The sequence below is a fragment of the Taurulus bubalis genome, assembly GCF_910589615.1.
Source record: "Taurulus bubalis genome assembly, chromosome: 19".
In the NCBI taxonomy this organism is placed as follows: Eukaryota; Metazoa; Chordata; class Actinopteri; order Perciformes; family Cottidae; genus Taurulus; species Taurulus bubalis.
Window position 1 is genome coordinate 18,031,687 of NC_136607.1, and position 144,179 is coordinate 18,175,865.

General features: G+C 42.6%; 7 protein-coding genes across 7 annotated transcripts; 3 read left to right on the plus strand and 4 right to left on the minus strand.

The window, feature by feature from the left end:
- Positions 1-5,062: 5,062 nt before the first annotated feature.
- Positions 5,063-15,091, plus strand: LOC306751945 (secretory carrier-associated membrane protein 1-like; the record flags this gene model as incomplete). Its single annotated transcript, XM_079235625.1, has 9 exons — positions 5,063-5,119; positions 8,814-8,891; positions 9,471-9,575; positions 10,123-10,234; positions 10,932-11,060; positions 13,735-13,894; positions 13,985-14,086; positions 14,691-14,808; positions 14,942-15,091. The coding sequence occupies 9 exons, from the start codon at positions 5,063-5,065 to the stop codon at positions 15,089-15,091; spliced, it is 1,011 nt and encodes a 336-aa protein (XP_079091751.1).
- A 4,381-nt stretch (positions 15,092-19,472) lies between these two features.
- lhfpl2a (LHFPL tetraspan subfamily member 2a) lies at positions 19,473-54,283 on the minus strand. The gene is made up of 5 exons (XM_079234734.1): positions 54,137-54,283; positions 52,968-53,077; positions 40,363-40,430; positions 27,830-28,628; positions 19,473-20,561 (listed from the first exon to the last, which is right to left on the minus strand). The coding sequence occupies exons 4-5, from the start codon at positions 28,248-28,250 to the stop codon at positions 20,305-20,307; spliced, it is 678 nt and encodes a 225-aa protein (XP_079090860.1). The 5' UTR covers positions 28,251-28,628; positions 40,363-40,430; positions 52,968-53,077; positions 54,137-54,283; the 3' UTR covers positions 19,473-20,304.
- A 5,252-nt stretch (positions 54,284-59,535) lies between these two features.
- On the minus strand, positions 59,536-71,396 carry arsb (arylsulfatase B; the record flags this gene model as incomplete). The annotated part of the gene is made up of 8 exons (XM_079235083.1): positions 59,536-60,927; positions 61,608-61,739; positions 66,207-66,277; positions 67,332-67,575; positions 68,994-69,201; positions 69,821-70,011; positions 70,091-70,277; positions 71,151-71,396. 8 exons carry the CDS (start codon positions 71,394-71,396, stop codon positions 60,662-60,664), a joined length of 1,545 nt encoding a protein of 514 aa, XP_079091209.1. The 3' UTR covers positions 59,536-60,661.
- Positions 71,397-72,666: 1,270 nt separating this feature from the next.
- dmgdh (dimethylglycine dehydrogenase) lies at positions 72,667-86,519 on the minus strand (the record flags this gene model as incomplete). Its single annotated transcript, XM_079235476.1, has 16 exons — positions 72,667-73,359; positions 73,464-73,598; positions 73,699-73,758; positions 74,007-74,164; positions 75,013-75,230; positions 76,264-76,394; positions 76,469-76,634; positions 78,151-78,304; positions 78,395-78,564; positions 78,643-78,841; positions 78,925-79,173; positions 83,453-83,657; positions 84,531-84,695; positions 84,780-84,878; positions 85,971-86,139; positions 86,398-86,519. 16 exons carry the CDS (start codon positions 86,517-86,519, stop codon positions 73,147-73,149), a joined length of 2,613 nt encoding a protein of 870 aa, XP_079091602.1. The 3' UTR covers positions 72,667-73,146.
- Positions 86,520-91,283: 4,764 nt separating this feature from the next.
- bhmt (betaine-homocysteine methyltransferase) lies at positions 91,284-94,652 on the plus strand. Its single transcript, XM_079234745.1, has 8 exons — positions 91,284-91,360; positions 91,559-91,691; positions 91,796-91,908; positions 92,028-92,219; positions 93,023-93,170; positions 93,627-93,809; positions 93,893-94,121; positions 94,210-94,652. The coding sequence occupies exons 1-8, from the start codon at positions 91,340-91,342 to the stop codon at positions 94,385-94,387; spliced, it is 1,197 nt and encodes a 398-aa protein (XP_079090871.1). The 5' UTR covers positions 91,284-91,339; the 3' UTR covers positions 94,388-94,652.
- Positions 94,653-97,219: 2,567 nt separating this feature from the next.
- On the plus strand, positions 97,220-118,642 carry jmy (junction mediating and regulatory protein, p53 cofactor; the record flags this gene model as incomplete). Its single annotated transcript, XM_079235472.1, has 11 exons — positions 97,220-97,448; positions 97,560-98,071; positions 104,686-104,859; positions 113,110-113,260; positions 113,681-113,850; positions 114,742-114,907; positions 115,685-115,875; positions 115,954-116,031; positions 116,960-117,055; positions 117,147-117,636; positions 118,323-118,642. The coding sequence occupies 11 exons, from the start codon at positions 97,220-97,222 to the stop codon at positions 118,640-118,642; spliced, it is 2,577 nt and encodes an 858-aa protein (XP_079091598.1).
- A 4,540-nt stretch (positions 118,643-123,182) lies between these two features.
- Positions 123,183-142,200, minus strand: homer1 (homer scaffold protein 1; the record flags this gene model as incomplete). The annotated part of the gene is made up of 11 exons (XM_079235015.1): positions 123,183-123,930; positions 124,790-124,870; positions 124,959-125,069; positions 125,160-125,319; positions 126,018-126,160; positions 126,791-126,838; positions 127,308-127,400; positions 127,498-127,629; positions 128,449-128,605; positions 141,952-142,039; positions 142,146-142,200. 11 exons carry the CDS (start codon positions 142,198-142,200, stop codon positions 123,742-123,744), a joined length of 1,257 nt encoding a protein of 418 aa, XP_079091141.1. The 3' UTR covers positions 123,183-123,741.
- Between the last annotated feature and the right edge of the window lie 1,979 nt (positions 142,201-144,179).

A 144,179-nucleotide genomic window follows, 5' to 3' on the forward strand; every position in this document is an offset into this window, starting at 1 on the left:
CACCTCCACAGGCACAATGATCCACTTTGGCCCGACAGCGCTAACAGCGCATGCAGTACTCTGCCAACCGGACAGGCCGACGTCAACGATAACAGCGCCAGACTGAATGTCAGGAAATACTCTTAAAAAATGGGACTGTTGCCGAACTTGCTTCAGACCCTTTCTTTGGGAGACTCCGGTCCCTTTCACAAGCCAATAAAGATATCACATGATCAATAGCTCAGCACCTCTTGACATTTTTAGCAGGTCGGTGCAAAGTTCACTTCTGTAAAACGATATTTTGGTTCTTGAATGAAAACTATAAAACTCCTATTTGTGACTTAATCACAGATCTCAAAAAATGTAATGCCATGATGTGTTATTTGTGAAGACAAAACTAATTTGATTTCAGCTCTTGTATTTCAATGCAAATTTTTGTCTTTGAAGAACCTTTACCAATCGTATAAGAATTATATTTTGCTTTTGCAACCAAAGTTGTCCATTAAAACACAGAGCTGGCGTCACTAGATATCACACGCAACTCTTTACCTCGAGTGAAGTGGGAAGGACAGGTTGAATGCATTGTTGTCAGAAGATATGTTGAATCTCATCATGTAGTTGTTACAGACTCACGAGACAACCAGAAACAACTAGAGACGGATTTCACAGCTGGATTTTATGAAACTGGTTCACAGGGTCCATCTTTCCTCGTTGGTTATGGAAACTCACTCTATCCAACTTAACTAAAACTAAATAAAACTCATCCGAACCATTTTGCTTATTTTTTCAACTAACTCCACTACACAAAGTATCACCAACTCTGGTTGTGTCAAAATAAACCCTTAATTCACTGAGTTCAATGTGAAAAGAAACAGCCTCTACATGCACTCTTCAAGCTAACAGACTCCATTGACAGAAACTGTAATTTCGGTAACTCTTTACACAGTGATGTAACTGCTGACAATAGACGAGAATAGAACGTAAAAATAGAAAACATAAGCAGGGGAATAATTCAATCAATGTTTTTCTACATCAAACATGAAATATGACTTATTTCTATAAAGAGAAAGAAATCCTAACTTTTAATGCAACTTTTGATGCATACAGCCAAACCACTCAGCCACAGTGAAATATCTCTTTAATCTCATATAATAAATCGGTCACATGTTTCTGGCATAGAGCTTTCAGTCAGTAAGAAGATGCCTTTAAGACAACTAAAGTGCAGGAATGTTGGCTTCCCATGTGACAAACACGCAGGAGTTTCAAGCAAAAGCTATTGTCCTGAAACAAGCTAACTTTAAGGAACAAATATGCAACACACAAAAACGCTGAGGAGGACTAAGCTCGTCTGAGATACAGATTGTTTAAAACGGGCTCGGTTTACAGGCTTGGGCTTTCTGAATTGTGTCAGACAGACAAACAGAAGCATCATTCATGTCCTTATAGTTTCTGGTCAACCCAGGTTGGCCTAGTTGCTGGGAAACATATGACCTAGCCATGCCGAACTGGCCATGTGAGATGGATTAAGAGGTTCACTTTCAAAGGAATACTCAGCAACATTGTAACACTGACACAATCCTGCTGCAGAGATCCCTCACTGCATGTGACCTCAAACAAACATTTGCCAGTTTTCAGGATTTTTTTTTTTTTTTTTTACCACCAGCATTCCTTGTTAGGGTTAACAAATAAAAGCCTGTATTTTGTGCAAAAGATACTGACTGGGCACTTAAAATCTACCCCTGTGGAGCTCATGTGCTGTGACGCTTTCTTTAAAAACACGCAGAGGGCATTAACCCAGAGGAAGATAAGCTGCATAAAAACACAGATTTTTACAAGAAATTACAAAATGCTGAGGGCAGCTGTGCTGATGATTGGCTGCCCTCCAGTGGTAGGTTTCTGAGATGAAACTCAAAAACATGCTGACAATCCAGTTTAAGTTATTAAACAAGTGAAAAATGAATTAAACATGGTTCTGACGAGCTAACCGTGACATGAAGTTAATATAGGAACTTAGAAACTTCTTCCCCTCTAAAGTATTTCTAACAGTTTCACATGGAAAACACCCACCAAATGTAAACTCTGAATATGTAAATTCAAGTATAGATCAGTCCCTTCCTGAACTTATCCACAAAGGTGCCAGATAATGACATAGAGGCACGAGGTACCAAATGGAAACGATGCTACCTATAAACTATGTGGTTTGTAGACAAATTCAAACAGGCCACACTTTTCCAGTTCATGAGTTCAATTGCTCTTCTGTAGAAAAGCCTAAAACATAAGTCCAAACAAGACATTTTCCTTTCAATACTTAATTGTCTTAATTGGTGGGTTTTGTCACAGATTGTTAATGATGAAGGAATCTGAATACATTTGTTGTAATATTCAATATAAGTCACCAGGCTGCTAATGTACACAGAACCTGTGATACTGATTATAAATAAACCGCTGATCACAAGTAGAAACATATCCCTGCTAACAATGTCATCTACAGTAGTCAATAAAGTTGTAATTTATGCTGAAGATCAAACACACTCTCAGAAACTAAAAGACAAAACGTATTGTATCAATTCCATATGGTATGAACATGTAGCCTCAAATTATATTTAATACACATCATAATCATGAGTGAAACAAAGTGCAGAATAGTTTTAGTTATATGTTGTTTTTAAATATTTAGGGTTAAAACAATTATTTGATTGTCAATATGTGGATTGACAGAAATAAAACCATGTGAGAAACACATTTAAAAAAGATTATGATACGACTTCTTCAATAACCTAAGAAGCCCACTCATTCATAAAAGCTCACTTTACAGCGTTGGCCTGCTCAACACCTTCATTCTCCAAAATACGGACGTTTCCTGTCCGCTTATTAAAAATGGACCCAGATATGTGGAAGAAAATCACTACTTTACACATTTTATGAGGCAATCTGTGCCCGAGTTCTTTGTTTACGGACGTTGATTTAGAGGACTGCTCATTTGTTGTTGTTTAGATTCATTTTTGACCTTTCTCACCCTTATTTGTTAATAGTCTACTCATTGCTGTAAAGCGTAGGTATGTTTGCACAGTGGTTTTATTATTGTGTCAGGCATACAAGGGCTCGTACAGCACCATAAATTCATATAAGAAAGAGCCAAAGTGTTGCATACACCGAATACACACGGCTCAAATAAATCTGTTTTCCTGGGGAACTATTTTGAACATGAATGGAGGAAGAAAGCGAGTTCTCAAGTGTGCAAGTTAAGATATTACAATACATCTTTACGTTCAAGAAGGAAACTGTTTTGAAGTCGTGCAAATTCAACATTACACTTTGTGGTACTGCTAAATTGAATTGCTTCATACTTAGGAGGTGCTTCTAAGATTTAGTGTATCCTTATTTTTATGCAGTATATTGAGTGTGCAAAATATTAGAAACACCTTTATGATGTGAAATATTATTCAAAATGATCAGTTATATCAAACTTTTTCTTCATCAAAAAAGGACTATCATAACCTTCATAAGAGTATGATTTATTGCAGAAATGCTGTATTAGACTGTTAGTTTTAGCTAGTTGTACCAAATAAACTGGCAACTGAGTTTACAACATAATTCGTTCTGTAACTTTATACTGAACTGTCTTGTAAATTGCAAACCCATAGAGGTAAAACAAAACATGTGTCAAAGAAATATTTAAAATATGGATAAGCTAACGTTAACGGTCAGTCGCCATCACTGCCTAGCTTGTTGATGATGCTGCTGGCTTCTCCTCTAAGTCGGCTAACGTTGCACTGGAAGTTAGCCGGGCAGAAGTTCCCCGGCACCGTGTAGCTTTATTACAAACGGACAGACATGGGAAGCTAGCTTACTTTTTAAAATCGGCGCTGAAGAGTCCAAAGGCGGTGCTGGAGGAGGTCGGGGTGCTCTCCAGCCCCGCTTCCACGGCAGCCTCCGCTCCTCCTTGGTCGTTGTACAAGGCGACCGACGACATGCTCGGCGTTTAAACAAAAGTGTCCTTGATGTGTTGACGTTGTCTTCGGCTTTTTCAAAACTGCTCATACACGTTAAGAGAGTGCGCGTGCGGCGTATACAAATCCCGCAAAGCCAAACTTCTCCGAGATTCCGACCAACTTTTTTTTCTTCTTGCACATACAGTACCGGAAGTGTGAGTTGGACAAGTTGGTGTCACATGATAGGACGAGATGTAGATCCAGCGCGACTAGAAAACAACGGTTTCGCTGATCCACACGGCGCTTGAAACGGACGTCGCGTCTAGGAGGTGTAGCTCTATGCTGGAAACGCCCTCAGAGCCTTGTGTTGCCGGGGCAACAACGGTTCTTATCAGAGAAGACAGAAAAAGAAGAATTTACGTACTTACGTTGTTTACGTAAAACTACCACAACTACAAAAAACAGGCTTTTGCCTGTTGATAGGAAAGTAAAAGTAGTAGAAAATACTTTGACGAGTTAAAAGAAAATAAGTCAAAAATAAATAAATATTTTATATATTAAAAATACTTAAATTATCAAAATTATTCAGAATGCAGAATGGCAATTGCAACAACTCTTAATCTACAACAAAATATCATCATAGATAATCAAAAATACGATTGTTTGTGGGATTATGAATCGTCTCTTCTAAAAGTTATATAATTAATGTATTGGAGTAAACAAAAAAGTAGCTTTCAATTGTTATGGAAAAGAATTTATACACTCTGGTACTGCTTCTTTTACTTAAGTATTTATTTCACCACTGGTGTATATAGGGTGTGACGTTTTAGATAAATAAACAAATACAATAAAATAAATATAAAATTAATACAAATCAGGTGACGTATCTTTACTTCCGCCTGGCCCTTCGTCTCACGTGACCCACTGCTGGCGACCAATCCGCGATCTTATCTCTGGTCACAGTCAACACTTGACTTCACCTCCGACCGTTTGCGTGTCATCTATCTTGCGTCTACCTCTGGGTTGTCTTTTTTATTTTAAGGGAGTGGGCGTGAACGTAGCTAACGCTTAACTTTGCTCATCATTTATTTAAAACGATAATAATTTGGGTGGGTTTCGAGACCCATTTCAACGGAAAGCCACCGGAGAGAATGACCGATTTCGACAGCAACCCGTTCGCAGAACCGGAGACCAACCACCCGTTTCAGGTAACGTTAGCTAGCTACCGTCAGCGACACTAGCGCGAGCGTTATTTCACGTTAATAACGATGTCACTCAGCCAAGCCAGGTCGGACCCGCATTGTTGCTAATTGGTGGGCTTTAGTTACAGCCTGTCTCGCTATGCTGTGACGTAACGCGTACAGGTACCAGGGAGTGTTAAGCTAGCTAGCTTGATGTGTGTGCTGGCCATAGATGTTTCATCTAAACCCTTTATGCTATTTGGGCCTTTGAGTTTGAACGTTACACCTGTCTTCAAACCCTCCCCTTTATATGCCCTTTAAAGGTGTCATGCATGTGTTTGTTAGATGCACTAAACTGCTGTTTAACTGTTTCTTAAGATTAGATTCGCGTGCACATGAGGGATGGTTCTGGCATAGATACATTTCAAAAAGGCGATTAAAACAGTAGTTTTGGTCATTTATCTCTCCAAAACAGAGCAATAAATGCCTTCATTATGCTGTTGGCTTTATTTAGGCATTGAACTAACTTACAGACCGCCTTCTGCTAACAGTGTCTTGTTATGGTGAAAACATTCATCTGGTCATGTGCTCTTCTTCCCTCTGTTGGCCTGCAATAGTGTTTCCCTCTCTGTGTCCTCATCATATCAGCTGTATTAATCATGGGCACGAGGGCAGCAGCTAATTAGCTTTTTCATCAGAGTTGATTAGTCATTAGTCGTGGATAATTTGTGGCTTTACATCATATATATGTCCAAATGAAAGCAGTGCTGCAAAGATTTGTCAATTTAAAAAAGATAATTTACTAATACAACATTTCATCAATCCATGCTCTCAAATGTATGTTACTTTTTGGTCTTATGTGATAGTAAATCGGAGTATTTGGGGATTCGGGGACTGTTGGTCAGACAAAAACAGGACAGCGCCTTGTGCTCCAGGATACTTTTTTCCCCAATGTTATTACTCGGGTAAATCAATAAATTTATAAAAAGATTAAGACTATAAATACTAATTTGTTGAAGCCCCATTGTTTTAGATAATGCACTTTATACGTTACCATAACTGATTCATAAAGATTATCCACATCACTGAACAGAAAACGGTATTCATTTCATAAAGATGTAATGCAATTAAAATAAAATCAGCAATTTGGAAAGACAAAACTGGCATTCTTTATGAATACAAATAATAATCAGAGGGTCAACCAATTATTTTCTTTTGTTTTAATTAGTATAAAGTGGTTTAAAGACTATGGCACATATATTCCTGTGCATGAGAACATGGCTACAATAAATAATATCTCCCTTATTTAGAGGCTGTAATGTTTCACAGAAACTTAAAGAGTCTCCACCATCTTGCTCATCTAGTGTGTGTGTGTGTGTGTGTGTGTGTGACGGTGGAAGATGCTGACGACCATACAGACGCACGGAAAGTGAATTATTCATGGAGCGCATTAACATACTGACATGACTAGTGAACCCCTCCTACTCTGCCATTTATTGGCTCACACTTTTTTCTGTTGTTTCTGTTGCCTGAGGAGAAATGGAGCTGTGTTCCCTTCTCTGAGCTATCTTCAATACTTCATGAAGTCATATGGTGCCGTCATGGCGACATGTGGTGCTAGGATCCCCTCTAGCGTCTTTCCTGCTAAATTTCATCACTCCCAGTCAGTTGTGCATCCGATTGTTATCTCTGCAAGGAGAATGTGTGTGTGTGTGTGTGTGTGTGTGTGTGTGTGTGTGTGTGTGTGTGTGTGTGTGTGTGTGTGCCCATCTCTGTGTCTGTCCACGGCTAATCTCGCACACTGCTGGATCCATCAGCCCAATATTTATTTTTGCTATTTTATGATTGTATGTCCAAGGACCTCTCGTGGTTGCAGGGATTTAAACTGTCGGGAAAACAGTCAGCGTGCAGCATGACGCTGCGTTTGGCTGTACGGAGACGGTGCAGGTGTAGCTTAAAATGAGTGTTGCGCCATGTGTGCGTCTCTACTGAATGCACTTTTCTAGTTCACTCTGTTTTGTCCTGTTTCTCTGGATGGAGGCTAACTAATAGAGAAATTAACTCATGTTAATTAATTAAAAAAACAAAGCAATGTTGCGACTTTCCTATCCAGCAATTAGCCACTCTGCTAGGTGCAGGTCTTCTCCTTGTTTTTGAGCGTGCGATCTTCCCCGTCGCCCATGCTTGATTAGACGGCCTGTTGCACCTGTACCCCGTATGTTTCACCTGCCATAGTAATTACACCCTCACCCGTTCTCCACCTGATGTAGGCTGCAAATATAAACGGACATAATGAATGGCTCCTATAAGGAAGCATAGTTGTCTCATTGTGTCGTATTAGCAGCTTAATGTGTGGCTGACATGTAACCGCACAGGAACTGGTTTCCCTCCTGCTGACCCAGCAGTATGTGTTGCACATTGTAGCTTCACCATTGACTACAGTACAGGAGGCAACGTGTTGGATTAAAGGTCATCAGCTACTGGGACGTCTGCACTTCATAATGCATCACAATATCTCTTTCAGTTCCAGCAACACGGGTTTGTGCCTTTATTGGGTGACATGAAATCCATAAACATAAAATTAGCTTTCAAACAGGCCGGTGAGCAAAAGGTAGATCTTTTTGATTTTTCACCTTTTTGTAACTTTAGATTTCAAGATTAAATCTTGGTGAATATGCATGCGTTTGTTTGGCTGTGCAATAGGGCGACATTAAACTTTAATCGCAACATACCCTGAAATATTCATGACCCTGGTCTGGTGACAAGTTGCAGCGTGTGTGTGTGTGTGTGTGTGTGTGTGTGTGTGTGTGTGGCAGCAGAAACTTAAGTCACAGAGACAGCGAGAGGACTGCACTAAGACAGGATAAGGGACAGCACTGCAGGAAAACGCAGGTTGGATGTTAATCTTGAGCAGCAATTTGAATGAAATTTGTGCCTGACTGACGGCCGCTGATGGTAAGCTTGAGATAAAAAAAAAAAGTCTGATACTGTTGCTCAACTGATGCCTTCAGGAGATACTAAACTGTGCACTTTTAAAGTTAGCAGGAGCTGATTGTGGATAACACCCCATAAGTAAACATAGTTGCACTCATGTGTCACACTGATAAAAGAGGCTGAACAATGTGGGGCTTTTTCCAAATGTCTTGGCGTCATTCGTTATTCTACTTTGTGTGTTTTTAATTGGTGCGTAGTGAAACCATCTTTCATAAGCCTTCGTGAACTGGGTTGTTTGAATTTGCTTGTCTTGTAAATCAAGAATGAGCTTAAAAGCATCGGGAAAGTGGTTTCGCAGGTTTTTTGTGCCCAGCGCAGCGTACTAGAAAAACACAAAGCTTCTCTTTGTTTATTTCTGTCTCCAGCGGCCAGAAGCGTTCGCCTCCCCCCGACTTCTGAAACTCATGTACTTGGTTATTTATAGATGTCTTCCCGTGAAAATTATTGGAATCATCCCGTCTTTACCGGTATTGAATTATAGGCCTGTTGCATTTTGAATAAAGAGGGTTGTTTGGCCTTCATCTGACAGAATAATGGAGGGTTTTTACACTCGCATGAGCTGTTTTACTCTGTAAAAATGTCCACTGCTGTCCTTGGTAAAAACACAAGGATCGACGTTGGAAGATCGTTTCTCATCCCAAAATTACTCTTAACATTCAAGTAAAATACTACTTTTTAAATGAAGCTTTTCTTTGACAGTTTATTGAAAGTGTCCTTGTTTTCTCAGGATCCATCAGTGACACAAGTACGCCAGGCTGCTCCTCCTGGGTTGGAGGAGTACAATCCCTTCACAGATGCCAAACCAGTGAGTACTTCAACACGTAACCCACAACCAGTTCAAACATCAAATAGATTTGAACAACATTAACAGGATTCAGAGGATTTATTTAGCTCTAAGGAGAATATATTGGTCACTTTTAATTAAAGATTGTGTAAAATGATAAATAAGTAAATCACTCCTAGATATCACAATACAGTAGGAATCACACACACACACACACACACACACACACACACACACACACACAGTTTCGTATCTATATTTGGTAATTACACTGAATAAATCTCCCAAAAAGTGTTTAATTACAATGAAAATAACTCCATACACTTTGATTTAAAGTTCGTTTTGTTCATAAATGTACAAACGCTCAGAACATTTATTTGGTTTTCCTTTTTTTTCATACTTAGACTTGAATAAAATCCTCTACTAAATGTTATTTTAGCATCATTAATCAAGTAATTGTGATAAAGATTCTTACTAACTGGAGTCAAACAGTGTGCATACTGTTTTTCTCCAAGGCCAGTGTTACTAGAGACACTCACCAATTTAAGAAAAGTAACTCTTTTTGCCGTGTCACACAGCATATTTATGTTTCCTCCGTAGACGCCTCCGGGAATGGCGCCCAAGGCCGCGCCCACCCTCAACACACAACCCGCCATCATGAAACCCACGGAGGAGCCTCCGGCCTACTCGCAGTCTCGGGGGCAGGTATTACTGACCCGCATCTCGGCCTCACACAGCCCCAAAACACCGCCTTGTTTTCTTTAGCTTTCATGCTGGCTGGTCCACTGAGAAGTGCCATTTTTACCTGGTCACCATGCTGATGTTTGGTGTCTGTATAAGCAAGACGACGACGACATGTCTAATGACTTCGTCCGGCATCGCCAGCAGAGGTTCAGCACCGAAGACAGAAACATGACAGCTGGTTTCATGCTGAGTTTGTGGACAGGAAAGTAGCTCCGCAGGAGACTTCTGCTGTCCGTGACCGGGCTTTGTAGCTGCTGAGGGAGACGCAGACTCCGAGAGAAACCCAGCCGACTGGAGGAAATAACTTGAGTTTTTGTCTCAATCTCGAGTTTAAAGTCTTCTTCAATACAGCATGATGTTTATTTAGTAAATGATGGCCCGTTTAGTGTCATTTAGAGCCCATTTAGGTCTTCAAAACCGCAGTCTATAAGCCAATTGGTGACTAGGTACACTTCTTGTCCAGTCTATGGTTGACATCTGTTTTATGTATATTTATGTGTTTGTGTAGGACCAGTCGGGAGCAGCTGCTGAGCTGTTGCGGAGACAGGAGGAGCTGGAGAGGAAAGCTGCCGAGCTGGACCGCCGGGAGAGAGAAATGCAGTCCCTCAGCGCTTCAGGAGGTCAGCATCCGACGTTTCTGTTGTTTCTAAATCCAGACGGGCTCAAACTGACCGTCCACAACAGCAGGTCCAGCGCAGCCTTTTTCCGGCTGTCATGTATGTTATCTGATGCTCATGACGTAGACGAGAAGATCATACCACTCTCCTGTCTACACGATAAACATGAAGATGGAAGCAAGAGTCAGTTAGCTTAGCTTAGCATAAAGACAGTAATATTTAGTAGTAGTATTTATTGTAATTCAATAAATAGATTGTCTACATGGAATAATCACATGGTTCCTGAGACTCATGTGTGGATTAAATACTTGACAAATAAGAAGTCCAGAGGATTTTATCATTTTATCAAGAACTTGAGTGCAAAATGATCTGATTTTCTGAGAAATTAGAGTTAGCGTGTGGTTATCAATTTAGATGACGTAATTATGGATCCAGATATCACTGTAGATGAGTTCATCATATGATTGGATTCTATTGAACAACGATAAATGATCATATTGAATTATCGCCCAGACACAAGCGTTGATCTCCGCAAATAAGCATATTCCCCAAACTGCTGAACTGTTCCTAGACATCTTGGCTTCAGAGCTCTGTGCAGACAACGCTTTCCATTTGAAACCACGTTGGGCAGTTAATCCGTCACTGACATGAACTCACCCTTCCTTTTTTTCCGTCTTTGTGTTGTTGTTGTTTGTTTCAGGAAGGAAAAACAATTGGCCCCCCCTGCCGGAGAAGTTACCCGTGGGTCCCTGTTTCTATCACGACATCACAGTGGACATTCCTGTGGAGTTTCAGAAGACGGTCAAGATCATGTACTACCTCTGGATGTGTGAGTGGCTTTCTTTTTTTTAATTAAATGTTTCTTATGTTGACCCGCAAATATTTAGGACGTTTGTTGCATTGAAAGGAAGTGACTGCAGTGAATTAACCCAAATTAACAAGATTTCCCCCAAATAATCTGTTTACAAACAACGAGAGCTGAAACAATTAGTCAATTAGAAGCTCGTCAGAAAAATAAAAAGCAATTTTTCATTGCAAAGAGTCTGACTATATTTGGGTGTTAGACTGTTGGTTTCAAGAGATCCTGAGTGATATACAGGTGTTTCACATCTTCTGTCCATTGTACAGGCCAGTAGATTACATTTGTTGTCTAAAAATGAATCGATAAACAGTTAGTTGCATCAACATTGTGCCTCGTGGAGTCTTTTGTAGTCATAATATACCGACATGTCCAGGATGAGATGGACATTTTATACCCATGAGCCTTGATTTCTGTGTGAATGTTCAAGCTGGTATTACTGTAAAAAGGATTATGACGTCAAATGTAGAAAACCAGAGGACTTCTTTCCTGCATTTGTTTTTTGATTATTATTTAATATGCTGAGAAATTTCCAATGAGATCGAATATCATTGTATGAAAGTAAAGTAACAATACATGGATGTTATTTTGCTCCCCGTTAATGTAACTAAACCAGAATGAGAGAAAATGTGCCAAGTTACAGCTCCAAACTTAGTTTTTTAATGAGTGGTAGTTCCTTGAGTATTTCTCTGTTCATACGTTCTGCTTTCACCCACACGTTGTTGGCCTTTGCTGCCAAAATAAAAAATGTGGAATGTTTGGAATGAAAAGATACAGTGGTTTTTAATGCAATAAATGGCCTGGTTCAAGTTAATATCACAGTTTATTAAGAAAAAATATTTATATATATATAAATATATATTTATTAAGAAAAAAAATTAAGAAAAAAAAATAAAAAATATATATATATATAATTTATTTTTTATTAATAAACTGTGATATTAACTTGAACCAGGCCATTTATTGCATTAAAAACCACTGTATCTTTTATATATCATATCTTCATATCTTATTTATATCTATCTATCTATATTTTTAGATAGAAAGAAATGCAAAACCGTTTAATTAAGTACCACTGATTTTTGTTTATCAAAATGCTGAATACTGCTTTTCCTCCCCCTACCACCTTAAAAGACATTACAGTTTCCATCTAGGAGTCGGGGAACAACGAGTGGCTTCCAGCGGCTCTCGGTTGCCCCATGACGGGTCACATGGTGCAGTCATGTGGTCCGATGGGGGACGCGGGTCAGATGATTGCTTTAAGGTGGTTTAGATGCAGAATTAGAGCAGCGGACACTCTCCCTTCCTCCTGGTTTAGTTTCTCCACGGATAAAAGCAAAGAATCTCAAGTAAAAAGGGATGTTGAGCTCCTCCCCCGCTCTCTGGTATGTCAGCGGCCAGCCTCGTGTCATATTCCACACCGAGATGTCAAATCCCCTTCAGCTTTACACGCACTGTTAACGTGCCTTTAACCACGCAGGCACATGTTAGGACCCCAAGAGCAAGTGGTAATAATGAATTATTAAATAAATGTGAGCACGTGTGTTCTGTTCCCAGTCTGCATGTTGAAATATTAAGAGGCCGTGACAGGACACTGGACACTGAGAAATGCCCTGCTTTCACCAAGCACTCATCTAGATCAGGGATGTTCTTTATACTTATTTGACTCTTACTAATATACGCACATATTAGTTCCACCCCCCCCCCCCCCCCCCCTGTAATTGCAGACAACATCAAGTCTCCTCCTGTATTCACAGATATTATTCTAATATATAACCTATTCACAGATATTATTAATATATACCCTATCGTCATCACCCTATCGTAACCCCTGCTCCCTACCCTCCACCTGCTAACCCCTGCTCCCTACCCTCCACCTGCTAACCCCTGCTCCCTACCCTCCACCTGCTAACCCCTGCTCCCTACCCTCCACCTGTTAACCCCTGCTCCCTACCCTCCACCTGCTAACCCCTGCTCCCTACCCTCCACCTGCTAACCCCTGCTCCCTACCCTCCACCTGCTAACCCCTGCTCCCTACCCTCCACCTGCTAACCCCTGCTCCCTACCCTCCACTGCAGGACTAATTCTGTTGCAGCTTCTCCAGTTTTTTTCTTATTTTATTTTTTTGGGATTGTTTGTTTTGTTTCTATATTTTTGTTTTGTTCTGTTTTGTCTCTGTCAAGCGTCTTTGAGCATCTGGAAAATCGCTATATAAATTAAAATGTAAATCATGCCAAAATTATATTCATGCAACATGTTCAAGCAAAACTGACAAATCAATACTTTAACACATTTGGTTGGATGATTCTGTCCCTGAGATGATCCTGAAAATAACCAGCGCAAATTTGCCGTGTTGAACAAATGCTCGTGATCATTTCTAATGAGCTTACCCAAACCCGCCAAATGATCACGAGTTTGGAGCGTCAAAGATAAGATATTATTAATTTTGCGGTGCAGCAAAGTTGCGGTTTGCAATCAGCGTAAAGAAGAAGCCAAATCCCATTTGTGGAGAGATTGTGGTCACTGCTTGGAGGAAATGCTCATTTCTGGCCGATGCTGGCATTTAACTTAAAAGGCCTTTTTAATCTGCCGATGAAGACGGCGTGCATCCCCTAATCCCGACACTCTTCTGCTCATGCTTCAGTTCATTCGGGGACGCTGCTCGCTAACATGGTGGGCTGCCTGGCCTGGTTCTGTGTGGACGCGTCGCGTGGGGTGGACTTCGGCTTGTCCATCCTCTGGTTCATTCTCTTCACGCCTTGTGCTTTCGTCTGCTGGTACAGACCGCTTTATGGAGCGTTCAGGTAAACGACACGTGTGGTTTATTTACCTCGCATTAAACAAATGAAAGACTCCATTGTGTTGTTTACACCCTGTTTTTCTTTTTCTTGCAGGAGTGACAGCTCATTCAGGTTTTTCTCGTTCTTCTTCGTGTACATCTGTCAGTTTGGCATCTACGTGCTCCAGTGCATTGGCATCACTAGTTGGGGCGCCAGGTGAGAGATCGGGAGGGACGCTGCGACGTGTGTTTGAATGTTTAGTGCGACCACGCCCTGAGAGAAGAACCCAGTGTCGTTGAGGGTTTTTAATTGCAGTGTGTGTTAACAATTATCATAATTGATTTATTGTTTATATTTCAAAATGCCAAACATATGGTGGCTGCTGCTTTTTAAATGTGTGTGTATATTATATATGTATGTATGTGTGTCTGTGTGTGTGTGTGTGTGTGTGTGTGTGTGTATTTATTTTTGACTGTTAGTTGGACCAAACAAGAAATTTGAAGGCATCTTATTGGGCTGTAAAGGTTTTAATGGACCATATGATGAATCAAAAAAATTATTATCTGATTAATTGATTATGAAAATAGATGTTAGCTGCTGTTGTCATCATTTCAAGACAAATATGTCGGCTTTTATTTTTTTAAAGCCTCAGTAATTTCCTCAAACAGCTGGGTACCGTAGCTTTCAGCGATTCAAACGGGACTTAATTGTGTATTTGTCCGGGACTATTTTCAGTCGCGGATTAATACACATTTGATTGCGTCGTTTAGTGTTTTTTTTTTTCAAAAAGGCGTTCGTGTCTCACCTCTCTTGTCTGTAGCGGGTGGATCTCTGCTCTGACCGGCCTGAATCGCAGCGTCCCAGTGGGCATTATAATGATCCTCATCGCTGCCCTCTTTACCTCAGAGGCCGTCCTGTCCCTCATCATGTTCAAAAAGGTAGACACGCACACACACACACACACACACACACACACACACACACGCACACACACACGGCAAAGTTCAAGTCGCCTCTGAGTTGAACTGAAATGTGACTCGCCTCTTCCCGCTCCCTCCTCGCCCTCGTCAGGTCCACGGGATGTACCGGACCACCGGGGCCAGCTTTGCGAAGGCCCAGCAGGAGTTCGCCACGGGCGTCATGTCCAACAAGACGGTCCAGACGGCCGCTGCGACTGCCGCCACCAGGGCGGCACAGGAAGGCTTCAAGGAGCAGATCTGATTGGCTCAGAGCTCGCTCGTCCCTCCGTCCCACCCGCGCCTCCTCCTCCTCTGCTCACACCCAGCTTCCACTTGAGCCAACTGCCCTGTTTGAACACATGGAGAGCCCCCTCCCCAAAAGCCTTCTGACAATATCAAAGTGGTTCACGTGACCCTCCAATCAAACGTGATCTCAGTCCGATCGAGAAAACAACCGCCGTGAACAGGATTCAAACAGGGCGGCGGCGCTCGTCACAGACTCCCATCACCCACGCTGACCTCCTGCCACTCGACCAGCGTGCTCTACTTTATTTTCTGTGTGTGTGTTGTGTGCGTGTGTGTGTGGATGCTTGTGTGCCTCTTTTTAAATGTCGGATCCGCCCTCTGTAGAAAGATTCTAATGTAAGTCTAAGTCCGACTTTCTATCATCATCTGGGCATTTTCCCCCTAAAACTCCGTCCCCTGATTCATCAGCCTGATCGCCTACTTCCCATTTTTAGAATAATTTATTACCGGACAAATGGAAGTCACGTAGTTCTCTATAGTTGTCTGTTAATGCACACAGGGCGGCGGCGACACTCTCCGTTCATTTGGCTGCTTTCCACGAGTTCATCGCGTAACACTGCTGCCCCCCGGTGGAGCGACCACGTATTGCTGAAGATGAATGCTGTGCATTCCAGTTCACTGCCTTTGCCTTCTGCTTTTTTTTTTATTTTAGCAAGCACGTAGTCTTACTTCCTTAAAGCGATGCGTCGCCCGAAATCTGTTGAAGTATATCAAACACCTCATTATCCAAGGAAGCTTATTCAAATGGCTCGTGCAAAGATATTCAATTTACGACGCACCACTTTGGTTCAGATAATGGAGATTTTGTGCATGTAATCATGATCCCCAGAGGGTGAATCCCCCTGACTTTTCTTTTTTAGCGCCTTTCCTCACTTGTTCACCGTCTAACACACACAAAAAAGAAAAATGACCTGGAGTAGTTCATCGGTGTTTCAAATGAATTTGAGACTGAAATCGTTTGCCCATAACGGTTTACGTATCTATTGTGAAAGTACGCCAAGTTGCACTTTAAATCTGCACACTGTAATCTGTGCAAATGGAAGGATATGTATAACAATGGCCGCTCGTCTTCCCGCTCATTACGTCCGTTATTTCATTCATGTAACATTCACCCGCTGAGTTCAGCATCGTCTTCACATGAAGCCTCCCTGTTCGTGTCGTTTCCTGAGAAGTAAATTAATCAATGACACTGTTGACAAACAGTAAAGAGATATTCTGTATACAGACGCATGTTTATACAGATGTTTGTTTTTTTCTGAAGAGGAAAGTGTAGCTCGTCTCCGGCGTTTCTCGTGTTGGCGGAGACTTACCTCAGTTTTTACTCAGGATGTACTCTTCACTTGCATGACGAGGTTAAAAGATGAAATGCGATTGTATGACATTGGACCCTTAACTGACCCCCGGTTTTTAAATACACGTGCTATAAACGAAGAAATATACATAGAAAATGACAACAAAATGGGGCCAGTAATGTTGATGTGGTGTTCTAATAATTGCTTGCATATTCATAATTTGACAATTGTGGATCGACGATCTCTGAACTCCAGCAATCAAACCTGAAGGAGATTTATTTTTAGGTCTATTTCCTTTCCAGTAAAAAAAAAACAGAAGCACATTTTACCTGATAAATTGTCTGTGAATGTGTCCGTTTCCACGTTTCCTTTACGTCTGCAAAGCGGTTTGAATGCGTCGGATCTCTTCGGTCTGTTGTTTCACGTTTAAAACCAGTTACGCCTTTGTATGTATTTGATGTGTGGGAGTGTACATCGAGGGCATTTGGGCCTTTAAGTCTTAATCTGTGCGCAGGGCAGAGTCCGGCTGTGGGTCTGGGGTCCTTCTGGACTTCCTGGAGACTTTTCTTTTCTTTAAAGATTCCTGCAACATGCCTTCTTGTTTTGCTCACGTCTCCTTTTTGTATTTCACACTGGCTTGATTTGAACCAGTGCATGTGTATTCCTGAGTACATTTATCTGACAAAACATGAGATTATTCCTTCAAAAAGAATCAAACCGAGTGGCACTTACAGTATTTAGCTGTTATTTTTGACTTGCAATGTGAGCTGTGATGTGCTGTAGGCTGTGGCTTCAAGCTGTGCTTTCATGATCAACATGGTTTGTGGTAGAAACTCTTGACAATTAATTCATGAGCATCTCTTTAAAACTATATAAAAAAATAATTAAATTATTGAAAAAGAAATAGTAAGGGATGTTTGTATATTTTGTACGATTTACAGGCGGTCGGCTATCTGCGCTACAAATGGTGTAATTTAAAGATGCACTCTGGTTTGACCTTCAGTTGCATGTTGAGTAGTTTTGAGTTTTGTATATTTATTGTATTAACACTGAATTAAAAACAAATCTTCTGTATGTGTTTTGTGGTTTCTCTTCTGCATGTGAGGCTTTCTGCACTCTTTGTATTGAACCGGTTTCGCGTGAGGCTGCACCGGCTAACGGAGGCCAGGCGAGGTCAGTAGCAGTCAAAGAACTCCAGAAATGGGATGCAGATTAAAGCTACTTATTTTAGGTGAATAGTCACTTCTCATATTTAGAATGAGTTGAGGGAGAATGTCACGAAGGGAAATAATGTTATTTATTTAAAATCAAGATTATAATAAAACTCCAAAAATAACCAAGAATGATTATCAGTTAAATCAGTGATGTGGGGGAAATATGTTGCATGATGACAACATAATGATGAATTCAATTAATATTAACAACCATTAAAATATGCAAGGTTTCCCATTTGGATGTGTAACTAGCGACTGTCTGCTACCATGTGAGCCACAATCACTTTATGAAATATATATATATATATATTCCGTGTCCTAGAAAAGAAGGTTTTTGTTGAAGTCTCATAAATCTAAACTTACTGGACTATAAAAGGAAACTAGACGTTCTCGTCCTCTCAGGCTCTTCATACAAAAAGGGAAAAACCTAAAAACCCTCCGGCGTTTGAGACGGGCCGAAGCTTCTGCTGCTCCATATGTCATGTGTCTAATCTGGAAGTCATCAAGCGCTGTGTTTAGTTTCGAGTGTGCTTGCAGGAGCCAGAGGGCTGTGCCATGAGGCTCCTCTGTAGTCCACATGGAGGGAGGAACAGCTGCTTGTGGCATTTGAAAGGTTTATAATCAGTGTTTTTGTCATAAAGGATCTAATCAAATATCACAACGTGACTACATGAAAAGGGTCACAGCAGCTTTGAGCTATGAACTGTGTATAGCAAGTGGGCGGAGTCACCGGGTCGTCACCCGTTGGTTTACTGGTTACTGCTTTGAAGCGTTGAGATAAGCTTCCTGGCCGTCGCCATCTTGGTTTTTTTTTTAACCAGAAGAGACACGAGAGGGCGGAGCTAAGTAGAACCGCATGCTGAAGAAGACATTTTTATGACACCAAACATGTTTGAGGGGTTTAAAGTTGTAAAACAAAAACACAAACAACTTCCAGACAGCGCTGTGGTAGAGACCTGTCAATCACCCTGTAGCCCCGCCCTAAATCCGACCCTGCTTTACGGTCTGTTTGACTCTAAATTACCATAATTTACTAAATGAACATCATGCTGTATTGAAGAAGTCTTGGAACTAGAGATTGAGACATAAACTCATGTTTACAATGTTTACTGTGAGAAGTAGAGTCATTTTCTCATTGACTTCTATACAACCAGAGGAGTCGGCCCCTGATGGCCGTTAGAGAGGATGCAGGTTTCTGCACTTTTCAGAACTGAAGGGTTGAAGCCTGGATTTAGCAGCTAAAGAGCCAAAAGGATTTAGTGGAGAGACCAAAACCAGAGCTAAAAGAGAGAGAATTTATTGGACTCGTTGGCGATAAACTCAACTCCCAATGCTTAGATTATTTATACTCAACGTTTAAGCTGCATTTTACTGTTGTAGCTGCTTGAGGTGAAGCTAGTTTTCTTTTTCAACAGAAAGTGCTCGATCAGATGTACATTCATTTAATATTATTCTATTTTTTGTTTAAATTGTGCATTTTTTATATTGTATTATTTACCTCTATGTACAAATGCTGCTGTAGTGAAACAAAACTTGTTGTGTGAGGATACTTTGATTTAGCGCACACATAAAAAGAGAGCGAGCGAGAGAGAGAGAGACACACACACACACACATGCAGAGTTCAGTTCTGCATCAGTGGAAAATCTGATCACCCGCTGGCTGGAAAAAAGTACCCACCCCCACCTTAAGGGCCAAACCGAGGTCTCAGCACCAAGCTGGCTGCTCCACTTGCTGCATCTCCTCCCTCCTCCTCCCCTTCCTCCCTCCTCCTCTTCCCCACAGTTAATGCTGCACACACTTAAAGAACTGAAACCGTACTTTCTTCTCCGTTCTCTTTATTCGTTTGGCAGAATCTATCTACGGCTCGACAGACTCCCTGAAACCAGACGTCACTTTCCAACAGCAGTACTTCACGTACGCGTGACGTCCTCCTCTGTGCACAGAACACAGGAGGTCTGCATGGACGTGGACCCAGACCCTGCACGGGGGGGGGGTGTTAAGCTCACTTCATAATCAGGATTTTGCAGGATAGAGGACAAACAGAACGCGCCGCAGAGCTTCCTCGTCCTCGTGCAAGCCGCGCGCGCACCATCATTTATTCCGTCGATACATTTCAAGAGTCTGCAAACAAACGATGCAGACAACAGTACATTCTGTAAGCGTCAACAGGGACGTCCGCTCTGAGCTGAAGAGTAGTTTATTCTGACTGAGTAGTGGTTCCCTTGTTGAGTTCACACTCACACGTGGCACACGGCTAACAGGTTCGCTGCTCGTTGGTCTGGTGGCAACAAAAAAACATCAGTGTAGTTTTTTTTTTTTTGTGGCAAGAGTCAGCCAATCATTCTGCGATCAATCACTATGTACAACATATATATAAATCACACTTATTTACAGAACACGTGGCAACAGACGGCGTCCACGCGGTTAAACATGAACACAAGGACAAAGACGCACACTGAGAAGAAACTAAACTTGGCACTTGTAGATTTCTCCCACGTAAACACAGAACAGAGACAAACAAAGGGTCGGTTTTAGTGGTAAACAATGCAGGGGCCTCCATTCCACAGGCCAGCCTCATTAAAGACAGAAGGGCAGGTGTCTCTTTTTCTTTTTCTTCTTCTTCTTCTTCTTCTTTTCCCGACAGGACAAAAGTATCTGGGCCTCAGAGGAGGCAGATGAGGCTCTTCCCCTCCTCGATCTCCTCCTGGACCTTGTCGCTGGAGGTGGCGATCTCGGCCTGCGCGGAGAAGACGGCGCAGACGAAGGTGAGCACGGTGCCGCCCATGGCGGTGTAGAAGGCCCAGCCCATGGAGCAGAGCCCGGCCTGGTACGGAGCCGCGTCGGGACCGCAGTACAGCTGGACCTTGTCCGAACCCCAGCCGGCGGGGTACAACATCAGACCCAGGATCAGAAACAGACCTGCGAGGCAGGAAATGAGAGAATGTATTAAAAAATACAACATGCATAGATATGTTAGGGTGCCAAACAACAAACAGATCAGATACAGAGCGTGGAAGTTCATTCTCGACCTTAGAAATAGAAATATTTTCTCAAAATTCCATTCCCGGACCTTGAGGTAAGATTGATAAAAAAGGTGTCCTTCTGAACGCATTTGGCCTTAGTCGGCTGGATTAGTCATTTTAAAGCCTGGGCTCTTTGTTTACTTCCTGTCAGATGATGTCATCCGCAAACACAGCAACAGGAACCCACAAGATGCAAAGGGCTTCAGTTTGTCTTCGTGACCGCCCCCATTCTCTGGTACGGAAAACATTTCCTGCCATCGCGGCATTGAGAGCATCCCGTCAGGCGGACATGATTTCCCCCGACCAGCCGCCGTGAAACGTGAGTGAAGATAATCACAGCGAGGCCTCAGGAAAGAGAGCCCCCTCGACCCGGACCCTGACACCACATGGCCGTCGGGAGAGCGGGGAACAACAGGAAGAGGGAGCTTGAGGGCTTTCCCGCTCGCTCAGGTCGCCGGCTGACCCTCCAGGCGTCCTGCGTCTCCGAAGGAAGGACGGAATCACTTCCTGTCTCGCTGTGACCCACTTCTACCTCCGGGTGGAAAGTACCTCTGCACATGTTTCTGCTACTTTGCTCTCAATGTATCTGACAACTTTAGTTTCTTGGCAGATTCAGATTACTAATACAAAATATAGTGTACAAATAAATTATGCGCACGTTTCGTGTGTGTTTTCTTCGCCAATATTTATTATTATTTATAAGGCAAATTCTTTAATAATCCAATAATAAAGTAATTAAAATGAGCTCCTCCTTTACAAGCTGCAGCATTTAAGTGATGAGCACGTGCATCAATAATTACAATATAATATATATCCTGCATTATTAGTACTTTCACTGTTATTTTGATGCTAATACTTGTTACTTGTAGTATTTCTACACTGTGGGTGTAAAATATTATCTGAGTACTTATTCGACCGCTGTGACACGCTGCTCTCCTTATAGATCTCCTTATAGATCTCTTTATAGATCTCTTTATAGACGGCACATCAACTAAACCCAGAAAGTACTTCAGCGTCACGAGGGTTTCTGCCGTGGTTCAGTCCGCTGGCTCGACCAATCAGAGCTCAGCAGGAAACGTTTACAATAATACAATTACAGACAATAAATGAACCAGACGGGGAATGAGAGCTTCAGTCGTTTCAGGGCTCGCTGCGTTGCTTCATAAAAAAAAAAAACACAAAAAAGAAATGTGGTGGTGAAACTGTCTCCTTTCCCTCTCTCCTAATCTCCTCCTTCTCTCTTTCCCCCTTCCTGCTTCCTCCCTTTTCCCTCCCATTCTCTCTCCCTCTCAAAGCACCCAATATCATATTAAACAAGGAAATGAAAACTAGGTCATAAATTCTTTCCACATGTTGCTGCATTGCCCCGACGTCCAGCCCGGCTCCAGTGATGGATTGGAGGTATGGTTTTAATTCACAACCCCGCCCCTCCTAAGACCCCCCTTCCACAAGCTAGACCTCCTAACCTAATATCCCAACCCCACTCCTCCCTTTGCACTGGCTCTCGTCTCCGTTAACTTCCAAACTGTCAATTCCCCACCATGCCTCCCTGCTACCAAACCCAAACCCTCCTCCTCCTCCTCCTCCTCCTCCTCCTCCTCCTCCTCCTCTTCTTCTTCCTCTCCAACCCCACAGCCTCCACCCTGTAATACAGCACAGCAGGTCTGCGCTCAGCTCCAAGAAATCTGGCCACCTCTTTTCCTTTCCAGGAAAAAAAAAGGGGGAAAAAATAAATATGGAGAAGAGACAGCGAGAGGGCAAAGTAAAAAACTATTTTCTCTATTAGTTCATATTTATTATGATTTGGTGTATAAAACAGTCTTGTTTTGTGCAACCAACACTCCAAAAGTCAAATATATTTAATTAACTATAATGTTTGTAGAAGGAAAAGCAGGAAATCGTCACATTTACGAAGCTGGAGCCGTCAAAAAATGATTTAATTTACTGTCATAATAATGTCAAACGAGTCATGCATTAACTCATTATGATAGCAGCTCTAGTTTTACTTAAATGTTCTACTTTTGTTTTGCATTTGCAGATACAGGCGGTCTTACGCAGGCTTCACTTGACGACTTATTGCCTCTGATGTAATCTTTGCATTAAACACTAGAACATGTTCATGGCTACACTTAAAGTTTGAATTTTTCCAAGAAACAAACCGTTGGCAGTTTGTTATCGGCCGAAAACCAGAGCAGCCCTGCAATAAATCCTACAAAGTTCACTTTTAGAGCAGCGCTACGGTCGCTACAGAGGCTGCAATTCAGGATGCAGCTGAACTGCTTTCTGTTATATTAGAAAGTGTTTCCTAATATGGTGTGTTGTCCACAATATGTCCAAAACCGCGGCCCCTAGCTGCAGCCAGGTGTGTCTAATGAAGCTGCTCATGTTGAGAGCAGGTTAACGATTAGCTCAAAGCACGACTTTAATGTGGCTGGAGACTTCTAGTCTGGTTGCACTGCACTGTTTGTTCTTGAAGCCGCATTCATTGACTTTTTATTGCAACGAGCTGTAAACGCGGCGCGGACATACCGTCGCCTTCTGAAGTCGACACGGCAAACATGTGAGCAAAGTCACCGATTCACACGACCTGCAAACCAGAGAGAGACGCCGAGGCATTTACAGCCTCGGCGGAGGTCTCACCAGGTGCCTCCAAATAAAGGTAAAGACCCTCCCTGACTGCAGGGTCCTGCCGGAGGCAAACCTCTAACTTACCTTTTTCTACTGGGAATACCTCTGTGTCTATTTCAGTAAAGGGTTGCAGTACTTCTTCCACCGTTCCAGTCTAATAAATAGACATAAGTAGACATTGTTTCAGTTGTGGAAAGTTTGGACACTGGGCTGGATTTAAGCATCACGTCTGACTAACTCTGAGCTTTAAAGCTGATTGTTGTGAGTATTACACTTTAAGCTTTAAAGCAGCAATAATAGGGACTTTTTCGTGACTAATGTTAGTAATCAGTTACGTATTTCAGACATTAGCAACAGCATAAGTCGTGTTTCTGTCCTCCTTCTGATATTCTCCCTCCCTTGGCTCTGTTTTTGGTCACTCTTGAGCGTTGAAGTGAATAAATCATGAATAAAAGCAACAGTATTAACGTGCAAAACATGAATATGCGCTCCTCAAAGCCACCAGACTCCAGTCAGGCGACCAGTCATTTTACCACGATGATTGAAACACACCTCATTCAAACTCCATGGAAACAAAAATACAACGTGTTCATGATGTCTTGGTTAGTCTTTCCACTGTTCCAACAATCAAAACTCTACTGTGGTCGAAACAAACCCTTAACTCACGCAGTTAAATGTGAAAAGAAACAGCCGTTTAATGTGTGACTCAAAGCCTCCAGACTCCATTGACAGAAACAGTCATTTTACCTTTATCTATTCAAATAAATACACTATTTTAAAGAAGTAGTGATTTACATTATTTACCCGTTGTAATATTACAGATATATGACTGTAAATTCAGTTGTGTAAAAACAAAAAGGGTTTCCTGATATTGCCCGTTTGCTCTTCATTAGTTATTATGGAACATCCACAGCTCAGTGTAAACACATCCAGTAAAAGCTATTAAATGGATTGGAATCCCATTTCTTATCAGTCAAAGTCAGCAGTTCTGTTTCGCTCTTTTGCGTCACACTTCTTTATCTCATGTCAGAATCATCATGACACGGTGACGCTGCTTAAATTCCTGTCAACCACTTTGTTTCAGTTCGCCTCCATGCAGCCCGGGGCTGAGTCACGGTCAACGGTTAGACCTGTGACGAGGTCCCTGACTCATGGCTGGAGGGAAAGTTTATGGCAGGTAGTAAAAGCCTTTCGCCACCGAAGGCAACAAGAGTTGGAGACAGTTTTACGGCCGAGTTTGTTTGCCGTCTTGTCTCTAATCCGTTTTTTTGGCTGAAGTTTAACGCGGGTGACGATGAGTGAGGACGGCGTTTCAATAAACCGACGGAGACTTCGCTTACGGGTCGTCTCCGGGAAGCCTTCAGGGGGCTCTACGACCGTGAGCCTGCAGGGCAGAAAGTGTGACCCTCGACAGAAGGCCGTCTGTTTTCGCCATCCGATTACGTAAAGCAAAGGGAATGGGTTCACCTTCAGCTGAAATACTAAAACCACCTGAAGCTGAGTCTAGTTTAATGACATCTGAGACGTGGCAGAGAGCGTGCCATAGGGGACAAAAGAGTAAAAAGTACAAGTGACATCAGTTGGAGTGAAGATTAGGTTAATGGGCTTTGGAGGCTCCAGTGGAATGACGTGACCATCGCTGGCAACGGCGCCACAATCTTCCCATCTGAGGTCAATCACTTCCCCCCAAACATCTGCAGTCTGGCTTCAGTTTTCTCATTACCGGAGGGGTCGGCACGAGGAGTGGAAACAGTGATTAGCGGGTCGTCGGTGTGGTGCAGTGCTGCCGGTGGATATCGGTGAGAGTGATGTCACTCTCAGACAATGACACGCCGATTGATCGATTGACCGCTTATACATTCACACTTGTATTCCACGTTTAGGATATGCTGATATTATTCGGGTTTTAGGAGCATTCTTTGGACTTCGCGAAGTCCCGCCCACTAAAAAACAAACTGGCCAATCATAGCGTAACATTTGCCGGCTCGTAACGTTGCGTAATAGTGAGACTCGTTACGCTGAGCGGTTAAAAAAGAGAGAAATGTTTTAAAACGTTACTTTTCTGTGTAAAAACCGGTGTAGCTAGCATTAGCAGCGTTAGCATTAGCATTAGCAACATTAGTTAGCGTTTGCTCCCTGACGAAGATAATACTTCGTCAGGGAGTGCAGTTAGTGACAGCGAGGGCTCCATAGTAACGTATAATATTTCGTCAGTGATTTTGGGAAGAGGTGAACACTGTTAGATGTCAGGTTCTCCGTCTAATCTCTTCCTGCGGTTGAAATGAGTAAAAGGTTACGGGAAGGAAGCCCTCCTGCCTCCTCAGCGTCTGTTTGAAGCTCCTCTCGCCGCCTTGTTCCTCTTCCTCATCCTCACCGTCCACAATGAGGAGACTCAGCGGTGCATTTCCCCCACTTTCATTACTGAGGTCAGACCTCCAGCTCTTTGTTTATGGTCAATATAAATGCCGGTTAAGTCACAATATTTGTAATGGTGAGCAGAACAGTTCATCCTCATCTTTAAGGCCTTTTCTCTTTTATAAATGAAGTATTTCTGAAAATATCTTTTCCCAAAAAATGTAATTTTCAATTTAGCACAAACTAGCATTTTAGCATGATATCATATTATATTATATTAGTGCTGTATGTATCCATCAAGTGCAATTTCTGATGCATTTACGTGGTTCTTCTTTCCAAACGAGTCCGTTTTTAAAACAGATTCGGATGACACAACAGATGGTCGTCTGCCTGCTGGAATTGAAAGACCCCAAGTTTAAAGATTGTTTCAAAAATTAGGACAACTTGCTCGTGTGAGATCAAGAAACAAGGGTTCATGTGCACTCCAACTAAGAAACGTGTTGACTGTGTTTACTGATCGCCTGAAGGCTTGAAAAGGTGACTCCGAAGTCAGCAAACATCTACTCTGCTTGGATTACAACAGAACCCAAGAGAAACCCTGAGTCACAGCTATACATACAATTTACAAAAAAGTTAATCTGAACAATCAAACCACTCCTGCAACATGAATCTCTTCTCTGCTGTTGGTGTTCATAGTCTAACTCCACCGCCTCCTTATAGCTCAGAAGCTAAACCAAAAGTAGCATATTCAGCGATCCTTTGGCAGAACAGAATGTCGACATCATATAAAAATCTAATATCGCCTTAAAGGAGTCCTGCTCATTGATTTGCAACATCGGCCACAAATACCGAACGCCCCAGAGATACAGTCACAAATTCATATCGCCTAAGAACCCTTACATCTAACTCAGTCTAACTAACAGTCAGACATGAGGAAAAATATAACAGAATAAAAGAACTAACATCCTGAGTCCTGAGTAATCCTTCACATGAAGTTGTTCCTTGCCTAAGGAGCAGAGAGAGCTTTCCAGACGCTCATGATTCAAACTCTCTCTCTCATGGTCACAGAGCTGAGTTTACGGCTCGGCACGTCCTTCACCACACGCCCACCTTTTTCTGTTTGGGCCCGCACCAAATAAACAACTGTTGGGGGAGGACGGCCAAATCACCAGCAGCACCACCACCACAGAGCGGGGAGCTACAGTCTGTGCGATCATGATGTCATGGCCTCCTCCCTTCCATAACTCAGCACGCCGAGTCCAAGCGGCCTGAGAATTGGCCTCCGACTCACAGCCAAAGGACACACACACACACACACACACACCCTTCACACACAAACACAGATACGCACGCGCGTTCAACTTGTTTTCAGGCCGATCGAGCGTCGGGAAAGCTCCAGCTGACGGAAAGTAAACATTTGGGTGGCAGTTGCTCCGCGGGTGGAAAAAAATACAAAAAAAACAAGGCCTGACCACCTCGGGGTAAAAGTTCACAGAAGGCTCCATGAGAATCAAACACATCATTGTGGCGGTGGGAGTTGTGGCGCTCGTAATGAACGCCTTCAGCCGAAAGTAGAACTGTGAATGTATCTTGATGAAAAGAGACAATTAAAGGTCAGACGGGCTGAGTTGGCTTTAAGAGTCCTGTTCTCTTTAAACCAGGACACAGCCTTCCTCAAATTCATTTCTGGAGCTGTTTGACCCTCCGACAAGCAGTCCTGGTGAAGTATACTGGTTCCCTGAGTCCGTTTACTCCCCCTGTACCTGAAGTATACACATTCTTAAATGTCTAGTTCAACATAATAGAGTAATACGTGGTTCGTACAGATTTTGACCAATGGATTTCCATGATTTTTCCATGACTTTAAACCAAATTTCCATGACCAAATACATGAAAAAGTGAGAAAATGTAGTATTTAAACTAACAATGAGAATACAGTAAACCTTAAATGACACAAATGAATGAGACAATAGTTTGATTAAAAGAATAAACATTTATATAGATGCCTGTATGTATGCCTGCTTATATTTTGAGCGTCTTTCTTTTAAAAGCATATTAATTATTTCAACCTCAGCGTAAATGAACGTCATGAACACATGAATATAACACATTTACATGACTTTTCCAGTTTTCCATGCCCGTAAGAAGCCTGGTAATAGTAATGATCAGATCTGTGCTCACCTGCGATCCCTTGCAGCAGGCCGCACACGTTGAAGATGCTCTTCTTCATGATGCTCTGGAAGCACATGGTGAAGACCGAGATGAACGCCACGGCACACAGCAGCAGGATCCCCGCCGCCAGGAAGATGGACGTGGCCTGCCAGAACCCGCTGGCAATCTCCCCAAAGTGTATGGCGTACGGCCCGCACAGTATTCCGCGCTTCAGGTGGGGCAGTTTTATGCAGCGGCCGTAGATGCCCAGCGTGGGCCTGTAGGCCTCTCCGGCCGCGGTGGCCCCATGGGGGCCGAAGACGGCGTCCGGGGTGCGGGGGAATCCCACCAGCCAGTCGGTGCTCATGAAGGCGATGAGCTCCCCGAAGGCGGCCACGATGCTCAGCAGAGTCCACAGCATGGAGCGGCAGGTGACGATGACATGGCACATGGCTGACGGTCGGCTGGAGTCTCGCTCCGCTCGGGTGGCGAGGCCCTTCGAAGGAGACCCGAGAGCCGAGGGCGCGATGCTTCTCCGGCGGGGAGGCGAGAGCGAGTGAGGAGCAGGCGACCGAACACAAAAGGTTCACGTCAATGATTCACAGTCTGCGGCTTCCTTCGTTTTTTTTCCCCCCTTCTGCTCTCCTTTCACTTCTTATCTTCTGCCGGTGTCGTTTCGCCACGGCTGTTCTTCCTCCTCCTCCTCCTTGAAGTCGCCCTCCTTCTGTCGGCTCGGTCTTCAGACTCTTATTCTGTCTGTTTTTTGGCGTCTACATTGTATTGAGGCTGTGTTCCCTGAGCCAGCCCGCTGGCGTCACATCAGACACACCTAAGAGATAAAACAGGGACACAGAACAGCAGGGGGAGTGTTTTAATTGCGTGTATAAAAAAAGACGTAATTGCATGTATAAAAAAAAAAGAAGCTCTCAGTCATTTTTGTTTTATTTGAGGAAGTGCAGCTCTCCTGTTTCTGCAAAGCAGAATGAGGAAAGTGGAGGAGCAGAGAGAGAGAGGAGGAAAGGGATCTTCAGGAGAAGGTTTAATGAGTTGTGTGGAGATGTGCTCGTTTGAAGTGGGCCTCTTCTGTGTTTGCTGTCTTTACGTTCAAGGATTTGGGGGCGGGGGGGGGGGGGATCACAGTGACGGAGGAGGCAAAGATGAATAGTAGAAAAACATCGTGTCTGTCGTGGAGGTGGAGGTGAAGGGTTGAAACAGAGAAGCGGATGCAGACCGACAGAAAAACAAGCCGGGGGGCCTCTCATCAAACAGCCCACTCAGCTGACCCGGGGTCAGCCGGCGGTTGATAACACAGCAGCCTGGCTGATAACCTCCACCCCGCTGCACTGCTGAGTCAGCGACACCAACGGACAATGAGGATGCTGCACATGGTGTCAGTTCTTCCACCAAGAGCTACACAATACAGTTAAATATGTAAGACGTATTATAAAGAGTACAGTCTAGATCTGCTTTGTATAAAAAGTGTCCTGAGATAACTTTTTATCTTCTTCGAGTCTTTTCCGTTGTGTAACCGTGTGCTATAAAATGTCCAGTCATTGACGTAAGTGTCTCTGAGTTATAAACTTGCCTGTTTCACTAATACAACAATTACATGCAAATGATGGGCCCCATTTTCACACCTTGTCTGAAGTTTTTCTTAAATGAATGCCTTTTTTTCTTCTTCCGATGACAAAGAAAACACACATTCCAGAAGACGGACGATAAAGACCCTTTTCATCGTCCCGATCCGATCCGCCCTCGGGATCCCCGGAAGATCAAAACACTTCTATTTAAGTGATGAAACGTTTGAGATTTCATCATTTGCAACTTTGAGCAGAACGCACATGGAAACACAGACGTGTTTGAAAGCCTTAAAACAGGCCTTTGTGTTTGTGTTATAAATGCAGCTCTGGGCCGAAGCTGACAGTTGGTTCTTTTCTTTCTGCTCCCTGCCGCCTCCTGGGAGTCCGTTAGTCACTTACCCAAGCGGCAGCAAAGGTTGTGTGTGTGTGTGTGGGGAGAAGGGGGGCTGTTGACACGTGTGACGCCCGCGATGGTTTCCCTCATGGCGAGGGTCGCTGGAGCCACGGCCCGGCCCTTGTGGTCACATCCCAGCAGAGTGAGTGTGTGAGCGAGTGAGAGCGTTACACCAACTTTGATCTTTGTCATCCTGTAGAGATATCAACAACAGTCCCTTTTCCACCCCTTCTCCCTTCGGATCTGTGGTTTCTTACAGCCCAGGGCGGTGTGTGTGTGTGTGTGTGTGAGCCAACGTGGAGTGTGTTTGGACTGTGTAAAACAGATGACATCATAAGAACAGGCACAGACAGCCGCCTCTGTGGATTTGAAACCAAAATGAATTCTATGAATCACAAAGTGTTCTCGTTGCCTCACCGTGAACAGATGCGGGAACAGATGCAGGACTCGCATTCACTGGCTGGACTTTTTTTTAAAAACTCGTCCCCGCCTCCCCAGAAAGACCGTTGAGTCCCAGAAGCTCTCCGACGAGACTCGTGTTTGACGTCAGGGTTTTAGGGTCAAACATTCGCCGGCGGGCCGGTCGCGAGCGCGAATTCTTCTCTGACGGGAATATTGTTGGAAAACACTTTGGTAGCTGAAAACTATTTGAACCAGCTGGGGAGATATACGGAGCTTTGAAGGCCTGGACACTTAACCTTTGACCCCCCCGGCGTGGCTGCAACACATTTGCATTACGTGCCTGCCGGTTACACAGCGCCTGCTCGTGGGTCTCAGATTGTCCAGAGCCTGGATGTGGGTCAGTAGATCCACATCCAGCCTGGGCACGTCTGGTTCTATTAATGTACCTGCTATTTGTCACAGCAGAGGGCCAGACGTCCGCTCGCTGCTCCCAGACGGACAGATCTGTTTCAAGAACAGAAGTTTCCCAAGATAGAGCGAAGCCTGGTAGCACCACATATGTGAGGCTTCGAGGTGGATTTATGATGTTCTTTATACTCCCTGACCGGGAGGGGGGATTATTTGGGCATTATTTGGGGCTCGGTTTACATACACAGAAGACTTTACAAGCTTCAGACTGAACCCACCACCCCGTTGACCCCCAAATGCTGATCCTCATGCATGCACACGCCTGCCATCTGACACATGCTCCTCCAAGCGAGAAGGAAAACCTCTCCACACTTGGACCCCGGTTCTTTCCTCTGAAGGCTCAGCATTAAATTCTGGATGAACTAATCAATGGTCGGGTAAAGATGCCAGAGTAAGACCTTTCACCCTAAAATATACAAGACTACAGCAGCAATGCCAATGCTACCATGCTGATGTTTGGCAGATACATTTAGCATGCACAGCAGCTTAGTCTGGCGTGTTAGCATTAGCATGCTAATATCTGCTCATTATTGCGAGACAGAAAGTGCAGCAGGTATTTGGTCATAAATCAAAGTATTTGAAAAAAAGATGGGTCTGAAGAAAAGCAAGGGGATCAACGACGTTATTGCAATTCATCCTCAGGGGGAAATGAATGTCTGCTCCAGATTTCATGGCAATTCTTCTAATGGAGTCCTGCAGCGTTGACGTATTTTTGTAGGTCAACGCCGGAATGTAGCCTGTAGTCAGAAGAAAGTCATGAACTTCAGACGCCTGGGGATCATGAATAACTGTCAAGGTAATCCATCAAAGAATTGTCAAGACATGTCACTATTCGCCAGAATAGGAAACCAACGTCTTCAAGATTCAACCTCTGGGGATCATGAATGTCTGCACCAACTGTCAAGGTAATCCATCAAAGAATTGTCAAAACATGTCACTATTCGCCAAAAAATGGCACAACAGGAAACCAAAGTCTTTAGGATTCAACCTCTGGGGATCATGAATGTCTGCACCGAATTCCATGCCAATCCATCAAACGGCTGTTTATATATTTCAGTCCTCTTTCAGCCACAACTCCTGTTCAAAGTGTCCACTCAGCATTTTCTCTTATCACAGCAACGACACAGCAGGAAACGCCTTTCCACGCTGCCACCGACCGGAAACAATCTACATGTCGATGGACAAGCCTCGACCGCGAAGAGCGCTCGTTCTGGATGAGGAGCTTAAGGAGAGTTTATGATAAGCTTCGACAACCTGTTACGATTAAAGCATCACAAACAGCTTCTTCTTCTTTCTTTCTTTTTCTATTTCCCTTGCATTGTCCAGCCTCTCGCCTTGAGTGACACAACACCGAAGCAATTTTAAAACAAAGGGAGCGCTTATAATCCGTGAGGATCCTTTTGAATGAGAAGCCCCTGCAGCTACTGAAAGGGAATGCAGGGGACGATTGGTCACGGAGGACCTCAAACGCTCGTCCAGTCACACTTTTGTTTTTTTGTCTCATAACGGCTCTGCTTAAAAAAGACAAACCACATGGTAGGATGTCAAAAAGCAGCAGAAGCGCCGGCGTTATTTCTTCCTTCAGGCATCCATCTGATTTTCTACTATTTCGTGGCTGTTTTGCATGCGTTAAAGGACAGAATCATTACTCTAATAGCAGTAATAGCAGCCTCTCCGAACACTTCTGCACATCTGCTCAGCATCCTGGAGCTTCTGATTCAGACCCAATAAAACAGAATATTTACATCCCGTTACATCGCATCAGCAGACAGTTAGTATGAATGAGTGACTCACCCCTCAGTGGTTTAAAAAGGGGTAAATGAGCGCGGGCTATTTAAAATAAGACAACAGTCCCACCTGTCTCCATTTGTCTTTGGCTCGTCCAGCTCTCCTGGAGATGTGGCGCCTCTGCCCTGACTCTCCTCCTCTGCTCACACACTTTTAATGCGTCCCTCTCTCTCTTTCTCGGACTCCTGACTCCCGGACCCTCCCCACGTCCCTCCCCCTCCCGGACGGCCACGTCTCCTCTGATTGGCTGCCCCCCCGCCCCCCGAACACCGGAGCCCCGCTTCTTGAGAGTCCACATGGTGGCCATATTTCAGCACTGAATCTGGGTTATAATAACAAGAGCTGGAGCTGCAGAGGGTCTCTCCTCTTTCTCGGTTTCTCTCACCTTCTCGCTCGGGGTTTCATTGCTTTCTCTGCACACTTTCCATCAGCCAAGGCCAACGTCTTATTATCGAGCTAAAAGAGAGTTACATTTTCACTTCATTTACAAAAAACACATCAACCTAAACAACACACCCGTAAGTGTACTTCTATAAATAAGCATACTGTTAGTATAATCGTAAAAATGGACTAGTTCCATATTTACTCAGACTTAATTGGCCCACATTTAGTGTACCCCAAAGTACATTAAGTGTACTTTATGCTACAGAACTACTCTCCCGTTGTGTGTAATTTTGTGTACTTAAATTGATCTCACAGAACAGTAAAAGTTCTCTATTACTTTTGTTATTTTAATACGTATTACAAGTCAACAACTAGTGTGATCTTTATGTATTACTTTAAAGCAGCAATGCAAAGTAACTAAGTACATTTACTCAAGTACTGTACTTAAAGGTAGAGGTACTTAATTGTGTATTTCCACTGTATTCTACTTCACAACTAGTTGTACTTTGAACCCACTACATGTATTTGATACCTTTAGTTACTTTGCAGATAAATAATGCAAAATATGAATTAATTATGATGTATTATAGATGGCTACTGGCCAGTATTTAATATTTAAAATGAGCTCCAGCTTCACCAGCTGCACCATGAAAGTGATAAACATATTAATTCATCACTATTATAATCCTATGATATAATATATACTATTCTGAAGTTCTGCACGGTGAGAACTTTTACGTTTGTTAAGTATATTTTGATGCTAATACTTTTACTTTTACATACTTTACTTCAGTAAAACATGAGTATGTGCTCCACCACTGATATAAAGTACTCAAGAGATAGTACACTGCATCATGTTGAACATAATATAGGACTTGGGAGTACATTGTGATTTTAACATGATATTAAAGTGTTTAAAGAAAACGCAGAAATACATGTGTACTTCTAAAGGAGCGAATGCACTCCTAGTTTCTGCAAAAATCCATCCATTCTTCTTCAATCAATAATAAATACGTGACAGACTAAATTGCTGCCTGGATGACCAGCTAACTGACTGGCGGAGCAGATGGTCCACTGTCTGAGCAAAGTGTCCCGGGATGCATTCATCCAGCGCCGTTCGTCCGACTGTTGTATTCGCTCACACGGGGGGAGAACAAATGAGTTCCATATGAGGACGGAAAAAGGGGCCGACTCAAACAGGAAGAGGAGCCGATAGGCCGGAGCATGTGAAGCGTGGAAAGCCCGAGGAAGAGGCCTTTTCTTATCAGTTTGAATGAGAGTCAAAAGCCAAAAATAGTTCCTTTTTTAACCCAGATGCATGTATCCTAAACCGTTTGACCCGTTTCCAATAAAGTCATTCTCACCCTGTGGTTGTGAGCTGGATGGAACGAGGTTCATGGACCTTTTTTAAGCCTTTTCTGCAGGAAAACAACAACCGTCCGTTTCCAAAGCAGCGCTGCCTTCAGATACGGTTGTTATGCCTCTCGAGCTCTCCTTAAAGTTTACAACCCGAAACTCACAGTCATTTCTTAAACAATGGCTCCTTGATTTCAGACAGGCGGTAAACAAAAGCAGACTTTCCATTTCCAGCTGGCAACTCCAGATTTTGCCAGCTGAAATGTTTTATAAAGAGATTTATTTTATTTGGACTTATATTTGTATATTCTCTAGTCTTCTGACCACTCAAAGTGCTTTAACGCTTCATGTCTTTCACCCATTCACACCCATTCATACACACGTTGCTGGAGCGGAAACGCCTTCTTTATCCTATAAACAGCATGACAGAGCTGCTAACGTTAGCCGGAACTCTTGCTAGTAGCATCCAGGCCCAATAGGCCCTATTTAACAGCTCCTCGGCCTTGGGTGTAATGCTCCGTTACTGTAAATACGAAGCTAGTTAGCAGTTTATTTTACAGTCTAACAAACTATTTAATCCATTCGTTACACGTTTTATCTAATATATCTCAACTGCACTTTATAATCTCCAGCTTGACTGTTAGCGGCCCTCGTTCCTGTGAGCGGACCTCGTTCCCACGTCTTGTTGATATGGAAATACAGATACAGATCAGACAAGGGCTGACCACATATCGCCTTACAGGCTTAATGGGAAGCCGACGGTGCTGCACGAAAGATGCTCTGGGAGATTTCCCTCGTGCCGCCCTTCGAAAGGGAGCCGCGACGCAGAGCAGACCCTCACTTCAAAAGAGCGGGAGGATCAGAGGAGACCGATCCTCGGCACATACGCACACATGAACACATTCCAGGTTAAATCATCATTGCCTGGCTGGTAATCCATCTGTCCTTGACAGACTGTGATCAATAGTATCTTGTAGATCTGAAGAGAGGGGATGAGTGTGAAGCAAAGCAGAGTGAGAACGGATAACAGTCAGATAGCAAGTCGGGGGGAGGAGAAGATGTCTTTATGAAGTAACATTTAACATCTTGTTGTGTTCTTACTTTGGTTCGAAACAATATTTAATTTCCCCACCTACTGCTCCAGTTTTATAGTGAAGCCTTATACAGACTCTATACGCAATAAAGCCGACAAGATTTAGCCGATGCAAGCCAAGACATTCAACGAGACATTCAACACTTTGCACAAACGTCATCATGGCGAACACCGTTAACATCACGGCCTCGAACACATCACCCAACAACCGTCCTGCAGCAGAATCCAACAGACTCGCCTCTCTTTCTCTCAACCGACCTGGTCTGAAAAGTGAAGCCAAGTGTCTTCAACCTGCATTATCTCTAATGTCCATCAGGGGGCGACTCATCTGGTTGTATAGAAGTCTATGAGAAAATTACTCTACTTCTCTCTTATTTATTCCCTCAGTAAATATTGTAAACATGAGTTTATGGTCTCAATCTCTAGTTTCAGGTCTTCTTTAATACAGCATGATGTTCATTTAGTAAATTATGGTCTATTTAAAGTCAAATAGACCATAAAGCGGAGTATGCTTTAGGGTCAATCAAGTATTTCACACACCATTTCCGTCAATCCATCAAATTAACACAATAGGAATTCAAATCAGATGAAGTTCCCAATTGCTTAGACATTTTCCATGTTGTCTCTGTGTTGCTAAATGATATTATCTATACCACAACCTTCACCAAAGATCATAAACATAATCACAATTGACAGATTTGAGATTGTAAACTGGAGAGAGGACGTACAGTTGGGGAAAAGGTATCTACTACTTTTCTTCACAACGTAAAACAAAGGCCTGAACATGACAACGACGGAAACAGCAAAGTGTTCCGCGTCTATAAACCCGTGACCTGGATATTCAGAGTCGGCCAGGAAGTGATTTCACACTCCTGAAACCGAATGCTTGATTTTGGCTCGTGTGTCGACGCATGACTCCCAGATGTGCCTCGCAGATATCTGAATGATTTTTTATTTTTTTTATCTCCACATGTTTCCAATCCTGAGCGTTACGTCAGCGTGCAGCCGCCCCGACGAGGCTACGCAGGGTTCAATGTGGAAGAGAGATGGAAACGGACGGACGGGCTGATGGATTGTTGAGGAAAAGGATAATCAATCGCTCTCTAGAGTGCTCCAAAAAAAAATGTCTGGACGAGGAGAGCATGCCTGATGGTAGCATATGGATGTAAACAGCATACCCATTCAAATCCGCAGCCCGAAAGCAGATCCTGAGAGACAAATGGATGTTCGGGGAGTCTCCGCTGCCGTACGTTCGCTTTCTCCGTGCAATCAGAGAAGCCTGAGCTCAGCCCGCAGAGGGAGCAGCGGCGACCATCTGGCCACTTCAAGGCCCATCATAAGGCCCATCTGCAGATGTTAAACATGGAGCTCACAGCCTGGGCAGGGCTGGGAGTTCGCTACCAACATAGAACTTGTTTCCATACTTTACTTTCAGAAATAATAACATGTTTTCCTGTTGATGAAAAACCAGAAGACAAAGGTATCTGACGTCAAAAATGGTCTAAACACAAGACTTTTGCCTAAATAATCGGCCAAAGTCAGAAACACAAAACATGCACAACCAGATCTTAGTGCCCAGTGCTACACACACAATTAGGTCAATGTGCCGTCTCCTCCCATGACTTTAACATGAAAAGTAACTCGCTGAAAGAGACACATTTCCTTGTAAAACTACCCCGGAATGTTTTTCTGCTTCAGCGTACATCGTCACTCACGACCTCAAGATCTCATGCGCTTGACACCGATCCGCTCATGTAATACGACAGTCACGAGACAGATGCATTTCCCCCGGCGAGGTCACGCCACATCGTTTTTATCCATTACGCTCTTGTCAGCGGCGGTTGCAGTCGAACACACCGGAGTGCGGGGAGAGATATCTCTAATTTATTAACTTTCTTTCCGCTGGAGCATGAATGCTGAAGGTGAGGAAATCCCAACACTGTAAGGGGGAGGAGGGGCAAGACGGGAGCGTGGGAAAGAGAGGAGGAGAAGGAATAAGGTGAGCGGGGAACAGATCCCGCAGCTTGTGGTCAGCGGGGAATACACCTGCGAGAGCTCTGGAGCAAACAGATACGCAACACCTCCGGCTGGGGGGAAAGAAAACAATCTCACCGATCCCAAAAGCCCTTTTTTTTTCTTCCTTGTCCAAATACATACATGGAACATAATAAAAACACACATGTGGACACACAAAACACTCACACCAACAAAGACCGGCTGACATATCGCAGCGGTCTCAAAGTGGGTGGCCATCATCTTGTGAACTGCTTATTTTGAGTTTTTTTGTTTGTTTTTTCTGACTCGGCCCGCGTGGCACCTCGGAGCGGTTCAATAGCAGCTCGTGCTCGTTTGAGCTGAGGATTAAAAGAGGCAGAGGAACAGCAACAAAAGCAGAGATAACATCCATCACAATGGCACGGTGCCCTGAAGGAGCGATAACAACAGGGCCGCCGGCACTGCTGTTTGTTTGTGTGCAAAACCCAAACAGAAAGTGCGTGACCCCCCCCACAAGAAAGAGCCTCCAGTAAAGAATCCGGTTCATCACAGAGTTAGCCGTGCTAGCAGCGGATGGAAATACCTCGGTCGGATCGACTGCGGCGATGAATATTTAATGTCTCCCTTACATGTTTATTAATGTAGTTTTTGACCAAAATACCTGAAAATCTAACGACACTCTCATCAAACTCGGTCGTACTTTGTGTTTTTGCTTAGCATGTTAGCATTTAGCTCAAAGACTACAGAGTAAAAAGACATATTTTGGCAGCCCACAAACTACAAGTCTCATTTTTATTATCAAGTATCACTTGATTTACATAAATATTGAACAAGTCTGAGTATCAGATCCCAGATATTAGACATTTTTGCTGCAGGTTAACTTCCTTATTGTTAAAAGGAGCTAAAAAAAAGATTTTTTTAAATATGGGGCTACATTCTTCACACCTACTCCCTCTGCCTGCTGATGGACTCAGGGGACCCGACGCGTCTCCTCTGTTTCCCACTGTTAGAGAGCTGCAGGTCTAACACTGTCTCCATTATGCTTAACCATTTCCAGCCCCACCTTAGCCCCGCACACAGCCCCGGGGACCATAAACACTGGCAGGGGGGGGGAGTCCTTCCACTTCAAATCCCAGTACTTTTGTTTCCCAGGCCAGACTCAGGAAATCAGTCCCTCTGCTGAGCCGGGTGGACGGTATTTGGCCCTCTTCTCTGGAGGGCTGAAGGCATTGTTCTCCCTGTGTTTTGTGCTCGGGATGAGTGCAGCTTAATCCCAACTTCCCTGTGGCTCTGACACAATCTCCCCTGCAAACTGAGACCTCGCTGGCTGCTTTATCCAAACGTCCCCCGGGGGGACAGAGGGGGGCATTGCTGTTGTGGGCACTCCGAGCTCAACCCGATACCCTCCTCAAAATCAAAAGTAAGCACCGGCGAGGAACGTTGGCACCGGACTCTCTCGAGTTACGCATAATAAAAGTATCAAGTGATGTCTTCCCCCCGCTGCTCGACGGGCTCTTGGCAAATCTACGCTCAGCGGCACGTAGGAGGCGAGGAGACGAGGGACGGAGACAAACGAGGGGAGGCGGCGAGTGAAAAGGAGACGCCGAGAGGCCGAAGCGGAGAGGTGGGAAGGTGGGAAGCTGAGAAACGGAGGAGCGTGCTGCTATTGTCGGACCGGTTTCGGGGGAGTAAAGTGAGATGCGCTTTCACTTCCAGACAAAGACAGGATTGTCGACGAGTCACGCTTTTCTTGTATGAAAAATAACACACAAAAAAGCTCACAAAAAGAGCAAAACGTTGCGATATTCTGCCGGCACAAAAGGAGAAATCTGTCTGATTTGGAGCCGATTTATAAAAACTGTCACGTCTCATATTTCCAGAATATGTAATCTGAGGATAACAGCTGTTCAACAAACCTCCTGATTAGAAATAAGAGTGTTTGAGGCTGAAGTGCCCCCCTGCCCCCATTGATGTGTCCCAGTATAGAGCATGAAGACAAAAGGAGTTCCAGTCGAAAACAAGTGTGAGATAACAGGAAGTGTCTCCCTATTTATAAAGTGACAAACGATTCTTCTGTTTATTATCATAGCAGGGGGGCGCTTTCCACTTTGAAATGACCTTCACAGGTGGTCCCGGCTCATTATCTCTCACTCCGTTGTTTTCCTCCATATTGGAAAAACATGGCCACCCCCGCAACGCCCACAGCTTCCTCCTTCTTCCAGATAAATACACCGGACAGATTTCCCGAGTCAGCGCGTGTCCGACAGAGAAAATACAGCGTGAACTTCACCTTCAGTCAACTAAAGGCTGAAGCGGCAATCAAGCAGCACGGATGATTTAAAACAGAGGCCGCGAGATGAGTCACAGGCTGGTAAAGTGGAAACAATCGGACACCAGTTTATTAGGAACACCTCTCAGTGTAATTTAACAATCTGCAAAGTTCCAAAACTGTTTATTTGATTACAACCTTTTGGATTGGAGGATTTATTGCAGGGTTCTAGCTAGGTGTTCCTATTAAACTGGCAACTATATTGCAAGAGACTCTGCTCTGAACTTATCATTTATTTTTGTATACTACTGGATAACTTTACCGTTAAATGTATCCAAAGAAATGAATCTGAGAAAGGCCAAAATGCCCGATCGGACGTTTTGCCTGCAGCTTTCTCAAGAACCGCTCATCCAAACAACTTCATCTCACATAAAACTCAGCTTGTCATCTGGACTGTGTCGATGTGGATCGATCAGATATGATTGACAGTGGCAGCAAAAGCAAACAACTCCTTTCGCAACTATGCATTGGAAGAAGAAAAAAAACGTTTTTTCAAAACTGCTCTAACTTTGCCAGATGACTTTGTGCCAAGAGCTCACAGTGAGAAGCTGACTCTAAAGCCCCGATGTTAGATAACACCTGTGTGGAACAATAGGGGCCATGGGAGCAGCTGGTATTTCCACCAGTGACGGGCAGGTGCCAGGAACCCCAATAATACCAGAAGAAGAAAAGCAGGAAGCCGGTTTGTTTTGTTGGTCTACGCAACTCCAAAGGGCCTCACGTCTCCTGAGTCAGCTCAGATGCAAATATAGAGCAAACAAAAACACCACCAACCTCTTGTGTGGACGGATTCCTCCCTTGAATCTGAATGATGTCAGCGTCCTCTCTCAACTCCTCTCGACCTGGAGAGACAGGAGCAATGCGACCATGAGTCCAAATCACAAAACCATACCATCTCCGGAGAGCAGCAGTTCAGTCATAGTTGGCTCCGCAGCATTTAATGAGCGTCTTTTTCTCTACTTGCTCGTTGGTATTTTTCCATTCTGACCTGAGACAGACGAGCCGCTGCACCTGGAGAGGACTTTAAAACTGTTTCACATGTTCATCATAAAAAAAGAAAAGAGCTAAAAGAGACGCTGATGTCTGCATCGCTAATTTGACGTGATGCGGGTTCCTGTGGGGGGAAAGTTGCATAATTCAGCACAACAAAACACATTGTGTGTATTATATAATCCAGCCACGTCGCTAAGAGGGATTTTAGACATAAATCCTGTGTGAAAGGTGATTAAAAATGACATTTTCCCACAGTTTTGAATCTGGAATCAACACAGATATTAAAAAATGGGTGAATAACTAACCTTAACTTCAACTCAATGCGTTATGTACGAACTCTAAAGATGATATGTGAGCTTAAAGCAGCACAAATCAATATTTTTATATGAGCAATGGAACAAATGGCTCTTTATAATGTGAAAGGAGTCGCTCCAAGTCGAGAACCCACAAAGATTATTCATCTGACTCTGCTGTTTCCTCAGAGCGCTTCAGCATTGTTCAGCTCATTTTGGTTTTTATGTGGCTCCACAACTTTATAGTTATTTTTTTTATCCTCACAGGTAAAAAGTTGCGATGAACCTCCACTTCCAGATTCAGGTTTCTCTGCTCTCCACACACGTCACGCTGTGGATAATTAACTAATGGCCAACGCTCTTCCCCTCCTTCTCGGCACTGTTGAGGCTTTTTTTTTTGTTTAATGGGTATCGTCCAGAGAGAGAGAGCAGCACTCAGCTCTGGTCAATAGTCTGAAGTCAATAGTCACAACATTAACAGGATTGCAGAGCTTTCCACCAACACAAGGACACAAAATGGCTACAGAAGGTTTACTATCTCCAAAGGAAGCTAAAGGTCGAGGCTTGTGCAAATAGATGCATGTCATGTGACAGAGAAGCACATTGTTTCTGTGACAATGCATGTAATCAGTGGCCTCGGGGCTTTTTCCACAGCACACACACACACACACACACACACACACACACACACACACACACACACACACACACACACACACACCAGCTTTCCTTCACGATAGATAAGATAGAAAGTCTTTTATCTCGTTCGACACCACAGGGATCGCCATGTCTTTCCAAAATGTCACCGTGTCGCCATTTAATCTTATTTATTGTCTTCATTGGCATATCAATTTTTGAGCTGTGGCCAAAAATGGGTTTTGTGATGTCACAAGTGACCTTTGACCTTCAAATTCTATTGAGTCCAGGTGGACGTTTGTGCCAAATTTGAAGAAATTCTTTCAAGAATGGACCTCAAAGATGGAGGATGCAAACATAATTGCTCTGGTCACAGCTATCGTTGCTGCGGACGCATAAATAAAAAAACGCTGACGGATACAAAACTCACTTGGACATCCTTTAATGTGAGACATTCTCGCAGGAGGAGGACAAAGGGCCTAACGACAAGTGCCTTGCTTCAATATTTGTCTAGCGTCCATCATGCTTCAGTGAGAGTTGGGGGCGTTTGTGATCGCTTGAGGAGGACGAGTGCTCCACCTCGGCCTGCTGCCGGTGTTGCACAATCATTTATGACCCGTCAGAGTCTACGACCTGTAAGTGTGTGTGTGTAAAGTGCATCGTGCATGCAGAGAACACTTTTTGATTTAAATGGCATTCGCTGAATGATATTATAATCAATATTTTTTCCCACTGCGTTGTTTTTAGTGAGCAAACATTGTTTTTGCTCGCAGCAAAAGAAAAAATGAGCCATGACAAAGCATTTAGTGAAAGCCAGTGCATGTTTTTCAACTGAGAGATTTGTATATATATATATATACATATATATATATGTATATATATATATATATGTATATGCTATCAAACCTCCACACCCGACCTGCTCTGCAGCAGCAGGTGTCGAGCCCCGAAAAAAGCCCTCGAGGTATGTCAGAAAAAACAGCCACTTTCTTTTTATGCAAAGCGATACTCTGATAAGGGAATATAACATAATCACGTAAGGTATAATCAACATTGGAGTCTGGGTTGTGAACAATGGAAAAACAAGCAGTGATTTTGCCACAAAAACTCTGGAATGAGCTTGAAATAATACACAGATATTCCCACAGAAGCCTCCCCGGGATCCCCACACTAATAAACAGCATACCAACCACACAGCAGGCCTCCTAATCGTTGAATTGTATACTTTTGTACTTTTTCAATTCCTCCAGCGGGGAAGATAAAGAACCCAATAACTGTTTAAACACCTCTCTCTCCTTCTTTTTCTCACGCCGTCATCCGGTGAAGAAAAGGAGATGAAAGCAGATAAGTTTGCAAATCATTTTACAGATAAGTTCCATGAAATGTGTAGTGACAGAGAAAATGGCAGCAACCACATAGCTGCCACCCGTGAATGAAGAATAATGCAATAATTGTCGAGTGTGTTTTTGTCCTCAGGAGATCCTCAGCCGGGGAAATTATTGCCGGGCACTTTCCAATTTACAGAAGTGGATAAATAAATTGAAATGGGTTCTCCCAAAGTGTGGCAATCCAGCTGCTGTTCCGGCCCTTTAAAGTCATGCCAGAAATGCCCCGACATTAACTGGGGGATACCTCTTAGTTAGAGCTCTGTGTTTTAGGAGCTGAGCTGTTGAACCCTTCCACAGCTGGAGGCAGACCATTATGTGGGGACTGGGGGAGGGGGGGGTCATGTTCACTGCAGAAAGGTCCACCACAAAAGGCTCCTTCTTGCAGCATTTAAGGGCTCTGGGAATAAGGGAGCTGGATAGAAAGGAAGTATGTGGGTTGTCAACATGTAAAGGAACATTTGGTAAATACACTTATTCGATTTCTTGTTGAGAGTTAGGTGAGTAAATCGATACCGAAGCGATTAGCTTAGCTTAGCTTAGCATGAAGACTGAAAGCAGGGGGGAAAACGGCTATCCAAGTGTCTGGTGAACCTGCTTGATTTTGTCTGAAATCTGGTGGCACCAATAAGAATAACTTTGAAGAAATAGAGACTATTCTCTCTGATTTAAATTGATTATTAAATTAAGGATTGTTTCATTTAAAAGTTCCTCTGATGGTTTGGCCTAACTCTGCGATGAGTGGATTATTCAATTATTCAATCATGAGAAAATGAATCAACTATAACAAACATTTAATAGTTCTAAAATGTTCTGGAATATCATTTTTCTTTTGTTTTGTACTGTTGGTCGGACAAAACAGGACATTTAATGACGTCATCCTGCGCTGTAGGAAATTAAAACGTCCGTCATGTCATGTTGATCAATGCCGTTGCAGCTTCACTTCAGCTCCACGGCTAGCTGTTCACTGTCTGTTTGCTGGCGGGCGCCGTTTAATCTAAATCAAAGCTCGACTTGCACTAATGAGAGGCATGTGAGGCTGAACAGAGAGCGTTCTCATTAAAACAACCAGCGAAGGACCCGACCTCCCTCGGGCGAGCACGCAGCACACAGGTGTCAGACAGCAGCCGCTCTCCAGCTCTCTAACGCTAATCGCTGTAACGCTGCAAAGGGTTTTTTTGAGGAGCAATCTCCGCAGGAGACGAGAGTAAATATTTACAGAAGCTAATTCAGACGGATATCAGGCACAAACTCAGATTGTTTGTGCACCTCTGCTGGCTGATCTCAAAAGGTCAAATACATGTTTATCTAAAGAAAAACTCAAAAAGGGGAGGATTTTAATTAATTACAAACGACGTGTCGCCATCTGTTTCTAGAGTTCACAGAAACATATTATATATATAAAAGTCTTATCTTAAGACTGGAGCTGTCTATGTTCATACAAAACGAAACAGGCTTGACCAACAATGACTTTATCTTTGTGCTCGGCAGCCAGTGTGTGTGTGTGTGTGTGTGTGTGTGTCACTGGAACATTTTTACAGGACTAGCAAACTGTATCAGCACCACACAAACCGCTCAGCGGCAGCACAGGGGATTCAGTATCATCCATGTGGGACAATATTGTTCAGTCCTGCTAAATTAAAACACGTGGCAGTTCATAACGATGCTGCACTTTGTCATGCAAAATGCATTGGAACGTATAAAAAACTAAATTAAACAAAAAGAAAAGCAATCCTCGTTCTTAATAATAAGCATTGTCTGCTCCGGCTCAGCTGGGCAGCTGCATTACATTCACCACACATAATTTGTCGGAGCCAGCGCTGAGACAGAGGGGCTTTGAAGGCCTTTGCCAGGCGCTCTTCAAAGAGAGGAGGGAAAAACTAAAAAAAGTGGGTTTCTGGAGCCCGTGCAGCTTCCGCTTCGGATTTGGGCGCGAGCTCGGCCCGCTGACGGCCACTGGGAGCCAGAAACAGTGCTGTTCCACAGCCAGGACGAGTCTCATGAAGACAGTTTATGTCCTTTTAATTGTTGTCCTAAGTCGAATCCTCAATGTGACTGAACGTAGGCAGATGGGACTCTCCCGGGTGATGCAAAAAATCCTATACATTTATGTTTTAACCACCAGTTTTAATGATTTCAACCTTGTTTCTGGTCGTCATTTTAGCACTGCGGCCAGGTCTTGAATACTACAATACCATGAAATGCTGTCGCCATGAAGAGGAACCCAGTCGGAGCCGTGAGTCAGAGGGAGATTTGTTGTTGCAGTCGGGAAACAAAACACTGTGCCGTAAATGCTGAATTCAGTCAAAACAGACTCAGAATTTAAAAGTGAATGGCTCTGTCAAAAGGAGTAGCTCAAAGTCAAAGATGGATCATCTGACTCGGCTGTTCCTTTACTGGTTCTTTTCACTCTCACCAGTAAAAACAAAAAGACGTCAACCTCCACTTCTGAAACGTGAAGCCAATGTGGAAGTCTTAAGCTTACATTCTCTCTAATGTCCACCAGGGGGCGACTCCTCTGGTTGTATAGAAGTCTATAAAAAATGACTCTACTTCTCTCTTGATTTATTCCCTCAGTAAATAAACATGAGTTCATGTCTCAATCTCTAGTTTCAAGTCTTCTTCAATGCAGCATGATGTTTATTTAGTAAATGATGGTCATTTAGAGTCAAACAGACCATAAAGCAGGGGATGCTGTAGGGCGGGCTACAAGGTGATTGACAGCTCTATACCATGACGTCCGTGTTTTTGTCGTAAAACTTTAGATACATTATGATATGGTCACTTCCATTCACTGGTTGCAAAGAAGCCAAGATGGCGACGGCCAACAACAGCCAACACAAACCAATGGATGACATCACAACAACTACGTCCACTTCTTATGTCTGAGGGTGAGATGCACAGCGAGGTCCATGGTTTGTTTTGGTCAATATAGGCTTCCTTTGTGACAGTTTGACTAAATGAATGGATCGGTATATCTGATTTTAAGTTTTATTGGACGTTTCTTTCCAAAACGTACACAGGCTTGTTCACTGAACTTTTTGTTTCATCACAGAACCAGACATTTTCTAACCCAGCCCTTAATCACATATCAGCAGTAAATCCACAGAGAAACACAACGATTTTACGTCTGATCCGAAGACAATTTATCCCTAGAACTCTTTGAGGTGATTATCTGGACATAAAAAACGATTATAATCCTTTTAGATGACGTCACACCGCTGAAGTCCAGCTCTATCTCTTCAGTCGGCCCTTTAATTCCCTTTGACACAAACACACGCCCCTTTCCACCTCCGCACAAAAACACTTAACACAGCAGTTACAAAAGGACTCGGCCTGTAAAGTACAAACACGAGGTGTGTTTTTGCTCCCTCAGGCTCATGCTGATTACACACTCTGCACTAATGCAATGATTATCCACACTCTAGCCAATTTCCTCTCTTGTGTATATATATATATATATATATATATATATATATATGCGTGTGTGCCTACATGCATGCATATACATACACGTGTGTGTGTGTGTGTGTGTGTGTGTGTGTGTGTGTGTGTGTGTGTGTGTGTGTGTGTGTGTCCGGCCTATAAACCACAGACCGCACACAGAGATGACATCACCTTGCAGTGATTAGTCCGTTAGCTCAATGTTACACACAACAGATGGCTGCAGTGGGATCATTCAGCGATATGTAAACTCTTATTGGAGGTAAAGAGCCTTCAAGGTTAAATATGGAATCAAAGAGGAAGAGGAGATACAAATATATATGATTATTAACTGATTTTGATTGTTTTCTTTGTTCAGATGTGGTGACGTCATCGTCGAGGTCTCTCTGAATGATAGAAGACAGGTGTATTAAGTGCTCTTTAATGTGGATAGGAGGGTAATTTCTCAGGGTTGGATGAGAGCCAAGTTTTTACCAGACATGATGACAGACATAATGGGAAAAGGGGTTTCACACACACACACACACACACACACACGCTCCTGCCAGGACTGCATGTGTGCTGTGACTTCGCCAAATTGTGTTATCATGTCTGTAATTGTCTTTCAGAGGCATCATCTTTCCTGTCTAGCCTCTGAACCTTTGAACCCATGCGGTGATAACGATTCCCACTCAGTGTCACAGGCTACTGGCCCCTAGGAATCTAATGGCCCTGCAGCAACGGGGCCATATAACGGCGGCCTTAATGCGCCTGACCATCCTGGAAAGAGCGTAAGTGTTTACATTATCTGGCCAGTGCGTGGCTGCCATTAAGCGGCCCTCAGCTGAGCCGCGTCGACACTTAAAATGCTGTTTGGGAAGGCGAAAACAAAACGAGCCCACGAGAGAAATGTGGAGAGAGGTCTTCAGTCGGGAATGTTTTGGTTGTGGTTTCGTGTCAGCTCCTACGGGCCAAGTTTCATGACAGGCGACAGCAGAAAGAGCCGATCAGTCGGGGCGAGTTAAACGTTCGCTACAGCAGAATTTATTGGGTAAAATCCATTATCCAGTTAGCACATCAACTCTGGTCTACACCACTTTTCTTTCTGTGTGAACGCAAACACAAATGATGACACAAATGCCTTTTGGAAGAGCTCCATTTCAGACCTAGAGACAACGTGTTTTAGAACATATATACGCACTTTCACCAAATGCTCTCTGATTTCAGAAGCACATCAGTGTGGATATGATAAGTCACTTCTGGACAGGATAACGGATGGAGGTCAGAGGCAGCTACTAGAAGAGGGGTTCCCCCTCAGAGTGAGTGATCTCTGGGGCAGCGGGGTCGTCAAAGGGAAGGCACGCTGCTGGAGGAGGGGGAGTGAGAGAGAGAGAGGGAGGGACGGAGGAAGGAGGAAGGGGAGGGAGAGGTCAGGAAGGCAGCTCCAGACGCCGGCCCCTGGGAGATGGATCACGGATGTCTGACTCGCTCCAGTTAATTGTGAAACAAAAAGCTTTAGCTTCTCTTTCTCTGTCTTTTCTACTCTTTGCTCTCTGAGACTCTCTCTCCTCCCCCTCATCCCTCCCTTTGCGCCTGCTCTTTGTCTCCTCACTCTGTCATTACTGCCCTCTGTGATTCACTTTTTCTTGTGCCTGTGCCTGTGTGTGTGTGTGTGTTTACTCTCCCTTTTCCACGCGGCGAGCGACGGCGTAATCCCCGCTTGTCTTCAGATGTGCAAATACCACTTAGCTGCCGAGGGTCGGCCCCAAATGACAACAGCAAACACAGAAATGCCTCATTCTCCGAAAGTATGCGAGTTCAGAAGGCTTTGGATGAGTCGGAGCAAAAGGTCAACCGAGGAGATGTCGCTCACCTTTAGCTCGCAGAACTGCAGCGAACTGTTGTTGCATTTTTTTGGGGTTTCAGGGGTTACGAGTTCGCCGTGAGAGGGAAATGACTCGTGGACGAACCTGAGGCTGTGTTTATTTAACCGGAGCCACGTCGGTGCTGACTGTATACCTGAGATGGAATCACACAGGATGCATCTGTGGACGAGCATGTGGCGGCGGGGGAAACTAGCCTGGCAAATACCGGTTCAATTCAATTAGGCCGGCTCATATCAGCGCGGAGCTTTGGGGTGTTTCGTGTGATCCGAGTATCAAACCCGGTTGTGTGTTTCTTGTGGTGCAAATGATCTCGATTTACCGGTGAAACGCCGGAAAGCAGGCAGCCCCGCAGGTGCTGTAACATTATCCCACCCAGTGAAGGGGTCACCTGGAGACGCCCGCTCACTACTAATCAGTTCACAGCTGCAGAGGCCGGCGGCTCCGTGACACAGAGGGAAGATCAGCGGAGACGTTTAGTCAGAGATTCCTGAGGTTTTACGCAGAGCTTAACCCAAAGGTTTCACGATAAACCCTCTAGAGTTTTACATTAAACCCCTTCCCCCAAACTAGGGAGACATGGCCAAAATAGTCTATGTATTTAAAGTATTTAAATCACACAGGAGATGTTTTATATAGACTATTTATCTATTGAATTACAAGAAAACGTGCTATATGAAGACATATATAACGTTATCGAGATATGAAATGACATGCATCGGGACTAAAGATTGTTTCCATTCAGTTGTTTATATTATAGTTAAAATATCTGTGTGTGTGTGTGTGTGTGTGTGTGTGTGTGTGTGTGTGTGTGTTTGTGTGTACGTGTGTAATCCCATACTGTACAACGACAACTAAACCTTGAATGTAAGATACTAACGTTAGCAGAAAAAAAGCTTTACTTCTAAGGCCAAGGAACATTTAATGAACTGACTAACCGTGTGTGTGTGTGTGTGTGTGTGTGTGTGTGTGCCCATTAGCTCATTTCACCTGGCGAAATAGCTTCATCAATGAATACTTTAAATCCACATTATCATTGCAAACTGCACCGTGAGGAGAAGGGAAAGCCTGACCCAGGAACAGTTATTAACGGAGGGCAAGATGTGGATTCTGTGAATACTGAGAGTAATGTGAGCAGGTTTAGGTCAAACCAGTGACCTGCTTCATATTCAGCATGAGTCACCTCTATTAAACTAAAACCAGGACGCAGAGAAAGGAGCGTTCTGGTCCTGCTGCCGGCCAGAAGTGCATTGGTGGTAATGATCGGTGACTGACTGCCAGTCCACACCAAAAATAGGGTTTCCATGGCGCTGGTGAAACCGGGACCCAAACACAGGAGGGAGAATTGGACCTCCATGCTGAGAACTTACAGTAAAAGTGAGTGAAAGTGAAAGGACTCGGACGAAGGGGACTCAAAATGAAACTACGGAGCCCTGGCTAGCTGTGAAGCTAAGCTAACCACCTGCTGGCTCCCGCTTCAGGGCGAACAGATGTGGGAGTCGTATCAACCTTTTGGGAAGAAATATGAATAATGAATAAGAATATTTCCCAAAGTAAAAAGACAATCTGATAATGAAAAATAATAATAAGCTGCAACCTTTGTGTGATTAGTTCATAATCCATCTCTTTGTTGTCATTGTATTCTTCCTCTAATATAAACTGGGAACCAACAGGAACATAAAATACACAATCTGGTGTCATCAGGCTCATGCAGCTTAAAGCCGTGTCCGTGACCTAAGCCGACTGAACACATGACACCGTCTTATCGCACGTTACACACAGACGGCCGATTGTGGCGGGTCGCAACCTTTGCTGATTAGCATGCAGCTGCGAGGCCGAGGTCCCCGAGTGGCTCCGGCTCCAGATCGATCAATATCCAAACATGTCTGGTGTGCGACATTATCTCGGACAGGAAACACGGCGGGGAAGGAGGAAAAAACAGGAGACGCGAACGCTGACGGAGAGAGTTAAACCCAAGTGGACTGAACGCGAGCGGCGGAGTTTAATGAGCCTGCAGTTGCTCGGGGACTAGATGGAGCGCTGGAGGCCGTGCAGCTGCAAAACCCACTGTCCGTCTGCCGTGCAGTCCCCTGAGACTGACCCCCAGCGCCGCCAGAAAGGAACAAAAAACCCCACTGCAGATTCTTTCTCCTCATTTCACCCGACAGGAGGGTCTCCCCCTCCTCTCTGCCCTCCACGTCTCTGTCTATTTCTATAGGGGAGGGCTGTGTTCCACGCAGGCCTACCTTCAATATATACAAGTGTAGGGTGGTGGCTTTGTTCTTGTGAGGGCCCCCCAACCTGCTGGTTTCCTAGTAAACGGCAGGCTGGAGAGCCGCTGGAGGTAGATGCACCGCCAGGAGAGGCTCATCTCCGGGAGCCACAGGGGGGCCCAGAGGGAGACGGGCTGATTAGCTCCAGCGCTGCCCAATCTAATCAGTGTGCATGGCTGCCCCACAGTGCAGCATGTATAGAGAGTTAAGACAGTTTTGTGTCATTCAGAGGGCTACGGAGGGCTGGGGGAGTTGTTTCAGAACGGGGGCGCCACATGAGAGAGGTCATCACGTAAAACGCTGCCGTCACATTTCACACGGACGTGACGGAGTCTGAGCTCCGACTGCAAAGCAACGGCAACTCTCTGCAGCCGAATGGAGAGGAGGTGAGTTGTGAAGTTACCAAAAACACGACATTGTGACTCACTGACTTGGATTTTCCCGGTGACACACTTTTCAAAAACGATACGCAACTACATCCCTCATCTGTGGGTCGAGAGAAGACCACTTTTTTACGAGAGCCGCACCGATATCGACACCGAAATGAGACGTTGGTCCAATTCTGGCTCGAATAGCCGGACCGGGTGACAATGAGCCCATCTGGTGTTGGATGGAGTTATTTTGATACAACAATTCGGTACATTTCCAACTATGTATTTATTTGTGAACGCCCTCAGACAGACACCAGTGGAAAATGTCCGAGAACAAAGCCTACCGGACGCCTTTCTTCTCCTCTGTAAACGCAGACTGTGACACAGACTTTTCCAGTACCGGTGAAACAGACCATTTCTGACAAACTCGGACACACGGCTGCTTTCAATTCCCTCAGAACGACTCCTTTCAGAAGCCCGGAACGGAAAAAAACCATATAACGTAATGTGACCCAGTTAAGATTTGTCCGAATTTTTAAGACTTTCTTCCTTGCATTACGTCAATTTTACGGCCAAATAAACAATCTTTCGGGCAAAAAGACGCGTATATTTAAACCTCTGTGATGTGTTGGTTTCATTAGAGCACTTCCTGGATGCTCCTGTATAAAGTTTTATTGACCGCACTCGTTGAGAAACAAAAGAATACTGTGGGCGAAGAAAAAAAGTGCTGATCGTCAAAAAAAAAACAGCTGGGAAAGTGAATATTCCAACTCAAAGTAGTGCAACAGTAGTCTGAGGAAATATGGCGCAAATAAACCAGTCTTGTTATCGGGACTCATCTACTCTGGAGGATAGCCACAGCGGGGCTTTGCTGAAACAAACTGTAATCCAGATGTTAGCCCCAGCCGGCCGGAGTCATCTGGTTTAACCTCTGACACGGTGAGCAGCCGTTCAATTAGTGGATTTCACACTCTGGTCACGGTGACACCGCGGCCCGGGCTTCGGTTTCAAGCACACACTGATAGTGCCCAGGTCTGATTTCCACCAGCGGGGGGGAATGTACGCTCACAGGCGCATAAAAGTGTTTATTTAGGCTCCAAATGCATTGGAGATGCAGCTCAATACCTCTCTGAATAGTTGCCATAATAGGAGACATCCTAGCATCCTGGATTAATGACAAAGCACCGCCATCAAAGCCCAGACGGGAGCACGAAGCGCAGATGATGTGGTCTGCATGAATGGCATGTAGTTAAACATTTCTTTTGTATTATTATTATGATTATTTACATGCACTAAAAGTATTACCAACTGCATCATCTGCCACCAGGCAAAAAAACTCAAAACAAGTCTGGTCATTTTTTTATTTCCACGCTTTGAAAAGTTTAGCATTCAGTTGAGGAAACATAAAAGAACTTCTCCAAAGCATCTGCGCTGCCCTGCTGCCAGGTTTGTGGCCTAAACGAAGGGTCGTAATGAATGAAGCCCAGGCTTATTTTAATGGGCCAAACACAGAGCCCTGAGGGACCACGTGCACTGGCACATAATCTCAAACCACTGACAATCCGCCGAGAGTGGACTCCGACAAACCGCCATCTTTGATGCTAGTCACTCATTCGGAGATGACCTAAGCATCATTAAACGTCTGAAGCGCATTTTCCTGTGCCTTAAAAAACAAAACATGTTTTAATTAAATTACAAAGAAATGGCTAAAGCTAATTACAGAATAGAGTCACAGCCGAGAGCACACGGGGGCTACGCTGCTGCAACTTTGCAGCTGTTAATAAAGTGACAACAATACATTTAAAGTACACTCATTTAGCACGTTGAATATACGATAAAAAAAACAACAACTACAAAAGCTACAGTGTTAATCTAGTAGCAGAGGGAGAAAATTCCAACGTGGAAAAAGACGGTTCATATGGCTCTGATCTTTCCTACCACAATGCATCAGTGACTGGGGTTTGGAACCGAAACACTACATGCTTCATAAACACTGTGTGCTAAAACATTGCATTAAAGAGCAACACACGTGGGGGAAAAAATGTAAAAATCACTGCTGGTTGGAGAAAAGCAAAGTCGGGCTTTCTTTACACAAAATGCATCACATGTGCTCTTTGGTTACCTTATGGTCCAAAGACTTCATACATAAATAAAAAAAGGTCCCGGCCCCCAGGAGCTCTTCCTCGTTCCCACACAAACACGGTGTACAGGTGGGACCTGTTCTCAGGTTTACTGTTGAAACATAACACAAAAAGACAAGAATCTCTGTCACACTCTGTCAAGACCACTGACAGACCTTCTCTTGAAGTGACAATAGCAGGGCAACCGTAGACCTCCATTATGTGTACCGGTGCCAGGATCAGGTGTTTGGGGTCACGGTGCTTTTGACAGGACTCTCATGGAAAACTAAACGCGGGGATTCATTGGAGACATTTTACATGATACAATACAAGACAATGCCTAATTACAGATACTCAATTGTGAGGATGTGTTGCTTTTCTCATCCTTTTTTTGATTGTAAACTAATCGTATTTGGCTTTTGGACTGTTGGTTGGATAAAATAAGACTTTTGGAAACATTATCTTGAGCTTTGGAGACATTATAACGGACATTTCTCACCATGAATGAACTAAACCAGAGTTTTAATGTTTCATATATGCATCTTTCCATCCGAAATAAACATTGTACTAGGCAATAATGCACAAAGGATATGATGAAACAGCTGCAACTAATCATTAATTACATTAGAGCTGAGATTAGTTGATTAACTGATAAGAAAGTAATCTGCTACTAGATTGATAACATGTTTTTAAGTTAAAAACAAACACACATTGTTTTGTTTAAGCTTCTCAAATGTAAAAATGTGATGTTAACATGATAGTAAATTGATATTTTCGGGATTAAAACCCCATTTCCGCTCATATCAATACTTTTTGCGACACAATTTGCATGGTCGGTTTAAATTGAAGACGTATATGAATAAAAACCGTAATAATACACGAATTACACGTCTGATGAATGTCACACTTTGCATCCCATAATATCCTGTGGCTGTGGGGTCACACTGTGCTGCTGCATCGCCTGGCAAAGCATCAGTGTGCTCGGCTTTCCTGCCACGAGTTTCCCCTTTAAGGCTCCGGTGAGCAAACGCCAGAATAAAAAAAAACACAACAACGTGGAAAACAATTGAAAGTCAAAACACCCGCGACTGAGATATCCACGAACACTCGTTTCACAGACGGAGTATTGTTGTGGTAGAAAAGTACTTTTTTAAAGAAAGTTTCTACTTACGCGTAACTGCCAGCGGTGCGGTTTTTTTTATTCTTCTTTTTTTTGTGCAGAGACGCCTCTGAGGATCTTTGTGTGTGTCTGTGTGTGTGTGTGTGTGTGTGTGTGTGTGTGTCTTCTTTGTGGAGTTTAAGTTGTCGGGTTTTGATCCGGACTTTTTTGTCTCCCCTCCTTCAGTGTCTCCTCTTCATCTTCCACGTTTTCTCCGGCAGCAGAATGAATGGTTCCTCCTCCTCTCCTGCCCAGACAGACCGCCGATGGGATGGGAGCGCCGGCCCCTCCTCCGCCAATCACTGCCGCTCACTCTGCACTCACGAGGATGTGTGCATCATTTATTTAATGTTATTTTCATTTTCAGATTAAATAGAGAAACCAAAAGCTGAGTGAAACCAACTAATTCAAAAGAACGGTGTGTGGCATTTCGGGGAATTTATTGGCAGACATGGATTATAATATTAAAGTGTGAGTTAGTTCTCCATGGTTTAAAAAGGGCAAGATGGGCAAGGAGCTGAGATGAAACCAAACGAAAACAACTATGACAGATACAGCAGTTTGTGTCACAAAATTAAATATATTGGTTTTGTGTACAGGGACACAAATTGTCTGTTTTGACTTTTTTGACAACATTGCGTCACAAATAAAAGTTAGGTTTAGTCAACAACACCACGTAGTTAGGTTTAGAAAAAACATCAAGGCTGGGCTCAACAACACCATTTTGTTCATTTTTAAAAAACATCAAGGTCGGGCTTAAAACAACTGTAAAGTTGGATTCAGGCAACAAAACCAAAGTCAGGTCTCGGCCAAAAAAACACTAACTTAGTTATTTGTCTCTCACCGTTGACGACTACACATATTTTAACCCCCAAAAAACTGTAAAATACTGAATACTTCCTCCATCACTGAACCTCATTAATAAAACCATATTCATTGTTCAATCCCTTGACGTTGCTTTATTGACGTTATATGACAGTAAAAATACTCAATAGTTTGCATTTCATTATGAACTGATTTATTTTGTGCACAATAAACTGAGCCATTGGTTATTGCAGTCTTAAAAATTACACACAGTATGAAGTAATGATAGCAACCAGTTGCCAGGACTGGGCAATCTTTAGGTTGACAACAAATGAGCTCTGGTGCTGAATTTGACTCATTATTTTTGATAATACATTTATCATATCAGTCATTTTGCCACAAACACTGTCAAACCTTTTCCGGTGTCAGCTTCTCAGCGATGAGGATTTACTGATTGTCTTCATTTTCTGCTATGATAACAAACTAAATATATTTGTGTTAATGAAGACATCACTTTGGGATTTAGGAGATTACAATGAGCATATTTCACTTATTTTAAATGTACAAACAAAGATTAGCGTTGTTTGCTGGCAGTAATTTGCAAACTGCAATATTGATTTCCATATTATTTTCTTCCACAACAAATACACTAAAGGTTTGCCTTTAGATGCATTCAAGCGGAACTTAAAAGCCCCGTCGTAAAGCAGTTGTTGTCTTAGCGTCTCTGATTACCTCTCACAGTACTACATGGACATTTGGATTGTCTCCATGTCACATTCTCTCTAAATCTGAGTCTTAACCTTTACTGGGAGACTAACAGCTGAGCAAAAGACTCAAGCTCACACCAGTCAACGCAGATTACTCACATTCTGAAAGTCCAACATGTGTGTCCATGCACTGCACAGCTACTTCCCATCACTTACAGATACACACATCGACAATATGCATGCACCTCTTTCATTCTCGCTCAAATTCAGTGTGCAGGGCGTGCAGGAACGGTGCAAAACAACAACTTTTGTATATTAATGCACGCTTTGCACGACAGTGAACGAGCGTGAATGGACTATTTTGGGGCTGTTGAGACTGGGAGGCGAACAACTGGAGCCAGGACACCGGCCGGACAAACGAGACTTGAATGCAGTGAAACCACACATGGGCCGCCCCGTGACTCGGCCCGGGAGTTTCTGGTCAAACAGCAGTTATTGTCAATAATAACAGCCCTGATGTTATCCATCCAGTTCCTGGGATCGCCGTTAACCCCGACTGACCTCCGACTTGGCAATCAGAATGAAAGCACAGTAGAGTACAATAGGATTACTCCTAGTATACGTCATATATTGTGTAGTTTGAGCTACATCCTGCATGAAAATCTTTTTCCCTGTTTAGATTTGCACCAAATAAACAATGAGAACGTAGATTATAATGTTATATTGTGTATACTGTTTTTAAATCTATGTTAATGTTCTATATTTGATCTTATTTGTATGATGCGTGTTCATTTTCTGTTATATTTGTACAATCTATTAATTTGTTGTACGCTTTATTCTGGAGATAAGCGTCTAAGAATTTCACTTTATGTTTGTATACGTGACAATAACATTTGACTTGACAGAACAGTACTTATTTACTTCATATTGGACATCAATCAAGTGCTAATTAGCAAATGCTTGCACACTAAGATGCATTTATTTACTATGTGAAAGTGCCACAAGTACTTTCATGGCATATCTTTTGTAAAATGACATAAAAAGGACTGATATTCAATATTTACTGGAACATTTTAAAAGTTTACAGAGTAATTTAAATTTTGTTGCACATATATTCCCTGCAAGTATTTCATTGGTATTGCATTTCATATTTATACTGTCATTTGCTGCATTTACTCTCTTAAGTGTTGCTTTTTTCCGTCCCTGTTTGAGAATAAGATACGGGAAGTACACTGAGCCCACACTCTGCGGAAAACCTTTAATCAAACTATTAACCGAGGAGGAATTGAGCTTGAATCTTCTCAAACTTTTCTGTCTGTAATTACTCTTAAAAGTGATTACATGTTTTAGCAACAAGTGCGATAAGTTGCACCTTCTGCTACAGAAACTGCATTTTAATAACACAACAATTTAAGGGTTCCAGTCTAATAAAGCCTCCTTGAACGTGATCTTTTTATCTGTGGTGGTCTTTCCAACGCTGTGAGGAGCCGTTTTCTTTTTTCCTCTTCTTTGTTAGGTGTGATGAGCTGCTGGATTTCCCCCCTCCGAGGCTCAAGGTTCAACACATTCCTGCCTGCACTGGTCAGTATGATTTTAATCTGTTTTCACAGGCAGCACAGACAGACACAATCTTGTTTGGAATTCCAGTCCCAGCTCACATCGGTGTCTCCTTGTGGGAATACCAAAAGAGGAATCGAGGGTGGCAGCCGCTTTCTTTTTTTAATACATGTGTGCCCCACCACCCCACATATGTGTTCGCCATCATAACATCCGCTGTCATATCTTTCAAGGGGCATCACTCTGGTGGCAGACATACAGCTTCGGTCACAGCTGAAAAAACAACACAAAACGCAAAGAGTCGTCGGCCATGTGTTGATTCAGCAGAGGCAAATCAGAGTGCGTTTGTCACTCCGCGAGGCAGACTTCACAGGGCCGAGTCAAAGTGCAGGATTAAGTGTGAAAGACACACCGAAACCACTTTGGAAAAAGCACGAGGAGGAGACGAGCTGTGACACTCATAATGACAAGATGGAATAGCTCGTGAGGAGGGGCAGTCCACCACAAACAGGGGGCGAGAAGTGCTAAAGTGGTCTGCAGAGGGAAACTCTTTTTAGATGAGCGGCGAGCGGCAGCAACGTCTAATTAAATGAGCTATCCCATCATCTTAAGAAGCAGAGATTTGATTGTAGAGTAAACTAACAGAACAAGCAAGTGACAAATTTGTAGCCTCAGCAATGTAAGAAGTGCTTTCTCCGAAACATAAAATCAGCATGTGGTATTCTGGTAGTCGGCCATTACCAAAATCCCAGTTTGAATTCCATTCAACAGTCAATTGGGTAGAAATTGCTGGGTTTCTTTTTCTTTTAAGAAAGCACAGTTTAGTTCAAACACTTACTCAACATTAGAAACCCCTGATTCTTAAAAAGCGAGATAATAAAAAAGTAGTTTTTAAAAATGTAGGAACATAAGTGGCATCACACAGTAGCCTTGGGCGGCCCATATGGAGTCGACCGTCATTAATTAAATAATTCAGTGAAGTACGAGCTAAAATCTCAAAAGCCGCTCATTAATTAAGCATCAAAGTTCCATCTGGGTCTAGTTTGACACTTTGAAGCACAAAAAAATCCCAACTCAAGGTCCACTTACAAGCTTTTTCCAGAGCCTTCAACAGTATAGCACCGTCTTCATCACAGGATGGATGTTCTTTATGGATGAGATCTCCAAGACAACGGAGCAAAACAAAGACATTACAACCAAGACGATGTGATGCAGCTGAAAGCTCTGCAAAGCGCTTGAAAGTGGACTTTGAGATTGAAATGTCAAACCACTCGTTGATGCTTTATGAGATTTAGAGAAGATAGATGACACACTTATATCTGTCCGTTGAGTACGAAGCTAAATTAGCTTAGCATAAAGAGTGGGAATAGGGGCAACAGCTAGCATGGCTCTGTAGAAAGGTGAAGGCCTACCAGCATGTTATATATAAACAAATATTGTGTTTAAATGAAAAGTAATGTTGTTGTGTCAGGCTAGCTGTTTCCCCCTGTTTCTAGGCTTTATGCTAAGCTAACTCGCTGTATTTAGATTCAGCACACAGACGAGAGGGGTATCAATCTTTTCATCTAACGCTCGGCAAGAAAGCAATTTTCCAAAACCTGTCCTCATATGACCTGACCTCAGTGAAGGTAGATTATTTCATATCATACTGACCAAACGTCAACAATAAAATCAACAACTTTTAGCTTTTATGGCGATAGGTTTCACAATCGCTCAAAGAAAGAAAACACACATTCATAAAGGAAACTAGAGTCTGTGAGCTCTACTGCTCTCCACAGTAAGCAGCATTGTTGTTGTTGTTTGCCTTCTAGCTCAGCCGCCAATCAACTCCCATGACAGGTTAAGGGTCACAGCCCACATTAGGACAGCGCCGCCCACTCTCTGCAGGGAGCATTTCCTGTGGTGGTCTGCATGCGGCTGCCAGTGGTGGGGGTCAATCACCAGGAGGATAAAGGTCAAAGAGGGTGGACGTTTTAAGGAAATTAGTTTCTCCTGGTTACATTTAACATATGCAAATTACCCCTTTTGGAAGCATCTGATTTTCATTCTTGAGAATGTTTGTTTTCTCACGACACGTCGACTCTTTATCTCCAGCATCCCTGGAGATGCTTCACCATCACGCCATCTCAACCTTGAGCTCCGTACGCTCATAGACGACCGGCGTGAGGGAGTTCATGCTGAAGCCATAACACGAGGGACACGTGAAGAGCACAAGAGATTCCTCACATTTTCAACCTCTAAAACTAGAAATGCACCGCGAACCCATTTAGCACCTATTCGTTAACAACTGGAGGGGAAACAAAAATAACTTTTCAGTCCGTTTTGCAAACCTTTTTACCACATTTTCACCTCTTTATTATGGTTCTTTTCCAGCCAAAACACATATATTGGGTAACACATCTTGAGCTTTGACAAGTAGGCACTTACAAATAGTATAATATTAATAAAAAACAAAAAAAGTACAGCATAGTTCATTTAAAGCAGCATATTTTAAACCTGCAAAGTTAATGTTAGCTCTCATTATCTTATGTGATTTGGTCACAAATAGTTTTCTATAGGCTACATTTAAAAAAAGTATTTTCATGATCTCATGGATGTACAAATGTAATATTTCCACAAACATCCAGCGCAAAAGAATAGCAGAGATGGGTAAAAAAATGTGTATTTAAACATTTGTCATTTCAATAAGAAATCTACGAAATAAATATAAATACATATCTTTGAAGATGCAAACCTCTGCTACAGGTCTCCACCAACTGACACCTCCTGAGGGGAAACATCTGGCTCTCGTACGGAAAAATGCTCCAATCGGTTCACAAGCTAGTTATCAGCTTTGGTCGTCTGCTATTTGGTGTCGGGGAAGTAGAATCATTTGTTTACCAGAGCTTGTTTACTTAAAAAAGGTTCCAGCTGCTGATGGAAAATACTCAGATGAGAGCTGTGAGACTGAGCCAAAACAATGAGCTAAAAGATGCTAAAACAAGTTATTTGTAGTCATTTCCAATTGCAAAATATTGATCGGTGCAGTTTAAAATAAATAAGAAGAATCAACGTCATGAGCGTCTGCTTTCTCTTGAACACAGCTAACGTTTTGCTCTCTCCGTAAAAAGCTCAAAAATACCACGTATCATTTCTGCCCGGTTTAAAAACACGTTTGACACATATGAAGGAGCCTGTGGCTTGTCAACAGTGGATAAATGAAGTGCAAATACCTGAAGCAGCGGGGCGGTATAGTCTTTACAAACCAGCAACATGTGTCGCTGACAGCGTTTACGCAATCGCTTCGACTAAACCTTCGAAAGCATCTCAGAGCCGGGACACCGCAATCAATAATAACGGCAGCATCTGTTTCTCCAATGGTTATGGGTGGTTATGGAATCTTTATGTTGTAATGGAGCTCATGTCCTTGTGATACCTGCTGCTGTAAATCACTACAAACAAAGTGCAACCACCTTTGATCGTTGTCACCTCAAGCCCAGGGTCCCCAGGCTCCCGTGGGGCCCGGGTCACATCTGGGGTCTTCGTCGGGGAAGTTTATCGGCAAAGCGCTTCTCTGGTGTTGTTGGAGCCGACCGAGCAGATACTCCACGACCGTGGGGAAGGAAGCGGAGAGTTCATTCCTCTCCTCCGGATCTTTCTCGATGTCAAACAGCATCACGGGCTTCAGCGGCACCAGCCGGGCCGGGCCGGACCCCGAGCTGTTGTGGCCGGGCCGGGGGAACCAAACGTCACAACCTGGAGGAGATGAGGTGATGACATCAGCAGCCGTGATGGGAAGAAGATAAGTACATTTAAGGAAGTAGCGTACTTTAGTTTTTTCATTTAATGCACTACATTACTGACAGCTGTAGATTTACATTAAAAAGACAAATAAAAAACATTTTCCCTCTAAACTTCTTGCATAGTTTTATTGTTTGATGTGAAAAGGGTAGAATTATCACAAGTTGATATCCAAACTGTGTTTTTTCTTCTATTTTTTCCATTAATCATCTGAAAACCCCTGAGATGAACCTTTGTTGGGATCCACTGAACTAAAGTAACTGTAAAGTATATGAAGTATAAAGTAGGTCAAACTAACTCCACCAAAGAATTGCCAATGTTCTCGCTGATGGTCTCGTTTACTGAAGTAGATCACATAGAGGATCAGTTTTAAATAACCAGCTCCTCCCAGTAACTTTAAGTACATTTTGCTAATAAAACCTTTGTGGGTTCACTTCAGTTCGATTTAGAATTGACTTCTTTTCTATTTTGTTTACATTCCCGATTTGGTACTTTTACTGAAACTATCTGGATACTTCCTCCTCCACTGATTAGCAAAGATAAGAAGTAAATGTGCTTCTGTTCACAAGTGTGTTTGATTTTCAGCTTCCCACCGAGACTAAACATTGGCATTAAGGGAGACGGGAGATACTGACCCGGGTAGCCAGTCAGCAGCTTCCAGTTTGAGGATCGAATGGCCGCGTGAATGGACACATTGAACCCGGTGTTGGTCCAGGAGCGTCCGCTGACCACCTGAGCCAAAGTTAACCGACGGCCGGCGCCAGGACCTGCAGAGAGCGGAGGACAGAGCTGATGCTGGAGGTCATCCATCTGCAAAAATGTGTAGAAAACTAGACTCTGTGGAAGTCTATGTAAACCACACCAGTTGGTAGACTGGCACCAAATGTCCGCGCATACCTGGGAATCAAGTGAAGGTGTCAAAATAAATACAGCAATAAGAAAAGCCCTCTTTTTCTGCTTTTTAAAAAAACTGCAGGAATTGAACACTTCAAAACAATCATTTCCTTTAAAGGTCAGAAATTAATGCATGTATGAATTCCCCTCAAACACGTGGAACTTTTAGGGCTGGAGGAATTTGACAGATATGGTGGCAATGTGGTCAACTCAGCACCAGGCTTTTTTTTTTTTATCTCAGCCAAGCACAATGAATAATTTGCCATTACTGCGGTTTGGGCAGATTTGAAAACGAGGATCAACTGGCATCATTTCACCCGTTTCATAAGGCAAAAGTAAATAATGTATCTTCGTCTGCAGCCTCCTGCCTCGAAGCTATTCCTGCGCTGACGGAAAATGTCTCCCAGAAGAGAGCACACCTTTCTCAAAAAAAATTAAAAAAAAATAGCCTTGAGAGCGTTCTCAGCTTCATGCTGGGTGTGACCCCGGCAATATGGTCCTGATTAGACATATTTGAAAGTCATTTCGAGGTCCCAACGCTGTCAAAAACAAGTATCCCGCCCACATTCTCTTCGTATAGACACAAACCGACGTTCCCATCGGAGCTTTTTTTTTTTTTAATGGGGTCGACTCGACCACAGCGACACGACTGGAGAATTAAAACATTTCCGTTCTCAGCGTTTTTTGCGACCACACGATAAAAGCCTCGACGCTGATTTCTTCGCTGATGATTGCGCAAAATGCCGTGTGGGTATCTTTAATTGTTCTCACATGGACGACTACAACCGGATGGGTGTAAACAACTCGGCTCGCATCCTCTGCATGAGGAGGGTGAGCTGCACGTTTAGGCCTTAATAGTGTTACGCAAGTGGGTTTGATTTAATTTCTAGCTCTTCTTCCACTTGCTTCTTTAGGAACAGGGGCCTCTCGAACCCCAACACAGGCCTCGCTCATCTGGATCCACAGCAGGAGAATCCACAAATGGGCTCAAGAAAAGAAAAAAGGAGGGAGGCAAAAGGGGGAGGAAGAGGAAGAGTGGGAAGAGACGTGGGGAGGGGAAGTTTGGGAGGTGATTTAAGGCTTGGGCCAAGTCCAGGGTTTCTCCAGGAGAAGTTCAGGGACCCCTCTGTGACCCATTTAGTCGGGATCCCTCTTCTCACACACAGCGGGCGCAAAGAAAGGGCATTTTGACAAGCAACTTGAAAGGAGGAAGTGTGTAAAAAAGAAAGGGGGACAAAGCTCTTTCATGAGCTAAACAGAGGATCCAGAAGAAGGAAAAGAGAGCGGGTTAATAGGAAAAGAGGAATCTCAGCCTGGAATGCATCAGGAGGAGCTGGTTGTCACTGTGGAGGCGGACAATAAAGACTCAAACATAAAACATGGCCGCTTGTAAAGCGGCAGCGTTGTTGATGATTTAGATGTAATGACCGGCAGTAAACCTGGAGGACGGCTTGAGCTCGGCTTGCTTTTAGCGGCGTAAACAAAACAGAAAATCAGATAAATCCGTGATTGGATTATAAATAAACGCATTAATTTAAGCGGGCTATTTGGGTGTTTTCCCCAGTCTTGGTGACTTTGTTTAACTTTTTAGATGAGAGACGGGATGTAAAAAGGGTCAAAACAACAACAACAAAAACACGGAGCGTTTTAGCACCTTTCAGCTCATTGTTTTGTTTTTACGGCAACTTTATAATGTTTTGGTCTCACAGCTGCCGTCATCGTTTCCTTTACAGCAGGCAGCCGACGCTACGCTAACAAACAGTTAGCAACAAGCTGGTGGAACTACTGGAGCATTTGGTGGAAAAAGAAATCCAGATATTTATCTCAGGAGTTAAGGAAGATCAAAACAAACCTCATGAGGGAAAATGTCCAACTGTTGGCCTTTATAAATAGTCTTTTAAAGAGATGATATGTCGATGTTGTTGTTACAGCTTGTTACGCTGCACCCAAGTGGCCAAAATAAATCAATTAAATCGTTTTTTTAAACTTAAATTGACCCTTCTGGTGTAAGGCAAGGCTGTCGCTGTACAAAACCAGTTCTTACAAATGTGTGTGTGTGACCTCACCTTCTGTACCTTTCAAAAACAGTCAAATTATGTTTCCAAGGGAACCAAAATTGAGATAACGTTGCATTGGAACATGATCCCTCACTGGCTTCCCACCCCAGTGTTTGAAGCTGTGATCTCTGTAACGTTTGCAGGTGACCTTTATCTGTGAATTCAGTTGCGGACGACATCGTAGATTATAAATCAGGGCTCTCTCACGCCGATTACCAAATGATACCGCGGTGCCACAGACGGTGTTGATCAGCAATAATGAGTCTCCTAGAAGAACTGAACCGGCATGCGTCTATTCTCATGAAGAGCCATTATGGCACATCTGTGAAACATTTCAGCACCAAAAAAAAAAAAAAACCTACTCCTCCTCGACTATTTTTGAACGTGTAACCAAAAAAGGTGCAGCAGTCGCCACAAAGTCAGAAATAGTGGCCTCAAGACCAGGACCACCTAATATTGAGTGGTTTAGACAATTCCACTGAGTCCGACAGCTCCAACACACACACACACACACACACACACACACACACACACACACACACACACCATTTCCTGGAAACCTCCCTACAATCACAGTTTAAACAACAAATACCATTTTACGGCGGAACAGTAATCACAAAGACGTGATAAAAAATAAAGCTCATTAATAAAAATAAAACAATTCAGGTAACATTTGTACACAAGTGGAAGACGTGTCATTTTAATTAAACACATAAAAAAGTTGCTTATGATCATCTGAATATGCATATTACCTCATCTTAATATGAATATTACCTAAAAGGCACGTTTTTCCAGTGAGACTGACGAGATTAAGGGACATCCTCTGATAATAATCCAGACGCCGTGTGACTCCCCTCCAGACGGGCTCCTCATAAACTCTTAATCCACTCAAACAAATTTCAAACACTCACAATAAACACACGGTGGCTTAATAGTGCGAGTTCGGTGGAACGTTATATAAGGCCGTGCTGTTCTTAGGCCCCAGTCTGCTTTGACTCGAGTTGATTGGATCCACGATGTCCGCTGTGTTTGTGAATACTGGACTCAAACAATGAGCCTCTTGATACTTGATGGGAAAAGAGAGGGAGAGAGAATTAAAACATTAGAAAACGAAGGGACACACATTCGCAGACATCGTGATTACCGAGGAGGAGGAGGAGGAGGAGGAGGGGTCACATGAGGTTTCCATCACCTCAACACGCTTTATCAAATTGTTGTCACTGGGACATGATAAATGGTTAAAGAAATGTTCTCCAAAGACAAGTCGGGTGACTAACAGATAACTAAATTGCCTGTGGGAGCAAATCTATATTAGTCCGCCCTGTGACAGACTGGTGACCAGTCCTCCCTCCCAGTGTGAGCTGGGAAAAGGCTTCACTCCCACACAGGATTTATTGACAAAGAATCGCTGCATAGAAACCAGCTCAGCGATCAGCGCATTATCAAATAAACTAGACTGAAGAAGCTTTATGAAGACGGCAGATGAGGCGTTCAGGGTTTTAACTCTTTTTTCCAGGAGAGACCGTCTGAAATTGTGCGCCGTTATTCCCAGATTTCTAAACGAAACCCTTAAAAAAACACCAAAGTCACATAATAACCAACCGATCGCGGCACCATGACTCCGATTATAAATTATAAATCCACCGTGTTTATTATGAGTGTTGGACATTTGTTTGAGTGGATTAAGAGTTTATGAGGAGGAGTCTCACACGGTGTCGGGATTATTATCAGTGGATGTTCCTTAATCTCGGCATCTTTTTATGAAATGTAAACGCACATTGTTTCCAGTGAAGATAATATTCATACTCAGATGATCAAAAGCAACTTTTAACACGTCCACAGCAAACTCCACCTTCTGAGTTTCCTTTTAAGCAAGCGGTGGACGACTGGGGAGGACTTTCCTCATTTCCGTTTTGCTTCAGGAGGTTTCCCAAGAAGAAGACATGCAGCTGCATCGGAAGGAAATAAACTGGAGTTCCCAGATTTACATAACGAGGTGAAATGATCTCAGCCTGTTGGCAGTAAAGTGACGGGATCTCCGCCGCTTGCGTCAGCCAATATTTGTATTTCACAAGATCCCATTTCAAAATTCAAGTCAAAATTCTCCTTCCAGACGTGCACATACACTGTTCATACGCTGTTACGCAATCAGAGGGACGTTAGGGAACCCCAACTTTGTCCAAATCCTTAAAGGAAACCCTGCAGGAGGTATTATATCGTATATGTTCTGATTCACAGCACAGAGTGAAATAAAAGCCCTACTTAGAGACAGCGTGAACTTACATGGAGCGATGTCATTAAACAGAGGGTCCATGTTGTGCAGCAGCTCCAGTCTGGGTGAGGCAAACCCTTCGCTGCAAGATAAAAAAAAGCAGAACATATGGATACACAACAGACACACACACACACACACACATACATACAACAGCGTGTCTGACTCACACACTGTAAAATCCACTGGGATCTGTAAATCTAAACCAGCTGGCTGTTGTTCACCAGGCAGTCGTATGCTCTGACCGCACTCCACCACAGAGAATACACAGCTCTCACTGACCACAGTGTCTGATAACACAACTAAAATAACTATCTCCTGCCTGCCTACTGTTCTGGGCCCTTTATTTGCTGCTGTTGTTTTTCTGTCACGGGCGTGCCAATTAAAACAACCGAAATGAAAGTGCAAAAGCAGTGGAAAAACAAAAAACAGAAAGTTTGTGCCCTGCGCACGGCAAGCGGGCAGCAGCCCGGCGGTCAGCTGACGTGCTTCAGCCAATCGAGTCAAGTGGAGGCCGTGAGTAGTAGTTTGCGGTCCGGGCTAAGCCTTGATTTTCTGCCGTGGCTCTGCTGCAGCCCTCAATTTCACCTCCTTTCGCTGTGTCCACATTTAGTTTACAAATATAATGTGTCAGTCAAAAACGGGAGTCGGTGACGGCCTGTGTGATGATCTGCACATGGAAAAGTGCATCTGTGGTGAGTCGCAAACTAAATATGTTAGCCTATAAAATGATTACAACTCCTCAGGTGTTTTGCCACATGAACGGAATGGCAGCTAAACTAATTAGCTCATCCGATAGCAGGCTTTCGTGGTGGGGATGGAGAGAGGACAAGGGTGGGGGGGGTGAGGGGTGGAAGGACTGCAGATTTGTGTGAGAATGACTGATGGAATTTCCTTCTCTTTGAGCTCCCATTGCCGCGGTAACAAAGGGCTTATTGAAGGAGCGAGGGCTCCTACAAGAAAAAGACGTGGGGTCAGGGAGACGGGCAGAGGGAGCTGGAGGGAGATCACAAGTGGTGGTGAGGGGGGGAGAGAGAGGATCGCAAAAGAGGCACCCAGAGGAGGGCAGGCTGTCTTGTAAACTCTGACCCGCCACCCAAGAAACCCTCAGGGGAGGCCCAGGAAGCTCAGCTCACCTGATGGCGTTCCACACGTCGAACCCGTCCAGCGGCTTCCCGCCGCCGGCGCTCCCTCCTGCCAGGCCGACGAGAGTTGGCAGCCAGTCGGAGATGTGGATGAGTTCCCGGCTGACGGTCCCGGGATGCTTCAGCAGCGGGCCGGCGACGAATCCGACTCCCCGGACGCCGCCTTCCCACAGCGACCACTTCCTCCCTCGCAAAGGCCAGTTGCTGCCGCCGCTCAGCGTCTGACCTCCGTTATCTGGGGAGGACGAAACGTCAAGAAAAAAATGATATACAGAGAATCAAATCAGTGAATTAATACGATAAAAAAAAAATCATTAAAATGAGATCCAGTGAAACGGAATGCTCAACAAGACTAAGCATCTACAGCCAAACGTTTAAAGTAAAGTCCCGGTGAGGCAGAAAGTTTCATCATGGAGGAATTCCAAGGTTAGGGCTCAATTCTTCCCTGTCGAGCCTGACACATGTGGCCCAATAATAACAGCTTAAACATGACTTGTAGATATGACTAATAAAGTAATTGATAGACCCGATGAAGGGATGTTTATGTGTTTGGAATGGAAACTATATCCTGTTCAGGTATTACATAACACCAGTGCATCACTTTGACACAGAAGGAAGGAGGCAGTATTTGGGGGTTTTCCCCCCTCAGTGTCTGCCCGGCACATGGCCGGCTGAGTCCTTCCACTTCCAAATGTGTGGAAGGAGAACAATGAAACAGGCCACCTACCGCAGGCACGAGAAAAAGAAAAAAAACTTTGAACTTTACTTTCACAGCATTGTTCCTGTCTTCTAATTACCCTTTTAAAAAAAAAAAATAACTAAAAATAACCCTCAAAAGGAGTTACCTACTTCAGACGTGATTCATTCGTAGTTCCACATGTGTGAAGCCGAGAGCAGGCGCACGTGTGGAGGTTGCTCATCTTTGCCGTATTTACCGGTTTGTTCTCCATCCAAAAAGGTCAATAATGATCGTTTCAAGAATCAACCGGACTGAGTGTTGTGGATGGAAGCCAATGAAAGCGTTCCTTCAGTGTGATTTCTGTCTGTAAATGTCCACATCCAGCGTGACAGCGATCCCGACAGGACAAATACAACAACACACTGCTCCCTAGTGGACATCTGGTGGATTGCAGGAGATCTTTTCTCTTGAGAATCCTGACTGAGAAATGTTGCAAACCCCAAACATGGAAGGATATCTGATTTCATGAGCCTTCCTCCTGTGTAATCAAATGTATAATCAATCCCTTTGATGTGTTTACTCAATAAACTCGTCAGCTGAACTCCTCTCAGCCCTGGAGAATGTGGTTTTGAGTCTGTGCGGACATCAAATGTAATTGCTCTTTGTTTAGCACTCACTGCTTTAGTTTCCATTCTGGCACGCTATAAAAAGAGTCAGACAGAGACGGACAATAAAAGCGGCGGAAAATATATGAGCATTCCCAGAGGCGTTCACCTGATTATCCTATTTATGTGTAAATAAAGCTTGTTCCTGCATTGCTGAAATGTCAGACGTGAACTCTAATGAAGTAAGACGATCCGGTGCGTCGGTGATGTGCAGCGTTTGCTTACATCTTTAAAAAAACAAAACGTTTTCCACGAGATTCCGCAGAGGATGAATTGTTCTTCATCCAGCGTCTCAGTACAAACACTTACCTGTTGAGAACACCAGGATGGTGTTGTCCCAGAGTCCTCCCTGCTGCAGAGCCCGAGTGATGTTGCCCACCGCCTCGTCCATGGCGGCCACCATGCCGGCATACAGCCTGCGATGGGGGTCTTTGATGAAACTGTAGGGGGCCACGTAGCGCTCGGGCACCTGCAGGGGACTGTGGACGGCTTGCAACGCCACGTAGAGGAAGAGCGGCTGCGAGATGAAGAGAACGGCACGTGAAGACTCGCCTTGCAGTGGCAACGTGGCGGTACATCAGTCAGAAACACTCCCTGACAAGCCCTCTACTCAAAATCCTGCTTACCTAAAAGTGCAGAAGTTTTATCAGTGAAATCTACTTAAATAATCGAGTAAAAGTGTTTGTTTTGCACATTAATTAACCTATTGAATTTTTTTGCAAACAGTTAAAGTGCAACCGTATGAATAATTTAGTCTTGTTTCTGACCATCTGATGAATAGAAGTCCAATATTCTCTCTCTTTTAGCTCCGTTTTTGGTCTCCACCGAGGGGAGGGACATATCTGTCCAATTAGCTGCTAAACGTTTACTATGAAAATCAGTATGTAGTACATAAGGTATACTAAGAGTGAGTACTGTATATTTAAATGGGACATTTAGAAATAATGAGGTGAAATAAGTACTCTTGCTCCATGCTGTCTTCTCTTTCTAGGTGGCAAGAGCTGAAAATGACTGAAATCAGGATTGACTGCTCTACATTGCTTCACTGTGTGTGTGTGTGTGTGTGTGTGTGTGTGTGTGTGTGTGTGTGTGTGTGTGTGTGTGTGTGTGTGTGTGTGTGTGTGTGTGTCTTTTACCTCATCAGAGTTGTGCTTTTCAATAATGCTGGTTGCCCTCTGGCTGAACAGCTCAGTGGAATAAACTCCTTTGTATCCCGTGGCGACCTCTTCTCCGTCCCGCAGGTCCAACGCACAGCGAGTCAGGTTCAGAGGAGCGATGGGAGAGCAGCGGGCATGAGTGAAGTAATCCTCGCTGCCCGACAGGTAGCCTGGAGCACACATGATTAACCTTAGGAATACAACTGCCTCCATAGTTACATCAAAGGCTCTGTTCCTAATGAAATATACCAAAGTATGTGTCGAAGCCGCGGCGCGTGGGCAGGCAGTCCTTCTTGTACATGCCCAGGTGCCACTTGCCCACCATGTGCGTGGCGTACCCCGCCTCCTTCATCCGCTGGGGCAGCAGTTTCTCATCCAGAGGCACACAGTAGGGCTGACAGGGCCAGATGATCTGATGCTGCATGCCCGTGTGGATCTGAGGAGGTTAATAAAAAAAATGGACATGTTAGGAAATAAACGCCTTGTGATGAAAATGCCACAAAGCACAACGTGTAAGAATAGCAAAAAGGGGGAACCAGTTGGGACGGTGATGCAAAGAGAAGTTTCAAAATAAGGACTTTGTCCTTTTGTTCTTCTTTCCACCGGCGTTTAAATTAGATTTGTGTTCTTCTCAATGCGGGAAAATGTGCACAAACACAAAGTCGTTGTGACGTAGAGGAGGCTCCTTGAATGTTAAGTTCTTATGATTCGCTTCATGTTTAAAGTAAATGTAATCCTTTGCGCACAAACGTTAAATGAACTTAGGTAAACAATGTGAGGTACTTTTACTTTACTTTACTAGTTTATGCAACTTTATACTTCTCCTCCATTACATCTCAGAGGGAAAAATACTGTACTGTTTTACTTCACTACATTTGTTTGGCAGATTTAGTTACTAGTATTTTATAAACTGAAGGATGAAGTGTTTCCTTTTTGAGAGAAAATCCTCCTACTTCTTCTTCAGATGGAATAAACTCTTAAAAAAAAAAAAAAAAAAGGATCAGCTGGAAAAATGCATCGTCACAAAGCTTGAAGTTTGTTTAATAGAATATGATGCTTTTTTTAAAAATGCAACAGACACATTAATGCAGCAGGAATATTCATAGTAAAACACATATTACTGCACAATAGGTACTGTACTCTTCACACTAGCTAATACATACCCAAATACGGTTTTGAATGCAGGACCATTTCTTACAGTATTGTACTTTATCGTGTACGTCTTCCACCACCACACCCTGTAGGATGCTGTGACCTACTCTAGGAAACACACACATCCGTGAAGCAGGCAGCAGGGTGCGGGTCTCACCTGGTACCGCCCGGTCATGAGCTGGTTCCTGGACGGAGTGCACAGAGGCTGCACATAGTAGTTCTCCAGGCGGACTCCCGCTGCAGACAGCTGGTCCAGGTTCGGGGTGCTGATCTCAGAGTTGTGATAACCGACATCGTTCCAACCAAAGTCATCGGCCAGGACGAAGACGACGTGAGGCCGCTCAGCTGCTGAAGACACGGGAAAACTCACAAGAAACACAGCTATGAAAAGCGAAAAGTCCATCGCTAGTTTCTCCGTTAAGAGCCCCATTAGACGAACTAGTTTGTCGCAAAGTGAACAAGAACGTCCGTTAAGTTTTGTTTGTCGGTTAAAGAAAGACAAAAATGCGAAAACGTGGCTTCGTTAACTTGTTAGTCCCTTCATTGTTTTCATATACGAGAGAAATCACTAAATTATAAAAGTTACAACCGCGTCCGGCTGTCACTTCCGTATTCTGCAGGTTGAAATCGTACATCGTTTGCGGCAGCCAATCAGATGACTGGAAAAACAGCCAATCAGATGACTGGAAAAACAGCCAATCACGTGAATGTATGGAAGCCCACTTTGGTAAATACAAATACGGATTAGAGTTGAAGCGATTTGTTCATTAATCAATTAGCCGATCAATAAATAATTAATCTGCAAATATTTTGATAATAGATTGATAACGTTCCAAGTAAAAATATTTATATAATTGTCTATTTCAACGTCACTTTAAATTATTATTAATTTGTCACAATTTTCTTAGAGGAAAAAAAATAATAATAACCAATAATCAGATGTAATGGATGTAATGAAGATGTAGAAACATATAATAAAACATATAATAAATCTAAATAAATAAATATAATAAATCACCTCTGGCCAAATCAATCACTCAACCATAACAGTTACACCGTTGTTTGTATGTTTACATCTTTGTACTATTGTTTTGTTAGTTCATTATAATTATTCTATTCTGTTTTTGTATATTGTGCATTTTTATATTTAATATTGCTTTACCTGTATGTATAAATGCTGCTGTAACGAAAACATGTATTCTAGGTTTCTTTAAAGTAACTGTCTATCTATCTATATCCACCATCATTTTATTTTCCATTGCATTATATTACTCATTCTGCTGTATAATACTATATCACTATTGTGCTTTATATGTATTTCATCAAATTATATATCATGGTTTTCTACAATTTCTATTTGACAGTATATATTTCATAATATTGCAATATTACTTAGTTCAGTGGATGTACTGTATGTCATATATACAAACACTATAAACTGTACTGTAATACACAAGCAGGGGCTGCTGTTGCATGGATGCTACTTTGCTCAAGTGGTCTTTCTATTAATGGTATTCAGTCGGGTGAATTAGGGAAAATAGGCATTTTGAAATAAAAACAAAATATATCAATATTTTTTTTAAAGTCTGGAATAAGACTTAGACTCTAAGGAAGAGGAAAAGGAGTTAAGACACAAAACACCTTATATAAGACAGTGAGTGCTTTGATTTAATTGTCAAGGTATTAAAATAAACCAATTGAATTACATATTAGTAAAAAAAAAAAGAACAGATTTATAAAACAATCTTTGTACACGTTGACGAGCCTTCTGTTTCTTTTGTTTGAAACGCAAAAAGGCTTTTTTTCATTCAACCCTTCCAGTTGAAATTTCAAGAATCAAGCATCCTTCACAAAGCGTTTGAACTGTAAACATTTCCATCCATTCAAAGAATTACAAGAAAAGGACAATTACTCACCCAGCACTTTCAGACATTCTGGTGCAGGAACAATAAACATTTTTTATTTCCCTGTTGCTCAAATACACATTCATGAAGCACACGTTTTCAACGTCACTCTAGGGAAGAGACAAGGGAAGAAGATTTTTCCCCCCTAAACTGGACACAAACAGTCCAGTACACGGATATAAGACTCTCGTTGATACATCACAATAAACTCCTTCTTCATTAGCTGGTGAGGAACTGATCAAAGACAGCTTATGCTTTTCCCTTTGCTTTCTTCTGCAGCCGGGTCCGCGTGGGTTCGGTGAGGGCTAAGGGCTCCTGGATGACCATGCCGCGGTATTTCCTCCCCAGCAGCTCCACCTCCACCTTCTGGCCCACCGAGCACAGCTCCACGGGCAGGTAGGCGAACGCCAGGCTCTGCTGGCTGCTGTAGCTGTAGGCTCCGGACGTCGTGTTGCCGACCACCTGACGGGGGAAGGGACACCGGCTCGTGTGAGAAATAACCACAAAATAGCCACAAAATAACCACGTGAAACCGCCTCGCTGGAACCACTTTCGCCGTTGCTGACCTTGCCGTTGTGCCAGATGGTCTCGTTGCCTTCGGGGTCGATGTCATCCGTGTCCAGTGTGATGTAGGAGAGCTTCCTCTTCAGGCCCTTGGCTTTGATCTCCTGAATGGCAGCTTTGCCAATAAAGTCAGCGGGCTGGACAACAGAAAAAAAGTGTTATTCAGAATGTATTCCTGGTTATAGAGGAAATAAATCGTAGAAAAAATGCAAAATTACAAATGAGATGGATGGTTACCTTGTTCATTTTAATGAAATAATCCAATCCAGCCTCCAGAGGATTTGTGTCACAGTTCATCTGTAAAAATCAATATGCGTCACTCTCACATCGACGAGTAAATATGAAGCTACAGCCAGCAGTCAGTTAGCTTAGCTTAGCATAAAGACTGGAAACAGGGGGGAAAAGCTAGCTTAGGTCTTTTAAAGTGAACAAAATATGCCTACCAGCACCCAAAGCTCACTGATTAACATGTTATATCGAAGTTGTGACGAAGTATTCCTTTAAATCGTGTATGTGTGTGTCTGTGTGTGTCTGTGTGTGTGTACCTCGGCTCCCCAGCCTCTGAAGCCCTTTTCCAGTCTGAGGGAGGCCATGGCGTAGGTGCCGAAATTGTCGATGCCCTCGTCTTTTCCTTCCTTCATCATGGCCTGGTACACAGTCGCCATGTTCTTCTGGTCGATGTACAGCTCCCACCCGAGCTCACCTAAACACACACACACACACACACACACACACACACACACACACACACACGTTTAGTGTCACTGACCAGTATGTCAAGACACACTCAGCGCTAAAAAAGTGTAATTTGCACAGCCGTCAACTGAGCAGAGGCCTTTAGCAGTCTTTAGTTTGTGTAGTTTAGAAGAAGAAAAAAAAAGTCTTTCGTGAACTGATGAAATATAGCAAAAAAATGAAATAATAAAATATAGCATTTTTAACGTTTGGCAGGTTTCGTATGCAAAATTACTTGAACAATTGATTTTTGAAGCAGTTGCAGATTATTTATTGACTTATTGTTGCAGCTATGCAAAAAGAAATATTGCACTAATTGAAAATCATGAAATACATCAGTAACTTAAGGGCACAATATTTGTTTGACTCTACATCTCATAATTTAAGTTTACTTTTAAATCTTCAAAATTGTGATTTTGAATCTCTCAAAATTGTGATTTAGTTCAGAATTAGAACATCATAAGTTAAATGTACGATCTCATAATTAAGTTGAGTGATATAGATTACCCATTAGTATCTTTATATTTAGCATCTTATTTTTGTATTTTCTTGCCAGTAATGGGCTTCCATGTTACATTTGATGATTTATCTATTTGCCTTATTATCTCTAGTTTTAAAATGATTACACTACAGAGGACCGTTTACCTTATTCTCAGTCCAAGTGATAACTATATAACAGACAATTCCACTCTAATTGTAGTGATCAAGTTCTTACTTGGCTCAAGAGAAACTATAGAATATTGTACTTGTTTTAATAAGACCAATAAAAGGACTTTTTAAAGCAAACAGGAAGTAACTCCACAAAGCGTGCAGCACCTGTGTAGGAGATCCTGATGGCCCGGACGGGAACGCCGGCCAACTGGATGACCTTGCAGTGGAGAAACTTGAACCCGGCGTCACTCAAATCCTCATCTGTCAGCTTCTGGAGAACTTTGCGGGAGTTTGGTCCCGCGATGCCCAGCACGCCGATATCGTCCGTTACATTGCTGATGTCCACGTCATACCCTCCGTCCTGAGCTTCTGCCTCTATCCACCTGAAGGAAGTTCAAAGTTGCAGTTGCAGTTGCAGTTGCAGCGCTATTTTCCACTCAATATTTCATATATTGTCACATCTCAGCCACTTGTGGGAAAAGTCTCACAGGCTGACGTGAACTTGTTGAACTCTTCATCTGTAGTCTTCACCAGTAGAGGTCGCCACAGAGCACCAAAACATGTCCTCCACCCCTTTAGGCTCTTGTGTTAGAGAGAAAGTTTCAACAAACTGCCTCCTGATTGGAGCAAATGGAGGGGAGTTGTGTCGACAGCTGCTGAAAGGTTTTAGGTTTCTGCCGTATAAAACAGCCTGTGAGAGTTTTATTCAGCACAGCTTGGGGCGCAGTTCTGGAAACTAACATTTTGTACTCGATGTTCTCTGCAAAATAAATATTGTTTGTGTACTTGTGTAGGAGTGTGTGTGAGGGTTTGTGATTGGGCCATCCTGCTGAGATGCATGAGAGGAGTTTTATCAGAAAGCATGCCTCAACGCTTCTGAGTGCTAAAACTACAATGACTACAAGTTGCAAAGTGGAGGGAGCTAGTATTTAACTTTTTTAAAACTACTTTTTATTGAATGAAAATGCACTGGTGGCATATTTAAGCATATAACAATAAATTCCTTGAGTCCTATTCCGGGCGTCCCTGGTAGCGGAAGTAAATGCTTAATAAACAATAATAGGCGATTCAGAGTTGGAGTCCTTCAGTTAGAAAATATCTGGAAAGTAGATCTTGTATCTTCTCCATTTGGTGGACGACGCTCATTGGTATTGTAGTATTTAGACCACAGACTTTCACTAAGAAGTGGACGCAGTCGTCGTGATGTCACTCATTGTTTGTAAACTGCGGTTTTGAAGCGTCGAGTTCAGCATTTTAGCCGTCGCCATCTTGGATTTTTGCAACCAGTGAGCGGTATGTACCATATTTGGCTGTTATTAAAACTTTCCATTATAATCTATAACCTTTATGTTGTGCTTGCTTCATTAGAAAACATGTGTTTGCTACCAAGTTAGCTACTGTTGAAGCACAGTTTACCTGAGGTCATGTCCCTCTGACCCCGAGCCCGTGATGAGCAGGAACTCTCCCGGTGACAGCTGGGTGATGGTGACCTCGGCAAAGACTCTCCCAGTGGGTGTCAACATGTGGCTGATGTTAGTCAGGCCCACCTGAGGACGCAGAGGGTAATGAGTCAGAGAGAGGACTTGAAACAGTTCACACAGGCGTTAATAAAGCGCTAAACCTTGGGCATGGTGTTGGCGAACAGGCGGTCCAGCAGCTTGTGCGAGTCCTTCCCCTTCACGACGAACTTGCCGAAAGGCGTCAGGTCGATCACTCCCACCTTCTCCATCACCAGCTTGCACTCCCTGCCAACTGGTCCGAACCAGTTGGTGCGTCGGAAACTGGGCCTGAGCAGCACAACAGTATTCATGTCAGTCGCTATAATGAATACAAACCTCTGTTTTTAAAGGCTCCATTGCAGAATGCCAAAATCAATGTGGAAGTGATATGAATTAACATTGTTGAAGATGCTTCCCGTTGAGACTATTATAGTATATTAAGTCGACAGCCATGTTAGTAGCCATGTGAGGCTAAATGCAGCATGCTAACATACACAATGTTTAGCAGGTCTAATGTTGATGGTGGTTCCAGAGGAAAGGTCACAGGATCACCACACTAATCTGTGGGATTCATCCTCTAAAAAGCACCAATGTCTGCACAAAATGTCATGTTAATGCATACAATATCCAATTCTTTAGAGCCTAAAAATACAATATTGCAGAAAATTAAAAAGTAGCATAGCAAGATTATGACTGTGGCTTCAACATTTGTTCAAAGACAAACCTCACAGATATGAGCCAAGTATGCAGCTACTGAGACAACCAAATGGTTTGGACAAGACCCCAAAAAGCCCCGGGAAATAGCAAACAGTGTGCTTTGCATATCTTTGTCATGTCACATATTCTGAAACCGAGATACTGCACATGGTGACAGTTGTGTCAAATGCAGCTATTGACAGTTATCTGCATGTGCTGTTTGAACGTTAGCAGCTGTCCTGTTCTTTCACAGTGTGGTGTCTAAATATCTAAAAGGTTCTCTTGTGCTGCAGCTCAGAGTCAGACGATGTGCGGCGAGCTCGTCTCTGCACCAACCGAAAGAGCCGTGAGGAAGCAGCTCTGTTTGGGAACATGTGTTTGTGCCGTGTGCCAACTGGACGTTGTGTCTTTAACGTACTCAGAGGAGCGTGCATCTCCAGCAGAAACCATCAGATTTCTTCATGCATTGCTGAATAATCAACAGTCGTCCAGTGCAGAAGTGTGTGATTGCTGGTTAATTAAAAGCGGTTAGCAAAAACAATGTTTATTTCTCATTCAGGTCTAAGATAGTTATGGGAGGCAGGCTGGCAACATATATTCTACATACAAATGGTATTCTACCGTCTGCTTCGCTCACAGTGAACGCACTGCATCTCGTTGTGTCATGTAAACAAACCATGTACTGATCAGCTGTGCGCTCAAGAAGACTCAGATCTTTGTGATATTTACTGGCAATTCAACTTTCATGTGACCTCCCTGCAGACAGCTGCCACATTATTTAGTTTCTTGACATTCGATCATGCCAGGACACATTAACTGTCCATTATTCAATAAAACAATGTCTAATAATACTGCAAGGAGGAGGAGTAAGCAGCTTTTATTGTGAAGATTTTAAAAAGGAAATAAAATGAGTTCATCCTTCATTTTACAGCCGCTCCTTTTGACCACGAAATATATCAGTTCACTATCCGATCACACAGCGCACAGAGTGCCAAAAAGCCACATTGAAAAGATGGATTTGACCACGACCAATGATATTATTAGAGATTTTTAAACAACGTACATGAAATAAATATTTCAGAAGCGTTCTGCTGACTGGATGCCTTACTTGTATTCAATGTCATCTCCAGGTTTGTGGAACCAGTGCGGTTGTTCCCAGCCGGAGTGAAAGCCCATGGATGCTTTGTCCTTCAGCAGCTCGTAAACGCCGCTTTTCCGGTAGGTTGGTCGACCGGCGAATCGCTCCTCCTTCGGGTAACCGACTGGCGAGGCCGACAAAGTGAGGGTGTTACCGTTTAGCGATGTTTTAAAAGAAGGTTGAAAGAATGAATGTGCGATCGTCTTGTTCTTACCCACATTGTTGAAGCCATACGATTCTCGAGCTTTGGCGCACAGGAAAGACTCGTCCGACCATTTGCCGTAGCGGTTGGAGTCGCATTCAATCAGGTCGTAAGGAGGCTCCCCGTTCCGGATCCAGTCGCTCAGGAACTTACCGATCCCGCCAGCATGGATGACTCCATACCTGAAAAGAGTCCAGAGCTTTGAGCATTATGAATCAGCCCTCATCTGCTCACCAATCTCCATCCCCAACAACACACACCCGAAACCAATGGCAGTCCAGTAGTTGCGAACTCCTTGGTGCGGTCCGACCATGGGCAGCAGGTCAGGGGTGTAGGTGATTGGTCCGCACACTGTGTTGATGATGTCAGCCTGCTTCAGCACAGGGACCATCTCCATGGCCATCTCGATATGCTCCATTATCCTGTCAAGGTCCGACTCAAACAGCTCTTTACCGAAACCTGCAGCAGCCACACGGAGACACAGGTAGTGAGCAAAAAGAAATTAAACATTAAAGACAAATCTGTTGGCATGGCGGACAGACCTGGTGGCACTCCGTCTCTGACCCAGGAGTCCTGCAGCACCATCTTCTCCATCTTTTCATACGGGCCGAACAGCAGTCCGTCTCTTTCCTGACGCAGGTAGTAAGAGCCCTCCAGGTCCCGGATGACGGGCAGCTCCTTCTTCAGAGCCTTCACCTCCGGTACCGTTGCCGTCACTACGTACTGGTGGTGCACCGGGATGGTGGCGTGTTCAAACCCAATCATCTTGCCCACCTCCCGGGCCCAGAAACCTTTAAAAAAAAACACAAAAAAAACAGGAATGATGGACATTTTCCATAATTTTCCATTGTATAGAAGTCTATTTTCTCATAAACTTCTATACAACCAGAGGAGTCCTCTGTTTGTATAGACGTCTATAGGAAAATTATTTCATCTCTCTTGATTCATTCCCTCAGTAATTAAAAAAAATTGAGTTCATGGTCTCAATTTCTAGTCTCAAGTCTTCTTCAATACAGCATGATGTTTATTTAGTAAATAATGGTTCATTTAGAGTCAAACAGAACACGAAGTAGGGGATGCTTTAGGGCGGGGCTATAAGGTGATTGACAGGTCGCTGCTATGTCGTTACGGGTCTTGGAGTTGTCTCTGTTTTAGTCTGACAACTTTAACCCTTTCACAATGTGTCTCACTTCACTTAGCTCCACCCTCTGATGTCACTTCTGGTTGCAAATAAACAAGATGGCGACGGGCAAAACGGCGAACTCAAGTCTCCAAAATGGCAGTCCACAAACCAAATGGTGACATGACGGTGACTATGGCAATTCTTATACAAAATCTATGGTCCTTCTACACATTAGGTTACAGCCAGGGGACGGTGAGCTTAGCTTAGCATAAAGACTGGAAACAGGGGGAAACAGCTAGCCTTGCTCTGTCCGCAATGTGCCGATCAGCAGCTCTAAATCTCATTAATGTCGTTTTATAATCTGGACAAAAACTGAAGTGGAAAAACGACAAGATGCATTTTTTTATGGGCAGTTTTGTGCCAGAGGCGCCCCACAAAGAAATGTACGCATTAAACACAAGACATTCTTTTACTTTTGGACAGAGACCCGCTGGCTGTTTCCTCCCGCTTCCAGTCTTTATTCAACGCTACGCTAACCAGCTGCTGGCTTTAGTTTCATATTCAACAGATAAAAGAGTGGCGTCAGTCTTCTCATCGAACTCTTATCAAGAAAGCAAAACTCCAAAAGTATTCTCAACTGTTTCCAGATTTTTGGCAACTTGTTCTCTATTGCCTCAGATGTTTTATTGAACAGATGGACAAACAATGAGAACAAACATTTAAATGTACACCTGATCAACTCAAACTGTTACTGCACCCTCTGCCAATATTTGACATATTTGTTATTTGAAACATAATTGTTTCAGAGCAGCAGTTAGCCTCAGGGGTTTACGGCCATGTACATTCTGTAACTGCAACTTTTCAGCAGCTCATCCAGCAGACACAAAAGCAACTAGAGACCATCTTACATTGTATGCCTCAGGTCCGCTCTAAAGAAATCGGACCAGGGGTATAAAATGTCCCCTTTCTCAATTCCTACTTCCTGAGTCGTAGAGCACACACACACACACACAAACACACACACACACACACACACACAAAACGAGCGTTGCAGCTGTCTGTCCCCTCCGCTGCTAAATGTTGCCCTATGTTCACCAGCTGGTTCAAACGTCAACCGCCAACACAACCTGTGTCGTGAGCAAGGGAGACGTGCCAAAACCTGCAGTTCCTCAAATGTCCACTTGAGGCTTTAGAAGCGAGTCAATCCCCATAGGCCTCCATGTTAAGATGTCCAACTTTACAGCCGAAATAAACATGTTTACAGCCCGGTACAAATGCAGTTTTGGTCTTTAAAGCTAATTTTGCCGTTCATGCCGACTATACGGGGGGATCTTTTTATGTAACTCACCCATTTTAAAGATATTAAGGCTTAAAGTTAGGCATACGTGGAGGTGGCCGCTTTGAGTGACAGGTTGGGTTGTTTCAGGGCCCTGCGAGGCCAGAGCCTGCTGGGGCATGGACACCTGTTAAGGTCTGCTGTCGTCTTCAGCTTATGTGCTGCAAGAGTGAGTTCTATAAACACACATTTAATTCAAAATAACATCCACTTGAATGCCATTATATTTGCAATAGGGTAAATTAGTTGCATCGGCATGTACATCTGCAACATGTACTCTTTAAATTCTGCATGTGCAGCACATGTGGACTCTTTCTCATGGTGAGGGACGGGTTGGGGGTGCATGCACACAACATCCAGATAAGGTCTCAGGCGGCCTATGCAAGAGCTGCAGAGGACCGTGTTTACCAGGCGCCTGCACACAGGGCCGATTCACTGGGTTCCCCAGGAGTCAACAAGCTCGCCAAAATAAAACAACCTTTGAAACAAGTCCTGCTACGTCCACATCAGCCGTCCACGCTGCCAAGCTCTATTTGTTTCTCCATTCATGAATATAAACATTTAATAATCAGGTCACAGGCTGAATACCATGGGGGAATATTGTAAGGATACTGAACAAATTTGATAAAATAGAAGTTGCAATTTGATTTAAATAAAATATATTCACAAAAGAAGTCAGCTGTAACTTGTATCTGAGAGTGTGAAGTTTGCTGAAGACGTTTGCTGAAGTAATTAAGGATTTAAATAGCCCAAAGAAATGATGGTTTAAATAATTAGCTAAAAGCAAAGAGACATCCAGCTGTTATTCCCAGTGGGAGCATGACTGCACACTTGACCAAACTAACCTACGCTGCATAAAAAAACACTAAAAATACCATAACAATAAACTTTTATAACATCAACAGTGTTACAACAACAACATCGAGTGGGAATCATTGGGTTTAAGCCTATTATTAGTTTGCAGGTTTAAAAAGTGTAGTTGTACTCTTCACACAATGGTCAAAACAAGGCTGGCATGTTGAAACTGGGGTCACTTTCTAGGGAACCTTTGACCTTTATTTAGGGACTCAATGTCCAACTGGGAGGAGGGAGAACCAGCGTTACAGACTGCTCCACAGTTTAAAGTGAACAGAATTTGGGGAAAATAAAACGCTTGCTGGACAAAAGAAGTGGTTAAGGCTCTGCACAAGGCTCTGTGAAGAATGGGAGGGATAAAGTATGTAAGCAAGAGCAGAGAGAACCTTTAACTGAGGATAGTTGGTGTTATGCAAGCTGGTGGGTAATGGGTTTTAAACAATACCATGAGCACAATGTCTTTAAAAAAAACACTAAAAACTGAGGTTCCTGCGGTTTCTTGGTGATAATTTTCTTTCTTGCTATGTTGGATTCATTCTGTGAGTTATTACTGCAGTCCACTGCTGTTAACAATCTTTATATCACCAAAACAAATCCCACATACAAAGAGCAGCATGCACTTTTAAAAGCCTACATTTACCCATTTAATATCAGTCGTGAAAATGGCAATATATGGCCAAAAATTGTTACGGCTCTCAGGTGTGATATTTATCAGTTTGACATTTCAGTCCTTGGATGCAAAAAGCAAGAAAATAGTTGAAAATAAAAAGAAGAAATGCTGTTGGGAGGTGTGCAAGTGCTGCTGCTTTGAGATTGGATGAAATGTGACACTTGGCCTGTTTGGATTGGCTGTCGGAAACAGTGATGGCAAAACGCCAGCAGGATCCGCAACATTACTGGCTTCAACCAGAGTACAGAATGCGCAAATTCAAGGCAGAAAAAATGGAACAAGACGTTATGTATGAGCTGTAGAAAAGGTTTTCTGCAAAGTCTTTTACGGTGGACTTTTCCAGAACATCAAGTCTTTGCATTGCAGCACTTTTTCTTTTACCATGAATGCACATCCACATTCTGATCCATGACTTTAACAACTGAAGTTGCTATTTCATTTTAAGACTATTACTGCAGAGAAAAGGTGACCAAGGATCAAATATGCATGACCTATATATATATATATATATTTCTCTATTATATCTCTTCTATTCAGGACGACACGCAGAAGCAAATTCCTGATCGTTGCCGGATAAACAAACAACAGCAGCAGGGATGAAAGGAGTCCTTGCCAACAAAATCCCCCCAGAACTGGTATGACCCAGTTCAAGCCAAAGTCTAAATTACTCTGAACTCGGCAAGCAGTGGTCTGTGTGGGCAAAGGTCTCCTTCTGTACAGTGTCCACAGATAACATAGAGAGCGACTATGGGATGTGTCCGCTTTGTGACTTAATCAGCAATCCAGCACCTGGGTTACATTTTAGCGTGGAACTCTATGTGTTCAAGGGAAATGAATAGGACATCCAAGAAAAATTCAAATTTTTGTTGTCACATGGAAAGTGTATCCTACATTTTTGTGAAACACCTCCAATCCCAACACTTAGTGTATGAACTACAGTAAATATGAGCCTCACGTTGCAACTAAAGCAGACTTTCATGCAAAAAAGACATTTAAGGCCTGATTTTGCACAAAAGACCAAAGCAGAACTCTTCAACATTTGGTTATCTCTAATTGGAGAGAGAATGCATCTGCGCAGGTACAAACCTGTTGCATTGACGATGCGATTGGCGCGGATGGTGCCGTGAGGAGTCTGGACGTCCCACTTGCCGTCGGCGGTCGGGTTGAGGCCGGTGACCGGGGCCGGGTTGTAGATCTGGGCTCCGTACATGCGAGCACCGGCAGCCAGGGCCATGGTCAGAGAGTAAGGGTCGATGTGGCCGTCTCCTGGGGTGTACAGACCTGCCAACACCTGACGATGGAGAGAGACAAATATTCATCATTACTGCTATAAGATTGTATAATAAATCACCCCTGGCCAGAACCTCCATCAATTGAATCATCAACATCAATAACCCTAGCACTGCTTTCACTGTATATACTACATTTACACTCTGCTTGCTGCTGCCACAACCAAATTTCCCCTTGGGGATGAATACAGTATATATCCTATGTTAATACTGAGATAGTGATTATTTATCGTCCATTTTGCTTTTATTTGTTACATTACACACAGCAGCACAGCGGTTAGCAAAGAGGCAATGTTCATTGCTATAATAATACTAAAGTGGGTGGTGACAGATTGGCAAATGGTAAGCAAATTTCCAATTATTGTTACGGTGTATTGTAGGAAAGGGGTTCATCCACATGTGTGCCTCAATTTGATGATTTAAAAAAAAATGTGTGTGAAAAGTTGACATTTTGGCCTCTTTCCATTCGTCCTTGTGGTGTCAACCGGCCGAAGAATTGATGATTTGAAGATGTTTTTGTCTGACATTTTGGATGATGCAAGATACAAAATGAAAAGGGCTCTTCTTTTAATTTAATTCCAATCTTTAGAATTATATTTGGACAATTCTTGTGCACAAAGACGGATTTTGTTCCTATGGGGATGCCAGACAAACTAAAACTAAAACCACAGGGAATTATCTTCTGGGGATCATAATCATGTCAACCTGCTGATTTGAAGATGTTTTTTCTGTGTGCAAAGTTGACGTTTTGGCCTACTGAAGATGACGTAAGAGGAAAACTGGAAGGGTCTTCCCTCTGATCTTATCATTAATCCACCGGAATCCCGTTCACTATGAGGTTAAAAATACACAAATAATCCGTGGTTCGTACAGACCTTGTCTATATTGAGGAGAGGGAAAAGTTCGTGGACTCTCTCCGGTCCGATGAAGTACTGTTCAGTCACATTCCAGTGTGTGCGCGTCATCTGGTACTTCATCTCATCCACTCGAGCCGCCGTTCCAGCAATACGGACGCTGCCGGGCTGATGCAAGCCCACCGCCTGCAGAGGAGAAGACACGTGAGCGCACGGATGAACAACCTCATCAACGCACCCGAGTGAGGAAAGGCGAGCCAGGCACCTCACCTGTCCAGTTTCAGCCTCCAGCTTCTCGTATAATTTGAGGCTGTCATAGTGGACTCTTTTGACGTTGATGCCTGGATGGTAGTATGTCGTCAAACCAGCCTGACATACAAAACAAAGCAGGATAAGAAAATACATCCACAGCACTCACTGCAAAGTCAGGTGATAATTCCGTATCACGATCAGAGACATCGTTCTCATTATTATTATTATTATATCAGCTTTAATTAAACTGACTATAACTCAAAGAAGGAGTTCCCTGACACTCACACAGATGCATGCTGGGATAGGCTGCGGCCCCCAGAGATGAAGAGGGTAACATAGTAAGAGTAAGTTCCCCTGTCTGCCATGTCAAACGTGTATTAATAGCGTCTCAGTGAAGTGAATGAGCGGCGGTGGAGGTAAGTGGGTCAAAGCCTCAGATGAAAACTTGTAACAGCTGCCGTCGAACAGAGACGTCTGTAAACATCTTCAGGAAAGGAAGAGAGTGCAAATTTACCGATTGGTAAATTAAGTCATTGGTAAATTAAGTCAATTAAATGAAGTCATTTCTTAAGCAAAAAGTTCCAGACCCTAAATTGGGAGGATTGTTGCAATGATCAGTAAATGTATTAATTCGTTGATCAAAAGAAAATGAATGTGCAAATATTTCCATACTTGATTAAATGTTTCAGTTGTTTTTTAATACAAAAGATCCCTAGTCCAAGCTTAATATAATAATGTATTATATATTAAATAATAATAAATAAATAATAATATATATATATATATGAGCATGTGCTGCTTTCAATGACATTAAATTAAATATTGTTTAATTTTTTACTTTTAGTCAGATATTTATAGAATGTCACTTTGGGCTCACTTTTATGGACAAAACTATTAATCCAAAAAAGTATGTGCAGATTATTTGAAGATGAATTCTAGCCCTATAGTTTTTATGTGAATGGCAACTGGATTAAGTAAACTGTAAATTTAAGTAAATTGTAATGGGCATTTCTTACTATTTTCTGACAATGTATGAAGAAAATAAAAAATAACGACCAAAATGGAAACGTGTCAATATGTTGTGTGACAATGTGCTCGTGCTGTGTGACACAGATCACATGGGCCTTGCAAGAAAAAGCTTATTTAGCCATTCACATGTGTCCACCTTCACATTCTCTGTATTGGATAAATAGACTCGGGGAGACGTACAGCGTGCCAGGTGGACCCAGCCGTCAGCTCAGATTTCTCCAGCAGCACCACATCCTTCATGCCACCTTTGGCCAGGTGATAGGCCACGCTGACCCCCACACATCCCCCTCCGATGATGACAGTGTCAGCGGTGTCCTTCCACCTCTTCCTCAGAGCTGAGGATGCATCACTGAAGAAAGAGACATTACAGGTGAATCATTGCAGCTTTACAACATGCGCCTCGCTAGTCTGTTTACAATGCTGTCCCACCTGCAACCAGAGCTGACATGTCATTGAAGTCACCACCATGTGCGACATAATGCACCATAACTGCTTTAACGTTTCTGCGTAAAGTTACTTGGATCGAGTGTGCAACTTTACGCGCATTTTACGCACGACACGTTCTGTGTATTATCCTCGTTTATGACAGCACACGTGAACATCTCACCTCTCCTCTGCTTGTTTTCTTGGGGTGCAGCAGATGGTCCTCAAAGGTAGCCGAGCTCTCCCTGGAAACGCGGATAAATCTCTCCGCAAATGAAAGTTGATTATGTTTAATATACGCGACATAACTGAGGTAATATCTTTACAAACTACACATGCAACTTAAAGCAAAGCCAGCCCCCCCTCCTCTCTCTCACTGGACCCCTTCACTGCATTGAGTGGTTGCAAATATCCCTTTTTTGCACTGACAGCCGTGTTGGCACGCCCACAGGTCGAGGACCAAGTCAGGACGAGACTTTACCCGGAACAACCAGCAAGCGCGTTAACACGTTGAGTGCCAAAAAAAACAAACGTAGGCGACTGAGATCCGAATATATGTCAATTAATTCTGTTTTTTTCTCTCCTATCAGTCATGCTACCAGCTGTGATGTTTATTGTGCTGCAGATTCAAAATCTAAAATCCCACTTGAGTAAAAGCTTAATTAGTAAATTGGTTATAACATGATTAATGGGATTAAGAAAGGAGAAGAAAACTAATTAGTGCACAAGTTCAGACTTTTTTCTTCTCCTCTTTTTGCTTTTTTTGTGAAATGTTTGAAAATAATATTTCTATTCTATTTCTGTGGAAATGTCTCTTTAGTAGGCAGAAGCCAATGGTGACTACGTCCACTTCTTATATAAAGTATATGATATTTAGTTATAAAACAAAGTATTTTATTATGTATTATTTATAAATTATGAAGCATGTATTGGTATTGTTGCATTAAAAACAGTGAAGATAAACAACACTGAACTCTATCCAAGAAAGGCTTCGCTCTGGTTATGTCTGGGTTATGTAACTTGTGTAAAAACGTAAACACTCCTCAGAGAGTAGACCTCTAGTCGGAGCGATCCATACACACACATTGATCTCTGAGTGGTCCTTGAGCCTTTTATTGCAACACAGCTTCCTCCAACTCACCTGGAACAGCTGCAACAGGTTTGAACCGGACGTCTATCGTCACAGCTGCTTTTCATGAACACCGAATTGCAGAAGCAAACGTATATATGCACCAATTTGAAATGATGTGAATGTGTGCCCAGTTTATTGAACAGTATTGGGTGGATTTACAAGAAAAACTTGGAGTTAAATAGTTAGTAAGTGATTCGGCAAACATGGTGCCCCAGACTTAACTATGTGAAGTTACACAACATCATGTGGTCCATATAGGCTGCACTATCTCTGGTGGGACAGCTACATGCTGGACTGTGTGCTTTAATCGTGTCTCAAGTCAAAGCCTCTCTTTCTATGCCTGCATTTGTTTGCATTTTGTTAATAGTTTTTACCTGGAAGGTGTACTTTTCACTTTGCCACGCTAGAGACATGACTCCAGGGTCGGTGCTCCGCTTCGATAAGATGAGATAAGATAAAATAAGATAATCCTTCATTAGTCCCGCAGTGGGGAAAGTGCAGGATTGCAACTACTGGATATTTCAGCTACTGGATATTTCATTTGTTTGTATATCTTTGTGTTCACATTAAACCCGTTCTCACACCAAATCAGGCGGTTGCTAATATTTGCTCATTAACACTAAAAGCTGAGGATGATGGAAATGTCATTAGTTTTACATGTTTTAATCAACTTCCGGTTCTGAAAAGTGAAGCCAATGATGAAGTGTCTTAAACCTGCTTTCTCTCTCCTGACCACCAGGGGGCGACTCCTCTGGTTGTATTGAAGTCTATAGAAAATGACTCTACTTCTCTCTTGATTTATTCCCTCAGTAAACATTGTAAACATGAGTTTATGTCTCAATCTTTAGCTTCAAGTCTTCTTCAATACAGCATGATGTTCATTTAGTAAATTATGGTCATTTAGAGTCAAACAGACCATAAAGCAGGGGATGCTTTAGGGCGGGGCTACAAGGTGATTGACAGGTCGCTACCAGAGACGTAGGTCGACGCTCAGAGGCTCCCTCTAGTGCCTGTTTGTGTCACATCGCGCTTTCAACTCACTCCAATGTAGAGGACGGTAAGAGGATAGTTTATAGTGCAGGACAGTCTGTTTAGGGTTGGCGGACCAAACTAACACAGGACTTTCCTCCAGGACACCGCGGTAAACACTAACATTATCTCAACTCAGTCGTCAGTTAGTGAGTCCTTAGTGCTGTTAGTCACACAGAGTCACTCATCATATTGTGAATCGAGTCGCTAGTCAGTCAAGTTTACGTCAACCACACTCTTTTCCTAAACCTAACCAAGTGGTTTTGTCGCTTCAACTTAACTTCCTGTGAAGTTTATTTTGAAAGGACACGCATGTAACGTATGTTGACAAGCCGTCACGACACTTTGAAAAACTATCGCTAGAGTGGTACGTAGTGCCGAGATCTCCAATGCCAAGGGCCGGTATAACGTTGGGAGTGAGATGTGTTAATACATTCATGATCCCCTGAGGATGAACCCTAATGACTTTGGTGATCCCCTGATTGTTCCTCAAACTGTGGGGCGCGACCCTCTAGTGGGGTGCGGAGGTATTACAGGTGGGGCGCAGGAGGGAGATAAAGATTTTTAAAAAAAAATAATAATAATAAGATTCTTGCCGTTTTGCTAAAAGCCTCCGTGAGATCTCCGTGAGGTCGGCTTTTCTGCGATTTCGTCTCTCAAAACAGAATATAGATCTAAACTCAACATTGAGCATGGATTGAGAGCGGCCGTATCAAATCATTGCAGCCACTAATACTGATACAACGTGATGGCTCACACAGCTGCACTCATTTTGTTTTGCACAGGTTGAAAATTGTCATTATCTTGGAAATATATTCAGTGCAAAACAGGTTATTTGCAGCCAAAATAGTTTTGTTTTTTTTGCCAAATATGAGTTATTTTTTGCACAGATAGAACTTTATTTGCATTGTTCTAACAAAGTGATTGCACGTGTTATTCGTTTTTGTCTGAGGGAGCAATCTGGCTTCCTTGAAAGGGATTTCAATTTTCTTTATTCTATTATTTAAAAAAGCACGGATGGAGGAGTCACAAAAAGTTGGAACATTTTGTTACAATTTTGTTGGGGCGGTGGGGCCCGAACATATTTCTTCCTCCAAAGTGGGGCGTGACAGAAAAAGGTTGAGAACCACTGCTCTAACTCCACCAACAGGCCAAATATTTGCCTTACAGTGAAGTATCTCTTCATCAAAAACATTTGTTTCACTCATGTCATTCATGCTCCCCTGAGGTTGAACTGTAAGTACTCTAATGACGCCTCACCTTTCCTCTTTTTGCAGCATTTCTGTACTTGTGTCTTCTCACTTTGCAGCATTTCAATAATTTTTTTTACCTTTGTTTTTCAGGGACATTTCAGTGAGGAGGAAGCCTCACTTCTTGCACAAACTCCCTGATCACATTCACACCTGGAAGCTGCCGAGCACAACCACAGTCTGATCTGCTGGAGCGGTTCATGTCATGCTCTCAGTGAGCCGGACGAGACAGAGGCAGTAAGACTTTCTGGTTCCGTCTGATAGCAGCATGTTAGCCTGGATTATGAGGACATTTCAACCCCGTTGACGTGGGATATATAAACTAGAACATCCGCAACAAATGTGGCATCTGTACAGCATGTACTGTCTCAGAGTATCATGTTATATCACACATGGCGTTCTTATACGATATAGAGGGATACAGTGTCTAGAGGAGCGTCCTAAATAAAGATCCATGTGCTTGAGTATTTCCAATTTATGAAACTTTATGCTTCTCCTCCACTCCATCTCAGAGGTAAACATTTTACGTTTAACTCCACAACTTATTTTTTAGATTACAGTTTTTCCTCCAGGCTGTTAGTTCTTTTTAGAGATACGAGGTTATCACAGGACAGAGACGCTACAAACACATGATGATCTCATAGAATATTATGCGTTGATATAGATTAAAAACAAGCTATAAAGGAGTTAACATGAAACATAAACATTAATGCCACCAGACGGTGTCATCAGCATGCTAACCTGCTGATAGTGTGTCTGTGCTGGGAACAATAAGTTGTGTTTCTACACTTTTCAATATAGTTTTGGCCTCCAAGGATTCATTTTAGGTGCAATATAACCAATGGATGTATTGTTATTCTCGACCAATTGGAAAGTTTCACATATCATTTCCCCAGAGACGCAGGGCACGATGCATTCAGGGTGACAGATTTAACTGTCACCTCACCATATAGTCTAGACTGGTGGTTTCCACTTTCTTCTTCTTCTTTTCCCCCCGACGGCCTGCAAGCTATTTGTGAAGTCGCAGATTTCTGCTCATACTTTGCATAAACAAAGAGAAGCTATATGAATGTGGAAAATCAGCCCTCTACTGCCAAACTGCTCAAACATCCAATGAAGCAACAATAAGTAAAGATTCTTTTGAGTGAAGGGGGAACTTTAAGTTAAGGATATAAATCATGCCGAACCAATCAGGTCGTCGTCCTCTTACTTTTAGCTTTAGCACATCTCTCCTGCAGTGTTGCACAACAAAGTCAGTTCTTCTGAAACTGTGTTCTCTGGTTCTCAGGTTATACATTTTCAGGACATAATCTAAATATACGTATATCTGTAATGTCTGCATATTTAGGGATAATGTGTTTTGCATATTGTGCAAAAAACAGTTAAAACCCAACTGTACTTTGGCTTGCATGAGTCAAAACAGATAATCACCCTGTTCACCTACTAAAGCACTAAATCTTCATCTAAAAAAGTGAATGTGTTCCACAAAGTACAAGTCGAGTACAAGTCTTATGAACAATAGGCTGTCTTGTGCAAACTTCCAGAAAGAAAGATGAGCTGTGCAAGAGGAAGGCGGTTCTTATGCTGAGTGACAGCGCGCCACACCCCGCCCTTCTTGGATTATAAATGCAGCGTGGCTGTCTGCACCGAGACTTTTACGAACTCAGAGGCACTCTGCAGCTGAGAGGAGAGGGCCGGTCACTGCTGCAATAATCATGGCACCAGGAGCAAAGAAGGTGAGCAAAAAGGATGCAGATTCACGCGACAACTCCTATATTTTTGTTTATTTAACTTGTGGTGGAAGTTTTGACTTCTCAGCACTCTTATTCGGGTTGCTTGTGCACTTTTTTTTGTTTTGGTTTGTATGTGTGCAAAATGAAGTGGGTTCAGCTCAGTGAAGTGTAACACACTTGCATGTTTTTAACTTCTCGCAGGGCATTTTGGCGTGTCTGGATGCAGGAGAGGTCATCATCGGGGACGGAGGCTTCGTCTTCGCCCTCGAGAAGAGGGGCTATGTGAAGGCCGGACCGTGGACCCCCGAGGCTGCAGCAGAGCACCCAGAAGCAGGCAATGCTTGTTTATCTTTCTTTTTTTTTTCTTTTTTCTTTCTTTCTTTCTTTCTTTCACAAAACCTGCCCATGCTGACTGAAGCCACGTTGGTGTTGTTTCAGTGCGGCAGCTGCACAGGGAGTTCCTGAGAGCAGGCTCCAATGTCATGCAGACATTCACTTTCTACGCAAGCGATGACAAACTGGAGAACAGGGGCCACACTCAGCGCTTCACTGTGAGTAGAGCTCTGATCAGTGGGGCTGAAGCCTCATGAACTCAGTATCCCTGCAGCATGAAACAGGGACTTGAAAGCATTTGTGTTCAGTGTTGTTTTTTTTCAATTTTGATCATCAGGGGCAGGAAATAAACGAGGCCGCTTGTGACCTGGCCAGGGAGGTGGCCGATGAGGGCGATGCTCTGGTGGCAGGAGGAATCTCTCAGACCCCCGCCTACCTCAGCTGCAAGAGCGAGGATGACGTCAAGGCCATCTTCAAGAAACAGATCGACGTCTTCGTCAAGAAAAACGTGGACTTCTTGATTGCAGAGGTTTGTAGGGCGCTCTGTTGGCTGTGAAAGGAAACGTCTGGGGATATTATGTTTATTATTGCACAAAGCTGGGGAGGCTCTCCTGATTTTGCAACCGACTTCCTATAATGCAACCAGTAACATTTTCATTAGATCCCCTCTGCCCATTGTTCAGGTTAATATTCTCAGACAGTAAAAGTCCAGGGCAACACAAGATTAAAAAAAGAGAGAAAACTGCCATTTTGATTGTTCAAATCAGTTTAGTGTCTGAAAAGGGTGACGCCTCTTTGTAAACTCATCAAACCACTACAGGAAACTACAATCAAGTGTTTAAACCGGCCATCGTTGCACCAGAGTATATTTCAATCTTCACGATATCTACATTAATTCACTGCCACAATAACAACTATACCAACATGTTCCTGCTCATTGCTGATTGACAGCAACTGATCGCCGTCGCGTTGGAATCTATTTAAACCTGCAGTAACAAAGTAGAAAGAAGCTGCTGACAAGATGAGCCATGACCTCACTTTGAGTTGATGTGGAAGAACTTGTTGGCAGACGGTCACGCATGCAGCTGTTGCAGAGCAACATTTTTTATTGGGTATCCAACTCTTGAGGGAAATATCTCAGCTGTCTCTTCAGCTGCTAGAATGCTGCACTTTGTTCACCAGCTGGTCTCTTAAACGACTCTACATTACGTCTCATTGATATTGCAGTTAAAAAAAAAATGGCTGAGTCAGGAAATGTGGCTTCAGTCTTTAATATTCTGAATAAAAAATGTCAATAAAATGTTCCTCCTGCTCGTGTGTGTTTGCTCGCAGTACTTTGAGCACGTGGAAGAGGCCGAGTGGGCCGTGCAGGTTCTGAAGAGCACCGGGAAGCCCGTGGCTGCGACTCTGTGCATCGGACCTGAGGGAGACCTGAACGGAGTCAGCCCCGGAGACTGTGCCGTCAGACTCGTCAAAGCCGGTATGACATCATGTTGATCCATCTGCTGTGTGTATGAGTTTTAAAACATCCTGTTCCACAATGTGCTGCAGGAATAAGCCCTGAAATACAGAAAATAGATAAAATGCATTTATTAATAAACCCCTTTTTTGCTAACAAGTAGCTAAATGAGAAGACTAAACTACATCCCGCCAGGGGATACTGTGAAAAGAAAAGATCTAGTCAATATTATAAAAGAGGATTGAATATGCAAATGTTCACCATTTAAATGATATGCAATTAAACGGTCTACTATGACATCTTTTAAAGCTAGTGTGTGGAGCATTTGCAATGATGTGACTTAGGCGCCCTCTAGTGGACGTATAGCACCATGGCAGACTAAAGCACACACCGCTACAGAGAGCAACACAAAAGATGCTCTGTAGTTCTCACCTGGATTGTCATTTTTCCTCTAAAGTTTGCATGTTTCCTCCGTAGGAGCTCACATTGTGGGCGTCAACTGCCACTTTGACCCGGAGACCTGTGTGAAGACTGTGAAGATGATGAAGGAGGCCGTGGAGAAGGCCGGGCTGAAGGCTCACTACATGAGCCAGCCGCTGGCTTACCACACTCCTGACTGCAACTGCCAGGGTTTCATCGATCTGCCCGAGTTCCCTTTCAGTACGTGTCCACGCTCGAAACCTGCTGCTTCTCAACGTCTCCATCTAAATGAGACTAACGTACAACTGTGTCTTCTGCGACAGGTCTGGAGCCGAGGATCCTGACCAGATGGGACATGCAGAAATACGCCCGGGAAGCCTACGATGCTGGCATCCGCTACATCGGGGGCTGCTGTGGCTTCGAGCCCTACCACGTCCGTGCCCTGACTGAGGAGCTGGCCACTGAGAGGGGTATCCTGCCTGCTGGCTCGGAGAAGCACGGCATCTGGGGCAGCGGTCTGGAGATGCACACCAAGCCGTGGGTCAGAGCCAGGTACTGGAGAGACTTCTTTCTTTAACCTCACGCTTTCTCTCTAAATACCTCCAGTTTGGGTTGACATGAAAGGTGTTCCTCTCTGCAGGGCCCGCCGTGACTACTGGGAGAAGCTGAAGCCCGCGTCCGGCCGTCCCTTCTGCCCCTCGATGGCCTCGCCTGATGGCTGGGGGGTCACCAAAGGTCACGCTGACCTGATGCAGCAGAAGGAGGCCACCTCCCAGGACCAGCTGAAGGCTCTCTTTGACAAGGCCAATAAAAACTAGTGAGTTTCCCTCTGCTGTATCTGTTTCATGTAAAGACAAGAGAGGGTGTACTTACTAGTTTACATACCAAAAAGATACAAATGCTGAAGTTGTTTCTGTCCTTTTAGAATCAGTGTTTGTAGAAGACTGAGATAATATGCTGCACAACTGTGAATTACTGTAGCTGCAAAACAGTAGGAGCTGGGAATTCACTTGAAGCAATGCCTCAATGTTCCAAAAGTGTCCATAATGTACTCAGCAATAAACTTCTATTTGAACAAAATCAGCACGTGTGATCCGGGACTTGTCATTTGTTAGAAAGGAAGTCATTGTCGTTCAACTTGTGTTCAACTCCAATAAAAATAATTTAGAAGTGTGTCAGTTCTGGAGGTCTGAGTGGTTTTCATGCAGAGGTCCATTAAAGCTAATGCCTGCAGGTATTTAGAGTGTTTATGGTATCAAAACGAATGCAAACGATAGCAGTCTTAATCCTTATGGATAGCAAGAACAATACGAAACTACTGCTGCCATCTAGTGGATGAAATAACACAAAGAATATTACGAGAAACTAAACTGTTTTCCATCAACATAGCTTTTTTTTTTTTTTTTACAAATTATGTACAGACATTGTTAGTGCTCCTATAAACCAGAGAACATTTAACAAAGGTATGCTGTCCGTGTGCGTGTGTGTGTGCGTGTGTGTGTGCGTGTGTGTGTGTGTTAAACTCAATGTCCAAAGGGAGTTGTGGTTTCCTGTGTTTGTCTGCACAGTGATGTGGAAATATTAGGATGTGGTATTCCGAACTTTTAAATAGATATAGTGCATAACCTTCACCCAGTGCACCACATTTAAAATCTTTCCTAGCTTTTTGAATCAATCAACTCTCTGAGTCTGACTGAGATTTTTGTTCCAATTTAAAGGCAGGAAACACATTATGCTGACACCTGACTAACCATCTTCAAGAAATCATGCACGGCCCTGCAGACGTGACAATACCATCTTTTCTGATTTGTCCTACTTTGTGAAACATTTGGAAAAAAAGGTCACAATATAGCGTGGTGTGGAAAAGCCCCAAATAATCATAAATAAAGCTACCTCGTAATATCATGTCACCAACCAATGATATATATGTTAAGAGTAGAATATGTCAGGGGTTGAAGGTAAACATAACATGAAGGAAGAAATATAAATGAATAAAACTAATCCAGCGTTTCAGATACTAATCGTATTCAATTTATTAATTATTATTATTTTAAGGGTTTTGTATATATACATGTATGTAATCTGAAATTATGGTGAGACGATGAAAAAGCACACAAACAGCACAAAAAACGAGCAGAAATATTACAATGATAATATCGTGAGGGATATATGATATAATATAGCAAGTGAGGGATCGTTTCACCGTAAAGTCCAAAGTAAGACCATTTTCGGTTTGATTTAATCGATTTGCTAGTTCGAAACCGACATCTCTCGTTTGTTTATAAATATATTTATTTTGTCCTAGTTGACTTGCCGTACAGAATCCAGCAGTCATCACGTTCTCTGCGGGTTTGCGTCATGGATTTTCCCACGTGCAGATGTTTATGCTCCTCGTGCACGTCTGCAGCTAACAGAGACGAGCAGAGTGCGAGTTAACTATTTTAATTAAAAACATGAAATCATAGAATAAGAAAACAAATGTATGCGGATGTATTTCAAGCCTTTGCATTTCGCTTTGTTTAATAAACTCTTCTTTTAAAGGGACTGTTATGCTGCCTTCAAGTTACATGGGGAAAATGTGCTTCCTCTTCATGCTTCAAAGGTGATCGTTTTACAGAACACTTGACTTGACTTCTTTATAGACGTTTTATTTTATGTATTATATTAATATACAGCTAGTCCTGTCTATTCTTTTTATACATATGCAGTGGAAATTGTTTAAAGAAAAAGTCAAAAGAAGTAAAAATAAATACTTATAAATATATATATATATATATATATATATATATATATATATATATATATATATATATATATGACATGTATGAGCAAATAACATAACATGTATGAGCAAAACAACTATGCACTACTTAACAGTAACTTAAATACAAAACTGGGAAAAGTATTGCAAAATGCGAATCATAAACATGATATTGTAAAGTTACATTTCGTGCTAATACTTTTAGTTTTGTAAGTACTTGTAGCAGAGTATTTCCGAGCGCTTCTTTTGCGAGTGTTATTTCCCATTTTTCATCACGGAGTCTGAACACAACACCGTAAGGGGGGGACGGGGGGGTGCACCAGTTAAATCCCTCCCCGGATTTGACAACACGCACGCACCTTGACTGCTTGTAAACAGAAGCTCACACGTGACACAGAGAGCCCGAGCCTCGCGACCGCATTGTCTGCTCGCGGACAAAGAGCGACACAGTCAGCGTTTATCTCAACTGAGCGCGAGCGTCGCAGGGGGGGCAAGTGTGTGCGTGTGTGTATGTGGGGGTGGTGGTGGAAGGTGACACGATGACAACAACCGACATTAAGGAGCCGACTTTACGCCGCCGTGTCCACGCGCGATCGGCCGCCTGAACTTCTTCACGTCTGGATGCCCCGAAAACCGACCGCTGGGAGCGATAACAACGCTCGTTGCGCGCGCAGCTGGCAACGGTTAAACACAAAGCTGGACCTCCTTTGTGTCACCGTTTAATTTATCTCGTCGGTTGTTTTACTTTTTTTTGTTTTGTAAACAAATCTCACTTTTATGGATAACGTCAGTTAGCTAGCAGTAACGCCGTTAGCCGTGACGTCATTTATTTTTATTTTTTGCTCGCGTTAATCTGTTTTTTTTTTGTGGGGGGGGTATTTTATATGAGATGTCATTCACGATGGAGGATAACTTGGAGTCAGAGTGGGTGTCCGTCCGGCCGAGGGTCTTCGACGAAAAAGAGAGGCACAAATTCGCCTTCATCGTGGCCTGGAACGTCGTCGAGGGAAAGTTCGCCATAACCTGCCACAACAGAACCGTCCAGAGGCGGACTACTTTTCTCCTGGACCCGCTCCATCCGCCGCCCGGTGCCTCCGCGGCAGAAAAACACGCGAAAAGTAGGAAAGATGAAGTCTGCCAAGCGGGTCAAGATAGACCGCACTCTGTCCCGAAAGGAAAGCCCACTACAAATACTATTGTCGGGGATAACAATGCTTTAAAACCCGCAGCTTCAAAGTCGTCTGAGTGCGTCAGCCCCACGTTGGGCTCCTGGGATGTTGTGACACCGAAAGTGATAGATATCGAGCTCCTTGACCCCGTGGATGTCCTGCTCTCCCCGGATGATGGAGACCCAGAGGATGGCGACGGCAGCGGGCATGAGGACTTCAGCTGGGCCGGCCTGTTCTCCTTCCAGGACCTGCGGGTGGTCCACCTGCAGCTGTGCGCCGTCAACTCGGACTTGGAGCCGTGTTTGCCCTCCTTCCCCGAGGAGCAGTCCGGCGTGTGGTCGGTGCTCTTCGGGGGTGTCGCCGCCGGGGTGTCGCAGCGAGAGACGGACGCCCTGTGCTACCAGCTGCAGGTGTACCTGGGTCACGCCCTGGACACCTGCGGCTGGAAGATCCTCTCTGAGGTGCTGTTCTCCGGGAGCGAGGACACGGATGAGTACTACGAGAGCCTGAGCGAGCTGAGGCAGAAGGGCTACGAAGATGCTCTGGGGAGGGCCAAGAGAAGCATGCAAAAGGTGAATTAACTTGTGTTTTCATTTAGTTTGAATGAGATGCAGGTGTGATGGGAATCTTTTGCTGCTTGGCGTTTATAAAACCACATTTTTACAGCTTTAAAGTCAGCGCTAGATCACACTAGAAGGGTTGTTTTAAGATCAACCGCAGCCTCTTCAAAGAACATAGTTTTTCTCAGTATAATTGTGCTTCATAGTCTTCTTATTCTCCTCCTCTTCCTTTGTCCCCCCCTGTGATCTACCATCTGTTGCTGCACAGTCACAGACCTTGTAATATGATCTGGCCAGACATCACAATCTAGTTGGCTGAACAGTTTAAAGGGAGTCTTTACAATTTAAAAAAAACTACATAATAGGAGAACAACTAGAGGGGGAGTTACAGACATGTGTCACCGGTCACAGCTGTTGAGATTGTGTTGAAGTGTTGAAGGCAGCTGTAAACGTGTCAGAAGCTTAAGTGTGTTTTTTATATATATGTCTGCAGGGAAATGTCCCAAAAAGTAAGGGGTGGAAGAAGTATTCAGATCCTTTACTAAAGTAAAAATACTAATACTACATCGTGAAACTACTCTACTACAAGTAAAAGTCCTGCATTCAAAACTTTACTTAGTATGAAAAGTACAATGTTCCCTATCAGTGTTTTACTACCATATCTAATGTTTCTGGATTAATATTCCTGCTGCATTAATGTGTATGTTGGATTCTAACTCTTTTATATCCGGTTTGCTAGTTTAATCTACAGCAATGGATCATATTCAGCTTTGATGATGCATTTTCCAGCTGCTCCAAGAGGCTTTTTAAAGAGTTTATTTAGCTGAAGAAGTAGGAGGACACTTAAACTGAAGGATGACGTGTTTCTTTATCTCAAACACTCAACACCAGCACATCTTGACTAAAGCCATCAGACAAATGTAGTAAAAAATAAAGTACAAAGTTTCACAGACTGAAAATACTCCAGTATTTTACTTTCCCTCAAATTCTTACAGTGATTGTAGTTTAATTACATTCCACCACTGCACATATCGCCTACCTGTTAGAGTAGACATGACGCACACATCCAACCAGATTACTAAAGAAAACACCGTGGAGTCTCGATGAAGTCGTCATCACAGTTACTATTTTTAGAGGAGACAAAGCCTCAGGGAGAGTCAGGACTTTGCCAACCAGGAAGAAATTATTTAATGACACTTAATGGCTCTTGTTTTATTGTGATAGAGCTCAGAAGCAGATGGTGACCCATTTTCTTGCACCTGATTTTATTAAAGTGACACAAAAATAGATATGGTGTCTAAAATCTAGTGCGGCTTCAGCGACAGCGGTCAGAAAAAAGTGAAAAATGTCTGGTTTTGTCTAAGCAACAGCCCAAGATCCAAAGTTTAGTACCATGTATTGCAAAAATAGTTAGATGACAGTTTTTCTTCTGTCTATCAATTTGTTGTAGTGCGAAAATCTGGTTTATCTCATAGTTTTGTACTGGAAGTGGTGAGTTTGATTGATTCTGTTTTGAAACGAGGGATGAGTATTTCTGTGTCGCTGGTCAAGTTTGTCAAAGCAAGGTTGATAACGGAGGCACAAATAACAGACCGTGATAGATTTTAAATGGTTTATTGATTTTAAAGATTCGTAAAGAGGTCAACATGAGTTCTGGGTAATGGTGACGACGTGAGAAATGATTTTCATTATTTTTCTGATATTTTCATGGACTAAAATATTAGCAGATTAATCAATAATGAGAAATAAGCGTTAGTTGCAGACACAGAAAACAAAGTCCTCGTATTTTGTGACCGTGCCGATGTTTGTGAGGTGTTTTTTATTATTATTATTTTTGTTCCACTATAAGAACACAAAATTAGAAACATTTCAGAAGTTAATGCAATCCAGATTAACAGCCTCACAATTAGTCTCTTGGAGACAACAACAGAGGCAGTATTTAGTACAGGACGGTTTTATTGGATTGCACGTGTTTCCATTTGCCTCCTAATAATAAATAAGTCAGACTGTAGCATAGCAGCCCCGGCACTCATTCCTTCTACTACCGATGGTGTATTTTTGGGACTATGGTGGTTTGGTGTGTATGGAGCAGATGGAGAATCACTGTGGTGCGTTTAATCACAAAGTCTCAGCCCTGTTTGTGATGATAACGGGACCAAATACGCACAAAGAAAGACCGGTGGTTGAAAACCTTCCACAGATGTCGGGCATGTATCCTGTCAATTGTTAACCAGAGACTTGTAGTTTCTCCTTATCTTGTTGTTAAACAGAATTAGGCTCTCCTACAGTCAACCAGACGCGTTACAAGATAATAGTTAATGGAATGGAGTTTGAACATAAACTGAGGGGCGGGTGGATAAAGTAACGCAGCATGGTCAAAGCAGACTTGATGCTTTGCTCCACAGTGTTTGGTATCAAACATGAACGTGTGAGTGTAACGGTAACCTGGGGCCTCGTTACAGAAAAGTCTGAAGTCCTATTAATTTAGTTTTTACAGAACTGCCTTAATTTAGGGATTACCCAAATTAGAAATTCTAAATTAGAACGGCATAGAATCCAAATAACTGGCAAAAATGAGAAGCACTGTTTTATGGCAATGACGGCGAAGATGAGGGAACAACACGACCACTTAAATATAATGATTGAAAGGCTTCTTTAACTGTATGATGGCGCATTAAATTGCGGGGAACATTTATTTATACGTATATTTATCGACTGCCAAAATCATTTGTTCCTCAATTAATAAAAATAGGTGGTGTTTGATCTCCTCCATCAACACGTTTAGGGCCTCAGACTCCTCGTTAAAATAAATGAGAGACAAGAGAGAGACCTAATGTCCACCTTGAATAGCCTGCTGGTACATTTTAATCCAAGACACAGGCATGACAGGAATAATCACATTTAATTATAGCTTTTAAGACGTCTGCAATGGGACATAATGCACCAATGAAGAATTATAATAATGAGACCCCTGGCATTTAAAAGCTGCTAATGCACATTAAGACTGCAGCAAATATTTTCATTATCAATTAATCTGCTGACTAGTTTCCACACCTTTTTTTTTTTTTAAAGTTGATACATTTAAATCTCTTGTGCAACAGAACCAACTGTTAAAAAACAAACGATATTCAGTTCAGTCAGAAAAAACGAACAAGAAAAACCAGCACAGATTAATATTCATAAAGCTGGAACTGGAGCATTTTGGGCATTTTTGCGACTAAGCAAGTCACAAGTGTTGTATTAATAATAATAATTTTCTGCTGAACAGCTAAGCAATTATCAACTAACTAATCTCAGACTCAATTTCTCACTCTTTACACATTTTACGGGTCACAAAAAAGATAACATGCTGTTGATTTAAATCTGTTTTCAGTGTTATGTGGCCACAGTTTGTGTTTAGTCATGGTGAGTGTGCCACTGATGCCGCTGTGGGATTAGTCTGTGCTTTGTGTCACAACATCTAAGCTTAGTTTGTTTACATTGCATGATTCATCGTTGGGGTATGCCGGTCTTTTTATTTTTTTTGTGAGCCACCAACACATTTATTTATCTCTGAGCCGAAAGCTGTGATATTGTATGCAAAGGTGCATGTTACCTTTTTGAGACTGCGTCTGCTGGTACCATGAATGCCAAAGCATTGAACACGGTGAAGATTTAACCCACTTTGCTCAAATGATTTCTAGCTGTAGGTCTTGAGTTCAGTTGACTGACAGGTGCTGGCAGCTCTACAAGGAGCCTTGCTATTGAGTTTCTTAAGATAACTGTCATTCCCCTTTTGCAGTCATGTCTCTGAAATGGCATTCAGTGAGAGCAATTAAACGGGGCGTGTTCCTCCTGGGAGACTTCAATTAAAAGGCAGAGAGAAAAGTACTCCAGCTAGACGGAGCAGATTTAGTGCAGACAAACTGGAAGAGTTAGTCCTTTTATGATGGGGCTTAAGTGTATAGTAATACTGCAGCTCATATCTTTTAATGATCTACTCATCACACTGTGAAGTGCTCTCCGTACAGTCATGTATGTCAATGATGTCTTTCAAATAAGTTGAAAAAGTGAGAAATAAGTACAATTAATGTTGCACTCACCCCTGTACCTCAGCCACTTTTCTTCTGTTGAAGAAAAAAGCTAAATGTTTGTCATTTTTTTAACGGTAAAAATGCACAATAGACATTGTCAACTTTTTTTTATTAATTTTTTTATCATAGTTTGCTTTGAAACATTTATTTTGATGACAGAACCACATAGAACGATGCAACTTCTCGTCACTTCCACCACACCGACCTTGCAAACTCAACGTCACGCGAGTGAAATTCAACCAAGTGTTAAAACTGGGGCAGCAGCTAACGATTATTTCAATATCTAATAATCTGCTGATTATTATCTACACCAGGCCTAAACATGTTGGGAGATCATGCGTTCGATCATGTGCGTGTATCTGTCCACGGCTTATCTCGCTCGCTTCTGGACTAATATTTGTTTTGCTCATGTATGACTGTATACTTAAGGATTTGCAGTGATTCATTGCATTTTCTTTTTATCTCTACTATTATTGACTCCCGGCTCCTCACTCCTAGTTGTAGGACACATTTTGGCCTTTGTTGTGGATGAAAAACTGACGTTTTAAATAATTATGTATCTGAGAATTTGCAGATGAATTCCACACCCAATTTGTTCTTGATGTGATCCACTCTGGATTAGCACCAAATGAGATGAATAAATCTCATGTTTGTTATCTTCGCCGTCATCTTGACTGTAAGAGAGCCGGGAGGGACAACTGAGTGAGACCCGCCTGTTTGAGATCTATCAAATAATTAAAATTCACAATTTCCTGAAGCCTAGAATGACATCTTGAAACGGTCCAAAACCAAAAGATATTACGTTTCCAATTTCAACAAAGAAAATCTAAAGAAAACCCTCACAATGGAGAAGCTGGGACAAAGACAACGTTGGGCATTGTGGCTTGAAAAATGACTCTCAAACAAAAAAAACGCTGAAGATTACTTGGTTCATAATTAGTCAAATAATTGTTTCGGCTCTAATTAAGACAGGTAGCCCTGCTGCGGCCTTTTTGAAGTGCAGACTCATCAAGCAATCACAGGCCCTCAGGCTTCCTTCCTTTCATCAACACCATGATTTGACTATGTTAATAACTACAGCAGGAAATGTTGCAAAACACAAGAAGCGGCTCGGTCTTCAAAGGAAGTCGTAAAAGACAATCCGGCATCGGAGATTTCTTTTATTCCACCACTTATGTATGTGTAAGAGTTTCACCGGTATAAATGATACAACTTTGTAGTTTTGCACAGCTCGTTGCCCAGGCAGGAGTCGGCTCATTTAGCCCATGGGGTTTCCTGGCGAGCAGCGATGGCAGGGGCAGGGAGTTACCAGGGCAACGCAGGGCCAAGGTAAACAGTAGAGCAGTGTTTTGGAGCTGAATCGTGCAGTGTCTATCCCCAACGTGGAGGGCTTCGGAAAAACAGCCCGGAGTAAATATAAGAGTCTCTATTCATATCTACTGCTCCTCGCAGAGAGAAGAGCACTTTATCCGCCGCTTCGGACGAATATTGGCTGGTGGCACATTTCAATATTATCTGAGGCCGAAGTGAAGGAGACGTATTGTGTCCGCGTGAATTGGAGCCACTGGTTTCTAAGAGCTGGAAGATGGAATTGTGTTTGTGTGTACAATAGCGTTTTTTATAGCGTTTATCTCGCGAACAATGAGCAGTCTGTGGATAGCCGGACATATGGTACGAGTCAGCAACAGTTGGGGGGCCATTTATTCTCATTGTGCTACACTCAAACATTATATTTTATCGTTACCGACGACACCCATGCGTCGGAAGACTCTCCCACACTCTGACCTCGCACTGTCATAGATTAGGTTTGGATATTTTACTTGTTGAGGACTCATTGTTATCATGAATTAGATTCACTGCACAATACAATCCAGTTATTCTATTGATGTGGTCAAAGCTAGCATCACAGTACGATCTTATTAATAACTAACCCTAATAAATAGGATCTTGTGTTGTGCATTTGACAATATATTTAATTCCTTCTCGGTTGGATGTGTTTTGAGGAAAATTCTGCTGATGGTCTTTTTTTTTTCTTGTCAACTAAGCCCATGAAATGACCCATAAAACAAGAGCTGCAACTGACAATTATTTAGATTATTCATCAAAGACTACTTTCTCAATTAGTCGTTTTGGTTATGAAACCTAGAAAATATTCAGTTTACTGCCATAGATGTTTAATTTTAGAACCTGGAGCCTGTGAACCTTTGGCATTTGCTTTTTAAAGAAACACTTAAACGCAGTGCACAGCTGTTTAAGGAAATGATTTAGCCTTTTTAAAGAAAAGTAAGTGTCTACATTTGGGCCTCTTTACTTTATTTAAAAAAAAATATATATATATACACGTCTTCAGTAGGAACCAACAGTCAAAGTAGGGAAGTCAGAACGTATTAAGAGGCGGACTAACACATCGGTAGTTTGGGTTTGTTGACGATAAGAAAATGATAAAACGCCACCTCCTTGTCCTTTAACATTTAAATGGAATATTCAGTGGATCTCTGTTTCCCCGCTACGTCTTTTCATCTTGACATGTTTGTTGTTGTTGTTTTGTCCCAGGTGTTGGACAAACACAAAGCCATGGACAGCATGGTGGAGCTGCTGCAGGTGTACCCAGAGGAGGACGAGGTGTACGGAGAGCTGCTGGAGGCGACGACTCAGCTCTACCACTACCTGCTGCAGCCTTTCAGGGACATGAGGGAACTAGCAATGTTGCGCAGACAGCAGATTAAGGTAATGCACACACACACTGACAAATACCATCTGTTTTCTGGCTTGATTTAAGCTGTAGATGGCTAGCTGGTCTGTCCTAGAGCGCACTTTGACCGCCTATCTACTACATTAAACTCCACCTACTACAATGCTATTCTTCTGGTTTTAATAGCAATGGTTAGTGCTGGGAAACCAGCCCTAAACCATTGCATGGTAATGTCCTCCATTGAGCCTCCTAAGCCCACTGCAATGACATTAGTTGCCGTGATGATGATGATGATGATGATGATGGTGGTGTAGTAGCCAGTCTGTAGCTTTGCATCTGTGGGCTGTGTGGAGGGCAGCGGATCAGCCAGAGCGGCTTTCCCCTCCACCCAGAGCGGCTTAACAACCAGCATAAGTATTATTACAGCAGCCACTAAACCACTCGGTAATTCTGCAGCCTCAGCACACTCTTCTGTTTTCCACACTCTTTCTCCACTCCATCTTTGTTGTTTCTCTTCATTAGAGGTTTGAAAGGGGGAAGTAAATCCGCAGGTTGATCTCCTCTGTCTCGTAGAGCTCGGTTCAGTCCTAACACATGCCTGGTTGAGTCGATAGTCACACTCGCTCTTATTCAGCCCTGCAGGAATACGTTTCATATATTTAAATCATTTATGCATTTGATAATAGTGAAATGCAACAGCAGAATTTGCTTTATTATTGCTTAGTTTACTCTATCGCAGTGGTTCCCTCAGACACAAAATATAATGTTTAATTCAGGCAGATTATCACCAACTATTACTGGATTATTTTGATACTGAAGAAAACATCAAATCGTGATGATACGCAGCCAAGTTCTGCAGTCTTAAGGGGGGTTCTTTCCGTATGATTCCTGAGCAGATTTATGGATGTTAATTTGCACTGCGCATCAAAATGTTGTCCTCGGAAAGTCGCGCTACGCACACACAAATGTGTGTCATGTCTGTGTGCTCAGATTTGACTGGGTTATGACTCCGTGGAGGAGTACTATGTTGACTCAAATAGCAGGAATCTGTGCTTGAATTACCTCCCATGAGCTGAGTGTCATTCTTTTCTATCATTTTCAAACTGATTTATGGATGTTTTTATTGATATAAATCACTCTGAATCTGAAACTACGTGCATCTGTCTGTGTGTTCACTAGACTCGGTTAGGATTAAACCACTTCCTGTTGTCGTCTTCAGATCCCCAACATGCACCTGCACCTTTCACCTCGCTCACTACTCTCCCTCAGTCTGAGCTCTATAGTGGGCAGTAAATAAGAGATTTCGGACGTGAATCTTCATCACTAACAGGCGATGACATCCTATAAAATGCTTTTGCTTCATGGGATTGTCAATAGAAAGTCACATACATGACGCTATTATTTTTCGTGCCATTGTGAGAATATTTTAGGCACATGTATAGAACAGAAGTTGGACATTTAAATGAAATGACTAGAGGTAGTGCACCATAAAGTCAACAGGGATTGATTTCAGACACGGCCTTTGTACTTGAAGTAACCCCGCTGTGTTCAAGTGTGTCCATTCAAGGCGGCGTCGCTCAGAAAAACACACAACAGAGGAGAACATCTGTGGGAGAGGGGCAAAGATAACAAACGTATCGCACAGTGTGAAATAATAAGAGCAGATATCTGACTTTGATGTCATGTTTTAGGAGTGTTGCGTGCTGTTCAACTGGACACACACCGTCTCCGCCTCTCTGTCTCTTCAGTCTTCCACTCTTCTGTTGTGTTGTGAGAACTTTCCCGTCTCTAAACTACATTCCTCGCACAGCTAACTCACCCCGCATTGTGTCATCACCGACAAACACAAGTGACTGGGTGTGTTGTGTGTGTGTGTGTGTTGCAGTATGATGGTATTTGGGTTCTTGGGCGGGTGCTGCTCTAAATTTAGAAACTTGTGGAGCGTTTCTTCTTCAAGGATCAGTCCTAAAAACATCAATAATTGTATATACTAACAAGCAGAGTGTGCATATTAAAGACTGATGCAACTTCTTCCTCTGTGTCATAGAGCTCCATTCTCATCAACAAGTTATTAAACACACATCAATGAGCTTCACTGTTGCACTGGGAGACCTTGAACACACACACACGTGTGATTTTGATTCACTCCCACAATCACTGACCTGCTGCGACAAATACTCACTAGAGCACCAAATGTGGATTAATCCGCAGCAGAAAATAGTCCCCAACAAATGCACTGATCCTCCTTTTTGCAGAAAACTACAGTGACCAATTTTGTTTTTTTTAGCAGAGATGTGCTCAGAGGTTCCTTGGAAATAGTTGCTAATTTGATCGACTGATTTTCATCTCTACCCCAGCAACTCCAATATTGCTGACATTGTTAAAGATGTGTTACAAATCTATATTTTATGTAAATGTGTAAATGTATTCAGTAATGTAAAACCTTCCAAAAAAAATCCATCTTCTTTCGATGCAGCCCTCAATACAAATTGGAGACGTGAGTTTTGAAGTTAGTGGACAGAGCATCTGATAAAAGATACTTTGGAGTTGCATTATGGGAACTGTAGTGTGCAGAATGTCAGGAGCATACTAGAGGCTAAAAAGTCAGGCGTCTTGTGAGTTTGCCAACTTATAAAGAGCAGCTAGAAACAGACGGTTGAAATCACGTTGACCTGAAGACTTGGTGTACAACCCCGTCAGGTCCTGCTTGTTTCAGACCTGTTTTGTGGAGCATCTGAACTCTGCGCGACGGAGAAGTTTCCAGTTTTACCACCTGCTCCCCTCGGGGCGATCCAACGGCTGAAATCAAAGCTGCATGCAAATGAGTCCTTGACGCCGGCAGAGGCGGTTGGTTTCTCCCAATGATGAGTCAAGGGATCGTGGAGAGCTGTTTGTGACTGTAATTTACATACAGTTTGCATCCTGCTTAATGTCGCAGTGTTGATGCCAGGAGGACCAGTGTATTCGTTGATTGATGGACCGACAGGCCGTCCTGACTTTATTTGCACGTGTAAATACACATGGGAACGTGTGAGGAAGTGGGAAAGCAGACACAGTGCTTCAAGCTTAATAATTAAAAAAAAAAGGCTCAGGTGTCAAACTGTAGAGGAAATGTTGCTCAGGATTAGTGTTGCAAAGGGGCGGAAATTTTCAGGAAAGTTTCCACGGGAATTTGGGGTCGAGAATTAAAAAAAGTGCCCACGTTTTTTTTTTTTGCAAAAGCATATAACAGGGAACTTAAATGTAGTTGAGAACAAGGCTATGCACGCCTAGCTCAGCTGCTAGAAACATAAAGGTAAAACGTTCTGTTGTTTTTGAACGTCTTTGTCATCAGTGTTGCGTCTGAACGTTTCAGCCCTATGCCTGGCAAGTGTGAGAGCGCCGAGTTGCGTAGAGGCCGAGAGCGGTATTGCAGACAGAGATTTCAATTATAGCTCGCAACAAAAACATTTGGGTTGGGGGTGGTGATCATAGGGAATACACCTTTTTTATTCAATGTTCATGTTTTTGTTGTTCGATGAAAGAATAAAGTTCTACTCACAAAATGTCAAAAATGTCATTTTTAAAAGTTGTATTATAAATGTTTGCGTGCATGTCTGCTTAGGACAAGGTAAATAAAGTTAAATTACCCCAAAATGTCCAGTTAATTCCCGTATATTCCCGTTAATTCCCGTGGAAAGTTTCCAACTTTGAATATTCTCGGAATTTTGCAACCCTACTCAGGATGTTAAGGGGGGTGGGACTGTTCTAAGTTGTTGTTTTCATACGCTACACAGGTTGAGCTTTACAGTGAATCAGTGCTATAGCTAACAATCATTTAAATTATCGAGTGATCTGTTTTTTTCTTAATTAATTGTATGATCTATAAAATGTCAGAAAATAGAAAATCTTAAAATGTATTGATTTATACATCCAAACTTCAAAGATACTCTGTTTATTATCACATCACACATTGTTGGGTGTTTCATTCCATTTTATTGTTGTATTGTTATTGTGTTATTTTATTTGCTCTATTGCTGTCCTGAAATGTTTTAATCCTGTTCCAACATGTACATCATCACTTTGTAACTTTGTTACAGTAAAATTGTATCTTTATTCTTTTTTCTTTGAACTCTTTCTTCTCTCTGCAACTATGACTTTAGCTTTACTGCCTCAGAGAGGGAAAGAGTGGATGTAGCCGTGAATGAATGAACGCTCACCTGAATGAATCCTCAACAAAGGGTGACGAGTATTTCGGTGACTGGGCCGTTGTCGGGCGGCTGTGTTGCGTGTTGGTGCGGTGCGGTGTCGGTGTCCTGTTGCCTGGAGGGTCAGAGGGCAGCCATGAATTAAAAATGTGATTTCTCTGTGAAGCGTCGGAGAGGCTTTTGTCCCACGGCGAGCTCCAGTTACTGTTGCAACTGCATTGTCACATGGCGACGATTGTCATGGCACCTGCTGTGTTTAACTCCAGCTGTCAAATTTTATTCACTTTTATAGATCTCACGAAAGTAAATAAGTAGCTCTATTGCCTGAATTACAGTAAAAAGTGTTCTTGAATATTTTTTTTATCGTGCTTTTTCTTATTAAATACATAATGACACAATCGATAAAATAATTATTCTAGGGTTACAACAAATGATTATCAATTTGTCAACTTATTTGCTCAAATAATGAAACATAGCTGTCACAACTTTCTATTCAAATGTCTTGTTTTGTGCGATCAACAGTCAAAATATAGATATTAGTTTACAAGGACATAAGACCATGAAATTGCAGATACAATTGTGTTCATCAACTAATTGATCAATTGTTTCCGTTCTTATTGATCAAATAAATAGTACAGACTGCTTATAAATCTGAATTCAGTGTGTATTTTAATGTGTAATGGAGTTATAGCGGATAAGGCAGACTCAACCCAGATATTTCTAATTATGAATACAACGGTTTCATGAATGAGAGGTGGAGGTGAGACGGATCCAGATGTTGATATGACTCCAGAGAGGTCTTGAAGGATAAGACTGGTGTTTTTCTATATTTCTCTTTTTTGTCAACATATCCCATGTTGTGTAATATCCCAAAATGTGTCAAAACCTTCCTCCTAACACATAAATCTCACAAACATATAGTTTCAATTCTTAAAAAAAGACATCCCAAAAAGCTGGACACTGCAATTTTTAATCAAACGTCACTTACACGAGACATAATAATGCATTTATTGGGGACTACTTTCAGCGGCGGATGAATCCACATTTGGAGCTCTTGTTGGCGTTTCCATCAGCATGAGTCAAAATAAGCCACAGTGTGCGTTCATGTTAATGAAGGAAAAAGTCATCCAGTGCAACAGTGAGGCTCATTGATGTGTTTTTAATCATTTTTGGACAACAATGGAACTCTATGGCGCAGATGGATGAGATGTATATCAGCCGTTGGATACACAGACAAAACGCCATTGTTTGTTTTGGACTTTTAATGAGAGAGAATGTTTAAACAATCTGCCGGCCATCCTGCTAACCTTAAACGGAGGTCAGCAGTGTTGTATCCACACACGCGCACACAGATGCCTGATAATCACTGCCTAGTATCTCACACTGTTTTAACCAGACGAAATAAGGCGCCACCGTCACCGAAACCACACTGTAATCCCAGCACTTCACTGCGGGAACTGGCCTCACTTCTATTCTCAGAGAGTTTGACGCGTCTGTGTTTTGTCACTACGACCTGCCGACCAGAGGTGTTGAAGGAAATCACTCACGGTTGCATCTTCCCCCGTCGCTTCCTGCCTGTTTTGGTTGTACACAAGTTGGAAGCTGACTTCTGGAAAAAATAAACAAAGTACATAATTAGTACCAGCTTAACACGCTGGTACTAATGATGTCGTTTGTTTACTTGTATTTACAGACATCCTCGCATTAACAAAGGTTACGACACCCCTTAAAGCCGACACGCAACTAAGATATGAAAACAATTGTGAGTTTATTTGAGTTCAAATCAATATTTAGGTAAAGTAGTGAGCTCATCTGTCTTCAGTGGAACGCTGTATGATTATGAGTGAATAAAGGAATGGTGCTCACTTTGTGTGTTATTGAAGAGGCAGGAACTGAGTGACGGCAGCAGGTGAGAGGTTAAATGCCTTATACGTGATATTCCATCATCTTTTATTTAAATTCCGTCTGGTTGTTGGTGTTGTGTTGGCCTGTTTTGCAGAGCAGCTCTGCATGTTAATGCTGAACCGGCTCACTCTCCTCTTGCCCAAGCAATGTTGTTTTTTTTAAATTATTTTTCTGCGTTTCGGTGGCCTCATATTGAAGTTGACTTTTTTTTTTTCTGTTTTTTTTGTAGTCGCCAGATTTGAACAAGAGACCAGAATTAAAAAAGAAAGGTGTTTGATATCTCTGCTGCATCTATTTTGAGTTAATCGTGAGACAAATCGTTGGAGGGCTCTTTTTAAACCGGCATGCTCCTCTTCTGAGATGAGATGCAAGAAGATCAAACTAGTGCTTCCTAGTTTTAATGCATTGATTTTGCACACAAGAAAATATCCTCTCTCTGCATGCATCCCCTTGTGCTGCATCCTTAACATTAATCTGACAAGTCAATTCAGACCTATATGTAAAAGTGACCAGGATGTGAGACAGATATTGTTTGAATAAGCTCCTGAACCGTCATTGTAAATATACAGAACAAACCGTTTTTAACGGGCTGACGGTCAACAACGTGTGAAGTTAAACAACCGATGCTTTTAAAGGTCAGTCGGTGTGACATGTCACCAGGTCTGACTGATCTGCCTTCTGGTGCTCTGTTGTAAATGTTGGAGCCGGCTCTTGTTGAAGGATACCTCAACAGTGAGCTCACACACTACGTTTTTGAGTTCATATTTTCTTTCTTTCTTTTTTTTTTTTTTTTACTCCACTCATTCCCAATTTACTTTTTTTTTTCTGGTCTCTGATGTAATTTATCCTCCCCCTTTCGGTCGCGGTTTCACCCCAAAACCACTCCCTGTTCTTGAGCCTCACGTGCACACACACACACAGACACACACACACACACACACACACACACACACTGTAAAAAGCACAACGTGTGCTAGCTGACATAAATCAAGGCATTTTAGGTTTGTTGATATCTTATTTTAGAGCACCTACACACATCTGTTTCACATTGAGATATTAGTGCATGACTTTAAGTGCACGAGGCCCTCACAAGGAGTTAATCCGCTTGTGTACATTTTGTTCCATGGTTTGTTCCTTGAGGAGGGGAGGGGTTCAGGACTCCACGTGGCACTGCTTTCCCCCTGTTGCTCACTCTTTTTCCACATGGCCTGTCCCGAGCTGGTGAAGAGTGACCTCTGGATGACATGTGATGTTGTGCCACGTAACATGAACTCCTGCCAGAGTGTATTCAGAGTTTTGTCTTTTTGTTGTTATCAGAGATTTTGTTTTGTCTTTATTTATTGATTGTCCCACCAGCCCAGTAGGACACTTAACTGGGTTAGTGTCACTCAACATAAACATGCACGAGCTCACCGGGTGTCAATGTTACCGCCATCTGCTGTAATGTGCTGGTATTACACTGACCACTGTCGTGAATAGTCTGTACTGAACCAGAAGGCTTTCAGGGAAGGAGGTGAGGCAAAGATACTGTGTGAGGTGAAGGAGACGGCTGCATGCTGGGGCTCTGGAAACAAGTTGGTTATTGTAGTCTGGCCCGCTGCAGCTCATGGAGGCAATTAAAGCACAGATTCCTGCTATTGGTGTCCACTGAGTGAAAGCACACAGACGTGATGCACATTTGTAGGTGACTTTCCGAGGCTTCACAAATTAACATCCATATATCTGCTCAAAAGTCATATGAAATAAAGACGCCCCTTTTATAACTGCCGAACCTCCCTGAGAATAAACTTATCATCAAAGTAATCCAGTGATGCTTGTCGGTATAACCGCGGGTACATCTCAAACAAGATAGCTTCTTAATAAGTCTTCGTGCTTTTCATGGTTTAAGGATTCCGATGCACCAATTAATGGTATCAGATACCCAATCCAGCTATTTGAGTCCGCATCTGGCTGATATCGGTATCCGGTCACAGACTATAAAAAACTCACTGAATCCTTGGCAACATTTTACTTCCCGTTTTAAATCCCATAAAATGTGATTATCTGCCAAAGAAATAAAACTATTAATACACACTTTTCTCATGTTGCAACTTGCAGTATAAATCTATAATACGTGTTAATGTGGTGCGGGTAACTCCATTATTTTTTGATGGTTTGTTGATCTGCTTTAACGACCTGCGTTGACCCCATCAGATCTCCCTGGAGACGGAGCGCCTGGGTCCCCGTCGAGTGGAGGGCCTGAGGAAAGAGGATGAGGAGTGGCAGAAGAAGGCTCACGCCGCCGTTCTCTCCATACAAGACCTGACTGTCAAGTTCTTTGAAACCACGACTCGGGCACAGAAAGGTAAGCGCGTGTGAAAGGAGGCTTTTCCTGTCTCTTATAAAGAGTCTTTTGTCTTCGCTGTGACCTTTTGAGCTTCTGTGTTGTGTGTAATACTCCATGATGAGGTGCAGTTCATGCTCCACCTGAGGATGGTTTAAAACCAACAGTCTCAGATTTCCAACCTCTCACATACCAAAGACATTTCTTCAAGTCCCTCCTTCCTTGTCCAAAAACTAAAGATATTCTGTTTACATAAATATAAAATGGAGTACGGCAGACAAATCCTCATTGGAGAAAATGGACAGCAGGAAAATATTTCTTTTAAAAAGATACTCAAAATGATTTGATTATCAAAATAGTTGTCATCTTAATTAATGTCAATCAACTAAATGATTAGTCAGCTCCGGTCCATTTCTGACGATCGTATTCTTTGTGTTGCAGCTTTGCATGAGCGGATGCGTGCCGACCAGAAGAAGTTTGGCAACTCGGCGTGGGCAGCGGCGGTGGAGCGCATGGAGCGGCTGCAGTACGCCGCTTCCAAAGACACACTGCAGCTGATGAGGGCCAAGGAAATCTGCCTGGAGCAGAGGAAACACGGCCTGAAGGAGGAGGTAAAGTTCTTAAGAAGCTTGTTATACTCGTAGTGAGTTTGTCAGAAACCAACGATAACCAGTGATGGAAAAAGTACTTTGATCTTTAGTAGCAGTACCACAGTGTAGAAATACTCTGTAGAAGTCTTACATTGGGAAAAATATTGACATTAAATACTTGAAGTACCAAACGTCCTAATTATGCAGAGGGAGTCATGTCCGAATAATATATATATTGTTTTACTGGCATTATTGTGTTCATCACTTTAATGTTGCAGCTGGTGAAGCTAATTCTAACTACTTCATTTACAGCTGGGGAGTTTAATCTATAGTTATACATCATCATTAATAAGTTGATTCATATTTTTGTGTTACTAATCTTAATCTGCGAAGCAACTTCTAATTTAAACAAATGTTGGCAAATAAATGAGTAAAAAATACAATATTGTCTTCCAAAATGGAGAGTAGAAGTATGAATGATTATAAAATGGAAATATTTAGTTCAAGTACCTTTAACTTGTACTTAAGTGCGGTACTTTAGTAAATGTACTTGGCAATAACAAGAGTGAGGGACACAAACACTTGGATGAAGACAAGTTGAGAGAGAAGATAATGGACGTGTTCAAAACATGACCTCATGGCTCAGGCATCCTGCAATAGAGGGAATAACATCCGGCTGTGCGACAGTGGAAATGACTCATTGGAAATGATTGTATGGGTCAAACCCTTGCTGTACTTGTGCAACTACATAACACAAAGTACCTGTTGTATGGAGAAGTGATGTAGCAAGAGGGAGAGAAATGTTAAAAACAAGTGCGCAGACAAGAAGTACGACAAAATCACCCGGCCTGTGGCAGAACCCCTCCGGTCTGTGGCTCGCTGAGTAATGCAACTGTGCGTCCATGCTTCTAGATGCAGAGTCTGCAAGGTGGTGAGGACGCCATGCGGCGCCTGGACCAGCTGGAGGAGCTGTACTACGAGCTGCAGCTGCAGCTGTACGACATCCAGGCCGAGGTGCTGCGCTCCGAGGAGCTGCTGCTCACCGCTCAGCTGCAGAGCCTACGGAGGCAAATGACAGGTGAGCATCTGGGTCGGGATGACGACGTTTATTTATTAGGGACCAATTAAAGTACATGAAAGGAATATTTCACAATTAAAAGGACCCTTTGTATATCAGTTACTCAGAATTCTTGAAGAAAACCAAAGCGACTGGAGAATTCAGAAACAGACAAACAGAGTAAGTCCTTGACGAGTTGAGGCAAATGGGGCGGCTGCATTTAAAAACGGCAAAACTCTCAGATTTCATGCAGTATAATTCACGTCTCATTGATCCTGTTGTATGTTCACTTCTTCCCAAACACATGTTTGCTAAAACCGTACTATTTAAAAGACTCGTACGGCGCATCATGCACAAGCGTAAGATATTAGTAACGTCAGTTTTAAACAGTAGGATGTTAGCAAAGATGCGTTGTAGTCTATTAACTTCAATTCATCAGGATTTTTTTCTTCTCTGTTCACTGTGGAAGAATGCGAGAAAACTAAGTTTTTAAGAGTTCAAGCGACCATGAGATGAGTAATTCATAAACACTTATTCATTTTATTGGGAAAGTATTCCTTTAATCTCATTTAAGGACATAAGATGTCTTGAACCACATTTAGCTTCGTTAGCTTTCAAGTAAAAAGACGGTAACAAAACATTTGATTTGTAACTTAAATTCAGTTTTTTCACAACAGTGTTGCTCATTAACAGTTTATAGAACTGGAATAAAGCACCTGAAAAAGCTATTTGCCCAAGAAGCAGTTCGGTCAGTGTTTATAACTGCGTTCTGTTGGATCTGTTCTGATGTTGTACCAGAGCGACAGGACGAGGTCGTTTACTACGACGCCTTCGAGAGCCCCGATGCCATGAAGGGGGAAGAGGGTCCCGCCGCTCCGGCGCCGCCCCTCAGAGATGAAGAAATCAGCGTCCTACAGCAGAGGACCCGGCAGCTCGAGGCCCGCAGGGGCCGCATCACCGCCAAGAAAGTCTACCTCAAAAACAAGAAGGTAAGCGGTGACGATGAAGACGTCTCTGAAGTCTTTCAGTCGGTTTGGAGCTTCATATCTGTTGTTTTACTTCAACAGGAAATCTGTATCGTCAATCACAACCAAAAGATTCAACAGCGACAAGGTAGCCATGTTTCCCTGCAGACTCTGCAACAGGTAAGACATACAATTCATAAGCATTAGCATATTGAGTTCTATGATTTTTCGGTGTAATAAATGCCGATTATCCATTAATAGTGGGGGGAAAAAACACCATGTATTTGAGTTTAGTGCCGATGACTTTAAATTTAAAGCCCTCTTGTAAACATCTTGGTTTAGTTTTTAATGGAAATAAGTGCTTCACAAAGGGTTTGAAGTGGTCAACTTATTTTAAGAAACTTAACGGTATCAAGAGTGAGCCACGAGTTTCTTTCTCGTTTTGGTTGTCTGAGCGTAATTTGTTCGATTGGCTCTTTAATGAGTTTTTTTTAATGCCGTTGTGTTTCGTTTTAAAGAACACGCGAGGCAGCAAAGACGTTATGAACGGAGTCTTTTGAAATGTTCCTCTCTCACAAGAAATAATCATCATGAACATTGATGGTGTAGTTGGCAACTCGTATATGATAAATAATTACAAACAGGAAGTAACACGGCATCTTGCAGTGTAAGGTTACGGGTGGACGGTGCATAACTGTGTTTTTTTTATGAGGAATATTTTGCATCTTAAAGTAGTCATCGGCGCCTGAGGTAAACTGTTGCATTGCTCAAACTACTGCAAACTATTTTGAGTTCCCTTTAAGCGAAATACTCTTGAATTTTAGTTCCCTCTGGTAAACAGTTACAGTGTAAATGTCCAGGGCTTTTATTGTGAAAGGTAAGAACAGGAGGAGTGGAGTAGATGGTTTTAAATGTCTGTTCTGCACAGCGTTCCTTTATTCAAGGTGTGAAAAATCGACGTAGTATTCACATTTATAAAAAAAAATCACAATAATATAGTAAAAAACTAATGATTCGCATGAAAAAGGACTCCTGTACCTAAAGGCCTTTTATTAATAATAATATATTTAGTCTGCACCCAAAACAATCAAACGTGTTTCCTGCACAGGGAGCGGACGCGCAGGAAGACAACGAAGCCAAGAGCAACGCCAGAGTGAGCCAGGACCGGCAGCGGACTCTGGACCGACTCCGCAGCCTCAAGCAGGTGAGGCGCTCAGACATCCGCGAACTAGCTTAGGAGTTCAGCTCCGTCTGAAGAGCACCGACTGACCCGGTGTCTGCTCTCTTGGTCCCAGCGTTATCCCGGACAGGTGACCCTGAAGTCCAGCCGGCTGCGTCTGAGTGAGAGGAGGAGAGCCGGTCAGCAGCACAGCACTCACTCAGCCAGCGTTCAGACCGACTGCTCCGATCTCCCAGAACTCTCGGCTCCTCCTCCACCTGACGCCTGCAGCTGCGACAGCGTCTCTTTACCGACGGTTGCACTCGATAGCCTTGACTCGTCGCCTCCTTTCCTCTCGCTGCCTCCCCTCTCCCTGCGTCCTCTTCCTCCTCCGCCACCTCCCCCGCCGCCTCCTCCTCCTCTTCCTCCCGCAGAGGACCAGCAGGAGGAGGGTGAGGGCCGGGAGGATGATCACAGCCCCGTGCGGCGCCACGACTACGAGTCCGAATCTTCCTCTCTTCCCCTGGCTCCATTCTCGCCTCGCTTCTTTGACAGCAGTCAGCTGCAGACGGCGAGGAAGAAGCTGAAGAAGACGGCCTCGCTGGACTCGTCCCAGTGGAGGAGAGGTGAGGAGGGAGCTTCTTTCTAACACGTATTATAACAAATGATGAAGTTGAATATAAAGGGAAGCTCACAACTAACAATAAACTGCGATATAGAGGTAATTTCCTAGTGAAAATACATTGAATGGATATTACTGAAAAAAATACATCCTTATGCAAACATTCAAACTCGAAGGGCTTTTCAACAAATGATGTATGTGTGTGTGTGTGTGTGTGTATGTATGTATGTATGTATGTATGTATGTATGTATATGTACAAATTATATTATAATTAACCACCGTGAACCTGGTTAATAAAAAAGACTTTATTATATAAATATATATTATTTATTTTATATATACATTTATTTATTTACCTTTTTATTTAAGACACATATATTTATTTATTTAATTAACCACCACGAACCTGGATAATAAAAGATATTTATTTATTATATATTTATTAATATATGATATTTATTAAAAAAAAAATATATATATATATATATATATATATATATATCTTAAATAAATGTGTGTCTTTTAAATAAACGCAGTAATTTTTATTATCCAGGTGGTTAATTATTATATATATATATAAATAAAATTTGATCGTCCCCACTGTTTTTCCGTCATATTTTAATACTTTGTGATTGTTAAACGGGTACTAAATTGCGTATTAAAAAGTCTTCACTTTGTGTCTCCAGCAGCGAGCTCCCCCATGGACGAGGTGCTGGCGTCCCTGAAGCGCGGCTGTTTCCACCTGAGGAAGGCGGAGCTGCGAGTCCTGGCCCCCGACCCGGACGACAACGACAGCGAGAACATCCTGGCTCAGATCCGGCAGGGCGTCCGGCTGAAGAAGGTGCGGACCCGGCCGGAGCAGCAGCGCCACGCCAGGAGCTTCACGCACTCGGCCGACGCTCTGACCCGCAGCATCCACGAGGCCCTGAGGAGAATCAAGGAGGCGTCGCCGGAGTCCGAGTCCGAGTCTGAAGACGAAGGCCTCCCGTGCACTGATTGGGAAAACTAGCTCGCTTTTTTTATGGATACGTGGAGCCAAAACGAAGAGAAAGCAAGCGGACAAGCAGGAGTTAAATCACCTGGAGATCGCTTGGTGCAATTGGAACAAAAAACCCTTGATTTTTATTAATCTTTTCTTTTTGTATGTGTCAGAAAACCGCTCAGACGTATGTTGTTTTTTTAATTCATACTTCTGTGTGTTTGTAAAGATGGACCACTAATCTTTTGTGTGTCGTTGCTGTGGCATTCTCGGCGAGGATACAACCTCTGACCTCTCGTTACGTCGGTCTACATGTCGGAGTCGTACTGTAGCTTGCTGTGATGGGTTTGTTTTAGGACGTGCGTATTTAGGTTTTTTACGTTTCTCTCGCTTACACTAAGCACTCGGACTCTTCACTGAATACGTGTGCTGCACACTTTCACATACAACCATTTAAACTGTATATTTCAGTGCATAAAAAGGCCTGAACATGTACGTCAGAGTGGGATAATTCCCACTTCCTGAAAGTAATAGTTTGACGTCTTGCTGTAGCGAATAATGTTTCATAAAAAAAAGTCAAACTACTGCTTAAATATTCAGATTTTAGGTCATTTTCATCATCGTAGTGGGAAGAATGTGAAAACTGGCTTTTTGATTTGTGTCTTGATCAAATCAACCATGCTTGTTTTTAGCATTTTCACTTTAAAAATAATAGATATATTTAAAAATAAAAGTTGCATATATAGAGAGAGGTCAATGGGACTTAACAAAGAACATAAGATTTTAGGAGAAGGATATCAAAGTCCAGTTTCCTTCAGTGTCAACGTGATCCAGTTCTAGTTGTCTTTTACATTCACTAGTTCACCGCTAACAGGAAGTGCCGACAGCTAATTCTGCATTCTTTTAATGGAGCCAATTTGCCCAAATTGGTTCCCACGGTGTAACTCACTGACTCATGAGTCATGACATCGTACTTCCTGTTTACATCCCCAAAGCTTCAAGTGGAACGCTCTTCCAATGCGAAGAGCAGGATTCTAGTAATAGGAGCGACAGAACCCATTTAATATTTACTGTATTCGTGAACCTTTAACGTTAAACATGTCGCTGATGACGCTGCAGTCACGAGAGAGTTTATGTTGGGATGTGATCCAAACTGTTTACCTGCCGACAACACAGGATCCGACTTTTAGACGCTCGGCTGGTTCAGAAATACCAACACTGTAGTTTCTCAGATGAATATTCATAATATATATATATATATATATATATATATATATATATTATTTCAGCATTAATTAAAATGGAAATGATTACTTGAATGTAGCTTTGAGATTGAAAAAATGGATGCAACATCTTAAAATATATATATATATATATATATATATATATATATATATATATATATATATATATATATATATATATATATATATATATATATATATATATATATATATATATATATATATATATATATATATGAGGGTTTTCTCCCATAATGAATAATAACGACCGTCATTGGGATCGTCCCCCGTTATGATTCATTTAATAACCCAAAAACATACGACATCACAAAGAAACTTTATACTTTTAAAAATGTTTCTAATTGGAGCTGGAAGAATTCTGCAGTTATTTAAAACAATCGTTTTCGTAATTTCTCGAAAGCAAAAACCCGAATGACTCTGGTTGTAGCTTCTTAAACGTGATGATTCGCTGCTTTTTCCGTCACTTTCTGTTTTTCTTTGGACAAAACAAGCCATTTGAAAACGTCGCCTTGAGCGTTTTCCACTATTTTATAGACTCAACGATTAATCGATGACTTGAGAAGATAACCTGCAGATGAATTAGTGCTGAGGAATAGTTGATGACCCCTTCTTCTATTTATATGTATACCTTAAACACATGTGTATAACACGCTCCACATTGTGGAGGATATATCTAGTTTGGATACTTGATGCAGACACTTTTCCCTGCAGCATATTGAAGCCTGTCTGCAGGGATCAGTCGAGCTGCAGCCTGAGGCTTCATCGCCCTCTGCTGGTCAACATTTACATCACATGGGATTTTATTTATTTGTACTGTCATTTTATTAACTTAAGAGAGAGTCTCCTCTCTTTCCACTGCCTTCAAACATCCATTTTCCAACCTTATTTTCTTACTGGAGTTGTTGTTTGAGTTTGTGTGTGTGTGTGTGTGTGTGTGTGTGTGTGTTTTATACCAGTCTCCTTATTGTGTGTTAAACTGTGTCAAACCTGTCTTTAACAGAAACTCACCATCACGCTCCTGTATTTACCAAGTAATGCACTGAGTACCATTTATAAGAAATAGTTTGACATTTTTTTCTGGCCGAGAGTTTGATGAGAAGATTAGAAGACGTTAAATATGAAGCTACAGCCAGCCGATGATTAGCTTAGCTTAACGAGTAGAAACTGCTAGCCTAGCTTTGTTTAAAACACCCACGACAACTGCAGTTCTCATGAACCGTCAAGTAGCAGTGTGCGTTTCCACCGTCTGGCCACTGGGGGGCAGTGGTGAGCACACAACTAAAGACGTGAATAAGACGCGATAAAATTCACTTGTACACACAATACAAATATTTAAGCTTTATCCAAATTATATTTATATTTAAACAGTATTTTTTTTTTCTGGTTTAACAGAATAAAAGACTATTTTAATTTGTTACCTTTTGACAGAGCCAGGCTAACTGTCCCTTCAGTCTTTATGCCAAGATATATATATATATATATATATATATATATATATATATATATATATATATATATATATATATATATATATATATATATATATATATATATTTCTCATCAAACTCTCGGCAAGAAAGCCAAAGTGTATTTACCAAGCGTGTCCAACTGTTCACTGTAAACATAACTGAGTCACAGCCGCCATTTAAATAGAGAAACTGTTGCCAAGTGTTTAAAAACCATCGTGAGTCTTGAACATGTTTGCATGCAGCGCGACGACATCGTGGCTCAAACTGTGAGATCTTTAATGATACTTAACGTTTATTTGTTTTTGACATCATGTAGACGGGTAAAAGTCGACGGCAGATATTAGCTCTCAGTCCCCTGAGTGTGACACCAGTTTGACCTTGTATGACCTTATGCATGTGACTGGCTTTCAGGACGAACCCATCACAACGTAAGTGCAATAATTAAGAAGAAAAGTCATTTTTATGAATTACATACTGCAATGAAATGTCAAATTATATCCGCATGCCTAAATGTATTGAAGTATTTATTGAAACTTCATATTTTAAAATGATTTTTAAAAGCATACAAATGTAAATGTACTTTATAAAGTTATTTTTTGTGTTGCTCTTTTTGGTTCCTATCATGACATTCCTCTCTGCTTTCTATGTCCTTATTATATATATATATATATATATATATTTTTCCCCTTTCAAAATAAAATCAAGCACCAACACGTTGTCTTGGAATACTTGTGTCCTTTACTTTAAACCATTATTTAGCATTTATAACCAGTTTTCTTATGTAATAGATGACTTATATCAAATATAAGTGGTTTGGATAATGGAACGAATCAATGAATACATTATGATTATTGATAGACGGCTTTACTTTGTGCATTTTCATGCTGTTACCGTTGTACTTGTACTTGAGATTGTGCCTGGAGTAGTATTTACACTAGTATTGCTACTGAAGTAAAACACATGAATACCAGATGAAACCGGATTGTGAAAGAACGACACGACAGCACAAGTTGCATTTGTTTTTTTACTATAAACTCAAAATTACAATTTGTGTTTTTAAGCATGTGGTATATTCAACATTTAAAAGTCTTTATTCAAATGTTTTTCTTTTTCTTTCAAGCTGTAATATTCATAATTTTCAACATGATAAAGTCGCCGCTAAAATCATTTCAAGTCTCCCAAATGTACCTGAACCAACAACAAGCCCTTAAATAGTGTTCCTCAGGTGTGTGTGTACTATTCCTCTGAACGTCGCTGAATTTTTGGCAATAGTAAATCCCACAGAAAAATAAAGTACCCCTAGTTTGCTGCCAAAGGCAACATCAGCAACAATTCAATTCTGTACAAGAAAAAAAAAATGTTATTTGGCAAAAGAAAAAGAAAAAAATCTCTGCAAATCCAACCAGCAAGCGCCTTCTTTATATTCTCATTTCATTTTCATAAATAGTTCAAAAATATTGCCAGTTTTTCCAAAACAACAAAACTACCTCGACAACCAATGCACCAGACATAAAAAAAAAGATTAAAGATCTTTGCTTGTGTACAACTTTCTTCTTCAAAAACAGCAATAAATAAAAAATAAGGATTCAATCATTGCACTTCAAGTCGCAACAGAAACGAGAGGAGAGAGAAAGATTCACTCAGACACACAAACTCCATTTTTACAAGTGCACTATGAATTTATATTCTTTAAAAAAAAGAAAATGTGTATAGAAAGAAAGTGAATAAAATCTCGCATATCCGAGAGAGGAGTAAAAGTACCTGAAAGTGAGAGTGGAAAGTGTTTATTTACCCTTTGATGCTCCCTTTTTTAATATTGCTCATATAATGTATAAGAATATAAAGACAAAAGTCCTCACCGGTCCTTTTTTTTTTTTTTTTTTAAAGTCTTTTTTTGTAGTTTTTAGTCTTTTTTTGGCAGTCGCCTCGGTGGATTTCAGTCACAGGAGGAACCTTCGTCTCTTCATGACATTCGAAGCGCCTTCACCCTCCAAAGTTCGACGAACTAACAATGAAATCGGAGCGCGGGAAAAGCTTGAGTCCCGACTCCCGAGTGTTCATTTGGCCGACGACGGAAGAGAGAAGATGGAGGAGGGAAGCGAACCGATCCCCGGCACGATGCACCAACGAAGCTTTGCAAAACGCCGTGATATTACAAAAAGAAACGAAACCAAAAGGTCTTTGTGTTGTTCAGAATATTCCAGAGTGGAGTGGAGGGAAGGCATGGACCAAGCGAAGCCTCTTTCGCTTGGTTTCTTTGTAAACGTGTACCGTAGCAAAAAAAGAAGAAGCATAAAGTCGTGTGTAAACTTTTACACGTACACATGTGAAAACGAAATTCAAGTTAGATGTCAGTGAGGACGTGACGTGCCGACATGAGGTCGTTTCCCCTGCTCTAGCTGCTCTCCACCAGCTTCCCCAGCGCGTCCCGCAGCTCCGTGAGCTCCAACAGCTTCCCGTCCAGCAGCTCCAGCAGCGAGCGAAGGCTCTCGCGGAAGACTTCCCGCTCCTGCTGGTCGCTCTGCATGCGCTGCTCCAGGTCGCTCAGCCGGGCCTCCAGCGCCCGGTTCATGGACTCCGTGTCCTGGAGACAAAACGCCATTAAATGTCCCGAGAACAAAAGAGTCTGGCTTTTGATTCTCAAGGAAAGGGAACGTCTTCCTAATGGGGTTTTAATTAATGCTATGGATGGGGGACAGAATCAGCTGCAACACATCAACCAACCAAAACTAAGCTTAAAGTTATTCCATCAAACAGGAAGCTGTGATGGATTCAAGGAGAGGAGCAGTGGGGAAAGGGGAGAGGAGAGGAAGGAGAGGAGGGAGAGGAGAGAAGAGGAGAGAGGAAAGGAGAGAGGAAAGGAGAGAGGAAAGGAGAGAGGAGAGGAGGGGAGAAATGGGAGAGAGGAAAGGAGAGAGGAGAGGAGAGAAGAGAAGAAAGAGGAGAGGGAGGAGAGGAGAGAAGAGGAGAGAGAGGAAAGGAGAGGAGAGAGGAGAGGAGACAACATTGATCACACTTTTAGACACGTTGGATATATAGATTTCATTGTTTTTCCAATTTTTGTAAAATAAATGATTAAAGAAATTCATCTTTATGTTTTTTTTCTTTCTTTTTTTTATGACTAATGGCTTTATAACTATTCTGCACAAAAGACCTGTCTGGGTTCTCTCTGTTCTCTTCGAGCTGCAGGACTTTTATACTGCAGTGAATAAACGTTTAACCAGATATAACTATTAATAGTATTAATAGCTTTTTAATAGATGTACTGACTGTAGAAACGTTGTTATTGGATGTTATTGACACTAAACTGCCTTCGTTTGTGGACTTCTGGGGCACTTTTCAGAAACTAGGAGACCATATACACTCATATTTACAGACTGTCGACTGTGACTTGAACGCAGCATTGGCAGCTCATGAGCTGCAGGTGCGCCTGCTTCGCTCACCTGTAGCTTCTGCGTCAGAGAGTCTTTTTTAAACTGGAACCCGTTGGCACTCTCCACCTCCTCTTTAAGTCTCTCCAGCTCCTGGAAGTGATGAAAAAAAAAAGAGTACTTATTAAAAGATCAAAAGAGACGCGTGGCGCTCTCCATCACGCCGCCCCGCTCCTCGTACCTCCTCCTTGGCCCTCAAGGCCGACTCCAGCTCCTCTATCGTTTGGTTGAGTTCTGTCTTTTGGGATTTGATCACCGTGGTTTGGCCGCTCACACACTCCAGCTCCGTCACCTGGAAAACAGAATAAATCATCATCGCCACGTGGTCGACGCCGACGAATCAACAAAAAAGGAGAATCCTGCTGAACGAACGCAGCGATACCCGCTTGTGTAGCCGCTCCGCCTCCTCCTGGTAGGCCGCCAGCTGCTGCTTCCACTGCTTGACGTTGGCGGTGGACTCGAGCAGAGCCGCCGTCAGCTTGGCGTTGTTCCCCTTGAGCGCCGCCAGCTCCGCCTCCAAGTGCTTATTGACGTTGGACGAACTGCGACGCGAAGAGGAGACCGTTAGACTGAACCGGAGACCGCTTCCCCGGGTCTTTGTGCAGACTGGCATCCAACTAGGAGTGCTTATGTTATTATTAATTATTATTGAGTGTCAGGCGTGTTGGAAAGAGTCTCGCTCGAGCATTCGGATATTCAGACATCACAGCGAGGCTTGGACAGAATAATAGTGACACTCATAATAACACTCTGAGCCAGTCAGGGGACTAAAACAAGCACTTTTAGTGGATTTCAGACACAAAATCAGGGAAGATATACAGTCCTGGTTGAAAAATACAGAAGTTTGCCTTCAACGCTTGTGAAAAACATTTGGAAAACTTAAAATTTCTACGTGGTTGTAACAGAGTTTTTTTTTTCTGCTGCATTAATATCTCCCAAAGCACAGCGAACAAAACTATCTCCACTCATTTAGTGCTGTATAATTAATAGGAGGCATGCGTGGTGTTTTAATGGAGTGCTGTCCAGAGGCCCGGGGACCAGATTAATAATAAATGAATAAGCGCTTCGACACGAGCTGCGCTGTGCCAATTTCATTTCGAATCAGCACTCCAGAGAGTGAACTGGACAAGGAACTCTCATATGCACTCCTGGATGTGATCGTTTCCCCATCAGGGAGGAACTGCAAGGAAACAGGAAGTCATACGTTTTGTTTTCTGGGTTCTGCGTCAGCCCGGCTCACCTGTGAGAGAAGGCCAGTGCATTCTGGGAAGGCTCTGCTCTGGGTTCGGCGTGCTGAGGCGTGCCCGGCGTGACTCTCCCGTCGTCTGTGCCGTTGATGCTCTCCGGGGTCAAAGGTGACAGCAGATCGCCTGGGATCGACTCCTGGTTCCACACATCAGAAAAATAGATATATATTAGCAGAAAATACATATATGGGAGAAATAATAACAATAATAATTTGCTTTTATGGCGAGAGTTTTGCGTCTGCATGATAAATATGAGGCTTGAGCTAGTACGGAGGTTAGCTTAGCTTAGCATAGAGACTGGAAACGGGGGGAAACAGCTAGCATGGCTCTCCAAACGTAACAAAACTCCCCCAACCAGATTAAAACCAAAACACATAACATGACTGCTGAGCCACACGAGCTTTGTCCGGTCTTTATGCTAAGCTAACATAAGCTAAACTGAGCGTCTGCAGCTCCATATTGATCCCACAGACATGAAGGATATTGATCTCCTGAACTGTTCCTTTTACAATTTGGACGATGAGACGAAACAAATCAAAACAGTGAGAATGATTCCGTGCTCTCAAAAATGAGACTTTCTGAGAGCATGAAGGGAGAACTGGAGGGTTTTTGTGGGATAAAGTCACAGAGACGGGGTTCCTCGGGTTGCTGGTCTGACATCAGGGTAAAAAAGAACATTTCTCGGGGAGAGGGGAGTTTGCATTGGTGGGTGAGGGTTACGGGTGCATTAGAGTCATGAAAATGATGCTTTCCACTTCTTCTTTACCTTCTTTTTACCAGGTTTGTTGACTGACAACCTTTTTACAGCGCCACCCTGAGGATGCTTTAGGGAGAGCAGAGGAGGTAAAGCAAGTGAACACGAGACAGCTGAGCATACGACTGCCACATGGGGCTCGTACCAACATTAACGGATTTTGACTTTACTTATTCTGTACATTGCTCAATACTGAAAATATCCACATATATAAGCCAGCATGACACTTTCCATCCGTAACTCCGTCTGTATGGTTCCTTCCTTGTTAAAATATAATTTAGTTTTCCTTTTAAAATCCTTCCTTTGGTGCTACTTTTACATACTTTGTTGTATTTTATAGTTTTATTCTATACTCCTTTTAATATTTGTGTGTGTGTGTGTGTGTGTGTGTGTGTGTGTGTGTGTGTGTGTGTGTGTGTGTGTAGCGTGGAGGTGGCCACAGCTGCGTTTCCTCACGCCGTCCTGTATCGTGTAAAGACAACAGGACGATGACGATGATGATGACGATGACGATGATGGTGTTTGTTACCTGGGAGGGAGAGCTGGTGAGCTCCATCTTCTCCTGAGACTTCTCCTTCGCTAACCGCGCCGCCTCCTTGAACTCTGCAAACTTTTCTGCAAACTAGAAGTGACAGGAGCGAGTAACACAACAACAACAACAACAACAACGGCGGCGGCGGCCATGTTTTTAAAGCGAGAGCATGTTCACTGGGTCTCACCTTGGCCAGGCAGCTCTCCGATGAGAAGCCGAGGCCGTACACCGTGTTGGCCCGGCTGTCGGCCCACTGGCCGAACTTCTGCGACGTCTTGGTGAACGTCATGTTGGGGGTGATGGTGCTGTTGATGATGGCCTGGTGAGGACAGAACCAGTTCAAACTACCAGTTCAAACTACCAGTTCAAACGCTACACGTTGTTCGTTGACGCCTCGTGGATTCAGGAAACGGATGTAATGGTTTGACGACAGCCGCTGGGTGTCTCCATATCTACGGGGACGCGGCGGTAAGACGTGTGTGTGTGTGTGTGTGTGTGTGTGTGATTTCCCACTGGTTGTGGTTCAACGGGAAGCAGCGAATGAGGAGCTCTGAAGACGGGCGTGCTATCGATCCGAGTGGGCGGACTCGCTGGCAGAGAGGAGAGCACAGATGGTTCAGAGAGAGATTTAAAACTTATTATGCCTTTTATTCTGGACAAAAGAGATATCCCACTTTTTTTCTCTTGAAGATTTCTTTGGAAAAACATATTCTGGTAAATCAAGGACAACCCCGCCCGTCTGCAGTCAATGAAGGAGATTGTTTTGTTTTATTCGGGCTTCTGAAAACCACTGGCATTTTCTTTCTCTCTGCTGAAAAGACTTTCTTTGTCTTGTTTGTCTGGATAATAACGTCCTCCAGCTCCAACCCACCCAATCTCTGCTATTTCCAGCAGAACACACAGCATAAAAAAAAACTTTAAAAAAACTTGGTGGTTCAACAACAGCAGTATTCACCCAGAGAGGCTGTTACATAACTATGCTAACTCCACCCTGCACCTCTCTCAAGACCAAAATAATCGCTGCCACAGAGATGACGGACCCGCCCGCCTCCTTCAGGGCTTCAGCACAGAGGGAGGACAGGTCCAGGCCTCTGGTGCTCCATGAAGGGTGGAAACAACACACAACACACACACACACCTTAGATCCATCCAGGCAGATGATTCGATACACATTCCTGGTGTTGTCGAAGAAGTAGGAGACGGTGACGGCGTGTTTACTGGTGGGAACCCAGTTCTTCTTGGTGCTCGGGTCGATCTGGAAGACGTGGGCCCGGGTACTGAAGATGGGCTGCTCTCTGTGCAGAGAAGGGAAGGAACAGAGTCGTCCGTCAGTATCCAGGCCTCGACTCTGAGGGTTAAGCGTGAAGTGTGTGTGTACCGGTGAGAAAGAGAAACCAGCTTCGGTTTCACCAAAATAGATGAAACAACAACGCTGCTGCCACATCCACAACTCGGCATCAGGGGAAGAGTTATTGGCTTATTAGTAGGCTAGTAGTTATATTTATTCTGTCTGCATATATATACACAATTCAGTATTGTAGAAACAGTTTTTACCGTTAATTCTTTATATACTCACCTAAAGGATTATTAGGAACACATGTTCAATTTCTCATTAATGCAATTATCTAATCAACCAATCACATGGCAGCTGCTTCAATGCATTTAGGGGTGTGGTCCTGGTCAAGACAATCTCCTGAACTCCAAACTGAATGTCAGAATGGGAAAGAAAGGTGATTTAAGCAATTTTGAGCGTGGCATGGTTGTTGGTGCCAGATGGGCCGGTCTGAGTATTTCACAATCTGCTCAGTTACTGGGATTTTCACGCACAACCATTTCTAGGGTTTACAAAGAATGGTGTGAAAAGGGAAAAACATCCAGTATGCGGCAGTCCTGTGGGCGAAAATGCCTTGTTGATGCTAGAGGTCAGAGGAGAATGGGCCGACCGATTCAAGCTGATAGAAGAGCAACTTTGACTGACTTTGACTAGGAAAAAGAGGCTACAATTTGCAAGAGCTCACCAAAATTGGACAGTTGAAGACTGGAAAAATGTTGCCTGGTCTGATGAGTCTCGATTTCTGTTGAGACATTCAGATGGTAGAGTCAGAATTTGGCATAAACGGAATGAGAACATGGATCCATCATGCCTTGTTACCACTGTGCAGGCTGGTGGTGTAATGGTGGGGGATGTTTTCTTGGCACACTTTAGGCCCCTTAGTGCCAATTGGGCATTGTTTAAATGCCACGGCCTACCTGAGCATTGTTTCTGACCATGTCCATCCCTTTATGGCCACCATGTACCCATCCTCTGATGGCTACTTCCAGCAGGATAATGCACCATGTCACAAAGCTCCAATCATTCCTAATTGGTTTCTTGAACATGACGATGAGTTCACTGTACTAAAATGGCCCCCACAGTCACCAGATCTCAACCCAATAGAGCATCTTTGGGATGTGGTGGAACGGGAGCTTCGTGCCCTGGATGTGCATCCCACAAATCTCCATCAACTGCAAGATGCTATCCTATCAATATGGGCCAACATTTCTAAAGAATGCTTTCAGCACCTTGTTGAATCAATGCCACGTAGAATTAAGGCAGTTCTGAAGGAGAAAGGGGGTCAAACACAGTATTAGTATGGTGTTCCTAATAATTCTTTAGGTGAGTGTATGTTACTATGTCTCTTTAAATGTGCATTTTATCCTGTTTGCTGCTGTAATCCTGCAAATGAATCTCTGTGCTGAATTTCATGGCAGCTCCAATAATATTGAAAATAATACCAGCGCTTTAAGAGGAACTCAAAAGGCGAGACATTTCACTAAAAAGCAGAAACGTCCACCTCTAGATGAAAAGTCAGATCGGTAGGCTTCATCCTGAGGAGACCATGAACCTATGAACTGAATGCCATTGCAATCCATCCAACAGCTGTTGGGACCAAAGTGCCGCTCCTACAGTCTGCCGTTGGCTAAAAGACACACGAGCAAAACTTGTGACTAGAGCGCCGCATGAAATATCCAACACTGCTCTGCAAAAGGAAAGAGAGTGGAAGGACTGAGGAACGTGATGAATCAGAGGAAGGTGAGAAGAGAAACAACCTCCCAGATCCCATTACATCCATAATTCACCAGCCTGCCGTGTTGCTGCCAGTTACTGGACGAGAAGAGGAAAAAAAGTAACACCCATGAGGCATTCACGCGGAGAGTAAGTGTGTTTATGTACAAGCGTACACAGTCTGCCTCCTCACACACACACAGCAGATAGTACACACACTCAAATCGCTGTGCATGTTTGTGTATCTGCATATGAATGACTTGGTAGGAGAATCAAAATAATGTTGCCGAGCAAAAAAGAAAAATGTGCTTCATAATGTAGATTTTCCGCAATGTTCCAAAACACAAATAAATTATTATAATTCCCCGATCACTCCACTATTTGGAGTTAATGAACCGTTGCAGCCAGCGGGGTAATGAAGTCATTAACATTGATTTATTTTCAAAAATAAAGCCTCATGGAAAGCTCGACAAAACAATGTCACACAAACGATCACGATGCTCAGATTTAGACGGCATAAATGAGATTTGGTGTCTGCTGCATGAATGTGTCTGAAAATCAGAAGCAGATTAATTGCCATATAGATTTTCACATTCGAGGAATTTGCCTTGGGACTTTCTTTAAACCATCTGCTTTGTGTGTGGGCGGTTAAGATATATTTAAAAAGAGAATTTTTTTAAAGCAGAAGAAAGAAAGAAAGAAAGAAAGGGCAGACATGCTAATTTCCCTCCTACTTTTAAAACAACAAGAGAGGAACAATGCAGCCCACGCAGACATGGACACCATCAGCACCAATAACCGCTCAGAGGCTTCTGCCTCTCTTCAATGCATCTCCAGGGGAAGCGTTTATTACACTGATTTGGTCAATTGATTTAGGATCCATGCTGAGGAAAGAGTTGGGTCGTTTCCATACATGCTACAGTTGAGGCATCGAGAGTGTGGAGGCCGGCCGGAGCCGAGCAGCAGGCCGAACACTGACGTAGAGACGCCGACGCGATGCCGAAGGTGACCTGGAGCACCTGAGCCAACAGACAGAGATCAGCGCGCTCTGACCTCCCGGAGTCCGGGATTAAAGCAAAACAAGCTGTAACAGTCTGGTTGTAACTGGTTGTAACTGGTCTGAACGCTCCAAAACAAACTAAGAGCAGAGGTAAACCTGGACATATATAAACAAATACAAGTACTGCACTTAAATACAACTTTGAGGTACTTTCCTTGAGTATTTCCATTAGGCGTCAGAGAGAAATATTGTTCTTTTTACTTCATTACATTTGATAAGTCACTTAAAAAACACAAATATGATCAAAAGTAATTAATTATGATGTAATACATGTAGGCTATTAAGAATGTAAAGTGTTGGAAATCACACATTAATAAATCCCCATTTATGGCTCCTGAATGCAACACGTTACTGTCAAGCCAACACGGTTTAGGTGGTTGGCTCCTGAATGCAACACGCTACTGTCAAGTCAACACGGTTTAGGTGGTTGGCTCCTGAATGCAACACGCTACTGTCAAGCCAACACAGTTTAGGTGGTTGGCTCCTGAATGCAACACGCTACTGTCAAGTCAACATGGTTTAGGTGGTTGGCTCCTGAATGCAACACGTTACTGTCAAGTCAACACGGTTTAGGTGGTTGGCTCCTGAATGCAACACGCTACTGTCTAGCCAACACAGTTTGGCTCCTGAATGCAACACGTTACTGTCAAGCCAACACGGTTTGGGTGGTTGGCCCCTGAATGCAACACGTTACTGTCAAGCCAACACGGTTTGGCTCCTGAATGCAACACGCTACTGTCAAGCCAACCTGGTTTGGGTCGTTGGCTCCTGAATGCAACACGTTACTGTCAAGCCAACACAGTTTGGCTCCTGAATGCAACACGTTACTGTCAAGCCAACACGGTTTGGCTCCTGAATGCAACACGTTACTGTCAAGCCAACACGGTTTGGCTCCTGAATGTAACACGTTACTGTTGTTACCATTAAAGTAGTACAGCACGATGAGAAAACTATGTGCCAAAAAGTGTGTTAGATCCAAACTTCATTGCTTCTCAAATTCAAACGGAGGAAAACCGCTGAACAATGTGTCCTGTGAACGTGACTCCGTCTTGAATAACGAGTTTGAAATATAAACTCCAGCAAAGATAAAGAGAGGCTCACGTTTCCAGAAACTCTGACAGCATCCAGACCGGTTTGCATTTCTGACATTGTGTGCATTTGTTTGTTGCACCGTTTTTTTAAATTGTTTATATCTTTTTTTTACTTCATACTTTGTAGTGAAACTGCTGCGCAACAATTTCCCAAAGAACGATCTCGTCACTCGATGATGAAGCAGCCTCTGTAGCCGACTGGAGTTCAGATCCTTTGATGATTCAGTTTATATATCCTTCACATTTAAAGACTTCAGTCAACTCAATGCAAACAGCATTGAAATCAATTCAAAGATGTCCGTCTGTATTTCAGGAAACAGACAGATGCCACAAACGGTCAATCCTGACTTAATGAAAAAAGGTCAAACTTCCGTTGGTGTTAAGATGCTCAGCAGACCGGCACACACAGTGAAAACTACAAACCACACAATCAATCATGTGCCTGTAGAACACGCTGTTTTATCAGCTAATGGCTGAATGCAACTTTAATTTAAAATATGTGTTAAATCAATGTGTTAAAACAAAAAAGGGAGAGAGCAGGAAGTGAATTCCACCAACTGAAAATGAACTTTCATCTCATTTGAAATACCTTGTATTCTTTTGCAGTGTCAGTAAAGAGAACATCCTGCATGAGCGTTGTTTTAAAATGGAGAAAATGACCGTTGGAACGAGGCCAGCTTCAGCGCCGCTCTACCACGGCGTCACACTCCTCAGTTACTCCTCCTTTTTAAGATTTGCCGCCCTGACCACATTTCTAGCAGGATATTTTACATTTCATTCATTAGTCTGACAGCGTGGCCCAGATCAAAATCTGCCCCTGTGTGTGTGTGTGTGTGTGTGTGTGTCTCCGGGAGAGTGTGTGCCGATTGTTAGCCCATAATCCCTTTTCACAATGAAGCGTACTGAGGCATTCAAGTCTCAATGACAAGTGCTTTGACAGAGGAATCTGACCGCAGATGTTATCAGATCAGCATTTCTCCACCTCCAACCAGCAGAAAACAGAAGACACACACACACACACACACACACACACACACACACACACACACTAGTGTTTGCATACTGGGGGGGAACAAAGACATGTAGTGTGTCCGTGTCTAAAAAAGTGAATGTGTTCAGAGTATCTGGAACTACATCCAGCGTGTTCTTTCTCAGGACATTTCGCAAATCAGTCACTCGGGACATTGAGCCTCGTTGAGGCCAAGTTTGAGTCACGGGATTAGTCACATTATCCCAATTTATTATATATATTTCCCTGAGACCTTATTAATCAATACTGTTTTTGTTGTCATTATTTTTAAGCAGGATTGCCACTACAGATCCTTTTCTTTGTCAATGAATCAGATTCCTGATTTATAAATGTCTCAAAACCCAAAGATATTTGATTTATAATGACATAAAAACTATTTTTATGTCATTATATGTTATTATTATTATTTTTTTAAAGCAGTACATTTGTCTTCGACGTGGCTTCTCCCACTGACAAATTAATGCTGTTATTGATTAATCTGTTAATTTTCTTCGTTCCCAGATTCATCATTTGATCCATAAAATGTCTGAAAAGAAAACTACTTTTCAGAGTCCAGATTCTAAAAAGCCAAATAGTTTATATTATAAAACGACCAAGAAAACCTGAAAACGTTCACGATTCAGCGTCTTCCTTTTAAAAGACTAGAATTAAAGGCCGTATTAAATAAGTCATAAAACGGTAAACGTCCATCACACGGCGTCGGCTGCAGTCTGGGCTCGCAGGAAAAATAACCCTGCATTACTAACTTAGCCGGCGCGTCGTCGTGGCAACAACCATGTGACTTAGGGCTGGTCATGAGCTGCAGACATCCATCTCTCTCTCTCTCTCTCTCTCCCATTCCCAGCACATGCTCTCTCGCCCAATCCGATCCCAGCATCCCCCGTCGGGTTAACCCACTCACAGAGACGCAGCAGGGGCTTGGCAGGCAACACCTCCAGTTACAAAACAAACACCCATATGTCGTTTAACGGGTCTCAGATAATCGTTCAACATTATATTTAATGCTCAAGGGTTAAGGTTTTGGTTCACACTCATCTGGGTGAAACACGTTTTTTGAGGGCTTTTCAAATAACCTCTCCTCGACCTCCATGGAAGATAGAATGCAACTGATAACGGAGGGGAAAGAAAAAAGGCAACAAAAGCAAACTAAGTTTGGCATAATCATCAGAAATTAAAATAATTATTTAATTATCGATCCCATCAGAAGTTCCCCGAACCATAGTGTCGTCTTAAAATGTTTACTTTTGTCCGACCTAATGTCAGAAATCCAAAGATATTCAGTTTAATATCACAGAAGATGATTTAAAAATATTCACATTGGAGAAGCGAGTACAGGTGCGCATCACTTCATCAACAGCAGCACAGGTACCCGAGATAAAGATAAAGATGTCCTGTCTTTTCAGATATCTATACTGTGTTAATCTTTTTAAAATATGAATTAATTTGAGATCTTTCTACAATTATGTATTTAAGAATCAGGTAAAGGCGCTAACAATCTAATATTGATGTTCATCAAAGGAACCTTAGCTGCTGCAGGTCATCCCTCCTATTGTTTCCCCCCTCTGCTGTCGCTATGAAATAAAGTTTCACACAGTTTCAATAAATTACCCAGAGCTAGAATAAGTCCTGTCAGCCAATAACAACTAAAATATGTTGCTTATACGTTCAAGGCGTAACTATGGAAGCCCATTTCTGGCAGCAAAAGAAAAAAAATAAGATGAAAATGTTGCCTTGGTAATAGAAATATCCCCATGATGAGTCATAATTATGATATAAATGACTTTTAATCTCATAATTATACATTTCTATCATCATTTTGACTTTATATCTCACAATTATGACTTACCGTGAGGATATATTTATAATCACGGCTACAGTTTAATTCATAATGTTTTTTCTTTAACTGGCAGAAATGGGCTTCCACCCTTAACAGGTGTCAGTATAAGACTGTAATAAAGCCATGTGTTATCTCACTATTCACCCATGTGATGAGATCCCAGTGGAGACACGCTGGTGGCACGTTAACCTACTGGCCTCGCTGGTTAAGTAGAGACACATTCCCTTGGCACTGTCTAGTTTATTGTCGCTGGAACAGAAGCTCCAGTGCTTAATTGTTCTTGTTGGAGCAGCTTCGGCTCGCCTGCTCATTATGGGGGTAACTGCACACATGCTCTCTTTCTGCGTCTGAGGAATTGATTGTTGGGGGTGGATTATGACCATTGAGAATTACAGAGGATGTTCTCCCCCCCACCCTCCACCCCGACCACAATATGACAACAGACCAATCACACGCTACATCATCTGCTTTCATCGGGAACAAGAACTAGGTCGCTCTTGATCAGGAGCATCACCATACATCCATCTGCAGCCTCAGCTGCATGCATCACACAGCCAAGTGCAGGGGGGAGATCATCTTTGCCTAGTGGAGAAGATTTTAATAGCAACGGGTTCCGGTTGGCTGCAACAAATACATATATTCTGTAATGTCTTGCATTCTTTTATAGTCATGTACCAAAATAAGCAACTGTCTGAGCTCTGACACTTTCCCCAACAGTAGCCTGCTTCATTGCAGCCTAATCTTTTGGCTCCACTAATCTAACATGCCAGTGTATGGAGGCTGCAAAGGAGATATAAAGATGGACAGATACTTCCACCAGGAGTGTGTGGTTTATTTGTTGCATCCCTTTGGGGGCAGTTTGCTGCAGGGACAAGGCATTACTCTTCTACTCATATATCCACCAGAGCTGACAGGAGGACTTCACACAGTTTGCCATGGGAGGCTAAAGCTAGCAGTTGTTTGCGCCTTTGCTGCTGAAATCTGCACAAACAAAGTCAGTCATACCCCGACATGGAGAGTGAGAACTGCAGCTCGACATACCCCATTTTTGCAGGATTTTGGTGGCTTTAGTGGAGTCGAAAATGATCCTCTCGGGGGTCTCTTGAGGGCGGTGTGAGCAGGCTTGGAGGCTAGCTTCAGCTTTTGATCCCCACCCCTCTCTCTCTCGCTCTCTGTGTCCGACTCAAGCCGCTCTGGTTGGGGCTTTCACGGCCGCCGGTGCCGCGCGCAGTCCGGACATTGGGCTCGGTGGTGGTGGAGGTGGTTGTTGACGTTATGCCCTTAGGTGCATTTTTTGTGTGTCGGCTTCACCCATGCAAACGTGTCCGTGCATGCATGGTGGAGGAGGACAGCTCAACGCAACTCCTTTCAAACGAGGATTAACGTTGTGCGGCTAAATTCGGGGCAACGCTGACAGACAGGAAGGGTGCTGTGGTTTATTATAGCCACGTTAAGCTTGTGAAGTAACCTTTTTTTTTATATGCATACAAATAGAAAATGTCGAAAGTAACAAACAAAAAAAAGCAGAAAAAAAGCGGTCCAACCGGTAAAATAGCGCAAACGATATATAAATGAAATTAAGTAGCGTTACTCGGTTAGCGGTTCCTGGTTACAGCACCGGGGAAACGGGACACACTGGGACATGTTGGAGATGGTTATCCTCAGCCGAAAAAATACACCATAACCGGACTGTTCAATAATCCCACTTTCAGTCGCTGGCTCGTCCTTGCAGCCCGCTGTGCCATTAAATTAAATTCCCTCTACCGAGTCTGGCATTGGAGAGCAAGCGAGACCTTGAACGCCTCTTTGCGATGGTGGCCGTCTTCCTTCAAGGGAGGGCTTCATCTCCGGTGTTTCTGCAGAAAAGACAGAAAACACTTGGTGCATACTCCGGGATTCAACATCAACGTCCTCCCAAGGCGAATGAATGTACACTCGCAAACCAGCTTATTTAATTTACTATCTCGTTTTTCACTTAATTGTTTAACGCAATTTAAGACGAGCGTTAAACTAGGATTTCATTGATGATCCCGATGCTCCATCGGCCGGTTCATCCTCTCGCCATCCGCCTTGTCTGGTCGCTGTCAGCCCGCATCTCATTCATTTAACGTCCTCCTCTCTGTAGCATTAAAAATAACGACGTCATTACGTCATCTCTGGGAAAGAAAACATCCGGCGTGCCTGCAAAGAATATAAATCAAGGAATGGGTCGCACCTCAAACATTGTACTTGATGCAATGCAGCTATCAAACATAATCAAAAGTATGTTATTAAACAAAACATACCAAAGAAGTTGTATAAAGTCTGTGCAGATTTTAAGAAAATCTATTCAAATATTAAATGTTTCCTGGTAATACATTTTAGGGCTGAACTTTATCGTGTTTTTGTTATTGATTAATCTAATTTGGTCTATACAAAATGAGATAACAGTGAAAAAAAACATCCATCCCAATATAGAGCCCAATGATACATCTTTAAATATATTCGTTTTGTCCAAACAACAACACAAAACCAGATCATATTAAATTCACTATAATGTAAGACAGTTATAAAGTATATACAGTAAAATCCCAGAAGGCGGGTTGTCGTGTAGATTATAAAAGCGTCTGAAGCTGTGAGCAGATGGGAGTTTGAGCTTATTGATGCAGCAAAGCACGGATCATATTTATTGTTGACTGCGACTCTCACACGCACACCTGTCTAATTAGGTAAAGAGGTACGAAGGGAAATCCATGTGTGTTTCCGCCCCACTATTCTAGCTTCTTTTTTGTTCTTCTTTTTTTTTTTAACCCAACTCTTTGCTGTTTTGGGTTTTTGTATATCCACTGAATAATGTACTTTTGATTGCTACGAAAAGTGTTTATTCCATTGAATATGGGGGTTCGGGCTAACCCTCCCCTGAAGATGTTGATGTTCCTGTACGTAGTAGTGGTTCTCCGTGACTCACTGGGCACCATGACGCATGGCACCAACACTGCCGGGGTTTTAACAGGCTTCATCCCCATTGTAGCCACCAATGTTTTAAAAAAGAGAAAACAAGAAAAACAAGATAGGAAAAACAATATGCACTGTAAGGTGCCTCAGCTAAAAGTGGCATCCACAAGCTGGCACGTGTGATGTCATATATGTACCTTTTATTTGATTTGATTGTTTTATGAGTCGTATTAGAAAAGCAGGAAAGAAGAACCCAGAGCTGATTTGAAGATAGAAACTCCAAAAACGGTGAGATCCAGAGCCCCGCCCCCTGAACAAATAGACCCAGACCAAAGTCACAAGAAGTTCACCTGATGTCTCCTTTAATGTCGCCCCGTCACTACAGGAGTCTGCCCTCCAGTCTTTGTTCTATTCTCTCTCTGCAAAGCTGAGTTTTTTTGTATACGCCTCTTAACGACTGCCTGCTTCTAAAGTTGTTGTTTTTTTGTTGATTTTGTTTGTTTGTCTGCACTAAAGATGTCAACTGATGATGTCATGATAAAAAACCGTGCCGTTTATGGATCAGATGGCAACTATCACAACAGGCACTGAACTGCTTCCGCTTAACCCTTTTGTGAATCCTTGATCCTTGATGATGGTTCCTCCTCCTCCTCCTCCTCCTCCTCCTCCTCCTCCTCCTCCTCCTCCTGCAGCTGTGCCTGTAGTGGAACTTTTTTTTATTTAATATAATTTTTCCCGGAGTGGTCGGCGCTCGTCCACTCGGATGGGATTGGGAGGGTTTCCCCACGTTCTCCCTCCCTCCAGTGTGAAAACCCTCCACCGACAGAAATCCACGACCCTGCATGTACTACCAACACCGAAGCTGCACCCAGCATCAAGACAAACTTTTAAAGGACTCGAGTAGACAAAAAAAAAACACAAACAAAAAAATGTGAAACATAGATCTATAAAATGAACAAAAAAGAATAAAAGAGTTCCTAGTTTACTTTTACACATGGTTGGGCTTCTGTCTTGTCATGTTCAGAGTGCGGCTGCTTCTCTTTGTGTGTGTGTTTAACAACCCTCACAAAAAGGATGGAGAGAATGAAAAACACACATTTCCACGCCGAATGCTTCACGTGAGACGCTTTGGACGTCAGGTGTCCACATTTGTTAACTGTGTTTTGTGTGTAGAGGAATGAAGAAGACTGAACATGAATCGCTTCATCAGCTTGATGCTTTCGGGCTGCTTTACCTAAAGATACGGGATTTATTGCAATCATCAGGACAGTTTAGATGCACACTCTTCTGATGGCTGAACTAGAGCCGGTGCTGTGATTTGAATTGGAGGAGTCATCGGTTTAAACCTTAAAGGTCCTAAATTCAAAAGTCAGAGCAAATCTATTAGGTCGGCTGTGTCGACAAAGCACAGGGAAGCTCGTCTCGTGCTGCAGGGCAGACATGTTTTTGTCGGTCAAACCCGGAAGTTAGCGACACACTAAAAGTCAATGGGATTTTTTTTTCCCATTGACTTTGAGCTCTCTTGCGAAGAAACGCTTCAGACACTCAAACTTTTTGTTCAGCGATATATTATCTTCCACAAATGAACACCACTTTATGATATGAGGTTTGTGAAATGTGAGTCACATCAGCAGTGCAATAGACCTGTACAGTGGTTTCAGACCGTGTCCTACAACATTCAGTTAGTATTGCCATTCAGCTCTATCTACTATGTCTTTAGGATTTAGTGAAGTGTAACACACTCTGGGTCCCGAGGATTACATTGTGGAAAGAATGAGAACGTCTCACCTGGTGGTCCCTGCAGCATGGACACTGTGGGCCGGCTGAGGGCCGACAGAGACCCAGTCCACCCTCCATCAACTTTGTGATTCTGTTTAGGCCAGCAGAGAAGGCTTAGCAGGCCCGCCACTGCATTAATATAGTATTGCATCGATCCGGATGCATCATACCATGTCCCATCATAGCCAGCAGTGATGCACATCAAATATTAGTCAGGGAATAGAAGTTTATATACATATATATATATATATATATATATATATATATATATATATGTTTATAAACTTCTATTCCCTGACTAATATTGGAGTCTGGTCTGTTGCACTCGAACATATTTTGATGAGCAAATAAATATTTAAAGTACAGTCACACATTTTGTTTTACTGGAAGACTCACACAGGTTTTAATGACATTCCTCACAGGGATCCGTGCAAAACTAAGTCGAGTGCAGGTGAAAATGTGAGTTAAACACAGACACTACAGACTGTGGAGTTGGAGAGAACACACACACACACACACACACACACACACACACACACACACACACACAAAAATGTACATAGTATACGAGTGGGAGAGGGTAAATGGGAGCCTCACTCTTTCAAGGCCCCACATTTTCTCCCCTCCCGTTAGTCACCGGCGGGCGGGGAGCGTCTCTGTGACCTCGCGTCTCCCCGAGCGTGCACGGTTTGGACACTGATGGCGTCACCCCCCGTTGTCACCTCGAAGCAAATAATATAATCTTCTTATAGCAGTGTGTAAAGTAATTATAGTTGTGAGCACTCGTGCGTAGTAACACTAATCAGAAGCATTTTATAAAGATGTACGAGGTCATTGATTATCATACTTCATAACTGCTGGTTACTGGCCTTTCTTTGCTCATGATTCCCATAGTTTTAATACATATTATTTTTGTAATGCATTATACTCCCTGGTGTAATGCTTTATAATGTGCTTAGTATAAGTCACTCTAAGTGGTCGCTGTGTGTCTTAAAGGGATCCTGTTATGTTGAAGCAGATGTGTGGACTTGTGCATCTTGTGAAATGTACTGCAGCTGTGAGGTGAAGAGAATCATGGTTTAAAGTGTTAATTAAAGGATGAGGGTTTTGTTTTATTAAAACCTGTACAATCTGTAATCCACATTCATGTTCACACTAAAAAAGGTGAGAGGCAGAGCCATGTGCTCAAGTGAAGGTCAGAGCTTACCTCAATTTGGGGCTCAAGTTTAAAAAAGAGGAGAGACATTCTCATACAATTACGTAAAAAACTATGTTTATTACAAAAAAACACTCAATTCAACAGAACAATGATGAAATAAACACCAAAGTATATCTCTATACATCTATTACAATATACATCTTGCTTTGGTTCCAGTTTATATTCATCTCCATATGCTGGCTGACACAACACAATAGTTTCATTTGAAGGTGTGAAAGACCTCCACTATGGCTTTGGTAACAAGGTTAAATATTTATTCAAATACAATAGAAGATATCTCCAGGCTGGAACAGCAAGACCACCAATAATCCTGCAATTGAGCGGCGTAAGTTTCTAAACAGTACACAAGTACCATAGTGGGCCAGTTTTCTTTCTTTTTAGGTTTTAGACCAAAACTAAACTAAGTATGGCTTGTTAAGGCTAATTCATACACATACAACATGAGAAATAACACAACATGGGAAAATGACTATGACAGTTGATGACATTTAAACACTTAAATCAAACAGGAGAGGATCTTCAAACAATAAAAAGTTGCTTCACGTTACATCGTTTCAATAGCTGTGTGATTGTATGCCGAAATGTGCACATAATAAACGAAAAGTATAACCAAAACCTACTTTATTGGAGTCACATTTCTCTTACCTATCAGCACAGCGATAATAGTCGTCAAGAGACACCAGCGCACGCACAGCGATTATCTTGGAGGCGTGCTCACTCAGGTCAGTTACTCCTACATTCAAAAAATGAAAGATAATAAAATAATGATATGCATGTGTATGTAAATCAAAAGCATTCCCAGACAGCAGGGTTGAATTGTGACAGGCCCTCTGGTTTACCTCTAACCACACTGGTCACCACCAGAGGAACAGTGACGGCCTGAAGCAGACGCATCAGGATTTCGCCCGGTAAGTTTACATAAACGTGTTCGTTTTCCGACAAAGGGAAGTATTTCTTTTCAAGAATGCCGAATGCAATCCCTGTGTGAAAATAAAAAAGACAAAACAATTAGAACATTGTAAATGATTTTCAATGCGTGAGAATAAAATGGGAAAGGAAGAAATGAGGAAGTAACACACTGGGGATTGAGCCTATAGCTCACTGAAATCTTAACAGGTTAAGTAGCACTGAGCTTCTATAAAGCGTCCACATCGATGAATTGAGACGAAATAACTTATGTCGAACAGAGGTCACACAATAACAAACCCCATGACATCCCATGATATCTGTGTTGTCATTTAACTGTCTGTATTCCAGTTGAGCAGGAATAGAGAGCCGTTAGCATTACAGCTAGCTGTATATAGCTGATATATTATATATATATATATATATATATATATATATTGTGTGTATATATATATTATTGTGTTTATAAATATATATATATATATTATATATATACACACAGATACACATCTCATTGTATATATATATTGTGTTTATAAATATGTATTTTATATAAATACTTATATAGATACACATATAAATGTAGATATAATATGTTTATAAATGTGTTTTATATATACTTATATATTTATATAGATACACATATAATTGTATATATTATATGTTTATAAATATGTATTATATATATATATGCTTATATATATATATATATATATATATTTATATATATATATATATATATATATATATATATATATATATATATATATATATATATATATATATATATATATATATATATATATATATACTTATATATATATATATACACATATAATTGCAAACATTTCGGTCAAAAGTACTAAGACACCGCTGTAGTTCAAAGTAAAAGTTACATTAAAATCTTAAGTTATAAACCTTAACCTTTCCCTCAGTCAAACTGATTTAATGTGACTGTGCATAAATAATAATGATTGCTTGTTAAATCCTCGAAACAGAATTATATCTCATGTTTAATCGATACGTAGACATCGGAGCCAGCGGATCATTTCAAAAAGTCCAGCCGAGATCAGGCTGCTCTCGGCGGGCAGCAGAGCGCTGCCGGCCCGGTGCTGCGGGGCTCACGGTCCCGCGAGCAGGACCTCAACCCGTCGGCGTATCTTTTTAAGTCGGCCGATTCTTGAGAAAGCGACCACAGATTTGATGCTTAAACAACTAACTTCTCGCCTGAAAACATCCTAAAATTACATTTTGTGACTCAACAACGGTAGTATTCAGAGAACGTCAACTTTCAGTTAAGAGTATTCTCATCCGTCATTGTTCCCCGTTTGCTGGTCCGAAATGCATTCTGGGATATTGGCTCTCTCAAGAACGCTCAAGTCTGCTCTGATGCGTCCCCGGTAAAATGGGCGGATCAAGTCACATCCGGGCATTTTCACCGTTCTTGGCGAGAAGCGGACTTTTGAATTGGAACAGTACTTGGGCCGCGACTGATGACGTTTCACGAGTCCACGAGAACACGAGTACAGAGAAGAACGCTGATTGAGAAACGGCCGAACGCTGATTGAGAAACGGCCATTGAGAAACGGGCGCATCTAAAATGTTCTATTACGGAGATGACAACAACTCGGCCAAAAATCAGATTTTTTTTGTCGAGAAAACAGGACGCTGATTGGCCAAGACTCAACACGTCACATCAAAGATCTTCTATTGCAATCTAAATTGCATTGGGCAACATTGTAACCTTGCATTAAATCATTATTAAATGCTTTATATTGTATTGTGTTATTGTTATATCGCATTATGAATATTTAGGGGTGCTTATAGCTATGAGTATACAGTGCTATGGGCTGATTGTAAGGCATTAAAAGTATGTTCATAAGGCATTACAGAAAATGACAAACTGAGCCTCACGTGACCTGTTTACATAAATACCATGATAGGTACAGTGGGAAATAACTTTTAGA

Bases quoted from the DNA above. Each gene is read 5' to 3' on its own strand.
- lhfpl2a (XM_079234734.1), bottom strand. From the start codon at position 28,250: ATGTGCCATGTCATCGTCACCTGCCGCTCCATGCTGTGGACTCTGCTG. The intron at 20,562-27,829 runs GTGAGCACAGAT...CCTGCCTCGCAG, and splicing joins CCTGCTGCAAGGGATCGCAG to GTCTGTTTCTGATCCTGGGT.
- bhmt (XM_079234745.1), top strand. From the start codon at position 91,340: ATGGCACCAGGAGCAAAGAAG. The intron at 91,909-92,027 runs GTGAGTAGAGCT...TTTGATCATCAG, and splicing joins GCCACACTCAGCGCTTCACT to GGGCAGGAAATAAACGAGGC. The intron at 93,171-93,626 runs GTATGACATCAT...TTTCCTCCGTAG, and splicing joins CGTCAGACTCGTCAAAGCCG to GAGCTCACATTGTGGGCGTC.